General features: G+C 38.6%; 1 protein-coding gene across 1 annotated transcript; it reads right to left on the reverse strand.

Annotated features, from left to right (window-relative positions):
• Nucleotides 1-46,425: 46,425 nt before the first annotated feature.
• Nucleotides 46,426-109,340, reverse strand: Syt10 (synaptotagmin 10). The gene is made up of 7 exons (XM_034517324.2): nt 109,012-109,340; nt 93,778-94,135; nt 80,809-81,376; nt 60,321-60,441; nt 57,677-57,848; nt 54,390-54,519; nt 46,426-52,147 (listed from the first exon to the last, which is right to left on the reverse strand). The coding sequence occupies exons 1-7, from the start codon at nt 109,160-109,162 to the stop codon at nt 52,076-52,078; spliced, it is 1,572 nt and encodes a 523-aa protein (XP_034373215.1). The 5' UTR covers nt 109,163-109,340; the 3' UTR covers nt 46,426-52,075.
• Between the last annotated feature and the right edge of the window lie 34,839 nt (nt 109,341-144,179).

Raw genomic sequence — 144,179 nt, forward strand, 5'->3', positions numbered from 1 at the left:
AGTGCCCTGGATTGTGATGCCCTAGAGAAGGGAGGTGCTAGAGAGGTGAGGTGGGAGTTGGTGAGTGGGTGGGTGGGGGAGCACCCTCTTAGAGCCAAAGGGGATGGGGATAGGATGGGAGGCTCATGGAGGAAAGATCTGGAAGGGGGACATTTGAAATATAAACAAATAAAATAATTAACAATAATAAAAAGAAAGCAGAATGTGCAGACTGTGGAGAACAAGCCAGTAAACGCATTCCGCCATGACCTCTGAATCAGCTCCTGCCTCCAGATTACTGTATTGAGTTCCTTCCCAACTTCCCTTCATGATTGACATGAGAGCAAAACAAACCTTTGCCTATTTAGATTGCTTTTGGTCATGATGCTTTATCACAACAACAGGAAGTGAACTAAGGTAAAGGTGATAAGTACTCATGGAAATATTGATGGGAAATTTTTTGGAAATTAAGTTGAGGCCTGGGAGAGCAATATTATAGGAAGCTTGTGTCTACTGTGCATATTTCTTTATATAAAATTGCCATAGAAGAAATCTACTCACGGTCTGTATTCGATAGACTAACATCTTTTGATCTGTGTATATAACCTTAAATAAGGACGGGATTAAGTATGGAGGGAAACAAAGGATTCAAGAGAAGAAGATGGTAGAAAGCAAATGGGTGCTATAGAGGGAGATATAGAAAAATGGGAGAGAGGTAAGAGAAGGAAGTGAGAGGTTAACAGGAACACACAGAGAGAGAGAGAGGGAGGGAGGGAGAGAGAGAGAGAGAGAGAAAAGAAAGGAAGCAGCAACAGAAGGAGGAGGAGGAGAAGGAGGAAGAGAAGGAGAAAAGGAGAAGGAGGAAGAGAAGGAGAAAAGAAGAAGGAGGAGGAGGAGAAGGAGGAGGAGAAGGAGAAAAGAAGAAGGAGGAGGAGGAGAAGGAGGAGGAGAAGGAGAAAAGAAGAAGAAGAAGGAGGAGGAGGAGGAGGAGGAGGAGGAGGAAGAGGACAAAGAAGGAGGAGGAGGAGGAGGAGGAGGAGAAGGAGAAGAGAAGAAGAAGAAGAAGAAGAAGAAGAAGAAGAAGAAGAAGAAGAAGAAGAAGAAGAAGAGGAGGAGGAGGAGGAGGAGGAGGAGGAAGAAGAAGAGGAAGAAGAGGAGGAGGAGGAGGAAGAAGAAGAACAACAAGAAGCAGCAGCAGCAGAAGCAACAGTAGAAGCAGTAATTTTTTTAACTTTAAGGATGTTTGAAAAAGTAATAGGGAAACATTGTTTTATCAACTAACAATAAAACAAATATTGGAAGGGATCCACTTATATTACATATCAAAGCCCCAAGTGGTAGGCTATTTCTTCCTGCTAAGGTATGGGTCCTTCCTTATAAATGTACTTTAATTTTCTCTGCGTAATTTCCATTCTTTTCTGTTACAGCAGTCCACTTGTAAGTGTGTTGATTAGGTGGCTAACATGGTATTGATGATATTTCTATTAAAGACATTAACAAAGTGTAATTAAATATTGGCAAATCTGATTTAGGGAAATTTCCCTTTAAAGTAAGTGTCTATGTAAAGAAAAAAAAATTAAAAAATTGACTAAAGAGGCTTGTCCATGAAAAGCCATATGTGATCCAGGATGTAAAGGTGTAAAAATGTGTTGATTCCCCAAGGCAAGAAGTATTTCTTTTCCATTGCTTTATATGTGAAAACTCAACTTTTTAAAGATTCCAGTTCCTTTGATTGCCACCTGAATAGAGAAACACTAATGATTCCACAGTCAATCAAATTTGATGTTACTTCGGGACTCCTAATTTTTCCTTAAGCTGTTGGAAAAGATTTCATTGTGATGCAAAATTGAAATGCAAAGTTACATGTGTGCAGAAGATTGCCTTTCATATGGCAAGAATTTAGGAAAAAAAAAAAAAAAAAAAAAAGAAGCCCTCAGCTTAAGACTCTCAGGTTAGAACATGGATCTGTCTAAAGTAGAGAATGTTGAAGTGGCTGATTGATACGTCAAAAAGTACTGTATCAATTAGGTGCAAAATCAATAACTGTCAAGAATTTACAAATGAGTTTCAAGAGAAATGTCCATTTCCATTGATTTACAATGTGAATAGGGATTAAAAAAATCTAAAATAACATAATAGGAGTGTTGGGAGAAAAACCAATCATAATTCTTCAATATATCTTATTGGCAACCCCAACGCTGTAAAGGAGTGAAGAATAGGAGATACCCTAACAATGGAAATCTGTAGTCTTCATGAGGCTCTGCAGCTAGAATTCTTAGGCCAAGTCCCCTGCTCTAGCAGTGCAAACAGGCTAGGCTAGGCTTTAACAACTTATAAGAACTGACTTGTTAATAGTTTCAAATAGTTGTGCAAGAGAATTGAATGCAAACTCATGCATTTTATGTAAATTATGATGTGATGAAGGAGATCAGATTTCCTGTCTCTGTGGCTAGTCTTTTGGAGGTATTATGTGAGCCTTTAAAAGGTGAAAACAGCCTGTCTGTAAAATGACTAATTATTCAGTTCTAAATTCTAATTAACTCAAGTTCCTGCATTTCATCTAGGGATGGTTAAGATAAGGAACTTGAATAACCTATTTTTTGAAAAGACACTGCGGCAGAAAAAGGGTAGGAGTGTCAGAGGTATAGCATTTATATGTTATAAATGAAAAATTATCACACACACACACACACACACACACACTCACACACACACACACACACACACACACACACACACACACACACAGAGGCATCTATCATGTAGATGCATTTCAAATATGGCATGTTGTGAATAACAATGGATATTTAAAAAATGTAAAAATGAAGTGGTTTTAGATTTGCTACTAAGTTATTTTCAAGAAATATGGAGGTAAAAATTGTTTGCCTCATCTTGTTTTAGACATAAAACAATACACACAAATACGTTAATTCAGACTATATTACAAAAATCATCATAAGTTTAGGAAACTCTTGTCAGCTAGAACTCTCTGTAGGGAGCATCAAGATAGCACAGACTTAGTATTTCCCAAGGTCAAACCAATGAAAACTGATAACCCTGATAGTCTTGTACCTATATAAGTTCTCTGCTATGACAGAAACCACTTAGTTTCATAACATCTTCAAAAAATTGATAAGGAAAATGGGATACTTTATAGTTAGATGAAATTGGGGAAAAAAGATTGCTGGTTTCTTTCTACCTTTATATAGTAATGTTACAATTTTACACTCCCCTCCACATGAGAAAGAATATGTAAATTTTAGTTGAAATAGAAATATATTTTTTCAGAAATAGAAATATATTTTTTTTGCTCTGGCAAACACCTGAGGGTCATTCTTTCCCTTGCTCTGGCATGGGATTCCTGAGGAAATTTGGTTTACTGGGAACCATTGCTTCAGTAGTAAGAGAGGAAAAGGAAAGGACACCTGTGTTTCTTTTTAGACTATTTATTTCTTTGCCTAAAGAGGTTGTTACACTGCTAGTTAATGACACAAAGTTACCATGTGTATAGTTTCCTTATCAGAATCGGAGATTCACAAGGGGGTTCAAAAGAACTCTAAAGGCAGAAATTCAAATGACTCAAAAGAAACCAAGTATCTCAAAAGGTATTTGGGACCCATTTCAGACTCTGAGCGTTCACAGTCTGTGGCACTGGTTGGGAAGGTTATGGATATTTAGAAGCTGGAGCCTTGCTAGGAAGTACATCACTGCAGGTGGGATTTGAATATTAGAGCCCTGCCCCACTTCCCACCCCCTTTTTCTGCTTGCTGGATATGGATTGAATGTGGGCAGTCAGTCCCTGTCTTCATATCATACCTTCCTTGCCCACTATACATTTTATAACTTCTTCCCCTCTGGAACTACAAGCTAAACGATATCATTTTTCGTCTGCGATGCTTAAAAACCCTGTTTATTGATTCTTTGTGAGTTTTACATCATGTACCCTAATCCCACTCATCTCTGTCCCTTCATATCTGGCCCCTGCCCTTGCCACCTTACCCCCTATCCTCCTCAAACCAAACCAAACCAAACCAAACCAAACCAAACCAAACCAAACCAAACCAAACCAACCCAACCCAACCCAACCCAACCCAACCCAACCCAACCCAACCCAACCCAACCCAACCCAACCCAACCCAAACCAACCAACCATAAAAAAAATAAATAAAAAAGAAAACAAACAAACAAACAAACAAACAAAAAACCAAAACCACATCTTGTGCGGAAGCTGTAGTGTGTCACAGTATGTTACACTGTACCCTTTGCTCTACACATCTTTACTTGCAAATTCTCATTGCAGTAAGTCTTGGAGGCATCTGGCTTCTGCTACTTTATCAGTACTGGAACCTCACTGGGACTCCTCTCGGATATTCTATTGTTGTCCTGTGTCAGGGAGGTCCTGCAGCTTCAGATCTTCAGGACCAGCCCCTTCACATGCTAGCAGTTCATCAATGGTGTAGATGTTATGGTGGACCAACTCAAAGCCTTGGCTCTGCGCCTGGTTGGTAGCTGAGTTAGTCAGCCTGCCAGCTCTCCTGTACCCACACCACCAGGGCCAGCTGTCCATCACTACCCTGACTAGTTCACCCAACGCTGCACGCAGAGAGGGGTAAGGCCAGCTTTCCTGCTCTTCTGCTCTGCTCTCCCTCAGGGACAACTCACCCCCACCCTTGTCAAGCAGGGCCAGCTGTACTGTGCTGCCCAGGTGAGGTGTATGGTCTCCTCTCCAGAGTGCTGCAGCTCTCCATCTCTCATGACCTTGGTGCCAGCTCTCCCTCCTACCACAGGTGACAAGGTGCAGCCATGGTGGGGGGGGTTGGGGGAAGGAGTGGGGGGGGGCGGCATCTCTCCTGCACCCACACCACTTCAAGGCAGATGAGAGGTGCGGTTAGCTCTCCCATACTCACGCTGTCAGGGTTGGATCATCTGTGCTTTTGCACCAGAGCCAGCTCTACTGTGCTATCCACGCAAGGTGCAGACCCACTCACCCAAGAGCCACAACCAGTGAGAGGCGGGACCAGAACCACACAACCCGAAGACATCAACATGGTCCCTGGCAGTGTCATGGCGTTTGGTGATAATATAAGCCATGGACATGGACACAGACCCTTGCTGTTGCATGACACAGACATAGACATGGCCCTCAGTGGAAGCATTGGCAGGGACTTCACCATGGCCTCAAGTGGCAGGACAGGCTACTCACATCAGGTTATTTCTCCCCCATCCTCCCTCCCTCCCTCCCTCCCTCCCTCCCTCCCTCTCTCCCTCCCTCCCTCCTCCTCCTTCTTCTTCTTCTTCTTCTTCTTCTCTCTCTCTCTCTCTCTCTCTCTCTCTCTCTCTCTCTCTCTCTCTCTCTCTCTCTCTCTCTCTCTCTCTCTCCCTCCATCTCCACTCCTCTTCATAGTACTCAAACCTTTCTCCTCTTTCTCTCCTATCTCTCCACTACATACTTGCACTTCCTGGTGGCTCCTGCTGCCAGCAGGCCATGCAGTGGGTGGGTCTCTTCTGCGCACCTGCCCATTCATGGTGGTGGGGTGGGCCTCATGGAATACTGATTTTTTAAAAGTTTGTTTGTATGATTCTCTGAATTTCCTTGTCGTGTATTGTAATTTTTTTCTTCTCATATCTAATTTTATTCATTTGGATCTCCTCTTTCCATCTTTTGGCTAATTTGTCTAAGTGTTTATAATCTTGTATTTTTGCAAAGAATCAAGTCTTTATTTCATCGATTCTTTATAATTTTTGTTGTTGTAGTGGCTTCTATTTCATTGATTTCAGCTCTGGGTTTGGTTATTTCATCCCACTCACTTTTTTGAGTATGATTCCTTCTTGTTACTCTAGAGGTTTCAGGTGTGCTATTAGGTCACTAATACGAGGTCTCTCTACATGTTTAATATACCCACTTTCTGCTGTGGTCTTATGTCTTAAAGTCGAGTCTCACAATTTCAGATAGTTATGTTGTTATTCCCATTCAATTGGAAAATGTTTGATTTTTCTTCTTGGTTTCTGTCTTGACCCAAAATTTATGCAGTAGTGACTTGCTCAGTTTCCATGAGTTTGTATACTTTCTTCTTTTTCCATTGGTACCAATATCCAGCCTTACTTCTATGGTGATCAGGTTCATGGCGTTAGTTCTGTTTTCTTGTATCTGTTGAGACTTCCTTTGGTTCTTAATATTTGGTTAACTTTGGAGAAAGTTCCATTTGTTACTGAAAAGACAGTGTGATTTTTAGTGTTTGAGTGGAATGTCCTATAGATGTCTGCTAGGCCCATTTGATTTATATTATATTGAAGCATTTTTTGTTTATTTTTACCCGAATAACCCATCTATTGGTGAGGATTAGGTGTGAAGTAACCCACTATCACTGTGTGAGGGTCAATATATGATTTTAGTTGTAGTAGTGTTTATTTTATTAACTTGGGTGGTCTTTTGTTTGGTGTAGAAATGCTTATAATAGTAATATCCTCTTGGTGCAGTTTTCCTTTGATGAGTATTTTGTGTCCTTCACTATTTCTTAATAGTTTTGGTTCAAAATCTGTTTGTTGTTGTCGTTCTTCCTGATATTAAAATGGTTACACTTCTTGGTTGTTGGGTCTATTTACCTGGAATACCCTTTTAAGTCCTTTTACCTTGAGGGGATGTCTATCTTTGAAGGTGAGGTGTGTTTCTTGGATGCAGCAGAAATATGGCTCCTGTTTTGTAATCTAGTCTGTTAGTCTGTGACTATTCACTGGGAAATGAAACCATTGATATTATCAGTGAGCAGTGTTTATTGATTCTGGTTTTGTTGTTATTGTATTTTCCCTATCTTTTTGACTTATTCTTCATCAATTATTTATTCCTTGTGTACCGTCCCATCTGGCTAACCTCTTCACACTGAAGTTTCCTTCCAGTACCTTCTACAGCTGGGTTGATGGGCAAAAATTACTTAAATTTGGTTTTATCGCAGAATGTTTTCCTTTTCCCATCAATTGTGGTTGATAGTTAGCTGGGTACAGTAACCTGTGTTGGCATCTATGGTCTCTCAGAGTTTGTAGACCATCCTTGTAGGCCCCACTGGCTTGCAGAGTTTTCATTTAAAAATTAAGGCTTATTTATAATGGGCCTGCCATTATGTAACTTGGTAATTTTTCCCTTACAGCTTTTACTATCCTTTCTTTGTTCTGTACTTTTAACGTTTTGACATAATCTGTTGTGGAAATTTCTCTTCTGGTTCTATGTGCTGCTATTCTCTATGCTTTTAGTACCTTGATAGGCAACTTTTTCTTTAGAGTGGGGAGATTTTCTCTGATTTGTTATAAATATTTTCTGGGGCTTTGATCTGTTTTCTTTCTCTCTTCCTATTATTCTTAGGTTTGATTTTTTCATAGTTTCCCAGATTGTGCCTAATTTTAAAAAATGATTTAACATTTTCTTAAACTGAGATATCCATTTTTTTCTACATTGTCTTCAAGACCTAAATTATCTCTTTCATATCTTATAATCTCTTGGTGAGGCTTAACTCTGAGGTTTTATTTGACAGCCTAAAATTTCTATTTCTAGTTATATTTCAGGTTTTCCTTAGTAACTTGTTTCTTTGTTAAATTCTACTTTAATGTTTGGAAAGGTTTTCATTATTTCATTTTTTTTATGTTCTCATGGCCTTTATTAAATACTTATTCATATTTTTTGAGGTCTTTGAGCATATTTATACTTGGTATCTGGTAGTCCTTGTCTTGGGCTTGAGTTAGGGACTTTCCTTGGGACCTATTGCAATAGGGTTGCCAGTGAAACTTCAGAATTTCATGCATTTTTATGTCATCCATATGCAAGAGTCATTCTCTCTATGTGCTGCTGAAGTGAGCACAGAGTACAGGTTTTAAAAGTATTCCCTTATGAGATTCTGAATTCCTTTGATGTCTGTTTTATAGTTTCCATGTTCATTTCTCTTTATTTGGGTCATCTTTTTCTTTCTTTTGATTAGTTGTCCAAGGGTCTGCCAATAAATACAACTCATCAGTTTATCTTTAAGTAACTCATTTCCATATATATAAAAGAGAGATAACTCACCAGGGTGGTATATAATGGTGATTTACTGAGCAATGCTATTTTTATTTTCTCAGAATTTATGAGAATTTAAATATTCTAGCTATAAAGTACTCTTATTTTTTCCTTTAATAGAGACAAATATTACACAGATTCATTTATACCATGAAACCACACCATTTTTATGTTATTTCAAACACAGACTTGGACGGGAATGGTAAGAAATGCCTATTCTCATCATAATATTTTCAACAGTTTTTCACTAAGCTGCTAAAGCCTAAAAAAAGAAAGCACACATGTGCATACTGTACTTGATTAAGAACAGCTATTTCAGAGAGAGCATGTTATATACAACAGACTCAAGGAGACAATTACAGCATCTTATAGGTAGCAGTTAGGTGATGGGTAGCAAGCTATTATACTGAAAATAGCTACATGTGTATCTTGCTCACTTCACATAATGTGAACAACTTGCCACCTTAGTTCTTTGTCTAGCCACACAGCTCAATGAATAAATAATACAAGCATGTCTTTCAATACAGTACATAACCAAACAGTTAAGTGTCTGTCACTTTAAACCTCATGCCCTTGACAGCTCCTTGGGGTAAAGTTTCCATTGTCAACTCTGGGTTCTAGGATTGTTCGTAGATGTTAGTGGAGCCACTTGCTTCCATACCAGGGTGTTTGTAGGAATCTGAAAGCAATGTGTGTGGGCGATCACTTTTACTCCTGAACAATGTTAATTTAATGTGAGTCATGCATGCTTCCAATGAGCATTAAACTTCATGGCCACATGTGCCTGTTTTTAAATGTAAATGAGAGAACTGACATCATAAAAATCAACCACTCTAAGGAATGACAGTTAAAGTAGACAGAAGCATGAATTTTTATAGGCTTTGACAATTTAAAACTATGGGTAATGCTAGCCTCTAGGACTAAGAGGGGTGCTGAATTATTCCAATTGAACATATTTGATCCAATTAATTAAAGCCAATATATTCTCATTTACTTCAGAGTAATTCCTAAAATCTCTTCCCCCAAAGAGCTTTAAGTACATTCTTTCAGTCAAAATTCATGCAAGGACTTGCAGAACACTGAAGAATACCCGAGAAATAAAAGTGACACAAAATGTTATCTCTATATTTGGAGAAAACTGACCTTATTGTATCTCTTTCTCAAATGTAAGCCAAACTATTCACCATAGGCTAAGGATGTGTTCGGTCTTAGAGGTGCTCTTGGCTTTTCAGCTCTTCCAGTCTCTCCTAACTAAGGAAGTGCTTTGTACTTCTAGGTACCACTGGGTTTTGTTTTCATGTAGAAACCAGACTTCCAGATCTCTCATCCTTTCTCTTCATCTTGCTTTGGCAGAGAGAAGAGGAAGTGAACTTGACAAGTTGATTTGCTTCAATTTTCTTCACCATTCTCAGAGAGAAGCATCATATTAGGTTCCAACATTCCCATCTTGTATTTTTTGTTTTGTCATTGTGATTTAGGCCAGCACCCAGATAACCTTTAGCTCTCTGTATTATTTTAGCTTTTTTTGGTATGTGGTACATAACAGGAAAGGGTGTTTGTTATCATCAGCCATAATAGGAATGAAAATGAACAGCAGTGAGCTATCATTGAATATCTATTAAAATGGCTACAATGATACTGGAGACTATGAAACATCTCATGTAGTTCTCATACAGATTAAAAGAAAAAGGTTTGGATCTCTGTCTCCCACAAATGAAAATTTATATCCACCCAAAACCTGTATGTGAGAATTTATAGTGATATTATTGATAGTTGTCAAAAATAAAAATAAAATAAAGTAAAATAGATATACCAACTATATCTGTGGTATATTATACAGTTACTTAACCCACAGCCCACAAAGGGGACACATAACTGATACTATCACTGCAGAACATACCTCCTGTTCAAATGGAAGAAGAATACTGATTCTCTTAATATGGCCAGGATGCCATGATAGTCAAAGTTTCTAGCAGAAGTGTGGCTTTTTAGAGACCATGGAGATGAGGGAGGGAGGAGATATAAGAGAGGGAGAGAGGGAGGAAGAGAGAGAGAGGGAGCAACATGCAAGTGTGTGTGTGAGAATACTTATAATTAGGACATGTTTTAGCACCCCTCTACATTTTTATAGTTTTGGAGCTTAATAGTTCACACCAGATAATTTGTAAAGAATAGAGATAAACTTAACCCATGATTCCAAAGATGAGAAGACTTGATAAAGGCACTTTGCCTACATTAAAATATGCTGAAGGGCATTCTATGGAGATGCAGGGTAAACCTGTGAAACTGAACTCTATTTTGTATTAAAGGTGCTTCTGCAGTAATGTACTAGCTTATTAATCAATCGATTACATCTCAGAAGCCCCAGGTCTCAACACTGTTACATTGGTGGCCACATTTCTAAATATGAACATTTTTGTAACTAATTTAAATTATACTATCACCCAAGGGATACTGTTACACTGGGGTTTTGATATTTACAAACAATATACAATGGGCATCTTGAAAATTTATCTGTAAGAGGAATTTAACTTTGCTAATATAAGGAATGAGAGTAAAACAGAAGCAATTACTGAGACTCAGTGGAGCATTAGGTCGTTTGGGGTGCCTCTGCCTCCTAGTTACAGTGACAGACTCATGTATGCTGCACCCTGATGCACTATGACTGAGCTGTGAGCCGACGTAAGGTCTTTCTCTCTTAAGAAGTGATTGTCTTCTTTTAAAATTTTTATTTTATATCTTATTTACATTTCAGATGCCATTCCCTTTCCCCATTTCCCCTCCCTAGAAAACCCCTATCCCATGCCCCCTTTCCTCTTTGCTTTTATACATTTTTTTAAAAATGTTAATCAAAGGCTTTATAAGTTTGGTAATGCTCAATTACCAATTGAGCATTCACTTTCAATCAGAAGTGAAACCCAATACCCAACCTAGATATATAAACTATCTTTGACAAAAAAAGAGAAGTGATTGTCAGGGTTTTGATATCACAGAAACAGGAAAGGTAATGAAGACTGTTGCCAAATAAGGTGAAGAAGAGGAGCAGGAGGATGAGGAAGGGGAAGATCTGTTATGGGGAATCAGCCTCTGTGATGCTTTGTATCTGCACTATACAGTGAAGAGACTCTACTATCTCCTGGGTATGTTGTTTTGAAAGATAATAGAAATACAGACCATAATGAATCTCTTTAATACAAATTGTATTCTGATACATGCAATATTTCAGTATCAACTGTTTAGATTGTGTGTGTGTGTGTGTGTGTGTGTGTGTGTGTGTGTATGCAGTCTTCTATTGACTTGAATCAGAAACTTCCAGAAATCCACAGCTTGTGCTCAATGGTCTTATATGTGTAGGTTTCAGACCTCTATGCACACTGGGGACTAAAAAACAAAATTCACCACAAACACTTGCTGAAGGATAGCACCATTTACCACCTCTTTCTGGATTGTCAATTTAAGTTTAAGCCTCTTGGGATAGTGTTCATTCTAAACAAAGCCTGCGTCTATAAGCCAAAACTTACTTAGAGGTTCTTTGACTTTTAACTTACTGAGTTACTGAGTCCACTGTACTCAAGTTGCTGGTGACTGAGAACATCTTTGACATTGTTTGCAAAACGAAATCGAGACCTATTGTGGAGTGCCTTGGTTGACCTCAACTTCTTACCAAGTACACATCAGCCAGAGGTCTAATATGTAAATTATACAAAGAAATAAAAAATCATCAAAAAAACCAATAGCCTAATTAAAAAAATGGGGTACAGATCTAAACTGAGTTCTCAAAAGAGGAAACTCAAATGGCTGAGAAGCACTGAAAAAAAATGTTCAGCATTTTTAGCTATCAGGGAAATACAAATCAATGCTACTTTGAGATTTTATCATACACCCAACAGAATAGTCATGATCAGGACAACAAATGACAGCTCATGCAGGTGAGGGTGTGGAGTGTGGGGGGCATCCATCCATTGCTGGTGGGAGTGCAAATCTGTGTAGCTGCTATGGAAATCAGTGTAGTGGTTCCTCAGAAAGATAGAGATCAATCTACTTCAAGATCAAGCTAGAGCATTCTGGGCAGATTCACAGGAATGCCTCATCCTACTACAGAGACACTTATTAAACCATGTTTATTATTGCTCAATTCATAATAGTAAGACATTGGGGACAATGTAGATGTCTGTCAACAGATGAATAGATGAAAATGTGGTTCATTTACATAGTGGACTATCACTCAGCAGTTAAAACAATGAAATCACAAAATAGACAGTCAATGGGTAAAGGTATAAAGGTATAAAGAAAAACACATCCTGAGTGAGGTAACATTTGTTATGGTGTGTATTTGCTTATATATGGATGTTATCTGTTAAGTCTTTAACAAGACAATCTATATAACCATGGAGGTTAGGTACAGAGTAAGAGATTAGGGTGAGGGATGGAACTCTCTAGAAAAGTGAAATAAAGCAGATAGTTATGGATGGCCATGGGGAGGAATTGGAATTGGAGGGTCCAACATGAAGGAGGTAAGAGGGGATGATGGAGGGAATACAGGTAGGACAGCTTAAATTAATGGCCATTTGGGGAATCAAATGGAGACATTACAGTAGAAGCTTTCTATAATATACATGTATTATATGTTATATATAGAATAAAATGTAATAATATAACAATATATAAATAATACACATGTATTATGTATGTATTATCTCTCTATAACATATATATATATACATATATATATATATAATGATTATCTAAATGAAATCAACTAATAATAGAAAAGATGTAACTCCAGTTGGATATCTCTCATCAGCAATGAAAATTTTAACACCAGGAATCATTTACATCTAATTATTTATTGGCCATAGGAGTTCTATAGGAATACCCAAACAACCTAAGCTATTGCTATGGTTTTTGGAGGCTCTCCTTAAAGTGATGACAAAATTCTATTACAGACAACAGCACCCAGGCAACTCATTGACCATGGGGAAATTGAGTCAGTGCTTCCCTACAGGGTGCCATCCCTACAGACTAGTATTCACGGTACTCTGCATGCTACCAAGTGTAAAGGTAAATACCAACTCAGCTACAAACCCTCTGAATTACAAGTATGACCTGCCTGCAAGATACACTGGTGTGACAGTAGCACAAAGTTCTTGGGAATAACCAATCAATATCTGACTTGAGTTTTGCCCACTTCATGAGCTGGGCAAACCCAGCCATACCCAGTGCTGCTTGAGTGGTGAGAACATGAGCCTTGATAGAACAAGGATGTAGGGTAAAACCAAATACAACTGTTCTACTACAGGAATATAGCAATAAAATACTTTTTTTTGAATCATGAGAACATATTTTATTCATGTTTTCATAGAGGATGGAGCCACAGTTTCTTTTTTGTTTTTTGAATATATATAATATATGTTATATATGTAATTATATAATATATATATTATATTTATAATTATGTGCAAGTATTAAGGTCAGTTCTAGGTTGAGGAACTAACAATACAATAGATGCAAATAGTCAAAGAACAAGCAAGACAGTAAACACAAATAGTCAAGGAACAAGCAAGGCAATAAACAAAGTCCGGTGATCACTGTTTCTAAGGGCTTATCAGGATGACCAATATATCTGAGCCTACTTCCCTGTCCTACCCCAAAGTCATTTTCATGCCTGAAGCCTACTTCTTCTTCTAACCTAAGATTTAGATTCCTGCCTGAAATTACTTCTTTGTTCTAACCTAAGGAGGAGATGTGGAGAGGTTTTGGGGCTGCTTGGAATCTGACATTGGCCAAGGACAAGGAAATGGGCTTCAGGCAGGAATCTGACTTTAGGCTAGAGAAAAGTAGTAACTTCAGGCAGGAATCTAAATCTTAGGCTAGAACAAAGACATAAAACTTCATGATACTCATCTCTACTCTGTGCCTTGGTCAGCCGTCTTCAACGCAAGGGAAAAAGCACAGAGACCCATAGCCAGGAAATACAGAGTAAGAGATCTAAGAGGGATATCTCCATCAAATCCCACCCCTCAGGGTTCAATGACCTATATGGAAGAAGAGGCAGAAGTGGTACAGGAGCCAGAAAGGATGGAGGACTCCAAGGATAATAGTCTTCCAGACACAACAGGGCTGGGGCACATATGAACACACAGACTGTGACAGCATGCTGCAGGGCACCAGATGGGGTCTTAGAGCTGAGAGAAGTAGACATGCTTATTCCCCCCTCCTTTTTTTTCTTTTTTCTTTTTTCTTTTTTCTTTCTTTCTTTCTTTCTTTCTTTCTTTCTTTCTTTCTTTCTTTCTTTCTTTCTTTCTTTCTTTCTTTTTTTCTTTCTTTTTTTTTCCCGAGACAGGGTTTCTCTGTATAGCCCTGGCTTCTGGAACTCACTCTGTAGACCAGGATGGCCTCAAACTCAGAAATCCACCTGCCTCTGCCTCTCAAGTGCTGGGTTTAAAGGTAAATGCCACTACTGCCTGGCTAAATGTGTAGCTCAGACTGGCCTCGAACTCGTGATCCTCCTGTCTCTGCCTCCTTCAGCAAATCCTACCGGCCTGTGCCACCACAACCGGCTTCCCTGCTCCTAAACTGGAAATTGTCTCCAATTGATCGCTACTAGCCAAAAAATATTTTTAGTTTTTTCCAAGGGAGTCTTACTCTGGGAAGCAAAGCACTCCTAAGGGTAAGCTCCATGCCCAGCAGTAGATGCCAACACAAAACAACTCAGAGGTATTTTTGGAGGTTCTTTGTCTCATAATGTTGTCAGGGCATTTTTTTATTGCTGTTGTTCTTGTATTCTGTTTGTTTGTTTTATTTCTTAACCTTACAAGTTCTTTGCATATTCATTATGATTTCCATTTAGGTTTTTTTTTTATTATTATGGGATTCTTTGTGTGTGTGTGTGTGTGTGTGATTGTGTGGGTCTTTGTATCTATATGTATTTCTTGTATTTTTTCTTTGCTTCTTTTTCTTGTTTTGTCATATTCTGATTTGTCTGTTTTTGATTTATCTTATTATATATTAGTTTTATTTCTTATATGCTTATCTGCTTTCTAAGGATAGACAGAAAGAAGGTGGATCCATATGGGAGAGGAGGAGCTGTGGGGAGCAGGGGGAGAGGAGGCCACAATCATAATATGTTGTACGAAAAGAAGCTGTTTTCAACACGAGGGGGAAAAAGGCATTTGCCATGAAACTTTCCTTTTATATAACAAAGAACAGCATAATTAAAAATTTAATACTGGAAATAATTTTGTGTTGATGAAATTTTTGTTTGTCTATCTTTATTATGGTTATAGTATTTTTCAGATTCATGGTTGAAGTAGTCAACAGTGTTCATGGTAGTGGCATGATGCCCATGGATCCTGGACACCTGCCATGGAAAACAGAAGTTCTGCAAACCAGGCCAGGTGACTGGACTCATTTGTTCCATTGTACTAGGTCATCTCTACATCCACCTGACATTTCTTTTTTTTTTTTTTTTTCTCAGAATTAATGTCTCTTTGCGTTGAAATAGCTAATGAATATTCCAGCGCTGTGTGTGGATGCTACTCAGTAACGAAAGCCTTGCAAATGTGTATACTTAAAACAAATAAACCTGGGACGCATAATGGCCCTTTTAGTCATTCTGCTTAGAGCTAGTGCTAGTAGATTCTCTTTGGCAAGCCATTTTCTAAACCCTTGGGGCAGGTCACTTTGTGTTTTCCCAGAACTCCTTCAATTTACCTTATTATGCAATTCATTAAGTTTGTCTTGCATGGCTTCCTTATATGCCTCTTCTGCATTAGAGTCTTGAGTTCCTGGAAGAAAAATATGTGTTCTTGAGAGCACACATAGCACAATTTTGGTATATAGCAAGTGCTCAAAAATGGTGGGTTTGATTTGGGTAATTCTGCGTAATTTTATTTTCAAAACATTCACGCTTGAATGGCACTTATTTTATCAAAAGGATTTTTTTTTTCTGCAGATGACGGCAAATTAAGCCAGAAGGAATAAAAAGCTTTAGGCGTTGCATCGCACTTCATTTGGGGTTTGTTGGTTCAGCAAGGCACAGCCAGAATGCACAGGTGTTTTGCTGTGCCTGTCACTGTTGGATCATATTTGCCACTAGAGCGTGGGATCGTCTACACTGTCGTGTTGGTCATGTGTGCGGCATCTTATGAAGCATTTTGTTGAGTATAGGTATGAAGCTTAAGATGAAAACATATGATTATTAGCAGTTGTATGTCTCCCTCTCTTGATCAAACCTTTCTAATAGTGAGCCAAGAGTCCATAAAGAATATATGTTTTGAAAATGCTCAAAACTGTTTGTACACAAAGCATTTGCCAGCAAAACCAAAAGCAAATAACAATCCAAGGAGTCCCAGCAAGAATAACTGCACTTCTTAAGTTTTTAGAAAGAAGAATTTATTCATTTAACTGGGGTCTGTAGCAATTGTTTACAGCAGGAGACAAGGCTGGAAGGATAGTGAAAGAAGTTCAGAGGAGCATTTATTTATTACAACAGTGAAGATTACTGCTGGAGATAACCGACTATACAAGATAGGTTCAAGAAGCAGATGGAGAACAATTTTTTTTTTTTTTTTTTAAGTTCAGAACGTTTTGCTTTTAAGTGAGTCTGCCGGTCAGTGTCTAGGTGATGGCAAAACCTTTCTTAGTTTCATTTTAAGATTGATGATTGTTTGTTCACTCTGTTAACAATGATTTGCTCTCAGTGAACTAGCAAAGTTAGCATTTGGAGTTTGTTATGGTTCAACTGTGCAATGCTCTCGGGAGGTCATGTTTGGAGTGCTTGGGCCCTGGTTGGTGGTGCTTGTTTGAAGACGGTGGGGTCTTCAGGAGGTGGAGATTGGCTGGTGGAAGCAGGCCCCTGAGTATGTCTTTGAAGTTGTACTTGCCACTGTCTTCTTTCCAATCCAGTCAATATGAAATCTCTCCCCACGTGCTGCTACTCGCATAGAAGGTGTGAGTAGCAGCACCTTCTATGTCACACCTGCCTGTACAATGTTGCACCTTCCAATAGAAAGACCAGTGTGTCTGTTAATGCAATACACACAAAAAGAGGGTGATCTTTCTTTCACGAAAAACAGATAGATGCCCAGCTTCATCCCCTTATCAAAGTTCACATGAACACTAAAATTGTTTTGGATGAACACTAAAATTGTTTTGGATGTTACATAATAAAACTTTCCAAATTCCCTCTATCTGTTTTGCGTGAAAGAAAGATCACCCTCTTTTTGTGTGTATTGCATCTAACAGACACACTGGTCTTTCTACTGGAAGGTGCAACATTGTACAGGCAGGTGTGACAGATGTACTTATAGAATGACTTTTTATCATACAGTTATATTTTATCTATCTCTCTATCTCTCTATCTATCTATCTATCTATCTATCTATCTATCTATCTATCTATCATCTATCTAATGTGGATTGGTGTTTTTCTAGCTAGTATGTATGTCTGTATGAGAATGTTGGATTCCCTGGAACTGGAATTACAGATAGTTGTGAGCTGCCATATGGGTGCTGGGAATTGAACCCTGGTCCTCTGAAGGAGCAGCTCAGTGCTCCTAACCAGTGAGCCATCTCTCCAGCCTCTATAATTGTTTCCTTTTGAACTTATGAATACTTATAAAACAACTATAATATATGTTGAGTAAGTGATCATGCTTAAAAGTCAGAAAAATGTTCTATTCTGAACAAGTTGAGGACAAGTGAAATGCACCATGACTTTTAATTGTATTTTGTGAAAGCAGAAGTTGCTTTGATTTCCTCTTTTCCTTCAGTCATTTATGTTTTTAGGGCACAGGGGCATTTACCATCATGTGGTTACTACTGTTTACCTGAGGGCTGTTTATTAGGAAAGTATTTTCTCACTAAGCTGTGACCTCTGATTATGACTGCAGAGCAGCAATGTGTTGAACACACAATGGCTTCCCTTCAGAATCTCTCATAAAAGGTAAAGTTTATAGAAACTGAAGCCCTCATATTTATCATATTTTTTTCCAAAGTGTTAGCTTCAAGAGAAGATCATGAAATTAGGTCAGTCTTTTTCCTACTACATCAACTATAACAGCTATTCCTTCAACTCTCAACTTCTAGCAGAACCATACTTTAACTTAATAATTCCGAATAAGTCTATTACTTACTGTATTCAGGTTCTCATGCTTGCTTGCTGCTCCCTCCCGCCAGTACCTCCTATTGCACTTTCTTGGGCCTATTTTTCAATTTTCAGGTAACATTCCAGCGATCCTGAGTTACATACTCCATTTCTTTCTCCTCCTCATCTCCGTTTGTCACTAAGAGATTGAGCACTGTTCCTTATACACATCCCCTGTTGGTCATCACATTTTTAGTCTCTACTTTTGTGCCACCCGGGCAGGATCATGTTATATACACTGTGCTTCGTTATTTTCTCTTTATTTCTAAATTTGTTTCACCCAACTTCTTTTATCTTTCTTTTATAATGCTTGCTGGAGTCTTCAAGGAAAACGATTAATTTAAAAATCTCTGGGACCATGAATGTTTTGTGTGTCGGGTATCATGAGAAGTTTGTGTACATCTAGGTTGACTCCCCTTGGTTTAGTGAAGCAGCGGGAATCCTGGATGAGTTGAAACTGGTATGAGCTTCTGTAGCCACTAGTGTTAACTTGACAGAGCTAGAATCAACAGAGAGATGTGCCTTTTGGCATTTCTTCTGGGAATTATCATGATTACACTCACTGCGGTGGAAAGGCCTGCCCACTGGGGGTGGCAACATTCCCTGGGAAGGAGGGTCCTAGACCATAGAAGCTGAAGAAGTTGGGCACCGGGTGAACTGTTTTCTTCTGACTGTTGATGCATTTTGACTTCGTGCTTCAAGAACCTGCTGCCTTGACTTCCCTGCCATGATGGACTGAACTTCCTCAGGTTGTTTTTATTATTCAAATGAGAGATTCCTGGCACCAGTGTATTTACTGAGCCCTGTGACAAAGTTCAGTTTAGTGCTGTTTCCCTTGAGAAGCTTGGATGATAACTTTCTTATGATATTCTCCAAAACCAAGTGTCTTTATTATCGCAAAACTTTTCTTATTTGAGGTGAACAAATGCTATTATGTAAAGCAATGCCGAACAGTGTTAATCCTGTCAAGCCTTGCTTTCCTGATATAGGTAAAATTTAAAATTGTACAGCAATGATTCATTGAGCCCAAATGGGTGGCATAAATTGACTTTTGTCAGAAACTATTTAGGAGAGCTGATTAATCGAAGGCTGGCTATCTCATCTGAAGTCTCCATAAATGGCAGAAATACATACCATCCCCTCCCCAAGTTAAATGCTAATTAGTAGAGGAAAATGAAAACATAGTTTATATTGAAGAGCTTGCTTTGAAGATGGGCCCACAGAAGACAGGAGTGACACTTTGGCAATGAACTGACTCATACGCCCAGCCCTGACTAAGAGCTATTAGTCTTCCATTTTCAGAAAGCTGTTAACATTGTCAAAGACATTCAGTATCATTATGCAGTTGAATAAGAGGATAACTCACTGGGAATATCCTGTTGCTGATCTAGAAACTTGCCTCACTCTCATTATTTTGCATCAGACATCTTTTGTAGTTTGCAGCAGCCCTGGAGCTGAGGGTTCACCACCTGCCAGATATAAAGCTGAATCTACCATGTTTGTTTGTTTGTTTTTTCTTTTCTTTGCTTAAATCTTATCAATAAACTCCAGATTTACCATCAGCCACACTCTGGGGTACCTCTTCTTTGATAGAGTATTTCATTCTGTTTGGTTTGCTAAACCTTTCCACTGTGACATTTGTATTCTGGACAGATGGTCAGTAGTCTCAGAGAGCCTCAGCTATTCCCAAATACTTGTCTTAACCTCCTATGGCTTCTCACAGTGATCAGGGATTGATCATCTGTTCGCATCACACTCATCTCTGGGTCAGATCAAGGGCACCTTCAGGTTGTTTATTCTTGGACCAACTACTTTGGATAGTTTTCTCTTCTTTATCTAAGATTCTCACTATCCATGAAGAAGACTTGTACCTTCTGTCAGGCCACATCATTTTACCTTAAATCCCTAGGACATGCATTTATTGAAATGTATATTTATATTGTATAGTTGGTTATATCATATTTTTATGACTTGGCTCTTCAGGATTAACCTTAGCTTATGTGGTGTTCCCATAACTATTTCAAAACCTTCCTTGTAAGACCCAATGACTCAACTTCTTTATTCTGCACTACTCTAAACAAATGAGTTGTACTTGATATGTATCTGCTTGGCATAATTACTTAGATTCTCAGTTATGTAGATTCAGTATGTGGACAAGCTCTTCTGAATCATTTTTCTAAATCAACAATGTTCTTCTTTTTCATCCTCTTCTCACTAAGTCACATCTGCAATTTAGTAAATATTTAGAATTATAACCAAGAAAGCTCTGTCTACAGACAACTCATTTTTCTATTAGAAAAGTCCAAGCCCTGGACTTGGAAGATGATTCTGTGGATATGAGACTTTACAAAAAGAAGCATAAGAACCCAGGATAAATTTCTATTACCCACATTTAAATAAATAAATAAAAGCCAGGAGTAGCTGTGCATGCCAATAACTCACTGTGAGGGAATGGAAATGGGTGGATTCCATAAGCTTGTTGTCCTGTCAGTCCAGCCAAAACAGCAAAATTCTGGTTCATTGAGAGACCCTCTTTCAGGAGAATAAGGCAAAGAATAATAAGAGAAAATAAGGCAGTCCAAGTTCTTCATAGTTTGTTCCCTGTGCTGGGTGGTATTGCTCCTCACACTGCCAGCTTTTATGTTCTACTCATAAGCAGCAGTTTCACTAATTTCACAGTTCTTAGGAACTCTGCACAGTGCTAGCTGCAGTATGTCACCCGTCTGACTTGTCATCACTGTGGCAAGACACTTGAGTGAATTTACTAGCTATGTATTTCAGTTCACAGTTTGAGATGTCTCTGTTCCCAGCCAACTGTTGTTTACAGGGTAGTGACAAGGTAGAAATAATTTAGTGCAAGAGCGTGGGAGAGGAAAGTGACTCACCCCATGGCAACCAGGAAGCAGATACATTTTAGTCATTGGAAAATATATAGCCTTCAAAGGCATACACCCAGCTACCCACTTTCCACCATCAAACGAACCCTGCCTTCAAATAGCACCTTCAGTATAAACACAGGACTGGATCAGTCCATTGATAAAACTGATGCTTCATCAAAACAATTGTTTTTCAATGTTGCCATCAGGTGGTGTCCAGATATTCAGAAAATGGGCCATTTTTGGGAGCTGGGAGAGGCACTTTATATTCAAACAATGGTGATATTACATCTGGAAATTGGTATTAAAACATATTCCAAATTCTTCAAAAAATAAATTTTTATTTATTTATTTTCATACAGTATACTTTGATGATATGTCTCTACCTACTCCAATTTCTCCCAGACCCTCCCTACCCACCTAACTTCATGTTCTTTTTCATTCTCTTTCAAACAAGGATAAATAGTAACAACCCTCAAAGAAAAAAATAATCAAAACAGACAAAAAGAAAGAGAGAAAGAAAGAAAGAAGTCATTCACAAAGCAAAGAATGCATTTAAACAGAGGTGGGAGGGTGAAGTCCGTTTTGCATAGCACAGATCTTAAATGAAAGAATATAAACTTGATGAAGGAATCCAAGGAATTTAAGGAAAACATAAACGAATAGCTCAATGAACTTAAAGAGAACCGGCTGTGAAAGAATAAATGCCAGAGTGATGCCCTAAAAACTGCAAACCTAAGGCTGAATGAAAGGAAAATGTAATCCAGTTATGTTGAGAAATATTGAGCACAAGTTTAAATGAAGAAGGAATTGAAAAACTCAAGAAAATACAGGAGCCTTGTTGTCGAAGAAGTCAAATAGAAGACAGACTATCAGGACTTGAAGATAAAGTAGAGGAATTGGCCCATAAAATAAAAGAATTAGAAAAGCTTTCAAACACACAGGAGAGTACTGTGGGACACCATGAGAAGAGCAAATCTTCAAATCACAGGCTCAGATGAGGGAGAAGCATCCCAGGAGTATCCCAGGAGAACTCCAACACAAAGAATCTCATTTAAATTGGAAAAGAGACAGAATCGCCCATTATCCCCACACTTTCTCAGTATAGTGCTCGAAACAAAACTAAATCACTAACACAGAAGGAAATCAAAGGGGTACAAATAAAAAAATTAGTCATATCTCCATTTGCAGATGACTGGTTAAAGGTCTCAAAAGTTCCCCCAGAAAACTGCTAGAAATGATCTCCGACTTCAGCGAAGTGGTAGGACATAAAATCACCTTTCAAAATTCAGTGGACTGTCTGTACTTCAACAGGAACCAAGCCAAGAAAGTGATCACAGACACATTTCTAATCACAATAGCAAGAAAAAAAGTAAAATAAAGATAAAGCTAACCAAGGAGTTTAAGTAATCCTACAATGAAAATTTAAACTCTCTGAAGAAAGCTACTAGGGAAGATACTAGAAGTTGGACAGACTCCCATCCCCAAAGTCTGTTAGAATTGATATTGTGAAATGACCATTCCACCAAAGTCAATTATCAGATTCAAGGCAATCCAAAGTCTCCTTGACAATTTTCACACAAATAGAAAAAAAGATCCTAAAACTTATATGGAACCTGTAAGACGCCAGATAACTAAAGCAATACTAAGCAAAGAGAACAGTACTGGTAGGATCACCATTTCTGATTCCAAGACACATCACACTGACATAATAATAAAGACAGCAAGGTCTCAAAACAAGCCTGGAGACCAAGGATTGAGTGTATGAGTGCCGTGTGATGTTTGACAGTGATACCAAATATACACGCTGGAGAAAAGATAACATCTTCAACAAATGGTGCTGGGAAAATCGGATGCTTCCATGCTGACAAATGAAATTAGACCCACATCTATAATCCTGCACAAAACCAATGGCCTAGAGACCTCAGTGTGAAACCTGGAACTCTGAATCTGCTGGGTGAATACATAGATAGTACTGAGTACATCTAAATTTTTGTTTCTCTACAAAATAGTTATCTACAGTTGTGCCATTCACAGTTCAGAAATCATGAAGCTGCTTGGCTCTTAGAATATGTAGTGGGTGAAAATGGATGGTTGCCTAAAAGGTAATGTGGGTGATCTCTATCTGTCCTATGATTGGCTGCCTTCTTCTGACCCTTTGAACACTGATTCATACCCTTGGATTGTTCTGCATCTGTTTTGGGAATGTAGTCTATCGATATTTAACACACATTTAGCCCAAAGGTGATAAGGGTATAAGAGAAATTATTTTTTCATTTTAGTTATAAAAACATACAGTTTGGGATCCTGATAAAACAAGTCCATCTTTTTAGAAAGTTCCAGAATAAAGACGACATAAAACAGAAGCAAAATTCTGTGTCTGCAGCAGTAAGACATTCTTACAGAACATCTGCTAGTAGTGACATTTTATGATTATCTTATTACGTTTGGTTAAGTAAATTGCTGCCTGTGTTTCAGACTTAGGCTACTTAGAAATTTGACTTTACAAAGCTAAGGTTCACTTAAGTAATTATTCAATTTAAGTAATTATTTAAGTATTGATCTTTTTTAAAGGCCTTTTAAAATGACTTCTCTGCCAGTAATTATATTAAAGTGATTTTCAGCAGATTTAATGCTCAATGTATCTATGAGTAAAATGTGCATAACTGGGTGTATAGAATACAAATTTTACAGAGTTAAATTCATATAAGGCTTCTAAAATAATGAACAAGTACTGTTGCTCAATACAGTGTCTTCTCAGCAGCAGCTAATGACTGAGGAGAGATAATAGTGGGGTTGTAGCCAGCTTTCCTGAGCAATGGGTACAATGGACCAGAACAGAGTCCCACTTCCTCTTGTTCTGGGGCCAGGCTGAAAAGCTTAGTGAATTCCATTGAGGTTAAAAAAAATACAAGAAAGACACATTCTAGCATCCCAGTTGAGGAAGAGACAATGTGCAAGACTCTATCTGCATTGTATATCAAATAGAGAAATACATCAAAGAGAAAATTTCTCCCATCCACACACATGTGCCTCGCCCTGCTCTTTTAAAGGAACAACTTAGGGAACATTTCCTCGTATCCTGTATTATTTAGCCTTGAAACTTGTGTTCCTGAGCCAACCAGAAAATGGTTAATCAAAAGTGTCATCAAAGAATTTTGTTCAGTGCCAAGGGGAGGGGTTTCCAGAACTGTGGGTTTATAAGTGAGTCCTCGATTCGCCGAGCCTGTTTTTATTCTGATGCCACACTGTTACATTACTATAGCTCTGTAATATAACTTGAAATCTGGAATGACGAGGCCTCCAGCGATTTTGTTGTTGTTCAGTATTATTTTGGCTATCCCACATACTTTGTAATCCCATGTAAAATTTAGTATCGATCGCTTTCAATTTCTGAGGATAATTGCATTGGGATTTTGATGTAGAATGCATTGAAAATGAAGATGGCTTTGGTAAGATGGCTGTTTTCACAACATGAAACCTGCGCATCTGTGAGCAGGCTAGATTGTTCCATGTTAGGGTACTTTCTTTTTTCAGTGTTCTGAAGTTTTTATTGTATAACTATTTCGTTTCTTTAGTTAGATGTATTCCAAGATTTATGTTTTAAGTGACTGGAATGGAATTCCTTCTTAATCGTTTTTTTCTAAATGGGTTCTTGTATATACAAAAGCTATTGGTTTTGAGGGTTAATTTTGTACCCTGTTACATTGCTGATACATTGTATTTATCAGCTGTAGTACTTTTCTGGTTGAGTTTTTCAGGCTTTTTCATATAAAGAATCATATAAATAAAGATGCTTCAACTTTGACTTCTTTCTTTCCTGTTTGTGTCTCCTTTATTTCCTTTGTCTTATTGCCTGGCTAAGACTCTAAGTACTGTGTTGAACAGTAATGGGAGAGTGGACAACCTTGTCTTGTTTTTGATTTTCCTGGAAATGTTTTGAGCTTTTCTCTACTTAAGATGATTTTGGCTGTAGGCTTCCTGTATGTTGCTTTTAATGTACTGAGCTATGTCTCTTGTACTCTAGCCTCTCCAGGACTTTTCTGATGAATGAGTGTTAGATGTTTTTAAATTTATTTTTTATTGGATATTATTTATTTACATTTCAGATGTCATCCCCTTTCTCCATTTCCCCTCCCTAGAAAACCCCTATCCCATACCCCCTTCTCGTTTTTGCTTTTATACAATTTTTTAAATGTCAACCAAAGGCTTTATAAGTTTGGTAATGCTCAATATCAATCAAAAGAGTAACCTAATACCCAATCTAGATATATCAACTATCTTTGACTGGTGGAGACATGTGAACATCCACCTCCATGTCTGCTCCCCCTTTCTCTCTCATCACCTAGCTCCTCCTCTGTTTCTCCTCCTCTCTGTACTCCTCCTCGATGTACTCCTCCCACCTTAGCTCCTCCTACTTATCACCCTTCCTGTTAAAATAAAATTTTTCTCTCAAAATAGAGTTAGAGCATAACTATACCAATTTATGTCAGTAAGGTGCAAGATAGACCTAATACCCGGTCCATCATTTTGTTGACTAAGCAGAACCTCTGTCATGTCTCCTAAATAAAAGACTTAGTTCTGAACCTGGATTTTTTTTCTTGGCTTTAGAATGAATGTCAGCTGAAAACCATACTCTCAAATATTTTCTCTGAAAGTAAATAGCAAGGATTGGCTATGAGATTATAAGTTTTCAACCCCATCAGAAATCCAGAATGACTGAGTTAACTGAGATTATGGAAAGCACAAAGCATAGCTTCTAAAACATAGCCAATTTATAGAGACCGCTGAACACCTGGACAGTCCCTATACTACAGAATGTTAGAGAATCCAATCTTCAGCCTTCTGGCCCAGGATCATCTGACAGACCTAGTGATGCAGAATTATTAAGGGCTGATTACTCTGTCTTGGCAGATAAAATCAGTCGACTATTTTGCAAGTGTGTCCTTTTTGGACAGTATTTTGTCTGTAGATGGAAAGAGGCAATTCTTGCCTAGTGGCTGTCTCACCACAATTGGAATAACTCCAAAGATGCTCAATTTCTTCTTAGAATCCAAGACAGGAAGCTGTCAGGAGCAGACAGGTCTCTAATCAAAATGAACATTAATACAGAAATGTTTGTAACGTCAATTCTGTGGATTTCTGATGTTTTGAAAACCAACTATCCATGTAAGGTAATCTGGACTATTGTCTGTTAACTCCTCTCAGCTATTTCTAAAGAAAATACAGAAAACTCCCTAACAATAAACTCAAAGCCATGAATTTGCTATAGGCCCTTAACTCACAGTCTAACCATCTCAAATAAGTTAAAAAAGTTAAAGAAGGACTGGGTCTAAGCCTTGTATTCCTAAATGTGTTATACAGGTGCAACGCCTATGATAGTAACAATATTCATCTTACTTTTATGTTAATAAGAAGCTCATACCAATAAAAACCTTAAATTTGAAATCAAAGTAAATTTTGTACCATTTAAGAAATTATAACTTCATCTTAATAACAATTATACATATTTCTACCAGTAAGTTATGGCTATGCAATAAAAATCCTAGCTAATCCTCCCTGTTCCACCAAAACCACTACTTTTCCCTAGAAAGACAGCCCAATATTAATTACCTCAGTCCCCAAGCCCAGGGAATAGGGGCGCTGACTCTTCATTAACTTCTTCAAGCTGATTATGGCTGTTGAGATATTAGAAGAGGGGTTGGGGGAAGAATAAATTGATAAGCCTCTGATACTGTCTTCACTGCATCTGGCTGGAATTCCAGGACATCAGAGGTTCGAGCAGGTGTGCTCAGCTTGCCTGATGAGTAGATACACCAAGGCTATGTATTCTGCAATATACAATTCTCAAAACAAATTTTAGTATCAAGATAATTGTTTGTTTTAATTCTGGAATCTAGTTTTCTGGCTGCCTGCCTCTATCATGTCTGATCCATATAATTCTGAGAGTTTCTGTGAAGGTGTGCTCCCACCATCCTCCCATTTTTGCCTTCCTGCTCTCAAATTCCTCAATACTAGGGAATCCAAACTTTCAGGCACCAAGGCCCTCCACTTCCACTGATGCCTAACCCTTACCTCCCCTCCAATTACTATGAGGGTGTGCTCCCACCATCCTCTCATTCCCACCTCCCTGCTCTTGAGATTCCCCAACACTTGGGAATCCAAACTTTCAGGTTCCAAGGCTGTCCACTTCCACTGATGCCTAGCAAGGCCACCCTCAACTACCTATACAGATGGAGCCATGAGTTCCCCCCCCTTTGTGTTCTCGGGCTGGAGATTTTAGAATGGCTACTCCAGCTTGTTTCTTAGGACCATTTGCTTGAAAAATTGTTTTCCAGCCTTTTACTCTAAGGTAGAGTCTGTCTTTGTACTGAGGTGGCTTTCCTGTATGCAGCAAAATGCTGGGTCCCGTTTATGTATCCAGTCCATTAGTCTATGTCTTTTAATTTGGGAATTGAGTCCATTAATGTTAAGAGATATTAAGGAACAGTGATTGTTGTCTCCTGTTATTTTTGTTATTAGAGGTGAAGTTATCTTTGTGTGGCTATCTTCTTTTGGATTTGTTGGAAGAGGGTTACTTTCTTGCTCTTTCTAGGGTGTAATTTTCCTCCTTGTATTGGAGCTTTCCTACTATTATCCTTTGTAATGCTGGGTTTGTGGGAAGATATTGTGTAAATTTGGTTTTGTCGTGGAATATCTTGGTTTCTCCATCTATGGTAATTGAGAGTTTTGCTGGGTATAGTAGCCTGGGCTGGCATTTGTGTTCTCTTAGGGTCTGTATGACATCTGTTCAGCATCTTCTAGCTTTTATAGTATCTGGTGAGAAGTCTGGTATAATTCTGATAGGTCTGCTTTTATATGTTACTTGGCCTTTCTCCCTTACTGCATTTAATATTCTTTCTTTATTTTGTGCACTTGGTGTTTTGATTATTATGTGACGGGAGGTATTTCTTTTCTGGTCTAGTCTATTTGGCGTTCTATAGGCTTCTTGTATGTTTATGGGCATCTCTTTCTTTAGATTAGGGAAGTTTTCTTCTATAATTTTGTTGAAGATATTTATTGGCCCTTTAAGTTGGGAATCTTCACTCTCATCAATACCTATTATCCTTAGGTTTGGTCTCCTCATTGTGTCCTGGATTTCCTGGATGTTTTGTGTTAAGAACTTTTTGCATTTTGCATTTTCTTTGACAGTTGTGTTGATATTTTCTATGGTATCTTCTGCACCTGAGAATCTCTCTTCTATCTCTTGTATTCTGTTGGTGATGCTTGTGTCTATGACACCTGATTTCTTTCCTAGGTTTTCTATCTCCAGGGTAGTCTCCCTTTGTGATTTCTTGATTGTTTCTACTTCCATTTTTATGTCCTGGATGGTTTTGTTCAATTCCTTCACCTGTTTGGTTGTGTTCTCTTGTAATTCTTTAAGGGATTTTTGTGTTTCCTCTTTAAGGGCTTCTACCTGTTTACCTGTGTTCTCCTCAAATTCTTTGAAAGTGTTATTTATGTCCTTCTTGAAGTCCTCTATCATCATCATTAGAAGTGATTTTAAATCTGAATCTTGCTTTCCTAGTGATATGGGAAATTCAGGACTTTCTTGTGTGGGAGAACTAGGTTCTAATGATGCCAAGTACCCTGTGTTACTGATGCTTATGTTCTTGTGCTTGCCTTTTGCCATCTGTATCTCCTTAGTGCTACCTGCCCTGTCCCTGACTGGAGCCTGTCTTTCCTATTATTGTGGTTATATCAGAACTTTGTAGGGTGGGTGTAACTACTGGGGTAAACACTGGGGCCCAAAATCTGCTCAGTGCTCAAGCTCAGACAGGATACTGCCCGAGTTAGAGCACCTGGGATCCCCGCTTTCTCTGGGTTCTTAGAGATCGGGGGCAGAGCTGCCACTCAAGATCTGCTCAGTGCTCTGGCCCAGACCAGAAGGAACCAGTGCTCCAGGCTGGGAGTGATTTCCTGGGTCCTTGTGGGTCCCAGTTACTCTCTGTTTGGGGCGGGCCTTGCTGTCTGCTTACCTAAGATACTGCCCAAGTTACAGCGCCTGGGATCCCACATGAGAAAAATCATGTGACTTCTGTTCTTTATATGTGTGGTGGATCACACATTGATTTATGAACTATCCCTGCCTCTCTGGGATGGAGTGACTTGATCATTTCAGATAATCACTTGATATGTACTTGCATACACTTTGCATATACTGTATGTAAAAGTTTTGTGTCTATGTTCATCAGAAGTAATGGTCTATAATCTTATGTTTTGTTGGTTTATTATCTTGTTTTAGTGTGAGTTACACTGATTTCATAAAAAATAATTTATAAAGGTTCCTTTCTTTGCTATTTTGCGCAAACGTTTGAGCCATATTGATTGATTACATGTTCAAAAGCCTGATAGACTTCTGCGTGGAAGCCACCTGTCCCTGGCCACATTTTATTGGGAGATTTTAAATTACAACTTCTTCCTCACTGAGTCTTATGGTCTATTTAAGTTATTTACTTGATTTAACCTCAGTGGGTTGTCTCGGTCAAGAAATCTACCCATCTCTTTTAGGGTTTGCAGTTTGATGGAAAACAGATTTTAAAACTACGTTCTTATGATTCTCTGTATTTCTTCAGAATCTATGGTAATGTCTCTCTTTCATCTCTAGTTGTTAACTTTGGATTGCCTCTTTCTTTGGTTATAACTTTGGATTGCCTCTTTCTTTTGTTTAGTTTGACTGAAGTTTGTATGTAATAACATGTAACGAAAAGAGACCGTGGTTTTGAAGGGAAGAGTATATGGAGTGCTTGGAGGGAGGGGAGGGAAGGAAGGAATGTTGTAAATATATTACAATCCCCCAAATTTATAAAGATATGTACCTACAGATGGGAGCCTGGCATTGCTGTCCTCTGAGAGGCCCTACCAGCAGCTGACTGAGTCAGAAGCAGATACATACACTCAATCATTGGGACCCCTATGGTTGAATTAGGGGAAGGATCAAAGAAGCTGACAGGAAGAGCAACCCCATATGAAGACCAGCCTTCTCAACTAACCCAGACCCCAGGGAGCTTCCAGAGACTGAGCCACCAACTAGGAGCATACATGGACCAGTCCGAGGCCTGGCACAAATATAACAGAGGTCTGCCTGGTCTGGCCTCAGTGGGAGAAGATACACCTAACCCTTGAAAGACTTGAGGCCCCAGGGAAAAGGGAGGCCTGGTGGCGGGGAGCACCGTCTCGGAGGCAATAGAATGGGATGAGGAACTATGGGAGCGGGGATTGAGTGTGAGGGGTAATGACTGGAATGTAAATAAATAAAATAATTAAAATTAAAAAAATTAAAAAGATTTTTTATAAAACAGGATATTGTAAGTAGACTGGGCAGAGAAGCAACAATTCCAAGATCTAACTGCAAAATGTACAAACAAGAGCAAAGCCATCATGAGACATGTATGCAGGAGTGGAGATGAAGTGGATGTGAGTTAATTTCTGCCCTGCATTGAATGGCGTAGCTCTCAGATGCTCCTGGTTCTTGAAGCAGGGAGGGTGAGGAGGAGGAATTGGTCTCTGTAAGTTCTATATTTCATATGATTGTGTCCTGTGATGGAGAGGAAGTTGTAAAACTTTTCATGGTAATCTCTCTGATGCCTGGACTCCATCTTACCTTTTTATTTTTCCTGAAGGCCCAGAGTAGTATAGCCCTTAAGGTTTCTGCTGCTTTCCCCGAGGAAGCTTGGTTTGGCCAGAGTAGGGTCAGCCTTCTAGCTAGGCTCCAACTCTCAGTGTTCATATCTACTCTTCTATGGAACCCCTCCCCCCACTTGATACTCATTTCTAGACCTTATATCCTGCAGAATACTTTGTCTTCTCTCTATTTTTCCTGCATACATTGAATATGTCCTTTGATGCCCTCTTTCTTAGTTGATATTTGTTTCCTTCTCCAATGAGGACATAGTAACAGTGAAAAAGAAAATGAAATTAAGATAAAAAAGGATACACTCATGTTTGTATACAGTGTTAGTAATAACAGTGACAGCAGAAAAAACCATGATACCACAGAGGGAATGGCTTAAACCATGATCTTATAGGATGTGCATCGGAGGCAAAATGGTTATTGTAATAAAGCAAGTTAATAATCTCTCATCTCACTTAGTTCCAAATGACTTATTTAGCAAGAATAGCTTCACCTACAGTGTTCACCTGTGGCGTTGTGCTGTGCACTGTCACCGACTGGTTTCATCTATGGTGTTGTGCTGAGTGCTAGAGCTCCAGATCTGCCTAGTCTGCATATCTGCTCCTTTATCCTCTCAGGCTCCACGCCTCTTCAATTCCTGTATTTCATACTTCTCATCTGCTGCATCAACTCATCCCCATCATGACAGCTATGATTAAAAAAATGTATTGAGAACTCTGGTACGCTGCTGGTGGGATGTAGGTTGGTGATGCCTTTAAAGAAAAGAGAACAAAGTTTCCTAAGAGACTACAAAGTAGAACTTCATATGATTCAGTAATCTGCCTCTGGGTACATGCTCAAGGGAGGGTGCACCTTCACCTCCTAAGATATCTGAGCTGCCATGTTCATTGCAGCATCACCCAGAAAACAATCTGAGAGTCCATTGAGAACAAATAAGTAAAGAATGCATGACATTTATACAGTGAGGAATATCTTTTCCATTTTTATTGGATATTTTATTTACACTTCAGATGCCATCCCCTTTCCCCATTCCCCCCCTTAAAAACCCCTATCCCATGCCCCCTTTTAGTTTTTGCACTTATACATTTTTAAAAGAATGTTAACCAAAGGCTTTATAAGTTTGGTATTGCTCAATCAGAGGTGTAACCCACTACCCAACCTAGATATATCAACTATCTTTGACTGGTGGAGATGCATGAACATCTGCCTCCCTGTCTCCCCCCTCTTTCTCTCTCTCATCACCTAGCTTCTCCTCTCCTTCTTCTCCTCCTCTCCTTACTCCTTCTCTTCCTCTCAGTACTCCTCCGACCTTAGTTCCTCCTACATATCACCCTTCCTGTTAGAATGAAACTTTTCTCTCAAAATACAATTAGAGCATAATTATGCCAATTTGTACAAGTGAGGTACAAGATAGTCCTACTACCCAGTCCATCATTTTGTTGACTAACCAGAACCTCTGTCATCTATCCTAACTAAAACACTTAGTTCTGAACCTGGCTTTTTCCTTGGCTTTAGGATGAATGTCAGCTGACAACCATCCACTCAAATCTTTTCTCTCAAGGTAAATAGCCAGGATTGGCTATGAGGCTATAAGTTTTCAACCTCGGCAGAAATCCAGAATGACTGAGTTAACTATAATTGTGGGAAGCACAAAGCATAGTTTCTAAACCTTAGCCAATTTATAGAGACCGTTGAACACCTGGACACTCCCTCTACTACATAACATTGGAGCATCTGTTCTTCTGCCTTCTGGCCCAGGATCATCTGACAGACCTTAGTGCTGCAGAATTATTAAGGGCTGATTACTCTGTCTAGGCAGATATAATCAGTCAACTATTCTGCAAGTGTGTCCTTTTCTGGACAGTAATTTGTCTGTAGATGGAAGGAGGCAATTCTTGTCTAGTGGCTGTCTCACCACAACTGGAGTAACTCCAAAGATGCTCAATTTCTTTTTAGAATTTAATATAGAAAGCTGTCAGGCACAGACAGGTCTCTAATCAAAATGAACATTAATACAGAAATGTTTGTAATGTCAATTCTGTGGATTTCTGATGTTTTGAAAACCAACTATCCATGTAAGCTATTCTGGACTGTTGTCTATTATCTCCACTCAGCTATTTCTAAATAAAACATAGAAAACACCTTAACAATAAACTCCAAGCCATGCATTTGCTATAGTCCCTTAACTCACAGTCTAACCATCTCAAATCAGTTAAAAAAGTTAAAGAAGGACTGGGTCTAAGCCTTGTATTCCTAAGTGTGTTATACTGGTACAATGCCTATGAGAGTAACAATATTCATCTCACTTTTATATCAATAAGAAGCTCGTACCAATGAAAACCTTAAAATTTGTAATCAAAGTGAATTGGTGCCATTTAAGAATTTATATCTTCATCTTGATAATAATTGTACAGATTTCTACTAATAGGTTATGGCTATGCAATAAATCCTAGCTAATCCTCTCTATTCCCACAAAACCACTACTTTTCCCTAGAAAGACAGCACAACATTTACCACCTTAGTCCCCAAGCCCAGGGAATAGAGGCGCTGACTCTTCATTAGCTTCTTCAAGCTGATTATGGCTGTTGAGATATTAGAAGAGGAGTGGGGGTAAGAGCAAACTGATAAGCCTCTGATGCTGTGTCTTCACTGCATCCAGATGGAATTCCCCGACCAGTGAGGAATATTTTTAATGCAACATGTCATAATTTATTGTGTCAAACCTCTACTATAATGGGCCATCTAGCAATTAGTACTTATATAGGAGGTAGTGTGTTGGGAGTGAAACTGGGTTAATCCTAGGAACACTGACAGTCTAAGGAAAAGAATGAATGGCTAGGTCTGGCTATTGGGCCACAGCTAAATGGACAAACATGTATTTGATGGATATATTTTATAACATTGTAGGTTGTACCATTGCCAAACCGGTCACAGACCTGAACTTATCAGAATGTCTATGACTATCCAATACATCTAAAATCAATTCAATTAATGGTAGAATTCAAATTTTGTTGCAAAGTTGTTGTGGTTATAATAATGCAATTACTATAGTTAATTATACTAATACATGTTAGTATATTAATATTATATATTATACCTACTCTATTATATTAATGTACATTAATATGTTAATAATACTAAATTATATTTAGTATAATTATAATTAATTATAATTCTCAGGTTAAAATTGAGAGGAAAAATTTTTTAAAATTTAGAGTATACGTTGCTTTGAAAAGTTGACCTAAGTAGTTAATTCTTATCAATGTCCCCTTTTTTGTTTACATATTTGATTTTTTTTAGTAATAAATGAGCTTGTTCAATTATGATTTGTCTTTGGGAGTTATAGAGCATGGTGTGAAAGATATGACTTTCCTAAAGTTGGTAGAAGGAAATAAGAGTTTTGTTGGTATAAGCAGGGTCATGGCGTGGCTTAATCTATTTTGAGATCCTCATAACAGCACGAATAGTCAGTAACTGTCTGTACGCAGTTAAAGAAGGCTCAGAAGTCTAAGTGGCAGCAAAAATACAACTTGAAAAGCTAGAAGCAAAACATGAACAAATTTAAAATGACCAAAGAAGATTTAAACTTTGAGCCTTTAGCTATAATAATTTTAATTACTTTTATAAAGCATTAGTAGCCAGTTCTTGTAACTGTTACCAGGAATAGATTAGTAACTTACAAGAACTTCATTAATTTAAGAAAGTAGAGGTTTAACATAAATTTGCTAAACTTGAAACTTTGAAGTTCTAATATTATATGTATCACCATTAAGTCTTAACTTTTACATAACTTAAATCACAGAACTAACATCCTTACAATGTCTTATAAGTGTTTTTCTTTTCATTCTGGAAACATCCAGTCATTTTAACCTTTATTACAACTTCCAAAAACCCTGTATGTGTATATATATTATAACATATACTATATATACATATAATACTATATAACATATATTTAATGAATAAATATGTATATTTAAATCTGGACATACCATACATCCATTTAAACCAGTTTTTCAACCTTGTCAATGCTGTGACCCTTTAATACAGCTCCTCATGTTGTGGTGACCCCAACCATAACATTGCTACTTTACAACTATAATTTTGCTGTGATTTTGAATTGTAATGTAAATACTGATATACATGATATGTGATATACAACCTTCTCCCCAGCCCGAAAGGGATTGTGATCCAGAGGTTGAGAACCACTGATTTAAACCTTGAAACATACATCATTTTTTTTGTTAAAAATCTTTTATATAGTACGTTTATTTAACCTTTTTATTTACTGTTTTTTTCTTAATATCACAAGACATAGGTGTTTATTTCTTTATTTTTGATCACGAATGGAGCATAAAGGAACAGTAAAATCAATTTTAAATCAGTGGTAAGAGCGTGGTAATTTGAGTGTTCCCTCCTTGAAATCTGTTTACGAGTTTTACTTACCACAGTAGGAAGCCTGTTAGCTTTAGCAAAAGGCAAGGTCTTATTTTTCCATTTGGCTTCTACTTAGAGGCCTCATCAGAATTTGCCTTTTCCGTAAGTCAGCAAAACAAACAAGGTGGTAGCCATCTGTGTATTTTCTGGCTATTGGAAGGCGGCTTTAATTTGTTTCTCAGGGACTCCAAGGCAACAGTACCAGCATGCTGAGTACTAAAGGGTTCCCCAGGACTTAGTTCACGGTTGCTCATGCTTGTTTCACAGTTCTTTCTATTTTCTGCCAATTCTCAGGAAACATGGTTCCCTTTCCTAGAGACCATGTATTATGCTCAGTAATAGAGACTAGACTTTGACCTCAGTCACCCTCATTTATCTAACTGCTCTTCAACATATGATTAAATAAAGAGAAGTGAAGTTCCTGAACACTTTCAGAATTCTTCGTGTTCTTGGTCTTTATCAGTTACGAATCAGTGTGTTCCCTGAGTTTATATGCTCTGTTTCCAAATCTAAACTGCTTTGCAATTTGAGTATCCCAAATCGTGGACACTATTTCGTATGGCCATTGCAGCCAACAGCATCACAGGGACACTCTGGGAAGGAGGGCAAGGGTAGACAGAGACAAAAGACTCTGCGTTTGAGTCAAGAATGAACAGCTCTTTTTTTTTTTTTTTTTCCCTTTAGTACTAATGTGTTGTTTGGTTAGATACCAGTGGTAGTGTTGCAAGCAGAGCTGAAACAGTATCTTTGACCACCTTCTCCAAGTGCTTTCTTTTACACCCCCTGCTCTTGTGGCCTTGCTTTACATTGGAGGACATTTCTCCTAGGCTTCTTCTCATGCCTGAAGTCTCCCATAGTAGAGAGCCACATGAAATAGAGTTTGTGCTTGAGAAAGAACTATAGATCCCTTGGACCTCAAGAAAAAGAAAGCATTGAGTCCCAATACATTGGAGAAATAAAATGCTCTTAAAATTTATAGGAAGCCTCTTTATCTGGACGATTATGTATATACCAAAAATAATCTAAATGATTGTGGATATAGGCCACTGTTATTACTAGTTCACAATATAATAGAGCTGGACACTTCGACTAACATGAAGAAATACCATGATGATAGTGAAAACTGTCTGACACAAGAGCCTTTTTTTCTGGTGCCAGATGAAAGCCTTCTTTCCTAGTTCAGGCGATAGTTAAATTTACAGATGTGTATTTATGTTTTGTCTTTGCAATGGAGGAAAAAAAGACAGGTTTTTTTTCCTCTCTGTCTCTCTGTCTCTCTCTCTCCTGGTTTTGCCTAGAGTATAAACAAATTAATCTCTCAAATTCTATATGGATTGTGTCACTTTTATTAATGTGGGTGAACTTTTGTATCCACCTGGGTATTCAGGTAAAAAACAAAAGCACTTCTTTCCAGGACTCACAGTACTTTTATTAAACTCAGAGCTTTAAGGATATTTTAGGGAAGTACTCTGCCTCTGGGGCACAACCCCAGCATCCTAATTCAAAATAGAAGTCTAAGAATTTGAGTCCTTTATGATATTGGGTTAGATGCTGTTTTATATTTCTTTGGTAGATTCTGATAAAGACATTGATAAATAAGTGAACCTGCTGTTGGAATATGGGCATAAAATAACGTAAATGTATTTAGTGGATGTGTTGACTCATCAGAGAAACTGAAGACTTTTGAAGACACAGAAAAAATGGCACAGAAAAGCTACCTTCTCCTAGAAATGAGTTGGACTCCCTTCTGTTAGTAAATGACATGTAGAGGCAGGAACTTTTTTACTTCATACATCCTCTTCCTATTCTTCTGCCTAGAGAAGAATGTTTATACTGGACTAAGAGAACTGAGTGTATGACACATGGCCAAGGCAGAAGTGAGCATAGGTGACTGTTACCTGGGAAGCTTCATTGGTAAAATGAACTACTCTTGCACAGTGTGCAGCTCCTTGTCCCAATCTGCCAGAACCTGCACCTTTCCCCTCCCCACCCTGCTGTCCCTTTACTTTACTCTATATATGTTTTTTGCTCTTCTTAGAAGACATATTCCACTTCTATTTTATAAATTAAAATTATTAAGGACTCAGAAGAAAAAAAATTAAAAGAAGCAATGTCCTGGTGGCTTAATTTGGGGACAGAAAGATGTTCTTTGGCTCTCATGGATAGTGAGTGGCACATGAAAGTACATTTTTTTTTTCTTGAAAATATCTTTTGACACCAAAGAGAATGAATTTTTCTGGACTTTGTGGCCAAGTGAATAATATGCCTTGAGATGATTTCATGTATGTACGTTAACCTGAAAACTTACTGTGTATTTAGGACTTTTAAGTTTAACTTGAATTTAAGATGACAGTGTGTATCAGTCAGTGTTCTATTTGCTGTGAAGAGGCACCATGACCATAGCAACTCTTATAAGGGAAAACAGTTAATTGAGGGTGGCTTACAGTTCAGAGGTTTAGTCTATTGTTATGGTGGGGAGCATGGTGATACACAGACAAACATGATGGTGGAGAAGTAACTGAGAGTTCTGCATCCAGATCCACAAGCAGCAGAAAGAGACAAACACTGGTCCTAATGGAGCTTTTGAAATTTCAAAGTCCACCCCCTGTGACACACTTCTTCCAACAAGGCCATACCTTTTAATCCCTCTCAAATAGTTCACAGCAGTATAAAGCTGGGCCCTTACCTTTGAATGTAGAGACAGTGGTCATGGTGTCAAGGATCAAGGTAAGCTGGTGCAGACACTGAAACCCAAGAGATGTAGACGGATCCACCTCATATCTGGAGGCCCAGAGCCTCTGTAAGATGTTTAACTTTTTTCTTTCTTAAAATTACACTTATTCACTTATTTCATTTGTGTACATGTGTGGGCATATGCAAATGACACTGCTGTAGGGGTGATATTTAGAAAACTGTGCCTGGTCCAGCATGTTCCCGGGCAGCCACCATGTTTCCGCTGCACCTCAGCTCTGACTGGGGCTCCAGCTAGCCATATGCTCAGGCCCTGGCACCCATAAGATGCCATTGTGGGGGATGGCTCTGCATTTACAAAGCTCAGCTGAACTCCAGACAATGTCTGCCATCCTTGCAGTACCCAGTAGAAATGAGATTCTTAAAGCTTAATGATTATCTAAAGGATTTATATATTTAGAATGCTCAGTCAACAAGATGCCCACACAATTAGAGTTGTTACCTAATATCTAACCTTTTGATAGAAGTTGCTACCCAGGACAGCTTTCGACCCATCTGTGGTTCTCCATGGCTGATAGCCCTCTTCTTCTTCTCCTCTCCTTCCTCTCTATCTCCCCTTCCCTTCCTCTTTTTCTTCCCTCCCTTTCCTCTCTTTCTCTCCCAGATCCACCTCCTCTTTTACTGCCTAATCACTGAGCTCCACTGTGAATACAATGTAGCAGAATAAGTATCCTGTTACACACTGCATAAGTATGGGGGTTAGAAGACAAACTAGAGGAATCCGTTCTCTCCTTCCACTGTTACAGTCTAGAGATCTTGATCAGATCTTGATCTTGTTTTCTCTGCTAGTAAAAGAACTAAAAGGCAGGGGGAAAATCTTATGCTCGACAGATAGGCGAGGAGAAGAAATATTTTCAGAGGCTGGGTTCTAAACTCTCTGAAGAATTTCCCTTTCCCAATCCTAAATTGGTTGGTTTGCAGAAAGACAGAACAGTTGCTCTTTGTTTTAAGCTGTCAGTCTCTTGTATAAAGTCAGTGGCCACCTGTATGATCTCACCATGGCCTGTCTCCCTATCTGTCTGCTACCAGAGTATCTGACTCCTGGTCTCATACTGCTATGTAAGTCTTGGGCATTCAACTCAGGTTAAAAGGCTTGGCAGCAGGCTTTGCTGTGCACTGAGCCAGATTAGTAGTTCCCAGTCTCTTCTTCTCTGTCATTAAAACCTTATAAATTACATCTTTTTGAGGACTATCCTTTGAAGAATTAATTACCAAAAACCCTGAGTGGACTGAGAAATTTGGATAGGAAGACTGACTTGACTGACAACAGCTGTGAAAGGTGCCCTTAAGGAGAATCCACATAGCAGACAACTTCCAGACAACACTTCCAGACAGAGGAAGTTATCTGACTAAAGAGGACTGACTCTTCCATCACCAAATTTCCTCCTTTTCTGTCTTATAAAACCCAAAGACCCCCTACTCAGGCTTACTAGGACTTAATGGCTGCCAGCAGTGACTTGGAATCTTTGTGACTGGTTACATCATATATACTCACTTTGGGTCCCCCTTCCCTGCTCCCTCTCTTTCTTTTATGTGGCCCCCTGAGCAGAGGCCTTTGACCATTCAATCAGAGCACGTTCAACACCCACACACCAAAGGAAGGTCCAAGTTCAATTCAATTGAAGGTTCCCTAGTCTGACATACTTGTCCTGACCCAGGAGTTCTTTAGCGTTGTCTACTAGGTCACTGGAATTGGAGACACCCATTCCAGCCCTTGGGCACTCTTTTTCACCAGTCACTTTCTGGTTGTAGGTGATGACTTTTAACATCAGAAACTAGTGTCATCCTTTACCTTGCCTAAAATGTGGTCCAAGATCTCTGTTCCTGGACATGAAAACAAAACTTAAGAAATTCATATGCCCGTTGACAGAGGTCTGGAGCCAATACAAATTGGGCAACACTTTGACTTTCAAAGGCTCACTGACTCAGAACTTCATGAGGTAGGATGGCAAAAAAAGTCCCCATCTTCATGTCTTTTTCATTTTGACTCCTGCTCTATGCTTTCTTCCTCTGTTTCTGCATTTCAAGTTTTATTGCTCAAACATCTAAACCTAATTCCCTTAATTCTCTCTTTCTCAGATCCTAATCTGGCTAACAGGCCCCTCCCTATCCGAAGCAGAGCATATTAAATTTTGATATTGAATCCTCCAATGCTGTTTAAGCCACTTTGGCTCTGAATAGGATATGGCCTTCTCACTCCAGACTCTTGCATGCTTATCCTCCAAACCCCTGTCTTGGGTCAGGTGGACCCCTGACTCTTGACTGGGAAAAGATCATGGCTGACCAGCTCCCCCCACCCCAACTCTTGATTGGGACAAGGAGATCACTGCTGACCAGTTCTCCCTGGATTCCTTAGGAAGTTGCTCTTCTCTTTCTCTGATTCTGAGAGAAATCTCATGTTGGGATTCCAGCAGCTACTTGACAGACTCAGCTTCCTTGAGGGGAGACCATGAAATTCCTTCCTCTGTTTCTTTAATTTGCTATTTGGGACCTACTTCTCTAGGCCATAAATACCATCTCCTCCTAAATCAATAGTAACGTATGTATGTAATTGGAGTGTCTTTTTAAAAAGGGTACTGCAATCCATATTCCATCTGTGAAATGATAGATTCCACAGGGATTTGGAATGCCCTGGTTGGGGGTGGTGTCACTTTATGATGGGGCGTGAGCAGGAAACAACCATGTGGTTTGCTACTATCTTGGCTGAGGAACCTCACCAAAATGGAAGCAGCCATGTGACTTGGCCACCATCTTGGTTAATATCACCACGTGGCACAAGCCAAAGTGGTAGCGCTTTTTACAACTTCATGGTCTTACTGGGTCCTCTGGGGATCCCTGTACTGCCTTTATATTAAACTAAAGGGACAACATGAAACCGCTAAGGTATATATTCTATGATTTTAATGTTTTATTTTAATTTTGGTACAGTTTTAAAAGGATTACTAGCTTTTATGGAAGACATAAAACTTTGCCCTGTCACATGCCTCCAACACTGGCATTCTAACACAGGGAGCTAATGCTTTGAGATTCACAGAACCCGACAGAAACTCAAAAGATAAATTGCTACGTTTTAGTCAAGCTGCTGCCAACAACAAGCTGTTATGGTAGGCTCTGCTGGGTCTCAGTGGTTGTTCTTTCTACCTAGTATCTCCAGGTCCATTTTCCTCTAACTGAAATAAAAATGTTCTTTCCCATCTCCATTCTTTTTCATTCTACATATGTTAGTTTTTGTTTCTGCCCAGTCTAATAATGGGTTTACTAGAGATCTCTGTTGTTTCCATTTCACAGTGAAAACTATAACAATATAATCCCAGCAAACAATAATACTCAAAATCTTAGCTTATTAAAATGTCTTATATATGATTATGTATATATAGACTGTCTACATGTGTTTATGGTTTGTGTTCTAACACAGGGATATATATATATATCATGTAAACTAAAATTGGTAACGGCTTAATTTCATCTGTTCAGGTAAAACTAAAATTAAAAAAGAAAAGTAATAATGATAATTGTGAATTGTCCTAAATATTTTTTTTGGAACAATTAGCATGAGTTTTTAAATTTAAAATATTTAAATCTACATCTGATGACAAGACATAGAAAATCATATCATTCTGGTAAAAATGTAATCTCCTTGATCTTTATCCCAATTCTGGTTCTGCAGCATGGCATTTCTTGAGGGTATAAATTAACTTTAATACATGACTGTTTGTATTGTTGGATATGTTTTTTTTTAATACTGGATTTTTTTTTTAATACTGGCCTTCCCTTTATATAAGAATAATATTATATATAATAATATTATATATAAGAATATTATTATATCTCTATATAAATATTTTTTTATAATTTTAAGGATAATTTTAACCTCTACAGCCTCTTTAAAAATGAACAAATAAACAAATGAGTTTTTCAAGATCCAATGCAGGACTTTTGTCCTTTCTTCTAAGTTAAACAACTGTCAACTACATGTCTTCAACTGTGCTGGTTTAATAAGATTCCCTCCTGGGTCACCTCCTTCCATATTCCTTCCCCCTTTCCCCTCCCCTTCTCCTCTGAGCAGGTGGGGCCCCCTGGGTATCCCATCACTCTGGGACATAAGGTCCCTGTGAGGTTAGGTGCATCCTCTCCCACTGAGGCCAGACAAGGCAGCCCAGGTAGAAGAACATATCCCACTTACAGGCAGCAGCTTCTGGGATAGCCCCCATTCCAGTTTTTCAGGACCCACATGAAGGTCAAACTGCACATCTGCTACATATGAACAGGGAGGCCTAGGTCCAGCCCATGTTTGTTCTTTGGTTGGTGGTTCAGTCTCTGAGAGCCCCAAGGATCCAGGTTAGTTGACTCTGTTGGTCTTCCTGTAGAATTCCTATCCCCTCCAGGGCCCACAATCCTTCCTCCTACTCTTCTGTGAGTCCCTGAGCTCTGTCCACTGTTTGGCTGTGGGTGTTTGCATCCCTATGAGTCAGCTGCTGGGTGGAGCTTCTGAGAGAGCATCCATGCTACTTGTGTCTGCAAGCATAACAGAGTATCATAAATAGTGTCAGGGATTGTCATTCATGGGATGGGTCTCAAGTTGGGCTGGCTATTGGTTGGCTGTTCCCTCAGTTTTTCATTCCAGAATGATAGAGAAATAACACAGATATTCTGGAAAGACAGACTGCAGGAGTGTAAGGTGTGTGCAATAGCTTGGTACATTGCTGTAATACCTGCGCAGTCATTTTCATTAGAAAAAAAAAGACATTTTATAAAGTTGTAAACTCATAAAGTCATTCAAATCTGTGCAAGGTCAGAGAGGGAGAAGGGCATTCACATACCTGAGCATGAAGGATATCCTGACAGTTACAACTTTTCTTAAGGATAACTTCCGGCTTAAACAATAAGGTCTTCAGAAACCTGAGAATTGAGTGCTACTGGGTTTTAAATAATATATTTTATTAATTCTTTGATAAACTTATACAATATATTTTGATTACAGTCACACTCCACAAACTCCTTACAGATCTAGCATCTAGTGTTCGTTCTTTCTCCTTTTAAAACTTTTTTATTTGTTTTTAAATTTTTAGAAGAGAGTGTCCTGCGATAACGGGGATCCATCCCATACACAGTCACCAAACCTGGACACTATTGTGGATGCCGGGAAGTGCATGCAGACATGAGCCTGATATGGCTGTCTCCTGAGAGGCTCAGCCAGAGCCTGACAAATACAGAGGCAGATGCTTGGATACTCAAAGCCAGCCACTGGACTGAGCTCTGGAGCGGGGTGGTGGTGGTGGTGGTGGTGGCAGGGATGGAGGAGTTGGAGAAGAAACTGAAGGAGGCGAGGGGGTTCGCAGCCCCATGGAGGGAGCAACCGTGTGTGTCAACCGGCCAGACCTCCCCACCTTTCCAGAGCTTCCGAGGAATGGACCACTAACCAAAGAGTACACATGGAGGGACCCATGGCTCTGGCCGCATATGTGGCAGAGGATGGCCTTGTTGGACGTCAGTGGGAGGAGCGGCCCTTGGGCTTGAGGGTGTTTAATGCCCCAGTGTAGGGGAATACCAGGGCAGAAAGACTGGAGTGGGTGGGTGGGGGAGCACCCTCAGAGGCAGAGGAATATGGGTGGGATAGGGGTTTTCCGAAGGGGAGACCTGGAAAGGTAAATAAAGAAACTATCTAGGTTTTTTTTTTTTTTTTTTTTTTTTTTGTAAATAGGAGATTTTGAGAGAGCTGCAGGAGGTGAGAAGAAAGGGGCTGTGAAGAGGGGGAGGGGAAGGGAAGAAAGTGGCTTGCCAAGTCCCTGCAATGGGAAAGTGACTACAGGGTCAGCCTGGAATCAGTCTGTGGGAGTGGAGGGGCAGGGCAGAAGGGTACACATAGAGTTAATTTTGTATGCCTGTCGAGAGTAAGCTTATAGGGTACACATAGGCACGTTTGACGAGGTAGAACTGTGCATTGCAGAGTCTTCCTATGGGAGTCCATAGACTACTTATCAATACTTTTTCAATACTTACGATAGTTTATATATATATAAAAAAAAACACAGAAAAAGGATGGCAAAGACGGAACTCGGTAGTGGCAAAAACAAAAAAATTAAAGTGAAATATGACTAACTGGGTATCTTGATTTTGATTTTACTGGGCACATTGTACAGTTTTAAAATTTTTTTTTCTTTTCTCTTCCTCCCTCCCTCCCTCCCTCCCTCCCTCCCTCCCTCCCTCCCTCCCTCCCTCCCACCCTTCCTTCATTTTTTCCTTCCTTCCTTCCTCTCTGTCCTTCCCCTCTTGCATTTTATCTGTCTCTCTCTCCTTCCCTCTTTTCCATTCTCTTTCTCTCCATCTTTACCACCTCTTCCTTTTCCCCCTCTTCCTTCCCCCTCTCCTTCCTTCTTTTCTTTTTCTGTTGGTTCTATCAGGGCTATTCAGTCCTCTGTCACTTGATATGCACAGACATTGATTTTATGACATCTGTGGGTTTCAGCTATTACTGATGGAATGATGCTGGCTTCACAGTTGGTACAAGCAGTAACTAGCTATCAGATCAGCCAGGCCCAGCTGATTTCCATTTGCAAATGAGTGTCTGGGAGGTTTGCGTGCTTTTCATCTTGTTGATTTATCCAAGAGGAAAGCATCTTTTATTTTATTGTCTGTAAAACGAGATTTTCTTCCAGGCCACTTAATTTCCAGCAATAATGATGCCGAGACTAATTATTTATTAACAAATGACTAGGCCATAAGCTTTGGCTTGATCTACGACTAGCTGTTGCTGTCCCTTTTATTCTAACCTGAGTTCAGCTACATGGCTGTTTTCCTCTCCTTGTCTTCTTATGCTTTTTTTTTTTTTTTTTTTTTTTTTTTTCTATCTCCCAGAATTCTCTCTATCCTTACTGGATGTCCCACCTCCTATTTCCTGCCTCAGCTCATTGGCAGAATTCTCTCTATCATTACTGGATGTCCCACCTCCTATTTCCTGCCTCAGCTCATTGGCCACAAGGTTTTCTATTGACAAGTGATGATTATAAGAGATTTCTCTCTACGATTGTCTGTTTGATGAATTCCCCTGGCAAAGCACAGGCTCATAATATGTATGTGTACTTGATGGTGAAAAACTTAGATTTGAACCTTGCCCCAACCAAATGACCTCTGGTTTCCTTTTACCTTCTCAACGGCAATGGCCATCTTTGTCAAATGAAGGTGAGAAATTGTTTGAGGGATTAAGAAAAGTGCATGTGAAAAAAATTGAAGTATTTACTTTGGTAGTTCCTGACTTGTACACAATCAAAGCTCCGATTTGAGTGAAGTTTAAAGTTCAGAGCAGTGTTGTTCTCTGCCATTAATCACTGTGTATCAACACAACTTTCTCCCAGTTTTAAAAATGGTCATAATATCATATTTAAAGTTTTGTACAGATGAGGAGTAAGGTGTATAACCGAGTTGGGTTCTCACATGTGATGCATCTGCTTTAGGCATTCTAACCAATTCAGATAATCTGGATTTAAATTCTTATTGACTCTAACTTCCAGTGATAGCCTCTAGTTAAGGTAATTCTATGGGGGGCTTATGCCTTGCTATTTACTAAGCCATGGTGGTTGGCTTTGTGTTTCCTGGTGGCACCATGCATATAGACTACATACATTGTGAGTGACACTTGCTGGAGCTGTTGGACTCAGTGGCCCTTTTGTGTCTCAACATGTTTCTGATATATCAGTTCCCTCACAGCTGGGTTTGAGTGCCTGTCACCAACTCAGGTATGGTTTCCCATTTAAGGTAAATACTTGTATTAATATACATGTGAATATTTATTTTAAAATAATATTCCTCTAAGGAACCAACTGAGCACACCAGAGCCCTGCTCCTAATTAGTCAGACTCATTAAATACATTAATAATGGCAATTGATTTCTGTTACCAAAATTTATGCTCATTTTAGAATTGGGTAATTTTTTTTTTAATTTCAAGAAAAGGATATTTTTAAATATTGTTACTTGCCATGACAGCCAGGGAAACTTATGTCATTGCGGTTTCCATCCAGATTTTTTATTTCAGCTTTTGTTGTTGCTCCACCTGTGAGTCACGTCTTTCTAGTTTCCATGACTCTACAGCTGCCCATTCATCAGAGCTAACCACAGCAGTCACTTTTTTTATGTCTCTGGATGTTCATAGCTGAAGGATTTTATACCAGGCTACAGTTTCTTTTGTTGTGTTGCTGAAGTTGGAGCCCAGGGCTTCATGCTTTCTAGACAAGTGTTCTATGACAGAGCTACCTTCCAACCCTGGGATCAGCTAGGTGTACTCCTTATGTTCTTCTCTTAGTAGGGTTTGCTTTGTTACAGAAGCCTTTATGGTGGTGCAGAATAGCACTGGGTTTTTCTGATCCACTTCAGAGAGTATTAAAGGCAACTGGAAAACTATGTTTAATTTATATTCAAGATATGCTTCATATTTATTTTGCAAAATTAAATTGGGAAAAGGGATTTTTTAAAAAAAATTAACAGATAAGATTATTTATAATTACTTTATTTCTTTTTTTAAAATACATACGAAACAGTAAAATTATATTTCAAGTGCTTTTCCATTTCTTTTACAAAAGTAATTATGAACTACCCTTCATAACAGCTTTGAGGTTTCATTGTTACATAATTCATCTGATTCTGACAAATATGTTCATACACTCTAAAGAAGACATAGTAAAAATGCTAAAACACAATTTGCAAACATCTTTCAGAGGGTTTACAGGAAACAGCTGTTCTAAGTAATATGATTATAAGATGCCAAAGTTCACAAATGACTGGTCACCGAACAAAAGTCAGAAACACAAATTTCAAGACTTCGGTTTCTGTTCTATAATGTAAAAGTCAGCGACTGATTTAAACAATGGCTAAGTATTAAATCACAAACTTCACTTAAAAGGTTACAGTGAGAGCAATGACTTAGAAGTACCACAAGAAAGATGAACTAGGATGGGTTTAAATTGCCTGAGGCTCTGCGAGATGATCATTAGCAGTTTCTACCAGTATACATGGTGACTATCTACTCGTAAAAGAGTTAGAAGGAACATCACATTTATGACAGGAGGCAGTTCTTTTCTTGTTGACTTATCTTGATTCTGAATTCACAGTGCTCTGTAGTTTCTCCATGTTTGAATGTGAACCCAGTCATTGCTCTGTTGGGTCAATAACAGCTAATGTTGACAACCTGCGTGTTGTACTTTTTTGTTTAAGGAAGAAGCTATAAATGCAAATATTTTACATATTGGAATTTTACCTGCTTCTCCTTTTTGCAGTGAACTCTTTACACTGATATTGCCACATTCCTTAAATGCAAAGCGTAAAGGACTTTACAAGAAAAACAGCAAATCTTGATGAAACCTACCTATGAAATGTTTTATATAAATATTTCTGCAGAATGATTATTTTGTTGTTTTACATAATCTTGGGGATAAGAGTTATTTGAGGTGCACAAAGTTTTCAGCAAATCACGGAAATATATTTCCTTTCTTAATGTTCAGATGATGTGCAAGAGAAACTATTTGAAAAGCCTCAGGAAATCTAACCACCTTACACATTCACTTTGCAACATTGAAACTAATTTAACCTTAATGAGTTTTGACTTGTATCTGTGAATTGTATCACTGTTCAAGAAATTATTTTCAGAAAACAAAAACCTTAAGAGGTTGAATAACTAAAATTCAATGCTATGTTCATCAAATACAGAATTCTCTACACAGTAGATGCAACTCAACAAAATGTCAGAAGACAACGGTTTACTTTTACCCTCTGTGATAAAATCAGACATAGTCTCACAATTTGGAAAGGGTCTCATGGTCTACATCAAAAATTATCACAGGCTTGAGATGAAAACATTTCCATATAAACTTATCAAGAGCAACTCATATCTCTTGTCATAATAGAGGTAAAAATAGGATTTATAGAAATATTTCTCCAGGGAGGAGTATATTTAATTATCTCAGACATACAAAATACTATCATGTCTCTTAGACATCTTTTCCTTATTTTTTTTCAGTCAGTGTTTTTAGTGTTCAAATGTTTTATTTAAGTAAATCATTAAGGCTTACCTTGGTCCTTAACTGAGTGATTTTCTCTATTTCTGAAGCACAACACTGTCAAGCTACCAAATCAGACTTCAAATTAGTTACATGATAGACATGAGGAAAAGAAAATAATGATTTAACCATGATGAAAATGCATTTTTGGTCAAATATGTAATGCCACTGGTCAAATATGTATGGTTTTGGTTAACTGTTCATGGTAGAAGATAAGTAGCTATCCTAATCTTAGCTGACAGATTATTGAATAAATATTGATCTTTTAATGAAAAAAATTTTAGTTAAGAGAATACCCAGGAGATAACATTCTGGAAACAGTGTTTTATTTAATTGGCTCTTTATCTCATGTAAAATATTAAACCCATTTTGTCCTAAATATTAGGTCTGCACAGCAGGTTCATATAAATCATATCCTGAGCTATGCCACTGAGTGATAATTAAATGCTGAGTCATGGAGTTTTGAGATAACATTCGAGAATCTACTGTCCACTAAGAGTTAAAATATGAAGGAATTCTTTTTTTCTACATCTCTATATTGTTGTTTTCTTTGCTTTAATATCTTTTTCAATAACCATATGGTTACTTAAATTATCTTAGGCTTTTAAAAATCTACTTGTTGACAGTAGTACTCCTTTAATCTAGAAAATTACAGGCACTGAAACCAACCAGGTGAGTTTAGAACGACTGTAATTGTTATAAGACCAAGTTGTGACACAGGTCTTATTTTCTTTACATTTAACAAAGAGACCTAATGGTTTCTCAAGGCCATACCAACCCAGTTATCTAACTACTTGCAAATAAACGAACTGGTAATATCACAGCTATTATGACAAAAACCAGAGAAATTCTGCTGAACAATGATATAGAGTAGTCTTTTTGAAGAGGTAGAAAGAAATTGATTTGTGTTCAATGTTATAGTTTTATGTTCCTTTATTGTAATAAAATAAGATGTCTGCTTGGACATCTCTTTCTGGAATAAATTATACTTTGTTTTATAGATAGTAGAATTGATATGGGAATGGAATTTTGACTTTTTTTCCCTTAACTTCTGAAGTAACTATTAAGTGAATGCTTCAAGAGACCACTAGTTCTTTATTGACCCTGGAAACCTTTAAAAGAATAAACACACCAGGAGAGTAAGCACAGTTGTGAATATCAGTTAAACATCACAACCAAGTAGCTCAAAAATACATTTGCTCTAGTATAAACCCTGAGTCAGAATTGGTCGTTTGTGAGCTCCCTGCAGTAACTAGCGTGTGCACACCCCACGAAACTCCGTGTAGGTACGTGATTGGCTCTTCTTCCTGTCACTACTTCCCTGGCATTTGTCCTAGCATTTGAACTGAGTGTGTCTGAGTAGGGTGAGTTTATGTGAAGTGCCAGCAACACAGGGTGGCCTGAGAAAGGAAACAGGAACTGTTGAGAAACGTGTATTAGGAAGCTAGTGATAATGCCTAGACCTTGGGACTAAAATTGAATCTTCACACTAGTGAAGAAACAACAAAAAAAAAAAGTCAAGACTCCAAACCAATCAGCTTCTGGTTTTGTGAAAAGACTGCACTGGACACATACTGGTGTCTACCATATTCAGTCCTTAGCAACAGTGCTGTCCCGCCCAGCAACAGTGCTGTCCCTCCCACAAGGCAACACTGAGTCTTTTTCCTAGATGCATATAGTGGTAAGTCCCTGAATGAATCCCTAAAACTGGGGAGTTTAGTGAATACCTAAATGACAGCTTCATGCTCTGCCGACCTGCACATGGCCTTCCACAAGTTAGTGGGGGGTGGGGGGACATCTAGAACACTGAACCATATTTTAAATACTGAGAAACTAACAGTAGTTCACAAGCAGAGAAGTATCTGTGTGTGGCTGGGTAAGATAAGGATGAGCTTCGTCAGACCCTCGAGGATTCTATTTTCTCTGAATGAACGGTTGTTCTAATGAACTTGTCCATCACTCTGAGAAAACGTCTCTCACACATTAACGGAAAGACAGTTGTGGATTTATCCTCTTTAATCTCTAACATAGCGTAGTAAATGCTTTGACGCATCAATTTAATTCTCTTGTAATTTTGGGTTTCATCCCCACCCCCCTAATCTTATTTTAATCACCTCATATTTAAAATATCCTGGCTACCTGCCAGTTTCCTCTTGTTCTTAAGAAGGTTTAGCCTGTTCTTAGGAAATTAGCTGCGATTTTGTAAGTCTCTAAGATATCATTTTGAGTGAAAATGCATACTTTACGGACTTGAGAAATGTCACATCCGTATCTACTAATAAAGCCTCTCCCAAAATATTATCATACTAAGATGATAAGGGTTTTGCTCTCAACTTAGTGGTTTGCATTTCACAGTAAAACAAAGTCTTCAAGATAAGTTGTCATCTTGAGTGATTCTGTAATGAGTAGAGTTATTTTGTTTTTATTTGTTTGTTTGGTTTGGTCTGACAGGACGGTCAAGTGTTTTCAGATGCGTTTCTCTTATTTTTAATGAGAAAAAGTTTAGTAGTATGTTTTCATTAGCTGGACATAGTCATTTTTCCAAAGCTTTTGGCAGAACTGAGTTTATGCTATAAATATTAATATGAGACATGCTTGCATCCTGGTTAACAGCAATTGAATCTTTATGAGAGAAATTTCAAGACTTTAAAAATACACTTCATAATGTTTGAAATATGGGATTTTTACAAATATAAAAATTCACAATTTGTGATAAAACTACCTCATCCTAATGAACTTGTTTTAAAATTTCAAATATAAATTTTCTTCCTTTTTAGAAATCGTATTGTGGAATAAGCTTTAAATATGCACACCTCAGAAGCAAGATTATTGTAATTCCATCTAGGCTCCTTCCAAGAGGGTCTTAAAATGAGACAGTAAAAAGCTGACCTGGTTTCAAAGAAAGTTCTATCTTGTAAAAAGAGAAAGCATCTGCATAGTTTTTTTTTTTAACCTCTAATGGTCTGATCATTAATCCTTCCTTTCATTAAAGAGCTGTCTGTCTGGACCTTTGAAATGTATTTATTTTTATTAAATGTTAAAGTTGTACTGTTTATAGCATGCATCTATATTTTGTCCTTGAGAGACTGTCCAGCTCTAGTGATGAGCTCCTGAGTGGGAGGAGTCAATACCTGTCTATCTACAGGACAATGGGCACAGAGGGCTTTGCTGGACCTTTGGTTTCTATTAAGTGTGATCCATCAAAAGCATAGGAGTCACATGACAGCAACAAGTTACAGAACAAACACACCACAGTATTGGGGAACCTTGAAAGACAAACTTATGACTGTAGACACTTAAGAATACCTCAGGCTACACTTGAGGTGAACATTACTAGGAGTAAAACTACCCATCAGCAGTACACCAGGTGTCCGACTAACTCGACAGTAAGACACTGTAAGGTGGTAGCCTCCTTTTCCAGGCACTCAACATCACTTTGTACATCTATATTCAAAATGATTCTCCATTTTGTAGCTTATCTGAGTGTCCCCAAAACAGAAGCTTGAGAGACAAACCTCAATGACAAAAATGATTATGGAAAAAAAAAGCCCATTATCAGATACATGACATTAATTAGGACTTAAAGGAGTTAATTCTGTTGCATTAATTTAAGTATGCACATCAAAGTTTAGATAGAACTCTGTATACAGTTGGAAATGACATGTTTCACTATTTCACACAACACAAGCATAAACTATATTTAATTTTACATACATGTAGATTCTCTTCTCAAAAAACTTGTTTCTTTGCTTAGGCCAAGAATTACAACATATTAAAACACTGTGCTAGTAGAGAGAAGACATGGAAATAAAACACCGCATGTAACTAAGGACTATTAGTACTCACGTAGAATGTATTAATATGCTCAAAGTTGAAAACAAATACGCCAAATAAGCCAAAAGAAATTACGCATCAAGTTATTAATTATCATGGGTATATTTTAAATGAAGAAGTCAAATGTTCCGTGTGTGTGTGTGTGTGTGTGGTATATTTTAAATGAAGAAGTCAAATGTTCCGTGTGTGTGTGTGTGTGTGTGTGTGTGTGCATTTTCTGTGTGTATGTGTTTCTGATTCAGTGAGCACGTGATTCTAGGTCTTTCTGTGATATGGTCTTATTGGAGGCTTTTATGGTGTGGATGGTGGCCTGGGAGAAGAACAGGATCCTTGACTATCAAAGCTGGTTGCCCGGCCAGGTAACTGAAAGACAGGAATTTCATAATATATGATCCAATAAAGAAAAAAAAATACATAATGGCAATTGTATCTCTCTGTTAACAGTGGATATTCACACACAGTTTGCAAATTCCTGAAAAGATTTATGTAACCCCCATGTTCTTCAGAACTTACCTTCCAAGGCAGAGAGAAAACTCAAATATTTCCAGTAATACACAGTACTTGGATATAAAGGGTATGCAGAATAATGTCATTCGTAACCTTTATGGATTTAGAAGAGTCCCACACTTTGTGGTAGATATTTAGTTTTCTTTTCTATACTATTACTTACTGTGATGATTTGTATATCCTCAACCCAGAGAGTGGCACTAGTAGAGGGTGTGGTCCTATTGGAGTAGGTGTGGCCTTGTTGGAGTAGGTGTGTCAATGTGGGTGTGGGCTTTAAGACCCTCATCCTAGCAGCCTGGAAGTCAGTCTTCCACTAGCAGCCTTCAGATGAAAATGTAGAACTCTCAGCTCCTTCTGCACCATGCCTGCCTGGATGCTGCCATGTTCCTGCCTTGATGATACTGGACTGAACCTCTGAACCTGTAAGCCAGCCCCAATTAAGTGTTGTCCTTATAAGAGTTTCTTTGGTTATGGTGTCTGTTCACAGTGGTAAAACCCTAACTGAGGCAATTACCATAAAAGTAACAAGAACTTGCAGACCTAAGAGACTTATGATAGTTTGAATGAGAAATGTCCCTCATAGACTCAGATATTTAAGGACTGTTTGGAAAGGTTATGGAACCTTTGGTACATATGACCTTGTTGGGTGGGCTTTGAAGGTTTATACTCCCAGTGCCTTTCTCCAAGTTTGTTCTGTTTCTTGTGTGTGGATAAAAATGTGCTCTCTCTGCTTCCTGCTCTGGCTTCCTGCCACCATGCTTCTATTCTGTGGGAATGGAGCAGGAAAGAATAGGCAGGACTTCCGGGAGAGAGAGGAGAACTCTGGGAAAGAGAGGGGTGTGGGGATTTGCCACCAAAACACTGAGGAAGTTCCATATATCCAACTTTCCTGCTTTGCTATTGGCCATTCGGCTCTTTATTGACACGTGAGTGCTTTTACACAGTGCACAAGAGATTATCCCTACAACAGGGATCTGGGATAGCAGTTTACTTCCACTGCCTGAACATGAAATGTTTGCCCCACTCCCACAGAATGTCTTGAATAACATAGCCAGGGTCTCATTCTTGTAACTAAGTTGAGACGGAAGCCTTGTCCTACTGATACATTCGGTCAGTTACAGTGCACAGTCTTTCCCATTTGAAAACCAAAGCTTAATGCACAAAGCAGCAACTTACTCCTTAAAAAGGCTAAATTTTTACTAATTTATTTATTTTGTGGCTATTCTAAGTATTCATTTTATGAAACTTCACAAAATCCTTTCTCTTCTTCTGTGAACACCCATTATGTCTCTTGATGTGGCTCTCGAGGAAGTTCCACCAACTGATTTTGTGGAAGGAAAAGACATTAAACAGAGCAATACTTTGTACCTCCGGCAGACTAACCTTGACCAAAAGTTCTAAGAGAGGAAAATGGGTAACCAATCCTCTTTCCTAACATAATCAGGCAGGGACACAGCTATCAAGAGTATTGAGTCAGCCTGTGTGACGTAATGTTCCGCGTCCTCATTGTAAGTTGCTCCTACTGCAGAGGCGTAATAGAAACTTAGAGAAGGTCAGCCATTCACTAAGCTTTATAATTAAACTCGCATAGCATGGCCAGGCTTTGACCTCAGCTAAGTTGGTGTCTTGATATTTTAAATCTCTGTATGTTCTTTCTGACCAGACTTGCATCTGGGACATACCCAGAGGTTATCAGATGACAGTGCTTAATTAAGGATTTATAAGTGAAAAGGGGCTTTAGGGAAAGAGACTCTTTCATAATGAATCAGTGCCAGGGCTCAGTTCCTACTGAGTAATGAACTGAAGACCATGGCTCCTGGCCATTGACAAAAGCCTACGGCTACACAAAGGAAAAGACACACTCTTTTTTCCAGGCTTACTGAACAAGGAGCATCAGGCATCTAGAGGGCTTATTTTTTTTTAAAACTCCTCAAGTCACACAGAACTTTGAATAGACAGTGTTAGAGACTTTGAAACAAAAGCAAGAGCATGTTTTGTCAAATAGGTGAATAAATGAAATGTCCAATGAAAGTTAGCAGATAAAAGATGTTTAAGCAACAGTAGTATCTGAAGGTAGAGGTGGCGCCAGCATCCTTACCTCCAGCAAGGGGTGCCAGTGTGTGATTGGCTTTCTGTGATAGGCCAGCATTTCATTCCAATGGTCTCTCCCAAGACCCTCAGCGTCTAGTCCAGTTCGACACACGCCTATGACCTCATTGTGTCCAACCCTAGGATACGAGGAATATCATATTTTCAATGTCACAATTCAAAAGTAAGTGGAATGTTCCACATTTCAGTAGAATTTAAAACTGATCATTAAAGCAATAGGTCCTGCAGGTTATGGTAGTCTCAGACCCAGATTTCATGTTTTGTACTTTTAGTGATCCATGGTCAGTCACTGTCAGAAAATATCTAACACAAAGTTCTAGAAACAAATAATCCACCAATGTTATACAGTGGTCTATAATACAGTATATTGCTATCATTGTTCTAATTTATTATTTGTTATTATTAGCCTCTTCTTGTGCACAATGTATAAAGTAGGCTTTATGATGATCCTCACATGTAGGAAGAACAGTATTTATGGGACTCACGACTGTTTTTGATTTCCATTATGTATGGAACATGTTGAAACATTCCCTACAGAGAAGAGATTGTTGCATACCCCTTTTGATTAAATGGAAATTCATAAGTAAAAAATTAACTAGGCCAGGTGTGAGGCACAGCTGAGAGGTGGAGACAAGAGACTCAGAATGTCAAGTTCATCATCAGCTACCAGAGAAAGTTTTGAGGTCAGCCTGGGACACATGACATCTTGTCTCTAAAGAAACTACCTACCTACCGACTGACCAACCAACCAACCAACCAACCAACCAACCAACCATCCAGCCAACAAAAAAGATGCAAAGGTAACTTACTAAACAACATCAGCATGCAAAGTAAATCTGTATAAAAAAATCTCTCAAACTTTTTCAGCTCTTTGCCACATTGACAATGAGATCACATGCATAGGGAACACCAGCAGGACCCCCACCCCACACTTTTACAGTGCTGCTTTTTGGGAAGGAGCCCTATCACCCCCCACAACCCCAACACACACACTGCAAAGAAAACCCCACTCTTCCACAAGGCCTGCTCTGTGATGGTGCTTAGACTGCATGCCGGGAGGGCAGTGCTCACTTTCTTGCATAAAAGTCTCTATTTTACTGACTCTAAATTACAAGAGTAAGTACACTGATGCTGGCACTATAACTAAGTAGGCTAGGGTTCTGTTTAGTCCCGCCACTGTGATTTATCACTGCATAACAAAGCATACTGTTTGACATTACTATTTTCTATTTATGTCCTGTCTTCACTGCAACCAATAGCAATGATAGCTGATATTTACTTTTTACTTGTTTATTTTTGATATTAAAATATAATTATACCATATTTCCCTTTCTCCTTCCAAATCCTCTCAAATGCTGCCTTTTCACTTTCCTTCACATTCATGGCTCTTTTAATTAAATGCTACCGTATGCATATATGTACATGTTTAGACACATATATTTGTGAGTAAAAGTTGTTCAGTCTGTGTAATGTTACTTGTTTATGTGTTTCTAGGGCTGTTTGGTACTGAACAATCTATTGTCTGGGGAAGACCTCCTCTCTCTCTCTCCCAGTTTTCCTCAGTTGCCTATAGTTCTTTTTGTGTAAGTTTGGAGCCCAGTGGGCTTTTCTCTATCCGCTTTGGTGTCAGTAGGTGTAGTCAGCTCACATTTAGGTAGTCATGTTTGGCGATGTATTATGGCTGCAGTTTCTGACATTACTAGGAGACTCAATCTCATAGAAAACTCCAGTCTTTCTACCCATCTCTTCTGCAATGTTTCCCAAGCCCTAGGCATGGAAATGTTTTGTAGATATAGCCACGGGGACTCAGGTAACTCATATTTTTGAGAGTCCACTATGTAAAGATTGTTTTCCAAGTACGTTGAGTTGAATGATACCACTATTCCCAAGCTTATGACTCTGAGTCTATCATCTTATCTCATAAACAAGACAGATGGATACCTAGCAGGGTTCCTCAGAGTGAACAGCAGAAGCTGGCCTCTCAGTAAAGCCCCCCACAAGCTGGATTTCCTTCCCCTTTATTCTTTTTGAGATGGGATCTTTTGTGGCTTAGGCTGCCCTCAGACTCACCACGTAGCTGAGAGTGCGCCTCCTGCCTGTTATTTCTGAGGGCTAAGTTTCAGTCTCTGCACCACAACTTTCTGGATCATCTGTTTCTTGAAACACAGTGTAATTTGAAAGAGTCTGAAAGACTGTCTTTCACACAGAGTCACTTTGATAGGTATCAAAGAGATTTGATAGGCGTCAAAGTGATGGGTGTGATTTCAGGATGCTCTGGTGTGTTTTCTGCTCTTCTTTTATGTTAAGTGTCCCAGCGGGAATATTTGTAGAAATAATCTTTATAATCTTAATTTAAGGGATATTAGGATCTATTTCCTTAACAATGGCTTGAGGACATGCTCAGGTGTATTTAACCCAACCTCACTGCTTTGAGAAGTCAGTGGGAGTGGCTAAAGCAAAATAGAGTTGTTCATGAAGACATTTACAGTATTTTTAAGGTTTGAAATGTGGGATAATTCAAGATTTTTTTATTACCTCTGGAAAGTCATCACAGGTGCTTTCCTTTGATATAAGCCCATTTATTTAATCAATTAGTTAATGAATTAGTTAACTAATTAATTAACTAGTTAACTAATTAATTAATTAACTAATTAATTAACTTGGGGGTTGTGTTTGAGACACTGAATGGCACATTACCGTCATTCCCCATAGTACTCAATTCATATTCTCTTAGGCATTTTGTACTCATGTTCTAAATGAGTGGTAGAGTTATCAACAAAGACATGTACAAAGACAATGAGCAATGTCACAGCCTCCCAGGCTGCTATGTGTCTTCCCTCCCATCATCACCCCGGTTCCACAGGATGTTAGCAGTTTACCAGTGGAGAAAGTGAATCTCACAGACACACTGCACTAGCCCTTGATGGCAGCTCATTCTGGAGCTGGGGTGAGCACCACTGTCCTTGTGGGGTATCCCATCTCATAAAGCTAACTCTGAATTGTAATATTTGTTACTTTGAGGAAAGACTTCTGAATAGTTCTGTGTGTCATGAACTTCATACACTTCCAGACTTGCTCTTTCTCCAGCCTCATGCGAATGTTAAGAAAGGCTGCTTTGGAGATGAAACCAAACCCAAACTAAATCTGTAGACTCTGGAGAATTGTTTCCTTGTTGTTTAAGTTACATCTTCTGTCACAGTGAGTAACCTGGACTCAGATGCGACTTAGCTATGACAATTTGATGTTCTGTATCACGGACAAGCAGCCTCCACCCACCTGTCGTAATCCATGACCGCAATGCACAGGCTGACCTGGTCCACATTCTCTGGAGGGATATCGAAAATAATGGCTTCATTGTACACAGGATTGAGAGTGTTTTTCTTTGTAGTTGTTTTCCGTTTTTTAAGTCTTCGTCCCTCACACATCAGAGACACTTTGACATAAGGATCTATGAGAAGGAAGGTACTTTTATTAAAATGGAAGCATCCATGGTATGCACAAAGCACTGTGTTTCATTTCTACTAAATAAGAATATTCATGAGCTCTTTGGTGTTAATGGTTTTAAAATTAAATAACTTACTTAGGGGCTACAGACTCCTGATCTTATTTTGTTTATTCCTACAGTCATAACTCTTTTGACTCAGATTTGAATTTTTGAGCAAGATTTTTTTGAGCATTTTAAACTCTAGAAAAATGTGTATCTATATTTTGAGGAACAAAAAGTATTTTGTTACTAGGGTTATGTACATTTTGGTGCATGCAAGGGGACAATGTCAATATCTAACCTTTTTAACACCTGGAAATACCTTTTTAACACCTGGAAGACACTAAGCAAGGCATTCTTTCTTTTCTTTTTTTATAATTATTTTTTCTTTTTTTATTGGATATTTTATTTACATTTCAGATGCCATCCCTTTTCCCCATTCCCCCTCCCCACCCCCCCCAGAAAACCCTTATCCCATGCCCCCTTTTCCTTTTTGCTTTTATACACGTTTTAAAAATGTTAACCAAAGGCTTTATAAGTTTGGTAGTGCTAATCAGAAGTGTAACCCAATACTCAACCTAGATATATCAACTATCTTTGACTGGTGGAGACATGTGAACATCTGCCTCGATATCTCCCCTCTCGTTCTCTCTCTTTCTTTCTCTCATCACCTAGCTTCTCCTCTCCTTCTCCTCCTCCTCTCCTTACTCCTTCTCTTCCTCTCAGTACTCCTCCCACCTTAGCTCTTCCTACATATCACCCTTCCTGTTAAAATAAAACTTTTCTCTCAAAATACAATTAGAGCATAATCATGCCAATTTGTACAAGTGAGGTACAAGATAGTCCTAATACCCAGTCCATCATTTTGTTGACTAACCAGAACCTCTGTCATCTCTCCTAACTAAAACAGTTCTGAACCTGGCTTTTTCCTTGGCTTTAGAATGAATGTCAGCTGAAAACCAACCACTCAAATCTTTTCTCTCAAGGAAAATAGCCAGGATTGGCTATGAGACTATAAGTTTTCAACCCTGTCAGAAATCCAGAATGGCTGAGTTAACTAAAATTATGGGAAGCACAAAGCATAGCTTCTAAAACTTAGCCAATTTATATAGACCGTTGAACACCTGGACACTCCCTATACTACAAAACCTTGGAGCATCTGATCTTCAGCCTTCTGGCCCAGGATCATCTGACAGACCTTAGTGCTGCAGAATTATTAAGGGCTGATTACTCTGTCTAGGCAGATATAATCAGTCGACTATTCAAGCAAGGTATTCTTAGTTCTCCTCTTAACAAGAGAGTGAGAGAGAGTCGCCCTTTGTTTCCTATCACATCTCTGATGGCATCCTTTGCTTTTTACAAGTCCAGTAGTTCCTTGGCTGATGCATATACCTGCTGTGAGGTAGAATTAGATAATACTTTTCAAACACAGACACTCGTGAGGAAAAGCTTCACAAAACCGAGGAATAACTTCAAATTTCATGATAACTCTGACAGTGTTCTGCTTGGTTTAAAACACACAATAAAAGCTCAGAATAAACAATAACATGTTGGGCACCTTGTTGACATTCAACAACGTATATTGACCCACAGTTTTTCACTAAGATAAATATAATTTTTCTTCTACCTCTTTTTTCCCATTCTATAGTTTAAAAAATTTAATTGGGGATGAAGAAGTCCCCAATTAAGATGTTGACAGAATACACATAAAAAGCATACACAATAACCTGTCTCTTCCTTTGTCACCTGCTGGTTTGTATCACTTCATAATTCTTGAGGCAAACACTGCAACAAAAGTTTATGTTCAAAACCATAAAAGGAAGAAAGAAGGAAGCGCCGTGTTTCACTCCTTTCTCAAATTTCCCCCAAGGAGAAATTTCTCTCAAGAGTTCCTTGACATATTGCTTTTGTTTGTTTCTTGTAGTGTCTTTAGACATTCCCAGTGTTTACTGGAAACGTGTTGAGAATGCAAATACAATGGTGAACTTATGTTTCATCTGCTTCTCTGCAGACAAGTAAAGGGAATATATTCAACTTAAACATATATTTGTATGGTCTTGATCCACAGCTGAAGATCACAGTCAAAGTCTAAGCTGAAATCTTGGGAGAACAAAGTAAGTTAGACATTTCTAGATTGATTAGATCAGGAAGAAAGGAAAGAAAGGCAGAAAGGAAGGAAGGAAGGAAGGAAGAAAAAAGAAAGAAAGAAAGAAAGAAAGGAAGAAAGAAAGGAAAAACCAAAGTTCAAAGTCAATCTATTGACAGTTTTCAAAGATTCCATAATTTGAGTGTTACCTAAAAGGTGATTGATAACGTTTCAATTTGTAATTCCTCCTAATTTTATCTTACCCCACAGCAGAGACATTAAAAGCCACACAACTTTAGATTTGTGAAATGATTTGTTCAGGAATATGCTATCATCTGCTACACACACACCTGATGACCCAGTAATGTCCATTGCCTTCAGATTTCTGCACTTGATCACTGTCAAGGTCATGCGGCCAGCAGTTGGCAAATAGCAAAGAGAGAACATGATTTCCCCCAGGTCTATGCTTTCCTAGAAAGGAAATTGATAATGTCAGTAATTTCAAACATCAAACAGTGAAAGAAAAATGAAATGGAAAATCAGTGAAAACATTTGTACTAATAGAATATTAGAAAACTTTAAAAAATTTCATTGAGGACCAAGGTAATGTGTAACAAAGGTTTTATGAATGGTGTTAGTAAAAGAGTCTATCCCAGTTGCTCACTTACCACCTGTAACTTAGCAGAGAGGACCAGACTGCTGATGCCACACATTGACTACCTTCATCTTGTTTGTCACAATGAATAAAGGACAGCACAGCTTATTTAGAGGCTGAGACCAAACCTAGTAGGCACCTAGCAGAAAATTATTCTTCATTTCCTCTTACCTCTGCATTCAACCAAGCCAGAGCAAGTCTTCTTTACACTACTGACAAAATATGCCACACATTACTAACTCTTGGAATCTACTGTGCTGTGACGAGTGAAGCCACTATCTCCCACCAGGATCAAATGGCCTCTAAAAGTCACCTCTATTTCATAAATTAAGCTTCACATATCAAAGAGATCAGTTATGAAATGAAAAGCAAATTTTATTCACACACACACACACACACACACACACACACACACACACACACACACACACGTCTTATACTTAAAACCACTTAAGGGATGTACTCACTATAATTTAAACTCCTTACATTGGCCTAGAGATGGAATGACTATAAGACCTGATGTGTCTGGGAAATTCTTGATTCACAATTCTCTTGGTGTGACTAAAAGAGCTTCCTTTCTGTGTTTCTTCATTAAGCAACACAATGAAAATCCCTATACATAAACCCACACTGACCTCTCTATTTCATCTCCAGTGTAACAGATCAGCCCCATTATAAGTACAGAAGCCTCTTTCCTGAAAATCAAGTGATGCTTGCCTCTGCTTTTGTAGATACTGTTGTTGAAACTTATTCTTCTCACATGTTGAATTGCTTGACTTCTTTTTCTTTCATTACCTTTTCTGTCTCCGTTTCTCTCTGTGTTTCTCTATGTGTCTTTTTGTCTCTGTCTTTGTCTCTCCACCCTACACATATATAGTCTCTCTCTCTCTCTCTCTCTCTCTCTCTCTCTCTCTCTCTCTCTCTATATATATATATATATATATATATATATATATATATATACATACTAGACTATATACAGTTAGTAATGTATGGCATATTTTGTCAGTACTGTAAAGAAGACTTGCTCTGGCTTGGTTGGATGCAGAGGTGAGAGGAAATGAAGAATAATTTCCTACTAGGTGCCTATTAGGTTTGGTCTCATCCTAATATATATATCTCACATATACATATATATATCACATATACACATACACACATACACACATGTATATATAATGCATACACACACATATACACATACATGTATATGTGTATATATATATGCTGCATGTGCATGTGTGTACATGCATGTAGAGGCCAGAGATTGATGTTAGGAACCATCCTTTATTGATCTTCCACCCTACTTTTCTTTAAGGCAATGTCTCTCAATCAAACCCAGAGCTCATGAGCACAATATGGCTAGTTTTGGAAGCCAGCTTGCTCTGGGAATCTGTCTCTGTCTTCTGAGGCTGGGAACTACTGGTGAACGACTACATTCACCTGCTGTTGATGAACATTCTAGAAATCTGAACGCAGAGCTTCACACTTGCAAATGCTTAAATGAATGAGCTATCTCCTCAGCTCTCAGCTGCTTGACTTCTTATCTGGAAGCTGGCTCTTGAGATACTCTTCAGTGAGACATCATCCTAAGGCAGCATCTGGCCTGTCCCCTGCACATGCCCCTCCCATGCTCCCATGCTCTGCCCATGCCCCGTTCATGTCCCTCCCAGCTCCTTCACAGATTTTCATAACAACCACTTGGTTCATTGTCTAAAATTTCCCTTTGGTTTCTTTCCCTGTTACTCATATACAATATCCAAGACAACAAGGCTCCTGTCTTATTTTCAACTTCCTAGAGAGACATGGTTTATTAGTGGCTGTCAGTACTTGAAAAACATTGTAGTTCTGAGGATTGGGCAGAGGATTCCAAGAATGCTAGGCACTCACTCTGCCAGGCACTATATTCTCAATTGTTTGGTACCCTAGTCTTTGAAGAAATGATTAAATGATGGCTACTCTGGATAAACATGGACTTGTATTAAATTTCACTTACACATTAGAATATTCCTAGCATTCTGATGTAGGTGTATGTGATATCACTGCATAGATAGTGAGCACGTACAAATTGATGAGCACAATGAGAATTAAGGATTTCTCTCTAAGGGTGAGTTAAAGGATTTGATGAAATTGCTTCTAAAGAAAAACATTGAAGTTGATTTAGTTTGGAAAAAACACAGTCCTAATCCAGTACCTAGGATCACAGAACTAAGTTCTTAAAAGTCTTTTGTTTCTCAGGGTTGGAAAGATGCCTCTAATCCTGATGACCTGAGCTCAGTCTTTGAAAAGGTCTCCATATGCTAGAGGGTAAGCATTGACTCCAGAATCCTCCAAGTTGTAGTCTGACATCTGACTCCCACGGTACATTTTGGCAAACATGCACCCACACCCACACCCACACCCACCCACACACACACAAAATAAAACACAACAGAATATTTTTTTTTTAAAAAATATCCTTATTTTTCTGAAGAATGAAGTCAGAATTCTGATGGGCATCACAGTCAGCCTGGGTTGTGTTCAGCAGTATAGCAACCTTCGTGGAACTGACTCTGTGACAAGCTTTGGAGGGTTTCCATCTTCTTTGTCTTATCCTTTCTTATCCTTTGTCTCAGCCCTCGATGTATTAGAGGTTCATTGCAAAAGGCCTTTCCTCTCCTGGTTGTACTTATTCCACCCTCCCTCCCTCCCTTTTAAACGGGAAAGCGTCTTTGATATTTCCCTCAGCTTTTTTGTTACTGATACATAGGAAGGCTATTGACTTTTGTCTGTTAGCTTTGTATCCTGCCACTTTCCCAAAATTGTTTATCAGCTTTAACAGTCTTCAGGGTATTTTATGTACATAATCATAGCATCTGCAAATGGAGATACTTGAAACTCTTCCCCCTTCTTTATCTCTTTCTCTTGTCTTACTGCTTTCACTAAGACCTAAGACTTCTGAGCACACTATCATTAGGAGTGGAGAATGTGGGCAGCCTTGTCTCGTTCCTGCTTTTAGCTCACATACTTGGAGGTCCCCCCTGGTTAGTATATGGTAGCTGCAGGTTGTGGGAACACACAAGATCCCAGATAGTGAAAGCAATTTGGAGCAAAAAGAATCATGCAGGATGCGACAGTCATTTCAATTTTAAGTTATGCTACAAGCCATGTCAGTGAAACCCAGCATGGTACTGGTGCATCCACAGGGTGAGATCCATGAGTAGAATGAAGAACCCAGATAAAGCACTACAGCAACAGTTGCACCATGGCAATAATCCACAATGGAAAAGAAGACGTCTTCTTTACTAATGGTGTAGAGAAACACTGGATGTGCACATGTTGAAGCATCAAACTAAATCCCTTACCCTTATCCTGTATACGACCAGATCCAAACAAATCAAAGACCATAGACTCTGAAACTATTGAAAAAAAAACAGTGGGGGAAACATTTCAAGAAGTTGACATTGAGAAGATTTTCTGAATAGAAATCCAGTCACTGTATTAGGACAGGGAAGTTGACTCAGATGTTTTGGTCATCCTGATAAGCCCTTAGAAACAGTGATCATGGGAGTGTTTGTGTAATTGTGTTTAATGCCTTCCTTGCTCTTTGACTATTTGTGTTTATTGTCTTGCTTATGCCTTGACTATTTGTATCTATTGTATTGCTAGACCCTCAACCTAGAACTGACCTTAATACATGAATGTAATCAAAATGGTATAAAAGCATAAATGAGGAGGGGGGATGGGATAGGGGGTTCTAGGGAGGGGAAATGGGGAAAGGGGAAGATATCTGTATTGTAAATAAATAAAATATCCAATAAAATTAAAAAAATCCAGTCACATGGGACATCAAGCTAAAAGTGGACAAACAAGACTTTTATCAAGCTCAAAACCTTCAGCATAGCAGAGGACACAGTTAATCAAGGGAAAAGACATTGAATGAGGATGGGGAGAAACCTATGCTACTTACATATCAAATGAGAAATTAATATTTAGGATAGGCAAATAATGCAAAAACCAAAAAATGAATAACTCAAACAACCCATTCAGTATTTAATAAAACTAATAAAATAAACAAACAGCTCTCAAAAGAAATGGCCAGTATACATATAAAGATATGCTCAACTTTACAAGCCACCAGAGAAATGCAAATGAAGGGTTGAGGGGATGGTTCAGTGGATAAAGCACTTGCCACAGAAGCATAAGATTCTGAGTTGTGATTTCTAGAACCATTGGGATAACGGTGCATCTGTCATCCCAGTATTCTGACAACGACAGGGGGTGGAGGACAGAATAAGGCCTGGAAACTTACATGCCAGCTATTCTACACATAGTTGCAAACAAATACCACAGAGGCAGTGCACTTCAGTGTATACGATTCCCAATAGCTAACATACAGAACTAAGTGTCCAACAACAGAGAAATGTGTAAAAAATGTAGGAAATATGCACAATGGAAATTTTTTAATCTACAAAGGACAAATTATGTTATATGTAGGAAAGTAGAGACAACTGGAGATAATCTTATCAAACAAATTAAGCCACTGTCAGACTAACAGATACATGCTTTCTCTTATATATGGTTGCTATATTTTACATAAATACATAAAGCATTCACACACACATACTTTAAATTAGAGGAATATTTTGTTACCAATTGGTAAATAGCCATGAAGATTGTAAACAGTGAAATAATTTTAATAAAGCATAAGAAATTCAACACAGATTAGCATATGATAAGAGATGTTGTCTTGTTCATTGGTACACTTTGGCAATGAATGATTTGGTATCTTCCATATAATAAATTCTGTGTATCAAAAACCCGTGGCCAATACCATGCTACATGGAGACAACTTCAAAGTATTCCCTCTAAGATCAGATATAAGATAAGGATGCATATCCTCTTCATGCTTATTCAATATAGGGCTTGAAGTCTTATCTGGAGCAAGAAAACAGAAGGAGGAAATACAAGGGATATAAATAAGAAAACAGCAGGCTGCAATACATAAGAGATCCCAAGGGCTCTATCAAAAACAATAACAACAACTCCAAAAAACATACCAAAACTATGGTAACTAAAAATCACCTACAGAAAAGGAAAGAATACAAAATTAGCACAGAGAATCAGTAGACCTCCTCCTTACCAATGACAGATAAACTGAAAAATAAATCAGTGAAACAATCCCATTCGTAATAGCCATTAACAGTCAAATACCTGTGAAACCAAAGACTTCTATAACAAAACTTCTTGACGCTGAAGAAAGAAATTGTGGAAGACCCTAGGAGATGGAAGTTTCTTCCTTACTTATGGATGGGAAGAATTAAAACTGTGGAAATGGCTGATCTACTAAAAGCAAAATAGATTCAAAGAAACCACAGGGAGACAATCCATAGACAGACAGACAGATGACAGACAGACAGACAGATGACAGACAGACAGACAGACGGACACACACACACACACACACACACTTCTTAAAATATTTATAGAGAAAAAAAAGACCAAGGATAGCTAAAGCAATCATTTTCAAAAATACCATTGTATGGGGATATCCCCATACTTGATTTTAAGTTATGTACACAGATCCATAGAAATAAAATCAGCATGATCCTAGCACAAACATAGATTCATAAATCAATGAAATAGAATAGAAGACTCGAATATAAGTATGAATAATTATGACTACCTGATTTTTTTTTACAAAGGATCCAAAAATATACATTAAAGGACAGACATCTTCATGAATAGTGCTAGAATCCTAGTAACATGTAGAAGAATGAAAACCACAATCATATTATCTTGCCCTGCACAAAACTCAATTTTGTAAATGAATCAGAGATCTTATTAAAAGACCAGATACCTTAGAACTGTTACAGGAAAAGCAGGGAGTACAGTTTAACATATATGCTAGGTATAACATGGGCTGCTAAACGCCACAATGGCTGTGCCACCTGCAATGTCCTAAGTGACAGCCTGGGCTCAGCCTAGGCTGCACTCTCAGTGGGTAAACAAAGTGATGCTGCCTAAAGTCAGCATTTCCCAGAAACCTTGACAAGCGGGTTCCTATTTGTTAGGAAAAATCATCACTTTCCTTATCTGTCTCCTATAACCAAATGTCTTCAGAATGAACATCTAGCTCCTGGTTAACTCATGTAAGCCTTCAGCAGACCAAAGCTCCATGCTAGTTCCCAGGCTGTTTCAGCTAACGTGCCTACCTTTCATCACAACATAACCTCTTCCTTATAACCAGAAGCAACTCCCCACTGTTTCACTCTTCATATTGACCTCCAAGAGAAAGCTTGGGCAGTTTGAATAAACCCTTCTTTACACCCATGGAGTAGTCTAGTTCAGTGATCTCACTGCACCCTTGGCTGCAATATAAATATAGGCAATGCTTTTCTAAACAGGATTCCAGCAGCATGGGAAATAAGACCAGCAGAGCGGACATCATGAAGCTAGAAGGATTCTCTACAGCAAAGGAAACTGTTAGGGGAGTCAATAGAATGGGAGAAAAATCTTACCCAGTTATATATGAGATGCAGGATTAGCAACCAGAATTCACAAGACATTCACTAAACTAAACTCAAAAGAAAACGACCCAAGTGAACAATGGGACTTGAACTAAGCAGGAAGTTCGTGAAAGAAAATTTACAAATGGCTAGGAAACAGTCAAATTCTTATCTATCAGAAGAAAATGCAGACTAAACCTAGTCGAAGATTCTATCTCATTTAACGATAACAAATGATTTAGGGGAACAGAACTTTAGACACTGTTAGTGGGAATGCAAACTCAAACTACTATAGTCACCTTGGAAATCAATATGGAGGTTTTTCTAAAGACTCCAAGTAAATCTACCACGTGACTCTGCTGTACAAGTCTTTAGCATGTATTCAAATGACTCTATATCTTAATACAGAGATATTTGTATTAGTGTATTCAAGCTCATTACCACTCTATTCACAATAGATAGGAAATGGAATAAGTCCAGGTTTCCAGTTGAATGTAAAAATGGAGATGAGGCAAATGCACACAGTGGAATTATATTCAGGTAGAAAGAAAAATGAAACTGAAAAGAATTATACTGAATGAGGTTAACTATCCTCAGAAACAAAAATGCTCATGTTCTCTTCTGTTCAGGTCCTAGATTTGGTTCTTCAGTTGTGTTTAGCTTGGAGCATCTCTCAAAGCCGGGACGCCAGGATAAAGATGAAAGGCCTAGAGGTGAATTACCTTTAAGGAAGTGGGTGGTAGCACATGGATAAAACAGTGGAGAGGAGATGGTAAACTGGATATGGAGAGATTCGCTAGGGAGAGGGCTGGGAGGACGCGAATGTAGGGTACTGAGGTAAAGGGTAATTGCCATTAACTGGGTATGAAGATGAATAGACTTGCTCAGGTGCATCAGCTGATATGGCAGGAAGGTGCTGTGGAAGAAGCTAGGAGAGAAAAAGCATGAACTGTCTTCTCCAGCTGTAAACCCAGGCAACCACAATTACAAGACATAGTGACATGGTGGCATGAAGTCATGGGGAAAGTGAATATAATTTTAAATTGAATTTAAAGCCTGCTCCACAAGAGGCAGTTCATGCCTGGTACCGTAACCTTTGGTTAGGGAGGCCATAATCCCAAGGGGACAAGCTACTTCTAATGTTCTGTTAAATAAATTAATATAAGAGTGCCTTCTATAGGCACTCTATTTATCTTTATGCCTATAGACTAGTGCAGTTCTTGCCCCTCATCAGAGCGACTTCTTATTGTAGTGGACAGAGGCTACCACAGAGATCCACAACAGATCAAAGTCCATAGAATAATTGAGTGTGGAGTGGCCAGTCTAAATGGAACATATGTGTCATTCTCCTTGCTTCAAAGGCTCTGGAACCATCTTGGAAGAGGTGGTAAAAAGTCCTTAAGAAAACTGTAATTTGAATATATAGTATGTGAGAAAAATCTGTCTTCAATAAGAGGAAAAAATGGGAAAAGAGAGAGGATTGCTGCAAAATAGTACCTTCTTGAACATGGTAGGACAGTTATACCATGATCTCATCCACTGTGGATGCCAGGCAATATCCCAACAGGGAAGGGGGAGGGGGATTATGAAGCTATATTCCTACCTGAAGAATTATTGGCAGCTGGTGGCTACTGAGGGGCAGTCACTTTTCTTCAGCAGTGTGCTTTCTGGTAGGTTGGCCATACATCATCTATGCACATATAGGTATCACTATTGGACTCAGAGGACATATATATGTGTGTGTGTGTGTGTGTATGTGTGTGTGTATGTATGTATACACACACATATACATACACACACATATATGGAAATATTCAGAGGAAATACACACATATGAGAAAATATGTTGTATACATGTATGAATTTGTCAAAGAATTAGTTTGATGGATGTTCTTGGATATCAACTTGACTACATCTGGAATTAACCAAAAGTCAAGCAGCTGGGTATACCTGTGAGTTATTTTTCTTAACTGAATTACACAAAGTGGGAAGACCCACCCTATATCTGGATCTTTTGAGGGAGAAAAATCCACCGCAAATCTGGGCCATACCTGGTGGCAGCCTATATAAAGGCCATGGAGAATGGAGGCTCTTGCTCTTTGCTGTTCTCCTTCACTCTCTCTCGCTAGTTCTTTCCTTCATTGGTATCAGAGCCTTCTTTGGGATACTGAAGACCAACTGAGACAACCATTTCATGGACTGAACAACTACTGGATTCTTGGCTTTTCCATCTGGAGACAGCCATGGTTGGTATGAAGGAAGAAAATTCTCCCTTCTTAGCAGATGTGCCCCACCCCCACCACCTGAAATATTGCCCCTTTCACCTTTGTCTGAGAAAATTGTCCTTCATTGTCTGCTAAGTCATTGGTGACTTTCTTTGAAAGAGATGACAGATTTGCAATACTGATATCCCTCAGGGCCCACCTACATTACTGTTAGATCTATAACCAGGTATAAGGCTAAGAGGGGAATACCTTATCCTCTTATGTCTTATCAAGTAGATAAGTCTAGCTCATGTGACGATGTTTTATACCACTAATGAGTGTGATAATTCATTCATTCAGATGTCTGAAGAATGTGTGTTAGAATGGATTTCAAGGCTGTGGGATAATGGTAAAAGAAATATGAAAGTAGCATAGTTTATTGATGGTTCTGCACATTATACAGGGACCACACAGAAGTGGGCAGCAGCAGCATTATAACCACTTTATGACACAACCCTGAAATACACCATCAAAGGGAAATCTTCATAGTGGGCAGAACTTTGGGCAGTACACTTGGTCTTACATTCTGTTTGGAAGAAGAACTGGACAGATGTGTGATTGTTCACCTATTCATGGACTGTAACCAATGGACTTGCTGGATAATCAGGGATTTGGAAAGACCATGATTTGAAAAATGATTGGAAGAAATTCATAGATAAATATCTCCTAATGGGCCAATAGTGTAAAGATACTTGTGTTCTTCAGCAGAGGAGTTCAACAATCAAGTAGATAAGATGACCCATTCTGTGGATAGTCAGCCCCTTTCCCTAGCCATCAGTACCATTGTTCAATGGTCCCATGAACAAAGTGGCCATGGTGGCAGAGATGGAGGTTGTGCATGGATTTGACAATGTGGACTCCCACTCACCAAGATGACCTGGCTACAGCTGCTGCTGAGTGGCAGGTCAGCCAACAGCAGAGACCAAGACTGAGACCTAGGTATGTCATTCTTTCCAGGGTGACACGGTGGCAGGTTGACTACATTGTACCATTTCCTCTGTAGAAAGAACACTGTGTCTTTATTGGAATAGATATTTATTTTGGTTATGTATCTGCCTTTCCTGCATGTAATATTTCTGCCAAAACTACCACCTGTGGAATTACAAAATGCAGCATCCACTGTCATGGTATTCTACACAGTATTGCTTCTGACCAAGGAACTCATTTCACAGCCAAAGAAGTGTGACAGTGGACCCATGATCACATAATCCACTGGTCTTATCATGGTCTCCCTCATCCTGAAGTAGGTAGCCTGATTGAACAAGGGAATGGCCTTTGAAGATGTAGTTAGAGGGTCAATTAGGTGAGAGTAGACTGAGGGTTGGAAGAGTTCTCCAGAATGTGGTTTATGGTTTAAATCATCATCCTATATATGGTATGGCTTCTTCCTTAACCAGAATCCATAAATACAGAAATTAAGGGGTAGAAGAGGAGGTGGTTCCACTCACTATCACTAATAAAGAACCACTAGACATTTTTTTCTTCCTGTTTCTACAACCTTAAGTTCTCTGTCCTACAAGTTTTGGTTACAGATCAGGGAGCACTCCTTCAGGAGACCTTCCATTGAACTAGAGGCTCAGATTCCTCTCTAACTACATTGGGTTTTTGATGCCCTTAAACCAAGGAATAACTGTGTACAGATTACCCAGGGGAAATTGCACTGGTTCTCCACAATGGAGGTAAAAAAGATTATGGGTAGAGTGGCAGGAGATCCTTTGGGCATCTCTTGGTAAACACACACACACACACACACACACACACACACACACACACACACACACACACACAAAGAGAGAGAGAGAGAGAGAGAGAGAGAGAGAGAGAGAGAGAGAGAGAGAGAGAGAGAGAGAGAATGAGAGAAAGAGAGAGAGATTCATTCTCTCAGTTCTGTTTTTCTAGTCAACCTTGACTAATACAAACATATTTGAAAAAAAAAGATAAAAAGTACAAAAACAGAATCATCTAAACAGCTTAATGAATAAACAGTTCCATGTCTAACTGATCATCTAACAAATCATCAAACAGGTCATCTAACTTATCATCTAATGGATCATCTAACTGATCATGTTGCATCACACAATCTATTAATTTTTCTACTTACTGGCTACTGAATCTCATCATTCAAAGATTATTTTCATAGTTTCAAAACTCTAACAAGGATGTTTATCTGGTAATCAACCTGTACCACGTGAAAACTCACATGGACTCTAAAGAGACAATTAGTAGCAGAAATAAAAGTAGCTGTAAAGACACAACATAGATAAAAAGAATCAAATATTCTAAAACCACAATAATCTAGAGTCATTTTGAATATGGCTATAAGGGTATACACAGAAAAATATCCCCTAGATACATAGAAATATATAATCTTAGCATTTTATTAAAAGTGTAAATAAAAATTAAGACAAAGTGATGAACTGTGTCATCCAGATAAGAAACTATGTTTTATATATTCTACTTCAGTAGAGAATTGTGCACATTTGTTTCAGTTCCTTCTCTTTAAGTGCTTAAAATGAGGCTGGCTTCTGAGGGGCTCCTGAAAATTCACCAATTGTTATGTTACTGTCTGCAGTATTACTGTAAGAATTCCCCTTCTTAGCTCTCTAGAAACTCCTGTATCTCTGAGAAAACAACCACTGTAAAGTCTAATACTTGACATTCCGTAGCTTTTCTCCCAAGGAGTATCTTTAACCCGTTTAATCCACGTGTGCACTAACTTAGTTACGTGTTCACTGTGACAATTTTCTAAGTGTACAGTTGGAAAGTGAGGAATATGGAGGAAGGTAACAAAGAGGGCTGACCCAAGGGTTTGTGCACTTGATTTCTTTGTCTTAGCTGTGACAACATGATATATGATGTTTAACGAGTTGAAGTGATGAGATTTCACAGATACTATATGTGAGTACTATAGTACATTAAATATAATATATGAGTACTGTAATAAATATTCAAAGATAAGAATGACTAGTTCACATTGAAGTGATATTTAATGAGGCTTAGTGTAGGCGGCTGATGGCTTCTAAGCAAGCAAGAATCCAGAGGTGTTTGTGAGATGGAAGAGCAGGAGCTTGGCAAAGTGGAAAGGATTCAGGTCCTGAATCAGAAATGATGAAGATAAAACTGTAAAGCTTCGGGAATAATGGGATGGGTCAATCACAATAGTGCCTGCTATCTAAGGATGAGGGCAGCCTGTGTTCAGTCCCCAGCACCTAGAATATCCATGTAAGTGCTTGGTGTGACAGTGCACATCTGTAATCCCAATTTTAGGTGAGTAAAGACTTGAGTATTTCCAGAGCTCACTGGCCAGGTGATGGTCTTGCCAAGCTAGTGAGCTCTGGCTTCAGTTAGAGACACTCTCAAAAATATGGTGGAGAATGACTAAGACACCCAGCCTTAACCTCTGACCTTTATATGCATGCTAACACACACACACACACACACACACACACACACACACACACACACACACACACACACAGAGATGTATGGATATGTACACGGACACCAACAAAAACCATGTACATCTTCCATGTATTGATTCCCAAGTAAAATGATAATAGCTTTTACCTTACAATGTCAAGCAAGTACTTTATGGAAATATACACAAAACATAATAATGACAGCAATACTATTTGCACCACTTCTTTATCTTTTGTGACCTGGTTAGGAGGAGAAGAGAGAGAAGAAGCAAACCAAGTAAATTAGGGATGGGAGATGTTGGCTGAGGGAAAAGTTTGAATTCAGGGATATATTGGGAAGTAGACTAATGAAGACGTATTGAAAAAAAAACATTGGTTGCTATGGTTACAGCAGTCATCCCATTTACTTAGCACCCTAAATGTAGCCTGCCTTCTACGCTTCCTTGAGGGTAAGAAAACAGATGGTTTTCTGTAGTATACTGCTAAAAGCAAGATGCTACTAAGTAGATCAAGTGAACTCTTTTATCAAATTACTAGTTCTTTGTCCACCTCTGAGGAAATAAATTTACAGTGAAATTCAAGTGGTGTTCTGGGTTCAAAAGACTATAGAATTTTCATCATTTCTTCATGGCACACCTCTTGGAGTTTCATCTTGAGCAATCCACCTACCCTGATGTGGCCTCGGTGTCTTGGTACAAAATGTTACTCAATAAGATGAAATAAATTATTTTCCAGCACTAAATGTTTATAAGTGTAAACACTAGTAAAAATGAGGCCCATGGAGGATACATAGTTGAATATATGATATATGCTCAAGAGTGTTTGGACCTGGAGTCGGAGAGATGGCACAGCAGGCGAGAGCGCTGGCTACTCTTCCAGAGGACCAGGGTTCAATTCCCAGTACCTACATGGTAACTTAAAACCACCTGTAACTTCATCGCCAAAAGATTTTACACCCTATTCTGACCCTCTACAGATGCCAGGTACACACATGGTGCACAGACATACGTGCAGACAAAGTATCCGCACACATAAAATAAATATGTTAAAATATCCGCACACATAAAATAATTACGTTAAAAGTAATGTCAGAACACATGTTTCATGGCTGTTTGCTGTTGCTAGGCATTAATAGTTCAAATTCAAGCGAGGAAAAAGTAGACACACAACATAGCTATCACTTCGATTGCATGAAAATGTGCCAGATGAGGGAGGTGGTACCCCTCAGTTACACAGCATCTAGGTTCATTGAACTGGAGATTAATGAGGAAGGCATAAAGGTTAATGGATGTAAAATGTTTATATTGTGCCTGTGTAGTCAGGAAGCCCAGAAGGAATAAGGACATCCCAAAAAGACCTGGTTTCCCTCCATACAAACAATCTGGACTATTGAAACGATGCACCCAGAAGCTAGAGAGAGAGAGAGAGAGAGAGAGAGAGAGAGAGAGAGAGAGAGAGAGAGAGAGAGAGAGAGAGAGAGAGAGAGAGAGAGAGCTTGTCTCCTGAAAGGGGATCTCACACATTACCAACACCTTTTCAGATTGCCTGGTAAGGAAGACAGACAGTCATTGATGGGCAGAACCGAGACTGCTTAATTATACATATCTCTCTGCCTTTGAAATTTTAATTGAAATTTACTCTCACGTCAGAACCCTGAAGATGGACTTGGCAATGGGAGGGGAGGAGGGGGCATAACTGGAACTTCTTATCCGTTTCCCCAGTGTGGCCACCTTGAATCTGCTTTTACTGATTTCTGCTTGTTTGCTTAGCTGGCTTCCGAGGTCCAGTTGGCTGAACGTGACTTACTGGGGCTGCCCAGTCCCAGGCTCTGAGCTTCAACAATTCCAGCAACACTTGGTTTTGCTAAAAGCCTCAGTGAGATCTGGTGTGTGTCTTACAGAGATCTTACAGTATAAAGTCCAAACTTCATAACATGGCACACATAGGCCCTTGGAAGTTTGGCTTATTATTATTAATTATCATTGCTAATGTCTCATTTTGCTCTCACAATTCCCAAACTCTGATTCTAACTCTACCAAATACCTTATCAGTCTTCAAAGATCTACTCATCCATCATCGTGCTCATAGTGATTGAGAATATCCCCAAGCACCAGGTACGTGGCTGGCCATGGGGACACTAGTGATCAAAATAAATGTTCTCTCCCAAGGTTCTTACAGCTGATTATGAACAAGTATCTTGACCTTTCAAAATGTCACAGAATTAATTAGGGGACAACAGAGAATAAAAATACTGGTCTTTATCATCTTAAAGCATCTTAGGCTTTTTTTTTTTGTATCAGAACAGTGATTAAAAAAATACAACTTCTACTAATTACAATGCATCTAATTTTCATAGGAGGGCAGCAAGTAATTTGAGGAAAAGTGAAGCAGATTGCAGCAGTGAAAGCATCCACAGAGTCTCTGGGATGGGAAGATGGACAAGGATGAGGCCATGCAGTAAGCAATTCCAGAACAATGTCATTCAGTATGATCTGAATGATAACACTGGCTGTATTCTAAACGGCCTGTTCTCTGAAGCACCTAATGAACTTGGATTTTCAGGGTTTTGTTGTTTTGTTGTTTTCTGGGTCTTTGAGACTCGCAAACTCCAGGTGGCTAAGGATGACCTATAACTTCCCATCCTTCTCCTTCTGCCTTTTTCTCTCAGTGCTGGGATTACAGGTGTGTGCCACCACACTCGGTTATAGGATGCCAGAAATTAAATTTTGGGCTTTGTACATACAAAGCAAACATTCAGCCAACTGGACATTATATCTCAACTTTAATTTTCCTCCACTGTCAGGATGAGTTTCAATTTCTCCTGGTCTTTGGTTATATAGTGAGACAAGCATCCCAATCACCCACCTTGTACCACATATTTTTACTTAAAAGGAAATTGGAATTTGGTCATTTTGAAAAAAAATTTTTTGACTGTGGGATAGTAAAGTTTATAAATAGCATTATTCTGATCCAGTGATAGGTCTAGAATTAGTGGAAGAAAAATGAAGAATATAGCATCAGAATAAAAAATCATTTAAAAAATTTAAGTACTCACACAAAGGTAATAATAAATGATAAGATATATTTATTTATATGCAGTTCAATGGGTACTCTGAAAGGCTGTCACCAGGAACAAGAGATTGCTCTCAGTTTTCAATTCAAGGTCTACTCATTTACATACTACTTGGCAGATCATGTGTTATAAAATAATCTATTTAAAATATTTTATACCCAGCTCAATATGTCCTATGAACATGCGTCTCTTTTTCTTGTGTCTTGTAAGAATCTTTAAATGCTTTAGGAGATGGTTGTTTTTATAAATGTTTATTTAGTAAAGGATTAAATAAGTAAATGTTCAAAATGTAATTTTATTGAAAAGAAAAAAAAAAAAGAGTTCTTAGGTCAGTGAGGGGCTCAGCAGGTTGAGAGGGGCTTGCTGCCAAGCCTGATGACTTGAGTTTAAGCCCCATGTTGCAAAGAAGAGAATCAATTTTTATAAGTTGTCCTGTTACTTCTACTCATGCATGTATACATTCATGTGCATAGATACACATACATATGAAATGAATGAATGAATAAATAGATAAATAAGTAAACAAACAAACAAACAAACAAATAATTTCCTCATTTACATTCCCAATGGCTTCTGGCTATGCATGGGAAATGTACATGCAAAGGTACAAAATGTTTGTTTTCATAGTGATTTAAAAGTTCAAATAAATAGACCAACTAAACGCTGAAATGTGAACACTTTTGTCAATAAGTAGTGCACTTCATTAAATTCTATGTAACTGAATATAAACTAGCAGTTTTTCTCTCCTGTCACAAAAATGGTTGTCGGTGTGAGCCCCCCTAAGGTCATTCATTTTTCTGTGTTAGTTAAGAGACAACCAGATTGCTTTATGTATGATAGGTAAATTGATATGATGATCTATAAAATGAAAACACCTTTTATACATAACAAATACACACTCCCGATGTTTTCTTTGCTATTTAATAACAAACTTTAAGAGAGAAAAAAGTGACAATACCTTATATTAACCCATGTGATTCTCTTTGAAGATACTCATCAATTTTCTTTTCTTTTCAAGTAACAAAGAACTCTTCAGAATTCTATTGCCATCCCAGAATGAGTTTAAATAAAATATACACTTCAGTTGGGTGTGGGCAGAGGATTGCTTTATTCCTTTATTTAGCTCTTATTTTAGATTTCTTCCTTGGCCCAAAATGTTGTTCTACTATTATTTATCTCTACTTTAAAATTAAATATGAACTGCACAGAGAAAGTTTTTGGTGACTATTTATATAATAAGAATAAAGTTATATGAATTTCAAGCTTCAGGGAAGAAAAATGATTTCCTGGAATGGACTGTCTTAGATTTTTAGGAAAGATCTTGGAAAGGACTTTAGATATCTGAGGAAGAATGTTCTAGAGACACTATGATGGATGTGTCTCCTAACACAATGATCGTGTGTCCTTTACTTAAGCATTTGTTCATTTTATTGACTCCTTCACATCTAATCTCACCTTTCCAAGCTTTTATAGGGTGTGGGTGAAGGAACTCTCTTTTGGATTCCCATTTCTTTACTTTTTTTTACTTCCTTCTTTCTAGAAAACCCTCCAATTGTGATTTGAATTCATAGATATATGGCTCAGAATAGAACATTTTTTTTTCTGAAGCAGATTTTGATCTGCATTAATGTTTGCTTTTTATTAAAAAAGAAATATAAATAAAAAATGTAAAACTGTCTCATGAACAGCTATGGCAGTACATACATGTACTGTCAGAACTGGGAAGGCAGAGGCAGGAGATCATGGCTACAAAGCCAGCCTGGGTTTTATAGTGAGTTTATTAGAATAATATGATTATATATAATATACAGAAATAATACATCAAAATATATAAAATAATAACTATGAGAATTTATTAAAATAACTAAATTGTTTGTGTCAAAAATTCAGGATCCTGAAAGCAATGCCTACTTTGAAAAAGACCTGTTCATCTAAAAAAAACTTATAATTAATTATAACAAAAAATCCACTATGAGGCTGACTTAGGGTTTTATTGCTGTAACAGACTCCATGACCAAGGTAAGTCTTATAAAGGAAAACATTTAATTGGGGCTGGCTTACAGTTCAGAAGTTCAGTCTATTATCATCAAGGTGGGAGCATGGCAGCGTCTAGGCAGGCATGGTGTAGGAGGATCTGAGAATTCTACATCATTTGAAGTCTGCTAGCAGAATACTGGCTTCTAGGAAGCTAGGCTAAGGGTCTTAAAGTCAAAACTCACAGTGACACACCTACTCCAACAAGGCCACACCTCCTTCAACAAGGCCACATCTCCAAATAGTGCCACTCCCTGAGCTAAGCATATACAAACCATCACAGAGGCTTTTGGAAAAGATACTAAACTTACATTTTACTTGTTGGTTTCTTATTGCTGAGCCTGAACATATGGATAGAATATGCTTCCAACAGTATTCTAGAAATGTGTAGAGTTAATCAAACATTGGTACTCTGCAAACATTTGCTGACCAAATAGTGAACCATGATAGAAGACTTCATAGTCAAAGGAAATAACTTTGCAACCATAGCTCAACAATCACCATCTACATTTGTAGAATTCTGACCATCAGAGCTTTAAACTTGTGGCAGTTACTGTTAAGAGTATCTTATGTAACTGAAGGAAAGGCCATCCAAAGACTGCCCCACTTGGGAATCCATCACATATGAAATCACCAAACCTAGACACTATTGTGGATGCCAAGAAGTGCATGCTGACAGGAGCCTGCTATAGCTGTCTCCTGAGAGGCTCTGTTCGAGCCTGACAAATACAGAAGCAAATGCTCACAGTCAACCATTGGACTGAGCATGGGGTCCCCAAATGGAAGAGTTACAGAAAGAACTGAAGGAGCCAAAGAGGTTTGAAACCCCATAGGAAGAACAATAATATCAACCAACCAGACCCCCCAGAGCTCCTAGGGACTAAACCACCAACCAAGAAGTACACATGGAGGACCCATGGTTCTAGCTGCATATGTAGCAGAGGATGGCCTTGTTGGGCATCAATGGGAGGAGAAGCCCTTGGTCCTGTGAAGGCTTGATACCCCAGTGTGGGGGAATTTGAGGGCAGTGAGGCAGGAGTGGGTGGGTGGGGGAACACCCTCATAGAAGCAGGAGAGGGGGATGATAGAGGGAGTTTTGAGAGGGGACCATGAAAGAGGATAACATTTGAAATGTAAATAAAAAAATCCAATAAAAAAGGAAAAAAAGTGTCTGTGTGAGAATATTATCAACAAAACTTTTAAAATGTTAAAGTCAAAGACTGTGATGTGCCTGCCTGAGAATCAGGATCCTCCTTTCGATTTCCCTTTGTTTCTATTTGTTTTTATTAAAGATTTATTTATTTTATGTATGAGGACACTATTGCTGTCTTTAGACACACCTAAGAGGGCATCAGATCCCATTACAGATGGTTTTGAGCCACCATGTGGCTGCTGGGAATTGAACTCAGGACCTCTGGAAGAGCATTCAGTGCTCTTAACTACTGAGCCATCTTCCAGTGTTTCCTTTGTTTCTTAAAGAATATGCTGAAACAATGAACCCAACTGACTCAAAATGTGACACTGTTGGGACACTCAGTTCCCACACAAGTCTGTAACAATAACAATTGCTTTAATACTGCCCCAGGAAAGTACCAATAGGAAGAAAGCCACAGAAGGAGTTATTTTGAATTTATAAAATGTTTTTTTTTCTTTTAAAAATAAACTGTTGTCTCTATTCAACATCAATTTTGGTAAAATGTTAAGACAAATTAAGTGTATCAACATTACCTGATGGTAAAAGGTAAAATGGCCCCACTTTAAAATTAATAAATCAAAACAAGTTAGTAATTGAACCGGAGAGCAAGTTGCTAATTTCTCTTCTGTAATTCTATAGTAGACAGACAGCCTCATAAAAGTGAATTGAAAGAACTCACTTTAAAAAAAAACAAAATTTATGCTTTATCTAAGTGTATGACAAGAAAATAGTTAAGTAAATGGATAACATATCTAGATACTGTGCATTTTGGCCAACAATATGATTCATCAGGCAAAAACACTTGCAGTGCAAGCCTGGAACTATGAGTTAGATCCATGGACCCCATGTCAGGGTAGAAAAGAACCAACTCTACAGAATTGTCCTCTGACCTCTGTAAGTGCCTGTCATGGTACATGTACATAGTCTGCATGCACATGTGGGCACACACACACACACACACACACACACACACACACACACACTCACAAACACATTAATAATTTAAAAATCTAAAACAATAAATGCCATTCATTGAGACAAATTATCATGGAACAAAATCAGTGTCAAAATAAAAATTCAGTGTAATCATAATTATTTTAATGCATTCAGAGCAGAAACAGGAAACCAAAACATTTACATAATTGGTAGCATTGTTGATTGCTTTATTTCTATTCTGTTTTTACTGCTGTCAAAAGTTTCAATACTGTATCATTTTGTAATTGAAAAATACATATCATGAAAAAAATACTTCTACTATGGAGAATTATCTTTTGATCCTTTATCACCCGTGTACTGTGACCATGTACATTCCATGAAAGCTTCCAAAATCATTGGCTGTTTCAGGTCAAACCACATTGCATCATCGGACATTTCAGGTTTGACCTGTGAAATAAAATCACTTTAAATAATGAAATTCAGCATCACTCACAGAGAAACTGGCACCGGGTACAGGTTACATGTATTTTGTAAAAGGAAAGTCTCCCCATCTGGAGTAGCATGTAAAAGCTGCCTGGCTGTCCTTGCACCTGCTAATGTTACTGATGCCATATTAGGTGCCCAAGTTATTTTACTAGATAATTAAATACTACCTTTGCGGAAACTTGGAGTTTAAGTTCTATGGCTCTATAGAATTTATTCTAATACTGTGGGCAATGATTGGTCTTAAATATCACCGGCGGTCAAAGAGAAGTTGGAAGTTTTGTTACTTACTGTAGTAGCACAGTGGATATCTTTCCATACTGTGGCTTCCCTGGAGAGATCAGAGACTTCAAATAAATTATCAAGAATCACTTCCCCGATCATGTCGTGTCTGGAAAATCTGTCAAAATCATATATACTAAAGTGTAGTTTGCGGTTGCTTAGCTGATCATAAACCACCGGAAACTGAAATAGCTCATCAAACAGAGGGTTTAAAGTCTTCCGGTGCACTCGGGTCTGAAATTTCTTCTTCCTGTCTGGAAGAAGATAGATCTTCACATAAGGATCAGAAGTCCCTGTGAAATCTTTAGCTGGGAGATCTAAAGCTTTTATAATTTTAACAACTAGGAGTTCATTTTCATAATCGTACTGGAGCGCAAAGTTAAGTTTCCCACAGGTTTTGACGTCATCTTTCCTGTTGCCCTCGGAGTCAACTGATTTCTGCTTGTAGAGCTCTGGTTTTATCCTCCCGATGCTGGTTCTTGTTTCTCCTCTTTGTAAGACAGGTTCAGTGCCCATGCTAAAGTCGACACTGGAGACGTTCATTTGCCTTGGTAGGTGTCTCCTGAAGGAATTGTGGCTGTACACACACATACACACATACACAAAATCATTTAGGTTAGTCATTTCTGAGGTAGTTTGGAACTGACATATACACCTTCCCCACCCACCAGGATCAGGAGAAAAATGTCATTGTCCTTGTGCAGGATTATTATACCTATGTGTTAGCACCGTCTCACACTCAAATGATGCAAAGAGAGCTACCTTGAAAAACCAGAATGACAGTTGTCAAGAAGTCTAAAAATTGATAATCAAAACACACAGATATTCATTGTATAGAGGTTTGGCTGTTTTTCCTCCATAAACACATCATTAAACATTGTGGTGAAGAAACAGGATTCTCAACATGACCTACCATCCTTCTCCCAAACTCAAGCAAATTCATCATTTTCTCCATGTTGATGCCAGAACTACTCCCCCTCCTAAAATCTCTAACAGCACTTAATAATGTGTTGTATTAAGTAATCGTGAAAATTCTTAAAAATATTCATATATGCTTTATATAACATTTTACTTAAACATTATACATAACCTACTTACATATGCTAAACTTCAAAGCTTACTTGGTTGCAGTATCTTAAGGTATATTTTTGGAGGGTTTCCTCCCCACTACCTTAAATAGCTATCTATATAGGAAATGGCATAAAGATGTTGAATTTGCAAGCTAAATTATAACTATTCCATGGTGTAAAATATCTAAGTATATTATTAAAAGATATTTTGTAATATATATATCCAATATATATATAAATATATATTGAGAATAGCAACATAAATGTTGTAACAAAGTATGCTCTATTATATAATAATAATGACTAAATCAAATTCTGATCATAATTGAAAAATTATTTTTATAGCAAGAAAGATACTAAACATCTTAGGTCTGATAAATATGGCTATTAAGTAAAACTATAGTTAACTTAAAATGCACCATTTTACTTTCTGTAACTGAATATATAACATATATATGAATTATTTACTAAAACTTCAAGACTGTAAATATTGAAGCAATCTGTCTTCTTAGACCTATCCCATTATAATGTATTATACATACAATGTAATGAATAAACCTAAACCTATTCTAAAATAAGAGATCAGCAACCTAAATTATATTCAGAATAAGGTCAGAGATAATTTATAAAACAGGAGGAAAAATTTCCCATAGGCTCCATTGTTGTTCTGAAGCGTTAAAGTGGCCCACTATAATCCAATTTGCAAGCGGAGTCTAGTGTGCTAATCACTGCACAATGGGGCAGGCTTTAGCTTCTTGAGAAGGTTCATTAAACATTAAAATCACTTCACTTGTCCAACAACTTTGATTCATATGAGCAGAACCTGAAAGTAGTTAATTATTGAATGTCCTAAGCTCATTTCATAATTCCAAAGACTTTCAAATATAATAGTTTAATCCTTTTTTTCTCTCTCAAAACTTAGAAATGTGCATGACCAAGAAGCCTCTAATAGGACTCACTACTACTGAGCCCCTTAAAATGGAATAAAAACTGTAGTGTTACTTTTTTATTCAAGTAGCAGTGTCCTAATTACAGGATACATGGTGCACAGTCTAAGTCAGTTCAGCTAGTTGGTTAACAAAAGCATTCATGGCTACAATGTTGAAACTGTCACCATGGCAACACACAGCTTCTCCCTCTTCCTCCTTTTCTCTTGAATGACTGATTAGCAAGTGTTCAAACAATGAAAATGGGCACCAAAGCATTTTTCACCCTTCAGACTTCCTAGACCCATGCAAATGCTCTGGGAGAGGTGCTGGACCTTAAAGGACTACAACTGGACTCTGGTTATCTTACACAGAAGCTAACTGCACAAGTCACCAAGTGTATGACTGTCCTTTACACTTCATTCCTTGATAGAAACCTGTCTCAGACTTCTCATTTGGTTGCTGATACTTTCTCTACATCCCTTACTCTACTGTGTCTTGGCCTGGAATATTCTATTGCTCTTGTCTGCTGTTACCATATTACAGTGCAGAAATAAATGCCTCCTCACTGACTTGTCAGCTAAACACTTCTTCATGGTAATTTCCTGTTATTAGCCCTGTGTTGACAGTCAAATCAGTCCCTTGAAACTCTATATTATTAATCTCCTGGTTCCTTAACACTTTGAAAACTTCTATTCGAAATGCCACTATGTACATGTTTTTTTTCCCAAAGTTTGATCTCTAAGTTCAACTCCTACAGGGATGTTTTATATCTTAATTGCCATTAGGCAAACAGTTTGATTCTGTCTCATCATTAACTGGAGATTATTCCTCAGCTCCAACTTTGAGCATACTTCTGATCAATATCTCCTACCTTTCTATGTTCTTTTGAGACAGTCTGAACACTTGTCATTATGTAGAGAGAATTAGTGATGCAGAATCAGAAAGGAATGTTTGTTATGAAGGAAAACAAGACAACAACAGGTGGCAATATGGTATGAGATGAAGGGACTGGCTGTTGTCCACTACTGTGATAAAATATGGGGAGGGAAGGGTTTGTTTCATCTTAAATTCTCAGGAACACTCCATCACTGAGGGAATCCTGGGCAGGAATTCGAAGCAGGAACGTGGAGGCAGGAATAGAAACAGAAGCTATGGCAGAATGCTTTTTACTGGCTTGCTTCTTATGGATTGCCCAGTTTACTTTTTAATATAACTCAGGGCCACCTTCCCAGGATTTGCATCCCCCAGAAAGCTTGGACCCTCCAACGCTAATCATTAATCAAGAAAATTTCGTATAGACTTACTATGGGTAGTCCAGATGGAGACATTTGAAGGATTGAAGTTCCTCTTCCCAGATAACTCTAATTTGTGTCAAGTTTACAAAAAAAAAAAAAAAAAAAACCCAAAACAAAAAGCAAACCTAAACAAAAACCAACCATGACATTTGACTTCTTGTCAAGTTGGCACACAAATACATCTGTATTCTATGGTAAACATGCCTTTCTTCTTTAACCCTATGCTCTCATATTAATACTAATATCACAATATAAAGCATAAATAGAATTAGAAAAACTACAGTATTTAAAAATTAAAACATTTTAAAAGTTTGGTCTCATTAAAACATCTAAAATCTCTCAATTGTGAGCTCCTATAAAATAAAAAATAAGTTGCATATTTTTTTTATTCCAAGAATGAAGAACCAGGAGATAATTACAACCAAGCCAAACCAAATCAAAATTCAAGTTCATAGGTATGAATAGAAGGACAGAAAGCCTTACAGGTAAAAATTAATCAAGCAGGAGATAGGCTATCAGGACTCTAAGATAAAGTAGAATAAGCTGAATAAGCAAGGAATAGGGGAAAAAATCAAATCACTAAAGAGAAACATGTGGAAAGGTAGGATTCCATAAAAAGACCAAAGCACTGGATTATAGGCATGAGGACTATAGGATGATGCGGGAGAAGAAACTCGTCAATGGCATAGAGCATACCATCAACATCATAGAAGAAAACTTCCCTAAACTAAGGAAAAACATATGCACACAGATAGAAGAAGCACACAAAATCAGAAAGAAAAAAAAATCCTTGTAGTCTATCATAGTTAAATACCAAGTATACAGAACAAAAGAAATGTGTATTGAAAGGTGGAAGAGAGAAAATGCAAGTCACATATAAGGAAAACTCATCAGAATAAGAGATTTCCCAATGGAAACTTGGAAAATGTGAAATCTGTAGCAGTACATTCCAAGATCTGAAAGACCACAATGGCCAAGCTTGATTAATATATCTAGCAAAATTATCCCTTATCATTGAAGGAGAAGCAAAAACTTTCCATGAGGCAAACAACCTAAAAGTTATTTATATACAACAGGCCAAACCTAAAGATAAGACAGGAAGCAATATTTCAGATGGCAAAGAGGAATGTGCATAACAGATATTGTGGAAAGAAATACAAAGTCATGATTATTAAAGCATGAAGTACCACTAAAACCAGAAACACCACAACCAAAACCCAACAATATGATGATTACAATGAATACCCACACTTCAATAATAACTTTAAATATTAATGGTCTCCTATCAAAAGACACAAGCTATATATTACAGAGCCATAGTAATGAAACAATATGTGACTGGCACAAAAACAGACATAAGGATCAATGAATGAAACTGAAGACCCAAACATGAGTACAGATAACCTCAGGCACTTATTATTTGACAAAACCCCCAAAACAGAAGACAAAGGAAAAAAATATATTCAGCAGCAAATGGTTCTACAGAAACTGGATGCAAAAGAATAAAATTAGACCTATATCTCTCAGCTTACACAAAAACTAGCTGCAAATGCATCAAAGACCCAAATGTCATGCCTGTAACACTGAAACTGCTAGAAGAAACCGTAGGCAGTTCCTACATGATACAGGTGCAGGAAAGGACATTATGACTAGGACTCATACTTTGCCCAAGATATAAGGCCAACAATTAAGAAATGGGACTTTATAAAACTAAAATGCTTTTGCACAGTTTAAAAAAAATCAAGCAGATGAAGATAAAATCCATCAAATGAGAGAACAACACATCTGACAGAGCATTCCCTTCCAGAATATTCAGAGGGCTAACACACACACACACACACACACACACACACACACACACACTCACACACACACACTCACACTCAGAGACATACACACACTTAGAGAGAGTCAGAGAGAGACACAGACAGACAGACAGACATACACACACACACACACACACATACAGAGAGAGAGAGAGAGAGAGAGAGAGAGAGAGAGAGAGAGAGAGCGAGAGAGACACAGAGAGAGAGAGTCATAAAACAGATGAATCATTCAGAAAATGGGCCTGAAGCCTGAACATAGAGTTCTCAAAAGAAGAGAGAAGAAGGAGAAGGAGGAGGGAGAAAGAAAGGAGGGAGAAGAGAGGATGGAGGAGGGAGGAGGGAGAAGGAGGAAGAGGAACAAGAAGAAGAACTAGAAGAAGAACTAGAAGAGCTAGAAGGAGGAGGAGGAGGAGGAGGAGGAAGAGGAGGAGGAGGAGGAGGAAGAGGAGGAAACCAATTAGGTAAATGGAAATCAAAATAACTTTGAGATTTCATTTACCTCAGATGAACAAAGCAACTGACAACAAATACCAGAGGGGATGTTGTGGTGAGGTACAAAGGCAATGAAAATGATCCTCCTTCACTATATTTTTTGGGGGAGGTGTTGTAAGCTGATTCCACCACTCTGGAAATCAGTGTGTAAAATTCTCAAAAAAGCTAAAAATAAACCTACCATAGGACCCAACTTACCACTCATTGGACTATGTACATGTAAAGGATTCAGCATTCTACCCTACAGACACTTGCTCAGCCATGTTAACTGATGTTCTCTGTATTCACAATAGCTAGAAAATGGAAACAATCTAAATGTCTTTCAGCAGGCAAATGGATAATGAAAATGTGGTGCACATACATTATGGAATACTATTCAGCTACATGGAAAATTAGACCACGACATTTTCTGGTAAAAGGATGGAACTAGAAAAATGGTGTTGAGTGAGTTAATCCAGTCCCAGGAAGACAAACACTGCACATTCTAGCTCATCCGAGGCTCCTAATGTCAAATCTTCAGATGTGAGAATATATCCTGGAGTAACTACAAAACCCAGGAATGGAAAAAAGGGACCATTTCCAGGGTGCAGGAACAATAGAGAACATAATACAAGTGACCTGAAGGGGGATGGGAAGACGGATGGGGCTCTAACTCAGGAGGAGGAAGGAGATAAATAAAGAAGATGGAGCAGAAAAAAAGAGTAAGGAGGTTTGAAAAAGTCATAAAGAATAATACAGTTCTCATCTGCCTAAAAATAATTACAATGAAGTACAAGTATTACTTATAAGTATGCCAGTGCATCATACTTTAAATTAAAGTTTCCTATCTTGGCTGACATTGCTTCTTCAAAGAAACAAAGACTATCTAACAAAAGCCTCAACACTTGTCATGAGAAGCCTTTTTTTTTTTTCTTTTTTAAAAAGCCAGGTAGTCCAAAAGACTCCCAAAATATTGTAGACTACTGTTATTGCCTTGGCTGTACCCCACCACTATCCCAGTGGAAAGTAAGTTTTTATTGCCTAAGACACCATGCACTTCAGACATAGGGCCCAGAAGCCTTGAGATGGATCTGACCTGAATGTGCTCCACAGGGACTGGCTTTTATGGTACTGTAAGTTCCCATGTAAGCTTTCAAAGGAAGGAAGCAACCAATAGACCTACCCAGTGATGGCATTCATGAACCACAACAGTGACTAGCATGGCATGACAACTCTAAGTATTCATAAGTGCAATATCATTGAAGTAATCAACAGTTCTCCAAGACTGAAGACCCATTCAGCAAACCGTGCCTGGCACTGGAAACCTAGCTGTACCTACTCAGGACTAGTGAAGTCATCAATCTTAGAGATCCTGTGACTACATTAGTCAACCAGCAAAATCACTCAGTAATTTCTAAACATTTGTCCTTATACCCATGGGAGTTCTCATCCCTCATCAGGGAAGCCTCTCTTGTAACAGGGGGAGACCACTGCAGAGACCCACAACCAACCAAAATGCATTGATGTGGGGCCCAGTTACAAATGATGTGTCTACAAAACACCCCTGCACTCAAAGCTCAGGGAGCACTGAGGAAGAGGGGGGCAAAAAGATGGTGAGATCAGAGTGTGGTATATGACTGTGTCTCCTAGAAATGCCAGAAGACACACTCATAAAGTCTCACCAACATGACTGCCTAAATATGAGCTGAATGAAAGCAACAAGAGACATGCCAAAGTGGATGGGGGAAGTCCAGTGGGTCTCAGTCTGACAAAGAGAGCTACAGGCTATTAGGGAATGGTTAGAGTGAGGGGAGTGGTCTTTCCCAGGGAAGCCAACGCCAATTGCTTATCCAATACCAAATGATCAGCCCTGAAAACATGTAACATTACATAGACTAAGAAGGCTGTGCAAATATTATGCACACAGAGCAGGTAGAGGGAACATAGCAGGGTTTGGATGGAGGAAGAGGCAGTGTAAACGACACATTAAACAGTCAAAAGAGCTGGGCGATGGTGGCGCACACCTTTAATCCCAGCACTTGGGAGGCAGAGGCAGGCAGATTTCTGAGTTCGAGGCCAGCCTGGTCTACAGAATGAGTTCCAGGACAGCCAAGGCTACACAGAGAAACCCTGTCTCGAATATCAAAACAAAACAAAACAAAAAACAGTCAAAAGAACTTTAAAATCTTTAAAATAACCTAATATACAACCATATAACAAATCTTAGACTAAGTTTATATTATTTCTAGAACCTTGAAAAGTATTCTGACTGAACTTATTTGGGACTTAAACTTCTGTACTCAGGGTGGCAGTTTAGGCTTTCCCTTACACAGCAACACTCTTTTGACCATCTATTGACCATCACGCACCCATTTCCTGGTGAGCTGAGCTAGGTTCTGAAGAACAGTTGAAATCCTGATCTGATCTGGTACCCTTTGCCCTCCTTGTACTTTAGCACCTATTCTATTGGAGTTATCTGCTGTCTCCCCTGTCTGCCATTCTTCAGTATTTTATTAGACTGTGACATTCATAATATCAAAAATTATTATTCATCTTTGTATACTTTTAATTAAAAACAATATGGGACTGTACTAATGTCTGTTTCTATAAATGATTTATGATGGAGTCCTTGGACAAATACCATGAGACTTTCAGGACTTATTTATGCCATATAGAAAAAGTATCCAGTCAACTTAAAATTAGTGTATGTATATACATATGTGTATATATTATGTATAGTAGATAGATATAGATATAGTAGATATATATTATACATATCCATATAGTATATATGTATATATAGTATAGATAGTGTATATAGCATAAATATACTACATAATATACACATGCTATATATATCTAAATCTACACACACATATATACATAGACACACACATATATATACACATATACACACACACACACACACACACACACACACACACATACACACACACACACACACACACATATATACACACATATATATACACACACACACACACACACACACACACACACATACACACACACACACACACACACACACACACACGCACACACACACATACACACACACACACACACACACACACACACACACGCAGAGTTAATGCCAGAAAGCTAAAATAGTTTCACACTTGAGGAATTTGTTCTCTGGTTGTTGTTGTGTTAGGTACACCCTTGATCAAAGGAGGCACCCCACTTGAGAAAAGCAGCATGTGCACACACCAAATACACCCCTTTTGTAAGAGAGCATATGCACAGACTTTATTACCACATGCCTCATGAACTTTCAGCCCAAGGAGATTGGCTTTTGTCTATGGTTCTAGACAAACATTGCTTCTTGATATCCTAGCTAGCTACATATCTTTTCAAATGCTCCCTTTAGTATTGTTTTATCTTCTTTCCTATTCCTTACAGTGGTCTGGGATGAATAATTTCAGTTTTTGTTGTTCTTTGAAAGGAATTTAATTTATACAAAATAAACCTTACAGTAAATAAAATTACTCAGGACTTACAGTTTTACATAATTTTTAATTTCCCTTATAACAAGGTACATTGAACTATTCTTAGTGAAATTGTGCATGATCATTTCATGAATCGTTTTTTAATCAGTCATAGCTAATTCCATCAGAACAGGTAGCCATTGTTTATCTTATAATACACATTCACTTGCTTTGGTTCATGTTCAATTAGATCTCTCATGTTTTCTCATCATTTCATGAGTCCTTAGAATCCTCGAACAGTGATGAATCTATGTAATTCTGCATCTTCAACTAATTATTTTGCCAGTGACTGTTCATTTCATTCTCACACCATTAATGAATGAACAGAAAATTGGTTTTCATACTCATCCGGTGAATACATCACCCTTACCCTCCTTCTAACACAAGCACTGTGTCCCCTTAGCACCCGATGTCTACCAGAATAAACTGAAATGAGCAACGATTAATCAATCAAAAACATCCTCTTGACAATTACTGTGTCTCCCTACACAGTGCTGGAAGATCGGAGGGCATATAACAAGGTTACGCATCCTTATAGTTTGAGAATTTAATATTCAAAAACGAGTGGCTTCTACTGAACATATTTTTGAAAGAACGGTTTTGAACATCTCAGCCATGATTTTAAGGCCTCATATACCTTAACTCTAGCCGACTCTGCTTATGTTGCCACCAAATGGCTCTTTTGCTAGCAGTGTGCTGTGTTCTATGACTTCACGTGTTTCTGAAACACTCTCAAGTATCCATGGGAAATTTATGGACCCCCATTTGCTTCTCCTCACTTCTTCATGACTCAGCAGGAAATAATCTCTCTGTGCTCTGATTCACCTTCTCCACCCCACAGGTGACATTTATCATTACTTATATTGAAATCTGTATCAGATGATGTACATTTCTTTACAGAGTCTTCAAGTGGATAAAGTACAGAACACATTGATTGCACCCAGAAGTAAACATAGTAAATGTTTTGAGTGAATGAAGGGTCAGTCAAGATGGGCACATGAGAACCTTAGCAATGGAAAAACACAAGTGAACATGAGAAGTTTGACAGCTGGAGGGTCAAATGTCAAAAAACCTTCCTGTGTCTAGCAATGCTGCTAGTTTCTAGATTTGTCTGAATGCTGTCTCTCTAGGGAGAGGGATATGTGAAACTTGGAAGAGCATGATGTCATCTCTTGTCTGAATTAATAAGATGAGGAAATGGAAAATTAAAGTTAGGTTTATTTTGGACACGTGTGCATGGATATGCATGTGGCTTTGATTTTGCCATGTGCCAGGCAAAACTGGCATTTGAGCTGGACAATTTAATTTATCATAACATAATCTCTATTTTGTGTCCAAGGTGACTGCATAGAAAACTCTGAAATCCCCTCTACTTCATACAAAGGTAATACATTGAAGTGGTCAACGTGGATGAGGATTCTTGAGAAATAGAAGTGTTGAAATTTTCTTCAAGGTGCCCATCCTTGTGCCAAACATATCTGGAGTCCTCTCTATAATCATTCATAGTAAAGTAACCACACCCAATTCCAATTTCAGATTATAATTAAGTGGAACAAGCAGGAAGATATTCTTCAACTTCAAACTGCTTATCTTCAGCTGACTTTGTAACTCAGTTTTATTTGTATAAAACCCACATTACATTTTAAAAAATCAAAACGTTTCACCTGTCTGGATAAATCTGAATGTTCACTCTTTGCAGCTGTCATAATGTCGGGCAAAATATTTAACCTCCCTGGGCTTTGGCTAAATCACAAAGAACAGAGATGGTTACTAGTCTTTTCTGCAGGATAGTGGAGGCACAGCAGGGAGAGTAAGTACTAGGTTATCTGAGATTTCCATTTCTCCAGCCTCCCCTATAGACAAGGGCATTTCAGAAGGTACATGAAATAGCACTCTTCTGACCAAATTCCTGAGTACTCCTTCACTTAGGCAGTTCCAGATGTGTGCAACCTACTTTTATGTTTTCTAAGACCGAGAGAGGAAGTTTTCTGACTTAATTGCTATGGGTTTTCTTTTGCCTGTAATTACTGAAAAATCCAAGAATAAAATTATTTCTCTTGACTGAAAGAGCCTATTCTGTCTCCAGGGCCCAGTCCCTACATTCAGTACATTAGTCTCTCATTTTCCCTTTATTAGGGATAGTTAGATGTTCTTTCTATAATATTTTTTATTTTAATTTTTAAATTTTATTTAAATGTTTTAATATTTCTTTAATATTTTGGAGATGAAATTTTACTTTTATGTTTTCTGAAATAAAATGCCTATATTATCTTCACTGATTGAATTTACTTATGTGTATTTACTTGCTTACTTCTCAGCTAATGTTGAATAATTCTGAACACCATGCTGTCATCTATTCATAATTGTTAGGACTATAGTTCTCTTATCCTGTCATATGTTCTCTGGTCTTTGTCAAACTGTTGTCTTGGTTACCAGTGGCAAACCAAGGGCTGGAGATATTGAATGGAAAATTCCAGAGGTAAACAATTCATAAATTTAAAAATGAATATTGTTCTGACTGGTGAGGTGAATTACTGGTCACTTTGTTCTGTCTCCTGGGGATGTGGCTCACTCACTGCCCCTCATATCTACGTGGTTCATGTAGCTTCTCATATGTTACTAATATGTCATCTGGGTTATCAGATGCCCTGCCGCAGTATCACCATGCATTCATTCAAGTTGCTCTGGTACAGAAGCCCAACATGATGTTACAATGCCTGCATCATTCATTTCTCTGTTTTTTGTATCATGGAGGGAATACCATTGAACATCACAACAGTAAGAAAGATATATATATATAATAAAGTGCAATATCTGGGGACAAAGGGACCAGATTAATACAGTTTTAATTACCATCATTCTTGTTGCTATCTCTTCCCTATAGGTATGTACACCTAGGAAAATAGAACATTTATGGAACTTGGTGCTTCCAGGAGTTCACTGGGGTCTCAGGACACATCCCAGGTGGACAGAGAGAACCTGTTTCTTTTAACAGCTTTGTGATTTTCAGGGATAATAGCATAATAATCAAGAGAGGCATATGGAATCATCTCGCACACACACAGTTTTAAATGACCATAAATGCCACTAGCTAAAAATGTTCTCCAAATCACTAGCTAGCAGCTGTTGCTTGCTTGTAAATTGTAACCAGTAAGGCAGGCTAGCTCACTTGCTTTCCTTGTTACTGTTCCTGAAGTTACACATGTCGGTGCTAATAGTTTCTTATTTGACTCTCTGGAACACATTTCAGAAAGAATGTGTGCTACATGGTATCCCTGTGACATTTAGGCTCTTGTAGAATTGTCTAGCATCAAAGTTTCATCTACAGCGGCTCAGATAAAGACAGCATGTTTGTGTTTGCAGTTTAGGTGCTAACTAACTGCAGACTAAAAACTCTCCTCTGTTTTTAATTGTGAGCAGCTAGGTAGTTCTGGTCTCTCTCTCTCTCTCTCTCTCTCTCTCTCTCTCTCTCTCTCACTCTCTTCCTCTCTCTCAGCTTCTGTGATACTTTTTTCCCAATGGCTGTTTGTACACTATTTATTAGTTAATAAAATTAAATTGAAATCTTACAAGTGAGCTGATGACATTTCAGGGGCAAGAGTTAAATAAATGGTGTGATTTGACTCAATTACTACCAAATCCTTTTCATACACCACCTCTATCTGCTTCTTGAAGGCCCTTGATCTTTCTATGTGCATCCCCTTCTGTGTCCTACTCTTTGTCTCTTGATTGCCTTATATGCTTACGTGTTTCCTTATTGCCTGTTTCTCTCTTTTTCCTTCTCCTATTCTGGCTGTTGACTTTTCTCGTTTTTTTCTCTTTTCATTATCTTTACTTCCACACCCGCCCATAGGATCACACCTGTGACCCTTCCTTACCGGGAAGAAGACGTAGGCTCGGTTGTTTGCCTTTGCACCCGAGCGTGTTTAATTAAGTGTTCCTTTAACGCAGTCTGCACTTCTGCTGGGATGTCGGGGGACGTGTGGCTGATTTTTATTGCAGGCTCAATAGCTTTTGGTGCTGGCTTTTCATTTTCTTCCACTTCTTTTTTCTCTTCGGTCTCAAAAACTTCAGTTGGAGCACTTGAGATGCTTTGTGGAAGGAGACTGACATTGGGGGCCACGAGCTTATTCTTCCAGCATGGCCAACACAACTTCCAGAAGACGAAAAGGGAGACAACCAGCAAGGCCAGGCCACAGAAGCTTACCACAACTGCTAACAAGCTGACTGAAATATCTGAAATAAAAATCACAATAGAGAGAACTATCAATAGACATTATAAATTAAAAGCAGAAAAGGGGACATAAATGATTATGATAATGGAGGGGATTGAAAAGTTATATCATATGAAAAAACTATCAACTGAATTCAGGGAACACATGTCATATTCAAGCATACCAGTAGCAAGGGATTCAAGAGTTTGCAAGTAAAGGTTGCAACTTGCCTCTTGCTACAAAGCCAGAAAGTTGAACTCTGAAGCTGTATGTGATAGAAACTATTTGCTCTTCTGATCTAATGACCTCCTTACCCTGTCTACGCAGAGTACTATCTTCCTGTATCGTGAGGATAACACCATGCTAGGAGTAAATGATTAGACTTTCAAACCCTCTTTTCTAATAATTTTGTACGTATGTAATTTCAGGTTGGTATGCATCTAATTTTAAGTTCTAAGTTAACAAATCAATTTGGCTATCATCTGAATGTCTGTGCCCCCTTAAAACTCTTATGCTTAAATCCTAATTCCCAAGACAGGATGTAACAATTAACTTCAGTTACCTTGCCTGCATTTGGGACTGCCTGAGAGATTATAAGTCACACTGCAGGCACGTCGATGGGCATTTCCAGTCAGAGCTAATTTAGGGCGAATGAATTACCTAGTACAGTGGTTCTCAACCCTCCTAATGCTGTGACCTTTTAATATAGTTTCTTGTGTTGTGGTGACCCCCTCCCCCCAAAGTAATTATAAAATTACTTTGTTGCTACTCCATAACTGTAATTTTGCTACTGTTATAAATCATAATGTAGATATCTGATATGCAGAGTATCTGACATGAGACTCTTGTGAAAGAGTCATTCAACCCTTAAAAGGGTCACGATGCACATGTTGAGAACCACTGACCTCCAATGTGAATGACACCATCTCATGGTTTAGAAATGCAGATACACAAACAGGAAAGAGAAAGTCAGTTGAGATCTGACATTCTCGTTGTCTGCTTCTTGTCCCATCACAATGAACTGAAACACAGAGTAAAGCATTTCTCTCCTCAATTTGCTCTCTCAGATCTCTAGTCAGTCACAACACGATGATGGTTGCTAATACACAGGAGACAGAGCCTCTGAGGAGGCAACTATACCACGAAGGGAGCGCATTCATGAATGGGATGATAGTGCCCTTTCAGATAGGTCCAAGGAAGCTATCTAAAAACTAAAAACTCACCCTTCTGCCACAGGAGGCTACAGAAAGTAGCTGCTACCTATGAACCAAGAATAGGCCTCAACTACAATATGGTTCCCTCAAAATGCATGGATTAGAACTTTAATTCTCTGATGCCAGCACTGGGAGACAGGACCTTATGGGAGGTTTGCAGGTGATAAGGGTGAAGCCTTCAGAACTGGCTCCGCGATAACCCCCGTTTTTTACCTCTTTGGGGACTAGACTAGTGGGTTTGAGATCAGATGGTTAAAATAACAAGGCTGTTCCTCGCTTTGCCTCTTCAAATGCCTGTCATGAGCCGAAGAGGCAAGAGGCCCTCATAGGGTGGAGGTCGACTTATCAGTTTTCGGCATGATAAGATAAAATGAATCTCTTACATCCATATCCTAGGTACTCTCCAGTGGTAAAAGCAAACAAAGAGTCCACCTCCAGTTGAAAGACAGGGCATCAAGTGGAGGGATGAGATTGCCATCCCACAGTCAAAAAACTCTGATCCAGAATTGTCCCCGTCTAAAAGAACTGAAGGGACAAAAATGGAGATGAGATTGAGGGAAAGGAGGTCCAGTGACAGGCCCAAATTGGGATACAGCTCAAGGGGAGGCTCCAAGGCCTAACACTATAACAGATGCTATGGTATGCTTACAGACAGGGGCCTAGCATGGTTGCCCTCCGAGAGGCCCAACAAGCAGAAAAAAAAAAAGCCAGATGCAGATACTTAAACACCCAGCCAATGGACAGAAGCTGGGGATCCCTGTGGAAAAAAGATGGAAGAAGCTGAGGAGGAGGGCGAGCCCATAGGAAGACCAGCAGTCTTAACTAACCTGGATCCCTGAGATCTCTCAGACACTGAGCCAACAACCAGACAGAAAACATGAAATGATATACATCAGCTCTGACACATATACAGTACAGAACTGCCTGGTCTGGCCTCAGTGAGAGACTTTAGGCCCCAGGGAGTGGGGAAGTCTGGCAGGGTGGGGGTGGGGACATCCTCCTGGAGACAGGGGAGGAAAAATGGGATGAGGAACAGTCAGAGGGCAGATTGGGAGGGGGGTAACGACTGGATTGTTAAAAAAGATTAAATAATAATAATAATAATAATAATAATAATAATAATAATAATAATAAAAACAAAGATATGAGCTATTGAATCTGCCAGTAATTCAATCTCTCCCAGTCTGCAGACTGTGAGAAACCAATTTCTGTTCCTTACATGCTGTGCAGTTAGTACTTATTTGCAATAGCAATCGGAATAGGTTAAGAAAAATTGTAATCCATGAATTTAAAAATATTTCCATTAAAATACTGTAGTATGGACATGGGCTTATCATATGAAATGATTGAGAGAAACACAGTTTAAAAGTTGAGGCTGAATAAACAAATAAATGGATTAAAAACAGGATACATTTCCCATTTAGGAGAACTGTAAGAAATCTGTGTATACAGTCTGCTTTCCAGGAGTGAGCACAGCTCCTGACTTCTTTGGCGTGGGCTGCACACCCTCACGGGGACATTCTCCACAAGAGCGCCACTGACAACAGAGGTGATGGAAGCCAACAGCAATGAGCTGTGGTCACAGTGTGCAGCCATGACACGGAATTATGTAAGTGGACCTTTGCTTCTGTACTTGTCATGCCTCATACCAAAAACTCACGTCTAAATCTTGATAAAAAAAATAAAATCAGACAAGTTCCAAGAAGTAGAAATCCTAAAACCACGCAATCAATACTTCTACACATCATCAAGATCATCCACAAAAGTTCTGGGAAAACGTCCTGGTCAAGGATCATCAAAGCAGACTTAACGGAGTCAATCATCTCAGATAGGGTCCCGGAGTAAAAAGGAAAATCTCAAGGAAAAAAGACATGGCCTTTGGTAAGTCTCCCAATACCAGTATATGAATAACACCAATGTGTCATTTCAATATAAGGCATAAGTATTAGGAGAAACTGAGCATGGATTTGAAGAGAGCCTGTCCTATGTTATTTTTCTATCATCCTTAAACTGCTTAAAAAATAAGAAGTCTAAACAAATAAAAATTAATCTTCCCATTACCCATTTCTGTTTTTCTAAAGTGACCTGAATTAGCCATATGGCATTATGGCATTATTAAAATCTTGAATGTCAAAGAGATTCTCAGTAAAGGACAATTTTTCTAGATTTGATTAACCTTATACTTTTTTTTTATTACCAAATTTATTTACCCTCAATATCAAATGTAAGTCCAATCTCCTCTGTTGGTTTTAAGTAATTTTGTTAGGAATATATCACAGAATGATTGCGTCTGTCTCTTATCCCTTCCTAAATATATATCTTGAAGTAATAACAGTCAATACTTCAAAATATGACTATGTTTGAGTAAAGGGGCTTTTGATAATTATCATAAAATCAAGTAACATGAACTGGTCCTCCTCCATTGACACTCATGTTTATAGATGGGAAGAGGTGAGGACACAGATGGAAAAATCACATAAAGACATAGGGACAGTGATGGCCATCATTGGCCGTCTTACGGTTTCTATTGCTGTGACAAAATGTCACAACCAACCAAAATGCAAGTTGGGGAGGAAATGGTTTATTCAGCTTACACTACTAAGTCATAGTCTATCACTGAAGGAAGTCAGATCAGGAACTCAAACAGGGCAGGAATCTGGAGGCAGGAACTAATGCAAAGGTCATGGAGAGGTGTGCTTACTGGCTTGCTCTGTATGGCTTGCTCAGCCTGCTTTCTGTGGAACCTAGGACCACTGGCCCAGGAGTAGCATCACCCACAGTAGGCTGGGCCCTCCCCATCAATCACTAACTAAGAAAATGCTCTACAGGCTGGCCCACAGCCAGATCTTATGGAGTCATTTTCTCAATTGAGGATCTTTCCTCTCAGGTAACCATGGTTTGTGTCCCATTGACATAAATCTAGCCAGCACATGTACCAAGTACAGAAGCCTCAGAAGAACTCTGCCAATACCTTGGCCACAGGCTCTAGCTGCCTGGATGAGGAAGTAAGTTCCTATTGTTGAAGCCATTCATTCTAGTATATTTTTATGGTAGCCCCAGCACACTAATACTGAGTAATTCCAAATTTCTTTAAACACTGTTGTGAATACAGTCTGTCGCATTCCGTGAAACCAACCATTGATACTAAGTGGAGGTTATAGTTAAGCCTGGTGCTTATAGACAAAATATATCTGATAAAATCTTAAAGATTTACAATTACATAACATTATTTTAATATAAGTTGTTTACAGCATAATTCTTCCTTCAATTTGCCTTTTTACCCAGAAATGAGTTGTAAGTTCATGTTGATGTAATTTTCCATAATAATTCACCAGAACAGATACATAATTAGGCCCAGTGTTTGGGAGTATAGCACAAGTACTTTGACCATCTATGTATCTTTCTCCTTGTATGAATATTTGTGACTGATTTTCTTTTTTCTAAAGATTTATTTATTTTATGTATGTGAGCACACTGTAGCTGTCTTCAGACACACCGGAAGAGGGCGTCAGATCCCAAGACAGATGGTTGGGAGCCACCATGTGGTTGCTGGGAATTGAACTCAGGACCTCTGGAAGAGCAGACAGCGCTCTCAACCACTGAGACATTTCTCCAGCCCCTTGTGACTGATTTTCTAAAGCAAAAGTCTCAAAATAGAATTGCTCAGTCACTTATATACATATTTAGTTTTACTAGATATTTTCATAGTTTCAAAATGAGTCCTCTACTTGTGAAAGAGAGGCTTATAAATCTCTACAATTTTAGAGAAATATTGTCTCTAAATTTTCGCTAATCTTCTAAAGCTTTGTTGTCTTCTGACTGGAATAAGAGGTCATTCTGAAAAGAAAGTAAAAATTTTTACTACTATCTACTTATGAAAATAAGATAGGTTTGGCATGCTGCAATAAACATTAATATTTCCCTTAATCTTCTTTATGCTTACCAGAGCAACACCTGAGTGCTTCCTATGTGTACCCTATTGATATGGAGGGATTTCTTTGATGTTTTATAAAGTTTATTCTATTTTTTACACTGATGTATTACTCATTATCACCATAACTTGAGGAAAAGAGAGAATGTGTGAGATTAATGTGCTTCCTGTTTATTAACTAGATTTTAAAAAAATGAATAAAGACGACATATCGGCTATGCTTCGAAAGTATTCCCTAAGATTTATGTCTTGCAAATGTTATTGCAAAAGCAGCAGGGCTTCAAAGTGAGGATAAATAAGAGGTTCTGTAGGCACAAGGGCCCTGGTTTAATCCTGGACTGATGCTATCCCAAGAATGGTTGATTATTGAAGGGTAGTTGTTGAGCTTGTGAGTTCTGGCCCAGCACAAAGGCCCTTGTTCTGAGACTTCTTAGCCTTAGAACTATGAAAAAAGTATTTATTGATAAGTTATGTCATCAGTGCTATTGTTACAGTAACATAGAACACATCCAACTTTGTGGTCTTCAGGAATTTTCTGTACCATGTATACCTTATATAGTATTCTGCATACTTTAACATTGAAATTTTAATTTTTTAAATTTAAAACTTTAACAATTTAATGCAAACTTTAATAATTAGTTTTTAATTTAAAGTCTTCAACATCAACAGATGTAGACCTGTAGGATGATGTGGGATGGATGTAGTTTTCAATGGTCAGTGGAAATCTCTCCCTTTCCTAACAGGGTAGAGGTTTGAGTGGAGAATCCTGCAGCAGCACTGTCCTTGAGAGGTGACTTCAGCATTCACATGTACTTATTCTAGTTGAGAGCCCCTTGGAAACCTGAGTGTAGTTTCCATTTTCCTTCTACTATTTTTTTTAAATCAGGTATTTATTTTATTTTTTTATTGATTTGATTGTCTTTTTTAATTGGATATTATATTTACATTTCAGATTTTATCCCCTTACCCCATTCCCCCACCACCCAGGAACCCCTTAGCCCATCCTTCTCCTTCTGTTTCTATGAGAGTGTGCCACCACCTACTCCCCCACTCCCACCCCCCACCCTCAAATTCTCCCCCCCCCCCCCCGCTCAGTGTTCAGCCTTCATGTGACCAAAGATCTCCTCTCCCACCTATGCCTGACAGGGCCATCTTCCCCTACATATACAGCTGGAGTCATGGGTCCCTCCCTATGCGCTCCCAGGCTGGTGGTTTAGACCCTGGGGAGCTCTGGTTGGTTGGTATTGTTGCTCTCCTCATGGGGCCACAAACCCTTTCATCTCCTTCAGTCTTCTCTCAGAAGTTTATAGAAGTCAGATTAGGCTTCTAAAGAATTAGATTAAAACTGTTAAAGCCACAGATTGAGCACATATGTTTGCGTAACTACTGTCCTATCGCTATGAACTTAGACATCTTTGTGTGCTCTAATTTACTCTTTATCATGCTTTAATACAGCAAAATAAAGCCTTAGAGTTCTGAAAAATAAAAATAAAAAGACCACGCCAAGAAGGCATGTATCTTCAGAAGCTTTCAGGGAAATGGAATCTTGATGAAGACCAACCGATATTTGGTCTTCACATTTCCAAGTGTGATATTCACTATGGCTTGTGAATCCATCAGACCTGATGACCTCTGATCCACACAGCGGGTGGTAGAAATGCATACACCAAGTGTCATGCCCTCGATTCAACAGCCGCCGTTGGGTTAATGCTATTTCTACATGTGTGTCTTTCTGGATTATTTTAGTGTTTTTTTTTTCTTTTTTACATTTTTGAGAACTTTATTTATGAACATTGCATCTATATTACACTTCTCCCTCCTTCCCTCCCTCCCTCCCTCCCTCTATCCCTCTCTCCCTCTATCCTTCTGTTCTTCCCTCTCTCCTCCCTCCTTCTACCCATTCCTCTGTCCCTTCTTTCCCCCTCCCATCTCTTACTGCATTCCCTCTCCCTCTCAAATTCTCCTTATTTTAGATTGTAATTTTTAAAACTATAGTCATTTTAATTTTTCAAAATGTCTGGAAGTGTGATCTTAAAGTCAAGAAGCAGATGTGGTTCTATCTGGGGTGTGTCCAGTGTTTTGTTTTCTTGGTGGTTCTTAGTTTTACTCATTGCATGACCACAGACTCTAGACCACACCTCTGTTTATGGCACCAAACCATAGAGAGAGGAAGAGGAAAATAAAACCCCGATCAATGTATTTTCTTAAATGAAAGGATGTTTAGGTATTATTGGTGAAGTTAACTTGTTTATATCTTTCATTTGGAATTCCTGTGAATGACTTCCAGTGAAGTCATTGTTCTAGTTTCTAAAACAAAGGACCAAGTCAATAGTGACTTAGACGGGAAGGTTTTTCTCTTGTTAAGGGAGAGAAACTGCCAACTCAAGAAGCCAACTGCAGACTCAGCAACATCAGGGGGTTTCTGCTCCCCTGGACAGCTTTTCATTTCCAGTTTTACATGGAAAGCTACCATGCCCACATCTCATGTCTGAATGAAGAATGTCCAGAGATGGGAAGGTGAGGGGATACCTCTTCAGGGATTGGAGGATGCAGCCTTAATATTCAGCACATCACACTGCTGCTCACACTCTGGTGTTCCTATCACCACAGTTTAGTCAGATGAGCATACCACAAACTCGACTAAGCACCAAGAGTTCTATATCTACAAAGGAGTCTGAACACTGGTAAGCAATTACTGTTCTTCATTTCTACATTAGAAATGTAATATAATCAGCATGCCCTTGCACGGTGCCTCTGAGGAATTCCACTATAATTTCATTTCCCCTTGCCCTTCCTTTGAGTTACAGTAAATGAAGAAAAAAAAAGAGTTTGCATCAATGTCATACTTAACTGATGATAAAATGTGTGTTTTAAAATATTTCCTGTTGCTGAGGTCACAATACACCAGTGACTCTCAACCTGCAGGTCACAACCCCTAGGGCGGGGGTCACATATCAGATATCTCGCACATCAGATATTTACATTATGAGTCATAACAGTAGGGAAATTACAGTTTTGAAGTAGCAATGACATAATTTTATCGTTGGGGGTCACCACAACATGAGGGACTGCATTAAAGGGTGGCAGAATTAGGAAGGTTGGGAACCATTGCCATATGTATTAGTAGTTAGGATTTATTAAAATTTCTAACAGTTACTGTGGTGTAGTTATGCCTGCAGTAAAGCAAAAGCATCTACATAAAAATCCACGAAAGAATTTCACAGTGTGGAAAAAATGTACTCCAGCAAATGGTGATGTTGTACTTCATCCTTATAAGCTAAGTTCTTAGTGGAAGTCGTTAATAAATGTGATGAATAAAGTGTATTTGCCAATATTGCTGACACTCAACACTTTGCACAGAAAGCTGCACAGAGCAATAGCTAATGGATCTTACGTTAATATGATTTCTATTCAGAAAGAAGCAAAGCCCAAATTCTCTCTGTGACATTGTCTGAAAATGACCAACCAACAAGTATATTATGAATTCTGAATTAAGAACCTACTCATAAGAATTGGACTTAGAATTTTAGCTTTAAGCCCTGATGTGTAGCTCAGTGGTCAGGAGCCTTTGCCCAGTATACACAAGACCTTGGGTTCAGTTCTCAACACTGTGAAGAAAAATATAAAGAAGTTAAGTTTCAAAATTACCTAAATCTACTTATTTCTTTTGGATTTCCCCTTCATGTCTACATGTTTGGAGAAATGATACATGATTTGAATTCTTTTTTGTTTAAGTTTAAAGGACATCTTTCTGTACATATGATATAAAAACCTCATGCAAATAGAAGGCACTGAACTCCCATACCTAAGGCTCAGGACTACTGCAGAAGGGGTCAACAAACGGTAAGGGCCAGAATATCAGGGTGTTAGCATGAGATTCTGTCTCCTCAGAATGTCAGAAGCTACATCTATAAAGTTTCAGCCACATGGCCACCTAAACATGAGCTGACCAAGGACAACAGCAATAGCCATGCCAAAGTAGATGCGGAAGAGGCCAAGAGGCCCCATCTCTACAGAAAGAACTACAGGCAACGAAGGAAAGCCGGGAGTGAGGAAAACAACCTTCTCCAGGGAAGAGAACACCAATCAGTTATTTAATACCAAAACACACATGCAAGCAACATTTTATGAACTTACGGGTTCTGTTTAGGAATATACACGCACCTAACGTATATGCATATAATAACAAATAATGAAAAAAGAAGGCTAAGAATTAAAAAAGACAGCAAGAAGAGGTCCATGGGAAGGTTTTGAGCAGTGGTTCTTAACCTGTGTGTCATTCAGATGTATTAACAACTCCTGCTGAGCTAGATTTGAAATGACAGTACACCTGAGAATATTTAGCCTATTGTTGCCATAATTCTATGAGTTCCGAGACAGAACTGAGGGAGACTAAAGAGAAGACAGCAGTTAAAAACTGGCAGTAACATTTCCCACTCAACAATAATGTAATACATGGTACCAGTTTCTTTCTTCCTTCTACCCCAGATGACTTTATCATTCTGACTCCAACATCCTCATAGCAGATCTTTGCAGAGGAGAATAAGGAGGGGCTGGCCAGAGACACTCAAAGAATTAGCTATCCCACAGAACTGAGGGAAAGAGGTCCTCCAGCTGCTCCACTCTCTCACAGAAAATGAGGAAATATCGCCGCAGAACGGCACACACTCTTCAGAGCATTCTAAATCATCCCTAGACTTCCTGCAATACCTAACTAACATTATGTAAGTGCTCTGTAGATAGGGGCTATGCTAGTTGTTCAAAGAGTCACAACAAGGAAAGGAATCTGTACAACCTACAGATGAGGTTGTTTCTCCATTTTCCATATACTGGTGTGCAGCCCATGGACTTACAGGGCTGACTGTATTGCACACCCAGGTAAGACAATGTGTGCACATAGTTTTTCCACAATAGTCTCCTAGACCTCTCAGTTCTTACAACTCAGATGATATATAGCTTACATCTTACAGATGATATATCTGATGCTATAAAGCAAAGACAAACTATTGTTAGTAATAAGAAGCTGCATCTTCACACAGGGATTAAATTTCCAAAATTGACACTGTACAAGTTAGAAATGAGAGGGTATGATCTGCCGACTTTTATTAAAATACTCATTATCAGCAGTGCAGTCTCCTCAGTTCGTGGACTAACTGTTTCAGAATCTTTGAACAGAGGACTTGTCATGTTGTTTGCATTTCCCCACAATAATGAATTTTAAGTTAATAATGTAGATTGTTGCTTCCTAAATGTGGCAGAAATAAATACAAATCAAAGTTTTTGTGATTTTTTTAAAAAAGTAATTGCAAATTAGAAAAAACTAATTAGTTTTGTTCTAATACCTTTTTTCATTATACATTTATCTATGAACACATAAAAAAGCCATATGTGAAACTGTACAGTTGAAATTGTATGTATGAATTCAACATTATGTACATTTAATATGCCCAAATCCTTCCCCTTAGGTAGGAGAGATGGCTCAGCAGATAAGAGCACAGATTGTCCTTCTAGAGGGCCCAGCTTCAGTTCCCAGCACCTATGTGCTGACAGCCATTTATAACTTCAATTCCAGGGAATCTGACATCTTCTTCTGGCCTTTGTGGGTACTTCTCTACACACAGTGCAAAGACATACATGCAGGAAAATAAGCCATACACATAAAATAAAATAATTTTAACAATCTTTTACATGAAGTCATTGTTAATATGAATCAATTCTATTTAGACTAGAACATGGATCAACAAATAGTTGCACACACTGAGGTGCACATAAATGCATATGTTCAAGTATGACAAATGAATAACCTATGTTCCATTTGCGTGGTAGGAGATCTAACCTAAAGAAAGGTTCGAGGTTTGAGTGAATTGTAAGTGGAAAGATCTTGTTGTTACCTTCTCATATGTTATAGCCTACAGTATATAAAGAGTTAAAATTCCATGTTTACCAATATTTCCTGGAACAGCTGGAATTTAAGAAGCCTGGGGGTCATCAGCAACTAGTTGTGATTTGTGATTAAAGTGAACACTCTTTTTTTTTTTTTTTTTTTTTTTTTTGCTTTTGTTTTCATATCTGCAAAACAATGACTCCTGGTTAAGCTAGAATAACTAATAAGAGTTTTAATGATGGGTTTTTATTACGTCAAGTACTTTCTCCTTAAGCAAAGTCGCATGCTTTCTTTTGCTACCTGGGATCGTTAAAGAAGCAAGCCATCTTGTTCATTGAGCAAATGATCTATGAAATTTCTAGTATGGGCCTTGGATGCTTCTAGCACTGGGGATGTAAGAGTATACAAAGCTCTGTCTTCAAAGACGTAATATTCTAGTGACTTAAAGTGCACATTAATTTTATCAATGTAGATTTAGAGGGTCCTTGTTATGGCGTCAAAATAGAGACAATTGCCACTGAGTGGCTCTGATTCATGACTTTTTACTTTATAATGGAGCAAGAGATAAGGTAGAAACCATATTTTGAATTTGGTATACTGATCTTTTCTTAAGTTAGAAATATTGATATTGTCTTCTTGTGATGCTTGGCTGCAAGCTGAAGTAATGACTCGAGTCTTTTGAGTATAGGTTAAGATGGAGCCGTCGCACTTTCATTTCAGTGGGCTGGGTTTATTAAGTGCACTTGGGACTTTTATTATTGGCCTCTGATTGGGACACAACCTCACCATAACTTGAAGGGTATCTCTTTTATTCAGAAATTCCTAGTTTATTTATTTATTTATTTATTTATTTTTGGAATTTCAATAAACTAAGTTTGTTTACTATATGACACTTCAGTCACTCAGCAAGTATCTACTGGGCTTTTAGAATGCAACCCACATTTTTTTTTTCTATGCATAACATTGATGGACTTAACATGCACACTAACTGTATTACTGTCGATTAGAAAGAAAACTTATGATAAATATTTCCTGAGCAATAGCACTTCTAAATGATAGGATGAACATGAAACAATCTAATCTGTCTAATTTCTTTTAAGAATCTGTTTCCCTATATTAAAATTGTTCAGAAACAAATCTGAAGCACTGATAAGTTGGGTGCTTATTAAAATATTTACATTAAGGTGGTGTGTGACTGTGAACTTCAAAGGCCTTGCTTAGCTGTGGATTTGGAGCTCTGACTTCCAAGCAATGTAAGTTTCTTAAACTTGATAAACATCTATGCAACCATCAAAACCTGTCCCGAAATGAGCTAAAAATGACTGTGTATAGTGTATTCTGCTACGGTATATCTTAGAAATAACACCCAAGAGGAACCTATTTCTTTGCATTTCCCATAAGCTTTCTTGGTTATAACATGTGCATTAAATGAATCTGTAGGGTAACATTCCATTTTGGGGTCATTCAATGTCTTTTTTCTTTTTTTTAAGTTTCTGTCACATCTAGTTTTTAAAAACGTACACATGGAGCAACTTATAGTACTTTTGTTGTACTACATTGTATTGTATGTAGTACTGTTGATTCATCTAAAGGCTTTTACTAAGCAATTGAAAAGGGCAGTTTAGTTAGCATTAGTCACTACAGTCTCTATCTTCAACATTTCACCAATACCTGAGCTTGATCGACTGGGCTATGGAGCCTCTGGGGCTGTGTCTCTGTCCTAGTGATATGCTAGATTCCTAACTCCCTTCCTGTGTTAATGACTTTATCTGGGGTTACGTGAACCTTTCTCTTGCTTTTACTGGGTGACAGACTGAAGAGTGATGCAGTTTCACCTCTCAAGATTGTCACTGCAATGTAAAATGAACACTGCTAGTTATAATGAACTGGTTACTTTAAAAGTGAACGGCTTCACTGACGTTCTCCTACCTACAATGCAGTCAACAGCAACTATTGCAAGTGCTTTTATGCAGGAGCCATAAAAAAGGGCCCGAGAAAAGTCTACAGAACAACAGGCATCTGAGTAGCTAACTGATATAATTAAACGTTTAGTAAATAATCATCAAGTCCGCTTCGATTACTCATTAACAGTGTCAGAACACTGCTTTAAAATTAGAGCACTTCGCTTTTAACTGATTTCACGATTTACTAATGAAAAAAGCAGAGGGATTTCGCTTATCTTCATATGTCGTGTGTAATCTGTGGACTGTCTTTCTCTAAGGAGAGCTACTGTCTACATTCACTTACCAGACAGGATACCCCACTTTAATAGCACACATTTTCCTTAAAGAGAGAAAAATATGCACACAATGACTTTAGAGTCATTTTTCTTCACCCCCCCCCCATGAATGTCTAACGAGAATTAGCACTACAGTTATGCACTGTAGTGATATGAGAACCTCAGAACACTTCCTCCAATTTACATACCATGAAATTTACATACCTTGAATTTACACAATTACACATTTTGGACACTTGAGAACCTAACCCTATTTTAGTTTCCATTTGTCACGCAATTTCTACACTGCTAGCCAATGAGAGCTAGGAAACCACCTATTTGTGTGTAATCACAGGGTCAAGAAGGAATAAGAATTAGGAGATATAGCCTCCGCATCGACAATTGGTGACCAAAATGCATGTCCTTCTTCCACTCTGAACCTAGGCTTAATGTTAGCTTAAGGACATTTCAGAAGAGCTTGCTCCATTTACAGGTTTACATTTTTTTTTTAAACAGTCGAAGCACTTTGATTTTTATTACATCCTTTGCATAACACACACACACACACACACACACACACACACACACACACATTCACAAATCTCACACACAGGGTTTAAATGGCTCTGCTTGTGTTTATACATAAAAAAAAAAAAAAAAAAAAGACTGCTTCTATCACACTGACAGCAACAACAATGTATCATTCTGCTTCAAGAGTCCCTGGTTCTGACAAGCTCAGACAACCCCCCTCTTTGCTTCTGTTGCCATCGGCAGAGCATTTGAAAACCTTGGAGACAGTCCATGTAAACAACTCGAAGACACAGCTAAACCAAACCCATTCTCATCCCATCAGACTAACCTTCCTTTGTCTAGCTCTTACGGTCGATGGTGAAAAAAAAACAAAAAACAAAAAACAAACAAAACCCCAAACAACTCTTTTCATCTACTGCACTTCTCTCCTGAGTCTGACTTTGCGGTGCTTACCTGTTGCCCTGGCTACCCAGAAGCTAGAAATCCTTGTCTGGAAAACAAAGTGAATGCGACAAGACCTCCCCCCCCCCCCCCCAAGAACCAGTGCATCTCCTAAAGCGATCAAGTGACTCTGGGATCATCTGATTACATCTCCTCCCGCTGACATTTGCTTCCAAGGTTCTGGACTCAAGTAGTGTGGAAAGGATTTAGAATCTCTTCTATTTTCTTGACAAGTGTCCTGAGCGCCTTGTGTCGATAATCCCTAGCCTTTAGCCACCGTCGCCAAGAAGCGCTAGAAAATGACATATGTATTATAAAAGGCCTTAGGAGCTTCAAAGAGCTCGACAGGTTGCATCTGAAAGTTAGAGCTGAGGGATCCTTTCTGCATCTAGAGCTGAGGACGCAGCCCTATATCTACAACTAGCTTCCTTGAGGCCAAGCGCAGATTCTCCTGCCAGGCTGGGTGATTCTGCTGTACCCTGCGGGAGAAGCTATAGAGTCCCTGGGACGCCCGAGCAGCAGGTGGGAGAGCGCGAGAGCAGCCTGGGAGCAGAGACCCAGCAGGTGCAGGCGACAAACCCAGCGAGCAAGTCCCCGAGGCCCGGCGAGACTAGCTCCAGTCAGGATGTCTGTCCCCCAAATGCCCCTTGTCCCGGGAAGCGCAAGCGGATCACCTTACCTGTGCCACCTCCTCCCTGGCCGCTCCTATCGGCTGGAAAGATGCCCGAACACTTGTCCCACTCCACCTGGCCCGCGAAGCACAGCTCGGTGATGATGTGCAGCGCCTTCTGGCACAGGCTGCTCACACCGTCCTCCTTGCGGAAACTCATCTTGGCTTCTGCTAGCAGCTTCTCTGATGTCCCTTGGCCGGAGGAGGCTGAGCCCTAAGAGTTGCGAGTTGGCCCCATGGTTGGCAAGGACGCAGGAGGGAGACGCGCGCCGGACGCTGCTGCCAGGTCTGCGCTTCTCCTCGGAGCGCTCGGAGGCGCGCGGAGCCCAGCCGGCGGGGAGCGAGGGGCGGCGGCGCGCAGAACGGCGCCTCGCGGGTGCTGGGCGGCGCGGCCAATGGCAGGCTGGCGCGGGCAGCAGTGTGCAGAGGCGACCCGGCCCTCCCGCGGTTCCCCCACACCTTCCTGAGCCCCTTGTCACACTCGTCCCATTTCCCCTTTTCAACCCAACTTTCCTACTTCCCCTGGTCTCTTCCAGATTCTGTATCTCCTAAAAAGAAAAGAAAGGAAAAGCTATTCGCCGTTCCAGACCTGCTGGTCTTTATTTTTATTTTTAAGTAAAAGTAATCAGAAGACAGGTCATGCGAGGTAGAGAGACACCCGTTTACAATTTGTTTTTAAACGACTTGGAACACTGATGGTTTGGCGGTATTTCATTCTAGGTAAGGACACTTATCACCAGCAGTGAGGTTCACCAGAAGCCGGTTTACCCGGCACTGTGAACAGGAAATTTTGAATTCATTGCATTTAGTCCTCCTGGGTAGATGACAGAATGAAATATATCATCCACCAGGGTTTTATTTATTGAAATCATAACTCGTGACTGAGAGGCACCACTTGATTCCAGTTTCTTCTCTGCAGGTGACTTAAACAATGTGAAGACAAGACTTCTGTGCCAAAGGAGTGTGGGGGACTAGATTCAGTGCCTTCAGCTACAAGCGCACTCTTAATTGTAAAGAATTTGTTTTGAAGTCTTTTTCTCACCCTGTTAGAACAAAGAGCTTTAATTGGGGCATCAAAATACCCCCCCCCCCAAAAAAAAATTCAAGTGGGTGTAAATCACCAATGAAGCTGAGGATACAAAATAAAATTAGAAAACAGTTACCCCAGGCTATGATAAAGTTACCCAGGCTATGATAAAAGCAACTACCTAGCTAAAAAAAACAAAAACCAAAAACCAAACCCTTTTCACACCAGCCTGTGAAGCAGATAGGAGTTCTTCACTCTCTGTCTTCCAATTCCAAGTCACCAGTCTTATCCCCAGCTTCCTAGAAGACCATTTGCTGCGGCCTCAATGTTCTCTCTGCCCCCATTTCCCACAGGTCTGCCCCCATTTCCCACAGGATAAAGCAGAGCCTCTCCTACAGCCTTAGACCCTCACTGTATCCCTATAGCTCAGCCTTCAAACATGGAGGCGCTCCCTGGAAACCCTCTGGCCATACCTGCCTGGGATTCAGGTAGCCAATGCAATCTTGACTTTCCTTCCGGGCCTTCCAATCGTAATTACCCAGACACATCCCGAGACCTGTAGCAGTCCACCTACAGGGAGTCTTTCCTAGTTCTCCGCCCCTATTTCCAAGGAACTACTTTGCTCCTGCCAGCAGAACCAGCCTTCCTCTCTCCAACGCACTCTTTCCGCTCCACCCTGCCTATCTAGCTTATATCTATTTCTTGGGTCAGCTCGCTATACCTAGAAACACTTTCTACCCCAGGAATCCCAGGGACCACCGCTGACAGGCTCTCAGAAACACTACTTACCCGGCATACCTCCTAATCCTTTCAAATAGCGCTACTCTGTGGGGTCCAAGTGTTCAAATCTCTGAGCCTTTAGAGGCCGGTCACATTCAAGTCAACTAGGAGGAGCACTGAACAGATGGTCGAACAGGGAGGAGGAAGAAAGCAGAAGGCAACAGAGGAAATTTGAGGAGGGACACGTAAAACTAAGGGCCATTTGAGGAGTCATATGGAAACCTAATACAGCAGAAGCTTCTAAAATGTAAACATACATGAAGGGGATCTAATGGGAAATCACCAAATAATGGGGGAAACAGAGCTCCATCGGCACAATTAAATGAAGCTTCCAAGTCCAGGGGATAGGTTACACTTAACATAGTTGTTGGTCAAAGAGACTCATAGAAGCCCCCAAACAACTCAAGCTATTGCCAAAGGTACTGGTGGCTCTCCACTAGCTGACAGTAAAGCCATATCGGTAAAGACAACATCTACACAACTCATTGAACATGGAGAAGTCGAGCTATTGCCTACACTGGGCCTTTACTCCTATGGACTAGTGTTCACGGTATTGGAAGGTTCTTGGCATGCCTCTGAAGAAGAAAGATAAAAACCGACCCAGCTACAAACCCTTCCATTTATAATTGTGACCTGTCTGCAAGATACACTGAGAAAGTAATGGTACAAGCGTTGTGGGAGTAACCAGCCAATATTCTATTGGATTTCAGTCCTTCTCCAGGAGATGAAACTCATACCTAACAGTGCTTGGGTGGCTGAGAACCTGAGACTAGATAGACTAGGGACTGGGGTCCTAGTTTGAAGAGAGGTAGAAAGAACCCCCCATCCCTTACCCAGAATATGTATCTCCAACTGATAACTGCTTGCCAATGAAAAATTAGTTTACTCTAACAGAGTCTCATTGGATATACAAAACATGCTTAGGGCCAGGCCACATGCTGAGCAGTGCACAATCAATACAAAGCTAACTCAATGGCGGTTTTGGAAGGTTCTTTGTCTCAGGGCTCCTTTTTTCTTCTTCTCTTGTCCTCCTCTTCTTCCTTCTTCTCTTTTTAAGCCTTACCGTTCCTTTATGTATATATTATATGTACTGGCTGATTTTGTGTGTCAACTTGAAACAAGCTGGAGTTATCACAGAGAAAGGAGCCTCCCTTGAGGAAATGCCTCCATGAGATCCAGATGTTAGGCATTTTCTCCATTAGTGATCAAGGGAGGGAGGTTCCATTATGGGTAGTGCCTTCCCTGGGCTGGTAGTCTTGGGTTTTTATCAGAAAGCAAGTTGAGCAAGCCAGGGGAAGCAAGTTAGTAAGTAACATCCCTCCATGGCCTCTGCATTAGCTCCTGCTTCCTGACCTGCTTGAGTTCCAGTCCTGATTTCCTTTGGTGATGAACAGCAAAGTGGAAGTGTAAGCTGAATAAACCCTTTCCTCCCCAACTTGATCATGATGTTTGTACAGGAATAGAAACCCTGACTAAGACGTTATGCTTTATGGTTTTGTGTTTTGTGGAATTTGTGTGTGTGTGAAGATGTGTGTGTGTATGTGTGTGTCTGAATCTTTATGTGCTTTTTAAAATTACTTTTTCATTGTTCATTGTGTCATATTGAATTATTAAATATTTTTGTTATTATTAGTTTTTTGGTGTCTGTTTTCTGACAAGAAAGAGGAAGAGACAGTGTGGAATTTGGTTGTGATGGGGGGAGAATCTGGGAGAGTTGGGGGGGGTAAAACCATAATCAGAATATATTGTATGAATAGGAAATTTATTTTAATAAAAGGAAAATAGAAAAAAACCATTTTCATGTGATTCATTCCCATGTTGTCTCCCTAGGATTTGATTATCTATTATTAGGCAAATGAGACATAATTTCTGAAACAGAACATGCTGAACATGTTTGTTTGCCCATTCTGGTAAAACACGTAATTTTATTTTAAACTACTAGTCAGTTTATGGTTCACGCCTGCTGGATGGACAATACAGTAACACTCACTGTTAGGATTAGGAACAGCAGCACTGTGGGTAAGCACTCGTTAGCTGAGTCACTTTTACCTGATTCACAGGAAAATTGGGTGGTCTGACACGAGTTTTACCATGATTAAGAAACACTGTAATCTGCAGGGTTCTTTTGATTTTTTTTCTCTGTATTGCATAATGAGTGGTGATTTTTTAAGACCAGAATAAAAAAAATATTTTAACTGTTAGTTTAAAAATATTGACTATCTCCTGTATTCTGGATGTTAATACATTTTAGTAGAGGACTTTCCGGTCATGCTTGCCCTCCATTTATCTATAGTCTGGGCAGAACAGCGTGCAGAGCATCATGTGATTTTGAAAGCACTGGGTGAGCAAAAAGCCATGTGGAGGAACAAATGAGTAATTTATCCTCTATACCACTTACAGACTGCCCTCGCACAAGTAGAGTGATGCGGATCCCTCTAAGAACCCTCTTGTGTTCGATTTCTGCTTTAGTAATAAGTAAACACATTCTGAGAGTAACGTTTCTGGTATTAGTCTATAGATTCCTAGCCCACTGCTAGTCTCAGTGGTGTTTTTGTGACCTGGGTAAACTTCCCTGTGGTTTTCAGCCTTCCTGATGCTGCAACCTTTGATACAGTTGCTCATGTTGCAATGACCCCCAAACCATAAAACTATTTTTGTTGTTATGACATAACTGTAATTTTGCTACTGTTATAACTGTAATGTAAGTATCTGTGTTTTCTGATGGTCTTAGGTGACCTCTATGAAAGAATCCTTTGATGCTCCTCTCCCCCAAATGGGTCACTGTTACTGTAATAGTTTAAAACGGCAGCACTCCATCTGGCTTGTTGTTACAGAGCCGCCTGTTTCTGACTAGACAAGGCCGGGGGCCATAAGCAGCAGTGCGGTGTTTTTGCCGCTGCTCGACCCTGTCACCCACAAGATGTCAGTGTGGGAGATGGCTCTGCCAATCTGCCACGCTGTCTCTACAATGCTTGGCTGAGCCCAGACCATCTCGTCATCCACGAAGTACCCGGTAGAAATGAGACTCTAATGTTTAAAGATTATCCAATGGCTTTATATATTTGGAAATGCTCAGTAACAAGATGCCCACACAATTAGAAGTGCTAACCAATTAACTAACCTAGATATAAGTTGTTACCCAGGACTCTCCAAGGCTCCTATATCTCTTTTCTCTCTTTTCTCTCTTAGCTCCTCCTCTTCCTTCTCTTCTTCCTCTCCTCTCCTCCCACATTAGCTCCTCCCAGATTACCGAGTTTTATTGTAAAATGTAGTGGGGGAAATATTCCACTACAGGTCGCGACCCACAGATGGAGAATCACTGCTTCAGATGGACATCCATTTGTTTGAAGTTATTCTTTCTCCATCTAAAATGAATGCCATGAGGTTCTGCCTTTTCTCTTGGTTGTTTGGTCCTTTTCACAAATCATTTATTAACAAATGGATCAAAACACTGTTATCTGCTGTTTGTTAATAGCTCAGTGCTTTGGTGAAAGGACTGCATTCAAGGGTTGAAGGTAAGATGACCGGAATTTAAACTTATAGTCTTTATTATTCTTGTTTTCTGCCAATTATTTCAGCTTAAAAAGTAAACTAAGCAGTACAGATATGCCTTCCTGTCCCGATCCACACACAGCGAAGGAAATTCTGAAGTAGTGAATTGTTTAGAATAACAGCCATTGACTACTGTTTGCAAGGACAAGCACCGTACTCGACACTGCCAGTTTAAAATACTGCTTTTACCTAACATGGTGGCACTTATATCTGTGAATTCCAAGCTAACCAAGGCTACACAGTGAGGTACTGTCAAACAACAACAAAAAGCAACAACAACAACAACAACAACAACAACAACAACAACACAAAACCATTATGTTGAATGGTCTCTGTTACTTCTCTCTCAGTGGCTTCTGAGACATAAGACAAACTGGTTTGGAAATGAAGTTTCTTTAAAAAAAAAATCTCTAGTGGCAACCTTAAACGTTCAATACTACATTTTCCCCCTCCCCTTATTTGTTCAAGCCTCCCCCATTTCATTCTTTTAAAATGACCATGCCCTATCCAGTTCTCTAGGAGGAAGAATCATAAGACAAGGGACATATGGGAGTCGTTCCCAAGACTAGAGGTTCAGATATTACTGGATGCCTCACCCCAAATGAGAAATAAGAGGATCTTTAGAAGAAATCTCAGCCTGAATGAAGATCAGAGTCAACTGTTTAATTATTTCTTTAAAAAATTTTTTTTATCTATTTGCCTTACATTCTTATTGCTGCCCCCTCCCTGTTCAGCCCCTCCCACAATCTTTTCCCCCTCCTTTTCTTCTCTGAGAGGGTGGGAGCACCCTTGTGTGTTACCCTACCCTGGCACATCAAGTCTCTGCGAGGCTAGGCACATCCTCTCCCACTGAGGCCAGACAAGGCAGCCCAACTAGAAGAACATATCCCACACACAGGCAACAGCTTTTGGGATAGCTCCTGCTCTAGTTGCTCCAGACCCACATGAAGTCCAAGCTGCACATCTGCTACATATGTACAGGAAGTGGGGGTCCTAGGTCCAGCCTGTGTATGCTCTTTGGCTGGGGGTTCAGTCTCTTAGATTGCAAAGGGTTCAGGTTAGTTGACTCTTGGTCTTCCTGTGGAGTTCCTATCTCCTTCAGGGCCTGCAATGCTTCCCCCAACTTTTTCATAAGAGTCCCCAAGCTCCATCCAGTGTTTGGTTGTGGGTGTCTACATCTGTCTGAGTCAGCTTCTGGGTGGAGCCTCTCAAAGAACAACATCCTCCTGTCTGCAAACATAACAGAGTATGATTAATGGTGTCAGAGATTGGTGCTTGTTCATGAGATGGGTCTCAAGTTGGGCTGACTATTGGTTGGCCATTCCTTCGGTTTCTGCTCCACTCCTGCCCCCATGCCTGCATTTCTTGTAGACTAGATAAATTTCAGGTTGAAACTTTCTGGGTGGATTGGTGTCTCTATTGCTTCACTAGGGTTCCTGCTAATAATATAATAATATAATAATATATAATAATAATATATAATAAATATATAATATATAATAAATAATATATAATAAATATATAATATATATAATAAATATATAATAATAATAGATAAGAGGAGGTGGCCTCTTCAGGTTTCATATTCCCAATGTTGTGAGTCACATCTAAGGGCATGGCACTGATTCTTGGGTGCCTCCCCTATTCCAGGTCTCTGTCACATTCTTGAGATGCCCCCCACCTCCCCGCCCCTGTCAGTTGCAGACTTCCATTCATTTTCCTTGCCATCTGGCCGTTAGTCAGGGTTTGTATTCCTGCACAAAACATCATGACCAAGAAGCAAGTTGGGGAGGAAAGGGTTTATTCAGTGTACATTTCCACATTGCTGTTCATCAGCAAAGGAAGTCAGGACAGAAATTCACAGAGGACAGAAACTTGGAGGCAGGAGCTGATGCAGAGGCCATGGAGGGGTGCTGCTTACTGGATTGCTTCCTCTGGCTTGCTCAGCTTACTTTCTTATAGAATCCAGGACTACCAGCCCAGGGATGGCACCACCCACAATGGGCTGGGCCTTCCCCACTGATCACTAATTGAGAAAATGCCTTACAGTTAGATCTCATGGAGGCATTTCTTCAAGAAAGGCTCCTTTCTCTGTGATAACTCCAGCTTGTGTCAAGTTGACACACAAAACCAGCCAGTACACCATCTTTCCTGTTGCTCTCCACAACTGATCCTGACCCCTCCCCCCATTTTCCTCTCCATCCCCCCTCTGATTGAGTTCACTCCTTCCATCTGCCTTCTATGACTATTTTATTTCTCCTTCTAAGTGAGATTCAAGCACTTTGATTATGCCTTCCTTCTTGTTTAGTTTCTTTGGGTTTGTTGAGTGTAACATGGTACTTGTATTTTATGCCTAGTATCCACTTACAAGTGAGTACATACCATGCATATCATTTGGGGTCTTGGTTACCTTACTCAAGATGATACTCTCAAGTTCCATCCGTTTGCCGGCAAAATTCTTGATGTCTTTGTTTTTAATAGCTGAATAGTGTTCCATCGTGTAGACATACAACATTTTCTTTATCCATTATTCAGTTGAGGGACAACTAGGTTATTTCCAGTTTCTGGCTATTATGAATAAAGCTGCTATGAACATAGTTGAGCAAGTGTCTTTGTGGGATGGTGGAGCATCTTTTGAGTATATGTCCAGGAGTGGTGTAGCTGGGTCTTGAGGTAGAACTATTTCCAGTTTCTTGAGAAACAGCCAAATTGATTTCCAAACTGGCTGTACAGTGTGCACTTCCACCCACAGTGGAGGAGAGTTCCCCTCGCTCTGCATGCTCCCCAGCATATGCTGTCACTTGAGTTTTTGATCTTAGCCATTCTGATGGATGTATGATGGAATGAACCCCAGAGTTGGTTTGATTTGCATTCCCTTGATGACTGAGTACTTCAAACATTTCTTTAAGTGTTTCTCAGCCATTTGAGATTCCTCTGTTGAGAATTCTGTTTAGTTTGTAATCCATTTTAAAAATTGGTTTATTTGGGTTGTTGCTGTCTAAATGCTCCAGTTCTTTATAAATTTTGGATATTAGTCTTTTGTCAGGTATAGGTTGGTAAAGATCCTTTCTCAATTTTGTCCTGTTGACAATGTCCTTTGCCTTGCAGAAGCTTTTCAGTTTCATGAGGTCCCATTTATCAATTGTTGATCCTAGACCTTGAGCCATTAGTGTTCTGTTCAGGGAGTTGTCTCCTGTACCAAAGTATTCAAGGCTATTCCCTACTTTCTCTTTTATTAGATTTAGTGAATTGGGTTTTATGTTGAGATTTTTGTTCTACTTGGACTTGAGTTTTGTGCAGGGTGATAGATATACATCTATTTGTATTTTTCTTCATGCAGATATCCAGTTAGATCAGTACCATTTTTTAAAGATGGTTTCTTTTTTCCATTGAATGGTTTTGCCTTCTTTGTCAAAAACCATGTGTCCATAGGTGTGTGGATTTATTTCATGGTCTTTGATTCGATTACATTGATTAACCTGTCTGTTTCTATACCAATATCATGCAGTTTTTATAACTATTGCTCTGTAGTATAGCTTGAAGTCTGGGATAGTGATACCTCTGGAAGTTCTTTTATTGTTCAGAATTGTTTTGCTATCCTGAGATTTTTGTTTTTCTATATAAAGTTGAGAATTGCTCAAGGTCTGTAAAAAATTGTGTTGGAATTTTGATGGGAATTGCATTGAATCTGTAAATTGCTTTTGGTAAGATGTCATTTTTACTATGTTAATTCTACTGATACATGAGCATGGGAGATCTTTCCATCTTCTGATATCTTCCTCAATTTCTTTCTTCAGCTACTTGAAGTTCTTATCATATAGGTCTTTCACTTGCTTGGTTTGAGTTGCATCAGGATATCTTATGTTATTTGGTAGCTATTGAAAAGGATGTTGTTTCCCTAATTTCTTTCTCTTCCTGCTTGTCATTTGTATAAAGGAGAGCTACTTATTTCTTTGAGTTAATTTTGTATTCTGCCACTTTGTTGAAGGTATTTATCAGCTGTAGGAGTTCTGTGGTAGAATTTTTGGGATTGCTTATGTATAGTATCATATCATCCACAAATAGTGATACTTTGACTTCTTCCTTTCCAATTTATATCTCCTTGATCTCTTTTAGTTGTCTTATTATTCTAGCTAGACCTTCAAGTGCTACATTGAATAGATAGGAAGAGAGTGGGCATCCTTCTCTTCTCCCTGATTTTAGTGGAACTACTTTAAATTTCTCTCCATTTAGCTTGATGATGGCTATTGGCTTGCTGTATATTGGTTTGATTATATCTAGGTATGTGCCTTGTATCCCTGATATCTGTAAGACTTTTAACATGAAGGGGTGTTGTTTTTTTGTCAAAGACTTTTTAACATCTAATGTGATGATTATGTGATATTTTCTTTTTCAGTTTGTTCATATGGTGGATTATGCTGATGGATTTTTGCCTATTGAACCATCCCTGAATCCCTGGGATGAAGTCTATTTGATCATGGTGGATGATGTCTTTGATGTGTTCCTGGATTTGGTTTGTGAGTATTTTATTTGCATCAATGTTAATAAGCTAAATCAGTCTGAAATTATCTTTGTTGAATCTTTGTGTGGTTCAGATATCAGGGTGACTATGGCTTCATAGAATGAGTCTGGTAGTGTTCCTTCTGTTTCTATTTTGTGGAATAGTTTGGGGAGTATTGGTAGTAGCTCTTCTTTGAAAGTCTGGTAGAATTCTGCACTAAAACCATCTGATACTGAGCTTTTTTTTGGTTGGGAAACTTGATGACTGCTTCTATTTCCTTAAGGATGTTGAAATAGTTTACCTAATTTTGATTTAACTTTGGTAAGTGGTATCTGTGTAAAAAAATCATCCACTTTGTTAAGATTTTCCAATTTTGTGGAGTATAGGCTTTCGAAGTAAGACCTAATGATTTTTTGAATTTCCTTGCTGTCTGTTGTTATGTCTCCTTTTTCATTTCTGATTTTTGTCTATTTGGATACTGTCTCTCTGTCTTTTGGTTAGTTTGGCTAAGGGTTTGTCTATCTTGTTGATTTTCTCAAAGAAACAGTTATTAGATTTTGTTAATTCTTTGTATTGTCATTGTTTCTAACTGATTGATTTCATCCCTGGTTTTGTTTATTTCCTGTTGTCTACTTCTCTTCTGTGTGCTTGCTTCTTTTTTTTTTTTTTTTTCCTCTAGAATTTTCAGCTGTACTTTTAAATTGCTGCTATGAGGACTTTCTAGTTTCTTTATCAAGTGCTAACTTTCCTCTTAGCACCTTTTTCTTTATGTCCCCCAAATTTCAGTATGTTGTGCTTTCATTTTCATTGAATTCTAGACGGTCTTTAATTTCTTTTCTGACCCAGAGATCAATGAATAGAGAGTTGTTCAATTTCCATGAGTGTGTAGGGATTCTGGTGTTTTTGTTGTAGGTGAAGTCCAGCTTTAATCCATGGTGGTCTGATAAGATACAAAGCATTATTCCAATTTTCTTGTATCTCCTGAGGCTGGCTTTGTGACTGACTAGATGTTTGTTTTGGAGAAGGAACCATGAAGTGCTGAGAAGAAGGTATATTCTTTTTTGTTTGGGTGAAATATTCTATAGATGTCTGTTAGGTCCATTTGATTTATAGTATCTGTCAATTTTATGATTTCTCTGTTTAGATTTTTTTCTGGATGACCTGTCAATTAGAGAGTGGGGTGCTGAAGTGTCCCACTATTAATGCATAAGGTTCAATTTGCAATTTACCATCTCTCTGGTGTGTGTGTGTGGGGGGGGTAGTGGGTGTCTCAATTGTCCTAGCATCCCACCAACCTCTGTACTTTGATCAGTTGTGAGCGAACTTATTTCCACATCACCCACTGCACAGACCACATTTCTGATGAGAAGGAAGAGGTGTTTAAATCTGTGGGTACAGAGATATAAATTTAGATGGCAGTGTGATATTATTTTGACTGTGATAAGGTGAAATCCCAAAGTCATTTTAATTTGTATTTCTCTGATGGCCAAGAATGGTAAACACTTTAAAAATACTTCTTAGCTATTTGTATTACTTCTTCCAAGAGCAGTTTTTTAATTGGATTATTTATTTTCTTGGCATTTAATTTTTCGAGTTCTTTATATATTCTAGACATGAAACTCCTGTTACTTGTATAATTGCCAAAGTTCCCCCATCCCCACTCTATAGGCTGTCTCTCCAGTTGATCAACAGTTTCCCTTGAAACATAGAAATTTTAATTTTAAGAAGTTCCAGTTGCTGATTATTGGTTTTATTTCATAAACAACTGGAATACTAGTTAAAAAAATTTTATTCATTTAGATGGATTTGTGTTCAAGTAAGAGAAGAATCCTGTTTCATTTTTCTACATGTTAATTTTAAGTTTTCCTAACACAATTTGCTAAAGATGCTGTTTTTAAAATTATTTTATTTATTTACATTTCAAATGTTGTCCCCCTTCCTCTTCCTAGGGAGATCCATCCCTGCCCCCAGTCCCCATCCCTAACCTTATTATTATGCAGAATGTAGTTCATCAATGACAACTCCTACAGCTGAAAAATACTTCCATTACACTAGCAGCATAGAATATTAAGATATAAAAATCAGTAGCCTTTCTAGATACAAATAGACTGAGAAAGAAATCAGGAAAACAATACCTTTCACAAATAGCTTCAAAAACTAGAAAATATCTTGGGGTAACCCTAACCCAACAAGTAAAGGACTTGTATGATGAAAAGACACTGAAGAAAAAGACACTGAGGAAGATATCAGAAGACAGAAAGATTTCCCATGCTTAGTAGCATTAATGTAGTAAAAATGGCCATCCTACCAAAACCCAATCTTTGGATTCAGTGTAATTTCCATCAAAATTTCAAGACAATTCTTCATAGAAATTGAAAGGTCAATTTTATCTTTATTTTGAAACACCCTCCTTCTGATTGCAAAAACATTGCTGAATGATAAAGAACTGCTGGAAAAAAATCACCAGAACTGATCTCAAATTATATTACAGAGTTATAGTAACCACAAAAAGACACATTGATCAATAGAATAGAATTGAAGACCTACACATAAATGCACACACCTATGGACACTTAACTTTTGATAAGGAAGCCAGAAATACACACTGGAAAAAAAAGACATCATTTCAATAAATGATAATTATCAAACTAGATAGCTACATGTAGAAGAATGCAAACAGATCTATAGATATCGTTCTGCATAGAACTCAACTCCAAATGAATCACAGACCTCAATGTAAGACCAGTTACACTGGATCTGAGAGAAGAGAAAGTGAGGATTAGTCTTGAACTTAATGGCACAGGAAAGAACTGTCTGAATAGAACACTAATAACACAGGTACTAAGAACAAGAGTTAACAAATGAGACTTCATGAAACTGGAAAACTTCTGTATGGCAAAGGACACCATCATTTGGAGAAGGCAGCCTCTAGAATTGGAAAGGATCTCTATAGTATATCTGATAGAGGGTTCTGGAAACCCAACGTGTTGAGAAGCACTTAAAGAAGTTTAACACTGTTAATCATTAGGGAAATGCAAATCAAAACTAGTTTGAGACTTTATCTTTCACCCACCAGCATGGCCATGATCAATAAAATAATGACAGCTCATACTGGTGAGGATGTGGAGTGAGGAAAACACTCATCCCACATCAACAACTTAAAGGGAGATGTTCACAGTCTGGCACTGGGATTTTGTTTGATAATCTATGGCTTCTAAGGTAAGCCTTATCACATCATAAGGTAACTCCAATTAAACTATATTTTAAAAACATCTTTCTTACCTACTTACCTACCTTCCTTCTTTCCTTCCTTCCTTCCTTCCTTCCTTCCTTCCTTCCTTCCTTCCTTCCTTCCTTCCTTTCTTCCTTCCTTCCTATATATTTGTAACTTTAGGGAGGTTATAAAACAATAGGTTTTCATTTGGCTTTTTCAATTACATTTAGTTTTATTTATCATTTCTCCAATGCCACCTCTGTTTTATTCTCCACCTCAACAAATTCATTTTAATCTCGGGAATTACTGATTTATATTTTCTTCCTTCCCCTGTTACTATTGTAGTTAGGAGTACATCTGTCTTGGTATATAAGTTGGAATTTTTTCTCTGTGTGTATTTTAATATTGTTTGTTCTATATTTTGATATGGTGATCATGATGCAACATCAAGAAGTTCTTTCCTGCTCTTCTATCTTTAGGGTTCAAAATACCTCTTGTGTTTTTATGTTCAGTTCTAACTCTAGGTTTGGGATGTATACAGTTATAATTCTACTAAAAAAATTCCCGAACCTTCAGATTTTATTCTAGTTCTTTCTTTGATTGAATAGATTCTTGAAGGTCTTCTAGAGTACAAGGAATTAATTTTTCCCGTTTGTTAATATTTTTATACATATCTTAATATGTTATCTTCACCCTGCCTTCCGTTCCTGAATTTCATTTTTCTACTGGTTGCATCTGTTGATGTTTCCATACTTTTGCCGCTATTTATTTATTTACAAATAACTGTGATTGGGTCTTGAGCAGCTTAGGCTTGTCTTGAATTCTGTATGAAGTCAAGATGACTTTAAACCCTTGACCCTCCTGCATTTACTTCTGAAGAACTCAGATTATGAAACCCAAGTGTTTTGGGTTTCTTGCTTTGTTTTTTTTCAGTTTTGTTTTTTAATTAATTCTTTCATTTCCCTAATTTTATGTTATTATTTTTATAGTCTAAATTTCTTTGCTGATTTTTTTATCTTTTGAATTTATTATTATTTATTAGTTTTTCGAGACAGGGTTGTTTCTCTTTGTAGCTGTGTCTGTCCTGGAACTCACTCTGTAGACCAGGCTGGCCTCGAACTCAGAAATCCATCTGCCTTTGCCTCCCAAGTGCTGGGATTAAAGGCGTGCGCCACTACTACTCGGCTCTTTTGAATTTTCTTGTCAAGGTTATTGAACATTTGATTTACTTTGGCAACTTTCTTTCCTAACTTTGGAATTTATTTCTTTATTTAAATTCATCTGCTTTTAAAGTCCTTTATCTGATCACTGAGTGTTTTTTAAAATTTGTACTCTGAAAGAATTTTCTGGCATTTTGGTTATTCCATTGTTTTTGATCCCTGGTGTTGAGGAGTTATAACCTTGTGGAAATAACATGGTGGGCTGCTGTATCGTGTTTCAATTTGCAGTGATTTGATCAGGATGGACCCAATAGGCTCACGTTCTTGAGTGTTGGGTTCTGAGTTGGTAGACTATTTAGAAAGACTTGAGAGGTATGCCTTATTGGAGGATGTGTGTAATGGGGGCTTTGAGGTTTCAAAAGCCCTACCAGGACTAGTCTCTCTCTGCTTCTGTTTGTAGATTAGGTTGTTAACTCTCATCTCTGGCTACAGTGCCATGCCTGCCTGCCACTGCCATGTTGTTCACTACCATGCTGATAATGGATTAACCTTCTGACAATGTAAGCAAGTCCCCAGTTAAATGCTTTCTGTTATAAGTTGCATAGGTCATGGTATCTCTTCACAGCAATAGTTAACCCTAACCAAAACAATTTGTAAAGAATGATTAAAAACATATAAACTTTGGAAGGTAAAGGATCCTTTTCTTAATAAACAGAAATAGAATCTGCATCAGTATCTTTGTCTTAGTAGCTTTGAGACGCTCTTCTCCAGGCAATTTCTGGCAAGTGTTTGCTCTTTCAAGATAAGGGGTAGGGGTTATCACAAATTGGCAGAACTCAGTTTACCAAAGTCAAATTTGAGCTCACATAACTCCTGAGTAACTCTATAGTTTTAGGCATAGATTTCTTTTAAGCTATCATAACAGAGTATAATATATATATATCCTCTTATCATATCTATATTGATAAAATATACTTGATGAACTTTTAGTTTCCTTTTACCATTATTGCTTACTGTTAAGAATCTATTCCCATCTCAGAAATATTAACCCAGAATTGTTCCTGTCTAAAGGAGATACAGGGACACAGAGTGGAGCAGAAACTGCCCCAACTAGGGATCCAGCCCATCTGCAGACACCAAATCCAGACACTGTTGCTGATGCCAAGAAGCCCTTGCTGACAGGAACCTGGTATAGCTGTCCCCTGAGAGGATCTGCCAGAGCCTGACCAATACAGATGCCAATGCTCACAGCCAACCATTGGCCTGAGCATGGGGACCCCAATGGAGGAGTTAGGGAAAGGACTGAAGGAGCTGAAGAGGTTTGAAACCCTATAGGAAGAACAACAATATTAACCAACCAGACCCCCAGAGCTCCCAGGCACCAAACCACCAACCAAAGAGTACACATGAAGGGACTCATGGCTTCAGTTGCATATGTAGCAGAGGATGGTCTGACCTGGCACCAATGGAAAGGGAGGCCCTTGGTCCTGTGGAGGCTCGGTGTATAGGGGAATGCTAGGGTGGTGAGGCTGGGGTGTGTGTGTGTGTGTGTGTGTGTGTGTGTGTGAGCACCCTCATAGAAGCAGGGGGGAGAGGGATGGGATAGGGGGTTTTTGGAGGGGAAACAGGGAAGGGGGACAACATTTGAAATGTAAATAAATAAAATAATCAATAAAAATCTATTCCCACACATTATTTTCAGACTTACATGGGTTATAGATTAGAAAATTCAAGAAGTTCTTTCGGGTCCCACAGTTTCCCCACTCTAGTAGCAATGTTGAGCCTTGAGTGTGGTTATAAATCTACAAGTGCAGATGAATAGACTAAGAGGAGCACCAGCATTGTCTTTAGGCAAGGTCACTGCGGATTTCATAAACAATGCAAGGTTAATTTCCCCAAGGCAAGGTTGGAGAGGGCAGTACTGCAGAGGGGGATCATGAATGCATCCATCACTGATGGTAGTGAGATTAGTTCTTCAGTTAAAGTAAACCCATCATAATCTTAGAGTTCAATGCCCTGAGCCTCACTGGGGTCCTTCATCCCAAGTTACACAACTGAATCTTTTCCAATAAGTGTTCTCACTTTAATTGCCAAGACTCTTAGAGTCTGAGATTTTAGCTTGTGTTGTAAGCCATTTATTTTGATAAGGGCTTGGATTTGGAGTTTAGCTTTTCAGCCCTAAGGCTCCTTGAGAGGGTTTTTCACACACTAAGGCTTTAGATTGTTTCTGTGTACCCAGAGCTCAGCAATTGCGTCTCAGAGCTCAGCAATTGCATCTCTGAGCTCAGTGTTTCTGTTCTTATTTGCTTGTGGTTGGCAGAACTAAGATTTATTAAGATGTGTCATAACATGGGTGCTGAGGCTTGCCCAGATGTAGTTCTGGTGTATAAAACCTTTATATTTTTCAGTTCTTGATCAATAACATCAAGAAACTGAAAGCAAAGTAGATGTTGTAGACCGGCTTGTTACTTGTCGTCTTTACGTAACCAATGGCACAGTGCCTTCGTCAAAAAAATTTGATTATGGACTTTATTTTGTTATCTTTGGCCACTATGTTTTCATTGTGTGTCACCAAGGAGGGGAACTTACTAGCTTTCTTTGGACCTGGGCCCAGAATTCATTGGGATCTGATTGATCAGAGAACAGAGGCAAAAAGGCATCATAGTTCTTGGCTGTCTTCTCAACCCATGTCTTGTCTTATTGAATTTTCTTAGTGCCTTGATGTTCATATATAGGATGTTCACAGACTTGGCCTTATCACAGTGCTGCTGGTTCTCCCATGGCATACACAGAATATGGGGATAAGAGTGGATATAAGCCTGACAGTATCCAAGAATCAGTTCTTTTTCTGAGGGTCATAGTTCCTGATCTACAGACTTACTGTTTACATATTGTTTCTGTGTTTGTCCTGGTTCCTGTTCAGGATTTCCCATTTCTTAAATGCTGTTGCCTCAAACCTCACAAACTAGAAAGAAGGTCATTATTTTCTTTTTGTTATATTATCCTGAGATGAATAAAGTAAAGGGTAAAGATAATGGTCTTTAAAAGCTGGGGAAACTATGAGAGATATTTAGGAACTAAACACAGGTTTGTCTGGGAACATACCTGTGCAAGTCTCCCCTCTAACCAATGTCGATTCCCAAAGAGAATCAGTAGCACTTGCTGCTAGTGGGTAGATTAATATCGAAACACTGATGTAGCTTCTTCCTTTGCAAGACCTCCACCTATTTACTTAGCTAGCTGTCAAGTCATGGTTACTAGCACTTGCATGCTAAAAATTGGAACCAGAGGTTCTAGAATTGGGTGCTCATGATGAGCAAAGTGCTTTGAAGCCTACTGACCCAACTGCTTGGTCTGCATTTAAGGCTGGGAGATGTCCTGAGCTGTCACAAAATTCAGGTCCCAGGAAAACTCACTGGGTTGTCATGAAAAGATCATGGTAATTCTAGAAAAACAAGTAATTATAGACAAACGGACATATAGATCAGTAGAAGACCCACAAATACATACACAGGTTAGTCACCTAATTAAGAAAATGTAAAAAACATGCATTGGAATAATACTGAGTAATTTCTCATCAGAAAATGAAGCTTCTAGTTACAGGAATACATCGTATCTAATAAAGTTGTTGCTAAAGGGGCCCCAAAACAGCCTAGGTTATTGCTAAGGCTATTAGTTGTTCTCTACACACTGGTAAAATCCTACCGATGAAGACAATACCTATAAAACTCATTGAACACAGAGGAGTTGAGCTGGTGGTGACCTAGAGCCTTCACCCCTACTGTGCTCGCCGTATGGGAAAGTGCTCTGCATGCTCCCAGAGGAGAAAAGTAAATGCCAGCCCAGCTATAAACCCTTGGACCTAAAATGGTGACCTGGCTGAAAGATATGCTGGTGAAACAGTAGCACAGAAGTTGTTGGAGTAACCAATGGATTAATGGCCCACTCTATGAAATAGAACCTGTGTCTGATACTGCTCTTGTGGCTGAGGACTTGAGACTATGGAGGCCATGGACCTAGGGGAAAGGCAATAACACTGTTCTGCTAGAGGAATGTAGCAATAAGATGAATCAGACAACAACAATAAAATGAATTTCTAGATCAATCAATTGTTCAGTCATCATCAGAGAAACTTCCTCTTGCTGTTGATGGTAACAATACAAAGACACAACTAGAACAAAGTGCAGAGAGAGACCTTGGGATACTCAGTCCTAAATGGAATATTTCTGTCAAATCCCTTTTCTCATGGTTCAGGGAACCCTGCTGAAGAGGATGCAGAGAGATTGTTAGAACCAGAGTATGTGGAGGACACTAAGAAAGCAAGGCCTCCTAAACACAGTAGGGCCAACCAATGCACACAAGAATTCACAGAGTGTAGCTGCATGCAGTGGCCTTGAACAGGAGGAAGAGGAAGAGGAAGAGGAAGAGGAAGAGACTGTATTTAAGTCTCTCAGCATGCACAAAATTCAAATCAAAATGGACAAGAGACCTTAGTGCAAGACCTTAACATTTCAAACTGCCAGAGGAAAACAGTGAAAATACTTCAAGATATTGGCAAGGATGTTCTCTACAGGGCTCCCTTAAAACAGAAAATTATCTAAAGAAGTGACAAATTAGCTTGCATAAATTTAAAAGGCTTCCACACAGATAAAGAAAATAGATACTAGAATGAAGAGAAAGCAGAAATAATGGGAAAAATTATAAAGTCATACATCAGACAAGGGATTAATATGCAACATATAAAAAGAACTTCATAATTTAAATACCCAAAAATCAAATAAAAGACCTAATCAAATAATAGACAGTTATCAGATGAAGAAATACAAACGGTGAATAAACCCTATACTTGAAAAAGTATTCACATTCTTAACAGTAAGGGAAATTAAAGTTGCAACTGTATTGAAATTTCGGCTCTTTCTAGTCAGCATTTCTATGTTCTAGAAAGCAGATGACAACATATGTGCCTAGGATATGGTTAAAGAAGAACTCTTAATTGTCAGGAATAGACTTGTGCAGTCACCATGAAAATCAATAACATGGTTCTCACAAAACAGACAAACAAACAAAACCCAGCCAATCAACCAGCAATCACGAAACAATTACAAATGAAAATAACATAACTAATATCTTCTTACACTGTCAGTAAACATACCACAGCAATACTTATAGGTCCATGTTTATTGATGCACTATTTACTGGACAGGAAATGGAACCACCCAAGATATTCAACAATAGAAGAAGGCATAAAGAAAATATGGTAGATGTAATAAGTATAAGAAGCTTATACCGCCATAGAATAAGATTATTCTGTCCTCGAGAAAACATTATGTTAAGCAGAAAAGTTGTATTCAGAAAAACAAGCACTGAACAGTTTCTATTATCTGCAAGAATTATGTTTACATTTTATTTATTTATATGGTTAGGATATAATATAGCAGGTTTTGTCATGGCCCCATCATGTGTCTTCATTATATATTTTTGTCCTTTGCTTCCCTTCTTCAACATTCTCCCCATGCCCACCATCTTCCAGATGGTTCCCCTTTGTCTCTCTCTTCAAATATCTACATAAAGGGTTCTGGGAGATCTCTTTCATCATTTCCTCATACTAAGGAACTCAAGCAGCTAAGCCAGCCATAGCAGCAACAGGAAAAGTAGAAAGCAAAAGGCTCTGACTTTCAAATCTCAGATTCCTTTTCTACACATCATCAAAACTTTTACATGTCTGCCCTGAAACAATCCCTTCTCTCCTGTAGATTCTGGGCTCAGGTCTCTGAGCAAAAACTAGAACAAAACTGATCTGGAGGCTCAATTCATAAGTGACCAAATTAAAGTACAACCCAAAATCTCTACTTAACAGGCTATTCATTGTCAAAGTTAAGAGAACTGAACTGAGAACAGAATTTTGAATATTAGAACAGAAAAATAGATAAGACTGTGATAAAGTCTGGCAGACCGAATCCTCAACTTTCTGTCCTCTTTCACAGCAGAAACAGATTTCCCAATACCTCTCTGAGAAAATGTAGCCCACTTTGCCTTCCCAAACCTGTAATAGATCTCCTTGACATAGTTGTCTTCTCAAAAGCCTTTCATTTCCAGAGAACACCATCACCGAGCTTTTCTGTTTGCAATTTCCATTAAGTCCCTGTAGGTAAGGCACAACATATAATCCATGTACAAGTGTTCTACACATCCAAACAAAAACTGCATGATTTTTTCCAGTTTATGCAGAGTCATGGAGTCACGGAGAATGTGTGTGAAATAGATGTTAAAAGTGTGATATGATGCTTCAAGATACAAAATGAGATTAGGTCAATTTTATCGATATGGTTCTATCAAATAAAGCATTTAGATGTAATTTCTGGCTCAAGAAGTTACAATTTTGAATGATATTTGATTGGTTGCCTCAAATGTAGATAAAAAATTGCCTACATCAACTAAGAATGAAATAACAGAACAGTCTTTGTAAGCTAAAAAGGAAGTATATAAAAACTTGAGTGATCAGAATGGTTGTCTGGACTTATGTAGGAGTTGCTTTTCAGATGGAAAACGTAACTTTCTCCATAACTATGGGAAGTTATTCATGAGAACGGCTTGAGCATCTTTGATAAGTCCTGGAAGTCCTCTTCTTCATGGGTCAGAAGATGTCATGAAAACTGCTGCTAATAAAGGGTCCTAAAAATACAATGGAGACAATCCTGTAGAGTTGCTGGTGACAACCAAAGACAAGGAGATCATGGTTTACACAATAGGCAGCTGGGAGCAGAGCCAAGTCAGGAACTACACAGAGACCTGTTTTGTTGGTTAATTGATTATGGTTCTTGTAAACAATAAATTAAAAGAAAAGATCAGATACTCTGTTATTATGTGGTTTGCATTAGTGGAAGAGTTCTAAGGCAAATATTCAGAAGATGGCTTGAACAGAGTACAATAAGCCCTCGTCGCCAGAACTGTGTGATTATAGCCACATCAGCACTTGAATGCAGGGAAAGTTGGCTACCTTTGAGGAAGTATTTCTCTATCTGGCTGACAATTTATTCTCACGATTCCTTTTGTCCAGCCTTCCTTTTCACTGGAGTGAACGATACTTTAACTCCCGTGGGTCCAGGACATTTGCTCAATTATATTCATAGTAGCTTTATTCATAATAGCCAGAAACTAGAATCAACTTAGATGTCCCTCAAGTGAAGAATGGATAAAGAAAATGTGGTACTTCCACAAAATGGAATACTATTAAGCTATTGAAAACAAAGACACCATGAATTTTGCAGGCAAATGGAAGTTGAGAATATCATTCTGAGTGAGGTAACACAGACTCAGAAAGACATGTCTGGTATGTACTCGTACTCACTTCTCAGTGGACATTAGCCATAAAGTACATGATAATCATGCTACAGTCCACAGAACCAAAGAAACTAAGTAACGAGGAAGGCCCAAGCGAGGATGCTTGAATCTCACTCAGAAGGGGAAATAAAATAGACATCAGAGGTGGAAGGAGGAAGGGGTCTGTGTGGGGACTGAGTGGGAGAGGGGGTGAAGAGGGGAACAGAAATGTGGATCAGGTGTGAGGAAGGAGGGCAGGAAAGACCTTGGAGAGAGAATAGAAATCTGTGAGGGGCTTCTCTGGGACACCTAAAGACCTGGGACAGGGTTAGGGTGGGGTGGGGAGGGGAGGCTCTCTGGAATCTACACAGCTTCTAGCAGCAGAGGTGGGGTATGGAAACTGAAGTGGCCACTTCCTGTAGTGAGGTAGGACTTCCAGTAGAGGGAGGGGGACACCAACATACCCACAAAACCTTTCACTCAAAATCTGTCTTGCCTACACATATTTACGGAGATAAAGATGGAGCAGAGGTTGACATGCCCAGTGACATGCCCAAGTTGAGACACATCGCATGGGAGAAAGCCAGTCCCTGACACCATTGACGATACTCTGCTGTGCTTACAGACAGTAGCCTAGCATAGCAGTTTCCTTTATCTCTTGAGAGGCTTCATGTAGCAGCTCATGGAAACAGATGGAGAATCCACAGTCAAACATCAGGTGGAGCTCCGGGAGTTTTGTGGAAGAGCAAGGGATGGGATTGAGAGAGCCGGAGGGGTTAAGGACAGAACGAGAAGACCTACAGACTCATAGCCTACTTTTAATATCAGATGGAACATAAGAACACATGATTCATGAGAATATAGTCTAGAAGGACACTATCAAATAATAAGACCTAATATACCCATGGGAAATTATGCATAACAATAGCAATAGAATGTGTGTTCTTCTGGCATGCACATTAAATTCTCCATGATAGAACATTTATTAGAGCCGGGCAGTGGTGGCTCACACCTTTAATCCCAGCACTTTGGAGGCAGAGGCAGGCGGATTTCTGAGTTTGAGGCCAGCCTGGTCTACAGAGCGAGTTCCAGGACAGCCTACGCAGAGAAACCCTTTCTCCAAAACAACAACAACAACAAAACAAACAAGCAAACAAACAGAACATTTATTAGTTTAAATGAAACCTCTTTTGTGTGACTAGGGTTTCAATTTGAACTCTCCAGCATGCTAGGCAATTATTCTACTACTGAGCCACACCTTGGCACCATAATATGTCTCAATCAATTACAAAATGTAAACAATGTGAAAAATATTTACAGATATTGTAGGATGAGGCTAGATTTCAATGACAGGACAAATGGGAAATACATATGTATGTGGAAATTCAATACAGCTCCCTCAAGAATCACCAGGTCAGAGAAGAAATCCAGGGGAACTAGAAAATGCTACAAGAGGAACAACAACAGCAAACGTCTAGTTATGGACCCTTGGTGACACAAGTAGCACTGGTTATACTCCGTGGGTCAATAAAATTAGGTCATGAATACGGTGGCAAACTGTAAGGAAGAAGAAGGGCTGGTAAGAATCAAGAAGTAGACAAGAGAGGGTAGAGAAAGAATGACCAGACTGTATTATACACATGCATGGAACTGCTTATGAACAAAATTTATTGTTTGAAAAACAAAATGAGACTGTAAGAAAACCCATGTAATGATCAGAAAGAGAGAAGTAGATTTTTAGTGAGGAAAAGATGTCAGACCATTGCCTTACTTCTGTTTCAGTCTCTGTGATTAAAATGTCCTGATAGGAGGCAATTTAGGAGGGAAAGGGGGTTATTTAAGTTTATAATTTCAGGGTATAAACCATTATTATAAGTAAAACAAGGAAGGGAATTAAAGCATCACATCTATTCTTCAAGGCAGAGAGAAAATGAACCCATGATTCCTTGCTTGCTTGTTTGTACTCAGCACCTAACTATTATACAGTGTAATGCCAAGCCCATGAAATGAGCCCATATTCAGGGCAAGTCTTTACTCTTCATTTAACAGTCAAGACAGTTGCTTATAGATATTTCTAGAGCCAGACCTGGTCTAGGTAATTCCTCATTAGAATTTCCTTCCAGCTGAGTCTATGTTGTATAAACAGTTAAAAACCTTAAAAATAAAACAAAACCCTATCTTTGTGCTATAAGGAACTTGGATAACATTAGTAAACCAGAATTTAACAAAAATATTACAATGGTGATAAATGAAAGATAGAAAAGCAGTAGAATCAATAAAGCAAAAAAAAAAAATCAGATTTTACAAACTATCAAGAAGTTTGCAAAGGCCTTATCTAGACTCATTAAACAAAAGACAGTGAACATAACTGAGATAAGAACAGGATGATGTTACTACTGACCTTACAGAAGTCATCAGAGAATACTGGTAGCAATTTAGATAATGTGAATGAAGCAGGCTTGTTATTAGAAACACTTAAGGAACTAAAATTTACTTAAGCAAAATAGACTCATCATAACTAAACTGATGAAAGTTTACATCAGAAACCTTCCAAAAGAAAGCCCTGGGGCTAGAAGTTTGGTTCAGTAGTTTAAAATGCCTGCTCTTCCTGAGGACCTGGGTTCAATTCCCAGCAGCCACATAGTGGCCTATAGTCATATGTAACTCCAGTTCCAGGTAATCTGAGGGCCACTTCTGGCCTCCGTGAGCATAAGTCACAGTCACACATGTAGTATAAGACATGCACACAAAACTCTAATACACATATAATAAAACAATTAAAAAATAAGCCCAGTCAGCTCTGTCAAACACTTAAACAATTAAAACTAATTCTCTTGGGACTTTTCCCAAAAGTATAGAGTGGAGGACTATGTCATATGTCCCATTGTTTGGGCCAATATTGCCTTATTAACAGAGCTAGACTAAGACAGCACAATAAGACAAAACATTCTTTTTTTAAATAAATATAAAAAATATAAAATTCTAGCAAACTAAGTCTGATAAGTCTGAAAAGGATTTCACATTGTGACCTATGGGAATTATTTTCAGCAAAGACAACATGATTCAACTTGAAAAAATTACTGTAATGACATGCATGGTAAGAACTTTCATAATCACTACAAACCATCGGGTCAATTGTTTAATAAAATTTGACATGTTTTTATAATAAAAATTCAAGGTAAGCTAAGACAAAGAAGACCTTCCACACGGTATTAAAGAACTTAAGAAAATCCTGTAACAGTGATTTGGTAATGAAAAATTGAAAGATTTCTTCTGAGATCAGAAATAAGATAAGCATGTATTTTTTAGTATTGGTGTTCAACATTGTACTTGACGTTCAAGTCCTGGTAATTAGCCAAAAAAGCAGAAAGCAAAGTGTGATGGTTTGAATGAAAATGGCTCCAGTAGTCTCATATGTTTGAATATTTGGTCTCCAGTTAGTGGAACTGTTTGGGAAGGATTAGAAGGTGTGGCCTTGGTAGAAAAGATATACCACTGGGGGTTGGCTTTGAAGTTTCAAAAGCCTGAGTCATTGAAACTGACTCTTGCTCTGCTTCCATCTTGCAGATCAGATACGAACTCTCAGCTACTGCTCTAGAGCACACCTACCTGCTTGCTGCTACACTCTCTGCCTTGATGGTCATGGACTAACCCTCTGAAACTGTAAGTCAGCCTGCAATGAAATGATATGCTATAAATTACCTCAGCCATGATGTTTCATCACAGCAGTAGAACAGGAATTAAAGCACAAAGGGGTCCAAGGTAGAATAGGAATCACATGCAAAAGTGTCACAGTCTTGCGTGTCACAAGTTCAGGGAGAAGCTATGCATGGGAAGTGCTCTTACCTGCTGCACTCTGTGCTTTACCAAAAGGAACACAATAAAGCCATACAAAGGAAGCCTGTCCTCTGTCCTGACACTGCCCAGCATCACTAGACACTAACAAAGAATAATACTACATCAGCTAGCAAAGTAGTGCATTCAAGATTTACCTGCACCGTTGCACAGCAGGGAATAAAGGGAAGGTTTCATCTGAGAGACAGTAAATAGATAACTAGCATAAAGTTGCTCTACTAAAATGAGTTTAGATAATTTTACCATAAAAATATTCATTTGATTTTTCATTTGTTTTCTTGGTTTATGATATGGCTTTCAATTATCAGGAAGTTAGAAAGAGGCATGTCTTAGAAGGAAAAAGTATAAGTTATTTTTCCTCAGTATACATGTTATAAAGTCAATGATATTGGATTAAGTGTAATAATGAATTTTAAAATGTTCCATTGATATCAAGGTACTCTTATTCATAATGGGGGAGGGGCATAAATCTGTCAGTCAGGGTCTCACATTCTAATTAGTTCTATCAAGGGGAGTTTCCATTGGGAACCCATACACAGAAAACTAGCTGTCCTAGGAAGAAGGCTTTATGATCATCAAAAATAAAAGCAACCATATTTGAACCAAGTTGAGCAACCATAACATTGACTATTATACAAATATCAAGTGATAAAATTACAGGGTCCCCATTCTAAGCTGATTATTTTCCTAGCATTTTCTTAGAGCAAAGTACAATCTGCTAGAACTACATTATTGCAGTAGAGCAATTGTGTGTAAAGGTTACTATTTTGCAGGTTGAAAATCCTTTCTGAACTTTGAAGTTTGTTTCTGAAGAATGAACTCTGCTTCACCTTCCTACAGCAGTAGGAGATCGTTATCTTGTGACAATGTTTCATTGCGTTGACATTATCTGTTAGTTATCTTTGCCGCCACTAATTTTGAGCCTGAAAAGTTGGATGTCTGGTCCTCACCAATTGTATGGCTGCTCATTCTTTCTCCACAGATGAGCCCAGAAGAGAAGCAAACCTTAACCAAAGGTAGAGCCAAGGTGAAAGTTATATTCTAGAAACATCTCTGAAGACACTTTGATTATACAGTGTGGTTCTCAATAGTGATATACTCAATAGGCATTTAATAATCACTAATTCTATAGAGAGATAATGGGATCTTTGGGGAAGCAATGGAGAAGTAAGGAGGGAATTCTACGAAAAATAAAAAACAGGGAGCAAAAATACAAAGGACAGGTAGCCTTGTCTAAATGATGTTTTACAAGAAAGTAAGCCACATACATTTGCTTTGACAATGTCACCTGCATGAAACCGAAAAGCTTTTGCGACGCTAAGGACACTTCTCTTTAAAAAAAGTGACGTCTAGGGGCTGAAAGCTGACTTTGTGTTTAAGAACACTTGGTACTTTCTCTCTTGCAGAAGACCTAGGTTTGGTGTTTAGCACCCGCAGAGGCTCAGAACCATCTGTATGTTGTTCTAGAGGATCTGACGTCTCATCCAAGCCTCTGTGAGCACCAGGTACACAGATGGTGTATTACATGCTTGCAGATGATAAAAACAGAAACAAAACTTTAAAAAACGTGAGTTCTGGTATTGAGAAACTTTATCCTGTAACTCCTAGTGCCTAAGAACACATCCCCGCCCCCCCCCCCAACATAACTGGGTTCCCACTGTTATTTTCTGAGTTAGCACAGCATTCGATTTTGCTCTTCTGGCACCCCAAAACTTGTGTAACCCACTTTCTGTATGTGAACCCTTGTAGAAAGTAAGTGCTGCTTTTTCGTTGGTCAATCCAGTGGTAACTTTATTATTTTTTAGCTGTTAACAATGCGGTGGCTCTAAAAGCCGTAGTCCAAACCGGAAGCTGGAAAATTCTAACATGCAGCCAGGAAAAGCCTTAAATGAAGCTCCTCCCCCAGAAAATCAATAGATCTTTATGATATTATGTAATCTCTTCTGTTCACATTGATTGTGCAGATCTTGGGCATGAGTTTAGCAGATTAGGTAATGACAGGCTGTCCCGTCAGTGCCTGTCACTCCTAAGACTACCACTGGGCACATCTCACAGGGAGACTACCTTCAAGTTTGAAATGGAGTCCTGTGGAAAAACAGCTGAAGCAAGCAGACAGGCAGCCCTTGTGCTGCATCTTAGTTGACACAGCCATGACGTGGTGAGACGTGCGCACCGGAATCCTTGTCTAGGGATAAAAATACAATAATATTGAGCATCAGCCTCATTAAATTCAAGTCAAAAGATTGTCCTCAGAGAACAGAAAAGCTCCGATTAGGAAAACACTTAAAAGCACTCTGAATTAGTAATTAAACCAGAGGCGTTGGCGTACACGCGTAATCCATGCACTTGGAAAGTAGAGGCAGGAGGATCAGGAGTTTGAGGCTGGCCACAGCTACCTAGTGACTTCAACACTAAAAACCCCAAACCAAACCAAAAAACAAGACTCAAATGAATAAGTTAAATTAGTAGCATTATTAGCACGACTGGTTTACATATGAACTATTATGATATAACCTATTACTGTGCTCTTATTTTTTATACAAGCATGTATACATGTCAGGGAGTTAGAATAAGGAGAGTGTATTTACTGTTACTTAACCTGCTTGGTTGTGGTATTCTGTTTGTTGTATTAAGGCTGAAAAAGTTAAAAGTGTGTGAAGGCCTCCACTGCTGCCACCTAAGAGCTAGTATCACAGGGAAGACTGTTTCTAATTTTCATGTTCTTAACAAACATTCTTGGAGAAGAAATAATCTGAACATGTTTGAGCATAGAGAATAGAACTGGCTACATATCTCAAGATGTTCTACTTTCATTTAACCCCCTGAAGCAAGTTATTTCTTGTCATTAATTCCAGTCACTAGTTAGGACTATGTAATGTATATGTCAATGAATTATTTGTGCATTTAGTTCAGTTATAAAAATCAGAATAAACATTATCTTAGTTATTTTAATTATTTAATTTTCACGACCCTTCGAAGGAGAATTAAGGATATTAGACATAACTTAGCTATATCTCTAGCTATCTACCTATCTATCTATGGATCATCCATCTAGCTATTAGACTATTACTTAGCATAACTTCATTTTTTTTCAACTCTTTGCTGACAAAATAACACCTGCATGCACATTTCATAATCTACTTTTCTTTAGTGGAAAAAGAAGGGCTTTGACATTTATGGTGGTTTAAATATGCTTGGCCCATGGGAAGTGGTATTATTAGGAGGTGTGGCCTTTTTGGAGTGGGTGTGGTCTTGTTGGAGGAAGTGCGTAATTGAAAGGGTGGGCTTTGAAGCTCTACTCAGTGCGGAAGAGTCAGTTTCTCCTGGCTCCGCTCCTTGTTCAGTCTCATGTCTGCCTGGATGTTACCATGTTTCCTGCTGTGATGATAATGGACTAAATCTCTGAAACTGTAAGTCAGCTCCAATGAAATGTTTGCCTTTATAAGAGTTGCTTGGGTCATGGTGTCTCTTTACAGCAGTAAAACCCTAAGATAACACTGTGTTTGAAATGATAGGCATATGTAAATAAACAATTATTATAAGTTATTAATTGAAACTTCTTTACATATTTAAAATGCAGACAATTTTGCTTCTACTGAAGAAATACAGAAAGTGTGTATACTTAGTTTTAAATGTGATCCTGCCTTTGCCTCCTGGATGTACTAAGGAGAAAACAGAGCAAAATATAGTTAAGTCTGGCTATTCACATATTTCTTACTTAGTCTGAGGGAACACATTGCTCTCTGGATAGCAAACAGAGAAGGCATAGCAGAAGAAGTAATCTTTTTATATTAGTTATAGAACATCACTAGCCAAAAATAAACCACAATAATAAAATAGTAAAAAAAATAACCCTGATATCCCTTAGAACATTCAAGATGTATTTTTTTTCCCTCAAGGACTTAAAGTTTCAGTCATCAAAGAATGATGATTACAATACCCACAGATTTATTTCATTGGAAATTTGGGGGCAAACAAGGTAATATTCTGTTAGATTTTACTCTTTAATTTCAGCTCAGTGGGGCCACAGTTTTCTTCCCTTCACTACATTACATTTTCAAATGGTACTGTGTCAGAATAATCATTAACAATGTTATTTATATTCAACCATCTTCTCAGACTCTGCACACCATGAAGGATATTTTAATTGGCTTTAGAATTTTGTTGTGCAGTAAAATGACACCCACCTTTCCCTCTAAATGACGATGAAAACTACTGAAGAGCCTAAACAGTAGGCAAAGGCTGGTGACTGATCTGTAAGGCAGAATGAATTAGGTCTCCCTCCCTCCCCCCCCACACTTACTTTGGTAAGAGAATTAGGTACACAAGATTGCAGTACTAAGATATTCAGTACAGAGCACTTGGCTGTTGTGTTAGTTTTTAATCTGGCCTGACACAGCTTAGTTCCTATGATGAGGTTACATCTCAGGTTTATGCAGAAGAAGTTTGGGGTCCTTTTAAAAAGTATCTTCTGCACATTTAAAATCATGTCAAAAATTTAAAATGTCAATATGACTGGAAAAAAAAAACCTTCTTTCTATGTCTACTTTTGTTTTCTTCTCCAAGTCAGTATACAAAAAGAGACTTATTTTTCTGGAACATAAACACACCAAATTATATTTAATATATAGAAAGACCAAAAATTAGATGGGAAAAATTCTTCAGTGCTGATTCATGCTTATTTAGACCACCTTCTGATCCTTAGTATAACTACTGTAAGTTTTTTTTTTAACTGAGACTTTCAGAGTAGATGTAAGTTAATAATAATTTATAAAACTGCAGGCTCAGAGGAAAATAGAGATAGGGTCTAGAAACAGTTGACATTGGCCAGAACATTGTGTGCTATATCTATCATTAACTTTTTATTCAAATAAGAAAAAGAAATGAATATTAAAAGGATTATATAATGAAACTTTAGTCCCCTTTGTGATAATGCACACATGTGTATACATTCTATTTTTTGGGAAGCTTTAGAATGGACAGGTGTGCTTTGAATTCATAGCTATTATTTTATGCAACTTTATCTATTTTATAGTGATGGTAACGAAATTTAAGATGTTCTAGGAAAATGCCATAATATTAACCTAAATCTTTAGCATCTTTTCCATTTTGTTTTTGAGATAAATTCTCACAAAATTGCCTAGGTAGACCTTGAATCTGTAATTCTGTCTAAGATGCCTTGGTAGGCTTGAGATAGCTTACATAAGGCCTCAGTTTTGTTTACATTGTAAAGAGAAAATTTAATATGGAGATCTTTGTTATACATATTCACCAAGCTATATGTCACAGCTATAATAAAAATCTCACATTTGTTACTTGTATATCAGAGATATTCACATCCTTCCCTTCTGTACTGGAGCCATGAGCAGACCTTGGGCGCCAGCTCTGAACCCAATCCCACAACATTCAGAGAAAGCTGGTATTCCAGGAGCTCTAACAAGTCCAGGAATATAGGATCATAGGATCACAGGATCTCAGGAGCTTGGTCACATCAGGATTTCAGGATCTCAGAAGCAATCTGACTCCCAGGAGCTCTTACACCCAGGATCTCAGGATTACAGGATCATAGAGACAACTGGACTCTTCTGAGTTCTGAAACAACCAAGATAACAGGAAAGACAGGCTCCAGACAGAGACAGTGAGTGCAGGTAGCACTAGAGATAACCAAATGGTGAAAGGCAGCACAAAAACATAATCAACAGAAACCAAGGTTACTTGGCATCATCAGAACCCAGTTCTCCCACCATAGCAAGTCCTGGATATTCCATCACACCAGAAAAGAAAGATTCAGATTTAAAATCACTTCTCATGTTGATGATGGGGGAATTTAAGAAGGACATAAATAACTCCCTTAAAGAAATACAGGAGAACACAGGTTAACAGGTAGAATCCCTTAAAGAGGAAACAAAAAAATCCCTTAAAGAATTACAAGAAAACACAATCAAATAGGTGAAGGAATTGAACCAAACCATCCAGGATCTAAAAATGGAAGTAGAAACAATAAAGAAATCATAAAAGGAGACTACTCTGGAGATAGAAAACCTCGGAAAGAGATCAGGAGTCATAGATGCAAGCATCACCAACAGAATACAAGAGATAGAAGACAGAATTTCAGGTGCAGAAAATACCATGGAAAACATTGATACAACTGTCAAAGAAAATGCAAAATGCAAAAAGCTCCTAACCCCAAACATCCAAGAAATCCAGGACACAATGAGAAGACCAAACCTAAGAATAATAGGTATAGAAGAGAGCAAAGATTCCCAACTTAAAAGCTCAGTAAATATCTTCAACAAAATTGTAGTATAGAAGAAAACTTCCCTAAACTAAAGAAAGAGATGCCCATGAACATACAAGAAGCCTACAGAACTCCAAATAGACTAGACCAGAAAAGAAATACTTCCTGTCACATAATAATCAAAACACCAAATGCATAAAACAAATAAAGAACATTAAAAGCAGTAAGGGAAAAGGGTAAAGTAACATATAAAGGCAGACCTATCAGAATTACACCAGACTTCTCACCTGAGACTATAAAAGCCAGAAGATCCTGGACATATGTCATAAAGACCCTAAGAGAACACAAATGTCAGCACAAGAAAGTGATCTTCTTCCAACAAACCAAAAAGAAGATAGCCACACAAACATAATTCCACCTATAAAAACGAAAATAACAGGAAGCAACAGTCACTTTTTCTTAATATCTCTTAACTCAATGGACTCAATTTACCAAGAAAAAGACATAGACTAACAGACTGGATATGTAAACAGGACCCAGCATTTTGCTGCATACAGGAAATGCACCTCAGTAACAAAGACAGACACTACCTCAGAGTAAAAGGATGGAAAACAATTTTTCAAACAAATGATCACAAGAAACAAGCTGGAGTAGCTATTCTAATATCATATAAAATTGACTTTCAACCAAAAGTCATCAAAAAAGATAAGGAAGGACACTTCATACTTATCAAAGGAAAAATCTACTAAGATGAACTCTCAATTCTGAACATCTCTGCTCCAAATGCAAGGGCAACCACATTCATAAAAGAAACTTTACTAATGCTCAAAGCACATATTGTACCTCACACAATAATAGTGGGAGACTTCAATACCTCACTCTCAGTAATGGACAGATTATGGAAACAGAAACTAAACAGAGACACAGGAAACTAAGAGAAGCTATAAACCAAATGGATTTAACAGATATCTATAAAACACTTCATCCTAAAACAAAAGAATATACCTTCTTCTCAGCACCTTATGGTGCCTTTTGGGCACAAAACAGGCCTCAACAGATACAAGAAGATTGAAATAATCCTGTGCATCTTATCAGATCACCACGGGCTAAGGCTGGTCTTCAGTAACAACAAAAACAATGGAAAGTCCACATACATGTGGAAACTGAACAATGCTCTACTCAACAATGACTTGGTCAAGGAAGAAATAAAGAAAGAAATTAAAGACTTTTTAGAATTTAATGAAAATGAAGGTACACCATACCAAAATTTATGGGACACAGTGAAAGCAGAGCTAAGAGGAAAACTCATAGCTCTAAGTGCCTACCAAAAGAAATTGGAGACAGCATACACTAGCAGCTTGAGAGCACACCTGTAAGCTCTAGAACAAAAAGAAGCAAAAACACCTAAGAGGAGTAGAAGGCAGGAAATAATCAAACTCAGGGCTGAAATCAATCAAGTAGAAACAAAAATAACTACACAAAGAATCAACAAAACCAGGAGCTGGTTCTTTGAGAAAATCAACAAGATAGATAAACCCTTAGCCAGACTAATCAGAGGGCACAGAGACAGTATCCAAATTAATAAAAATCAGAACTGAAAAGGGAGACATAACAACAGAAACCAAAGAAATTAAAAAAATCATCAGATCATACTACAAAAGCTTATACTCAAGAAAACTGGAAAATCTCGACAAAATAGATAATTTTCTAGACAGATAACAGGTACCAAAAATTAAATCAGGAACAGATAAACTATTTAAACTGTCCCATAATCTGTAAGGAAATCGAAGCAGTCATTAAAATCTCCTAATCAAAAAAAGCCCAGGACCAGATAGTTTTAGTGGAGAATTCTATCAGACCTTCAAGAAAACTTAATACCAATTCTCTTCAAACTCTTACACAAAATAGAAACAGAAGGAACACTACCCAATTTATTCTATGAAGCCACAATTATGCTCATACCTAAACCACACAAAGACCCAACAAAGAAAGAGATTTTCAGATCAATCTCCCTTAAGAATATCAATGCAAGCCAGGCGGTGGTGGCACACGCCTTTAATCCCAGCACTTGGGAGGCAGAGGCAGGTGGATTTCTGAGTTCGAGGCTAGCCTGGTCTACAGAGTGAGTTCCAGGACAGCCAGGGCTACACAGAGAAACCTGTCTCGAATCCAAAAAAAAAAAAAAAAAAAGAAATATCTATGCAAAAAATAGTCAATAAAATTCTTGCAAACCAAATCCAAGAACACATCAAAACATCATGATCAAGTAAGCTTTATCCCAGGAGTGCAGGGATGATTCAATATATGTAAATCCATCAATGTAATCCACTATATAAACAAACTCAAAGAAAAAAAACCCAGATGATCATATAAGCATTTGACAAAGTTAAACACCCCTTCATGGTAAAACTCTTGGAAAGATCAGAAATTCAAGGCCCATATCTAAATATAGTAAAAGCAGTATACAGCGAACCAGTAGCCAACATTAAATTAAGTGGGGAGAAACTTGAAGCAATCCCTCTGAAATCAGGGACTAGACAAGACTGACCACTCTCTCCCTAACTATTCAAGATAGTACTGGAAGTCCTAGCCAGAGCAATTAGACAACAAAAGGGATACAAATAGGAAAGGAAGAAGTCAAAATATCACTATTTCCAGACAGTATGATAGTATACCTAAGTGACCCCCAAAAATTCCACCAGAGAACTCCTAAATCTGATAAACAACTTCAGCAAAGTGACTGGATATAAAATTAACACAAACAAATCAGTAGCCTTCATCTACTCAAAGGATAAACAGGCTGAGAAAGAAATTAGGGAAACGACACACTTTATAATTGTCACAAATAATATAAAATACCTTGGTGTGAATCTAACCAAGCAAGTTAAAGGTCTGTATGACAATAACTTCAAATCTCTGAAAAAAGAAATCAAAGAAGATCTCAGAAGATGGAAAGATATCCCATGCTCATGGATTGGCAGGATTACTATAGTAAAAATGACATCTTGCTAAAAGCAATCTACAGATTCAGTGCAATCCTCATCAAAATTCTAACTCAATTCTTCATAGAGTTAGAAAGAGCAATTTGCAAATTCATTTGGAATAACAAAAAACCCGGGATAGTGAGAATTATCTCAACAATAAAAGAACTTCTAGGGGAATCACCATCCCTGACCTCAAACAGTACTACAGAGCAATAGTGATAAAAACTGCATGGTATTGGTACAGAGACAGGTAGGAAGATCAATGGAATAGAATTGAAGACCCAGAAATGAACCCACACACCTATAGTTAGTTGATCTTTGACAAAGGAGCTAAAACCATCCAGTGGAAAAAAGATAGCACTTTTAACAAATGGTTTTGGGTCAACTGGAGCTCAGCATGTAGAATGCAAATTGATCTATTCTTATCTTCTTGTACAAAGCTCAAATCCAAGTGGATCAAGGACATCCACATAAAACCAGATACACTGAAACTAATAGAAGAGAAGGTGGGGAAGACCCTTGAATACCTAGGCACAGGGGAAACTT

This window comes from Arvicanthis niloticus, chromosome 13 (assembly GCF_011762505.2).
Source record: "Arvicanthis niloticus isolate mArvNil1 chromosome 13, mArvNil1.pat.X, whole genome shotgun sequence".
Classification (NCBI taxonomy): Eukaryota; Metazoa; Chordata; class Mammalia; order Rodentia; family Muridae; genus Arvicanthis; species Arvicanthis niloticus.

Coding starts and splice junctions, on each gene's coding strand:
- Syt10 (XM_034517324.2), bottom strand. CDS start 109,162: ATGAGTTTCCGCAAGGAGGACGGTGTGAGCAGCCTGTGCCAGAAGGCG. Junction 81,377..93,777: donor GAGCCTACGTCTTCTTCCCG/GTAAGGAAGGGT, acceptor GTGTGTGTACAG/CCACAATTCCTTCAGGAGAC. Junction 52,148..54,389: donor ACTGGCACCCCTTGCTGGAG/GTAAGGATGCTG, acceptor CCTGTCTTTCAG/TTACCTGGCCGGGCAACCAG.